This window comes from Taudactylus pleione, unplaced genomic scaffold (assembly GCF_031769625.1).
Source record: "Taudactylus pleione unplaced genomic scaffold, aTauple2 ptg000512l, whole genome shotgun sequence".
Taxonomy (NCBI): domain Eukaryota; kingdom Metazoa; phylum Chordata; class Amphibia; order Anura; family Myobatrachidae; genus Taudactylus; species Taudactylus pleione.
This window is the reverse complement of record NW_028284914.1, coordinates 3,175,394-3,319,572: the sequence shown is the minus strand read 5'-3', so window position 1 is coordinate 3,319,572 and position 144,179 is coordinate 3,175,394.

Sequence of the window (144,179 nt, the reverse complement as noted above, 5' to 3'; positions counted from 1 at the left end):
TCATTTGCAGAATTATAGTTAGATGTGGAGAGGTGCAGGTGTGGGCAGGACATAGCAGGTGTGGGATGAGTGCAGTAAGTTCATCATTTGCAGAATTATAGTTAGATGTGGAGAGGTGCAGGTGTGGGCAAGGCATAGCAAGTGTGGGATGAGTGCAGTAAGTTCATCATTTGCAGAATTATAGTTAGATGTGGAGAGGCACAGGTGTGGGCAGGGCATAGCAGACGTGGGAAGAGTGCAGTAAGTTCATCATGTGCAGAATTATAGTTAGATGTGGAGAGGTGCAGGTGTGGGCAGGGCATAGCAGGCGTGGGATGAGTGCAGTAAGTTCATCATGTGCAGAATTATAGTTAGACGTGGAGAGGTGAAGGTGTGGGCAGGGCATAGCAGGCGTGGGATGAGTGCAGTAAGTTCATCATGTGCAGAATTATAGTTAGACGTGGAGAGGTGCAGGTGTGGGCAGGACATAGCAGGGGTGGGATGAGTGCAGTAAGTTCATCATGTGCAGAATTATAGTTAGACGTGCAGAGGCGCAGGTGTGGGCAGGGCATAGCAGGCGTGGGATGAGTGCAGTAAGCTCATCATGTGCAAAATTATAGTTAGACGTGGTGAGGTGCAGGTGTGGGCAGGGCATAGCAGGCGTGGGATGAGTGCAGTAAGCTCATCATGTGCAGAATTATAGTTAGACGTGGTGAGGTGCAGGTGTGGGCAGGGCATAGCAGGCGTGGGATGAGTGCAGTAAGTTCATCAAGTGCAGAATTATAGTTAGATGTGGAGAGGTGCAGGTGTAGGCAGGACATAGCAGGCGTGGGATGAGTGCAGTAAGTTCATCATGTGCAGAATTATAGTTAGATGTGGAGAGGCGCAGGTGTGGGCAGGGCATAGCAGGCGTGGGATGAGTGCAGTAAGTTCATCATGTGCAGAATTATAGTTAGATGTGGAGAGGCGCAGGTGTGGGCAGGACATAGCAGGCGTGGGATGAGTGCAGTAAGCTCATCATGTGCAGAATTATAGTTAGATGTGGAGAGGCGCAGGTGTGGGCAGGGCATAGCAGGGGCGGGATGAGTGCAGTAAGTTCATCATGTGCAGAATTATAGTTAGATGTGGAGAGGCGCAGGTGGGCAGGGCATAGCAGGCGTGGGATGAGTGCAGTAAGTTCATCAAGTGCAGAATTATAGTTAGATGTGGAGAGGTGCAGGTGTAGGCAGGACATAGCAGGCGTGGGATGAGTGCAGTAAGTTCATCATGTGCAGAATTATAGTTAGATGTGGAGAGGCGCAGGTGTGGGCAGGGCATAGCAGGCGTGGGATGAGTGCAGTAAGTTCATCATGTGCAGAATTATAGTTAGACGTGGTGAGGTGCAGGTGTGGGCAGGGCATAGCAGGCGTGGGATGAGTGCAGTAAGTTCATCATGTGCAGAATTATAGTTAGACGTGGAGAGGTGCAGGTGTGGGCAGGGCATAGCAGGCGTGGGATGAGTGCAGTAAGTTCATCATGTGCAGAATTATAGTTAGACGTGGAGAGGCGCAGGTGTGGGCAGGGCATAGCAGGCGTGGGATGAGTGCAGTAAGCTCATCATGTGCAAAATTATAGTTAGACGTGGTGAGGTGCAGGTGTGGGCAGGGCATAGCAGGCGTGGGATGAGTGCAGTAAGCTCATCATGTGCAGAATTATAGTTAGACGTGGTGAGGTGCAGGTGTGGGCAGGGCATAGCAGGCGTGGGATGAGTGCAGTAAGTTCATCAAGTGCAGAATTATAGTTAGATGTGGAGAGGTGCAGGTGTAGGCAGGACATAGCAGGCGTGGGATGAGTGCAGTAAGTTCATCATGTGCAGAATTATAGTTAGATGTGGAGAGGCGCAGGTGTGGGCAGGGCATAGCAGGCGTGGGATGAGTGCAGTAAGCTCATCATGTGCAGAATTATAGTTAGATGTGGAGAGGCGCAGGTGTGGGCAGGGCATAGCAGGGGCGGGATGAGTGCAGTAAGTTCATCATGTGCAGAATTATAGTTAGATGTGGAGAGGCGCAGGTGGGCAGGGCATAGCAGGCGTGGGATGAGTGCAGTAAGCTCATCATGTGCAGAATTATAGTTAGATGTGGAGAGGTGCAGGTGTGGGCAGGGCATAGCAGGCGTGGGATGAGTGCAGTAAGTTCATCATGTGCAGAATTATAGTTAGATGTGGAGAGGTGCAGGTGTGGGCAGGGCATAGCAGGCATGGGATGAGTGCAGTAAGTTCATCATGTGTAGAATTATAGTTAGAAGTGGAGAGGTGCAGGTGTGGGCAGGGAATAACAGGCGAGGGATGAGTGCAGTAAGTTCATCATGTGCAGAATTATAGTTAGATGTGGAGAGGCGCAGGTGTGGGCAGGGAATAGCAGGCGTGGGATGAGTGCAGTAAGCTCATCATGTGCAGAATTATAGTTAGATGTGGAGAGGCGCAGGTGTGGGCAGGGAATAGCAGGCGTGGGATGAGTGCAGTAAGCTCATCATGTGCAGAATTATAGTTAGATGTGGAGAGGTGCAGGTGTGGGCAGGGCATAGCAGGTGTGGGATGAGTGCAGTAAGTTCATCATGTGCAGAATTATAGTTAGATGTGGAGAGGTGCAGGTGTGGGCAGGACATAGCAGGCGTGGGATGAGTGCAGTAAGTTCATCATGTGCAGAATTATAGTTAGATGTGGAGAGGTGCAGGTGTGGGCAGGACATAGCAGGTGTGGGATGAGTGCAGTAAGTTCATCATGTGCAGAATTATAGTTAGACGTGGAGAGGCGCAGGTGTGGGCAGGGCATAGCAGGCGTGGGATGAGTGCAGTAAGTTCATCATGTGCAGAATTATAGTTAGATGTGGAGAGGTGCAGGTGTGGGCAGGGCATAGCAGGCGTGGGATGAGTGCAGTAAGCTCATCATTTGCAGAATTATAGTTAGATGTGGAGAGGTGCAGGTGTGGGCAGGGCTTAGCAGGCGTGGGATGAGTGCAGTAAGTTCATCATGTGCAGAATTATAGTTAGATGTGGAGAGGTGCAGGTGTGGGCAGGGCATAGCAGGCGTGGGATGAGTACAGTAAGTTCATCATGTGCAGAATTATAGTTAGATGTGGAGAGGTGCAGGTGTGGGCAGGGCATAGCAGGCGTGGGATGAGTACAGTAAGTTCATCATGTGTAGAATTATAGTTAGATGTGTAGAGGTGCAGGTGTGGGCAGGACATAGCAGGCGTGGGATGAGTGCAGTAAGTTCATCATGTGCAGAATTATAGTTAGATGTGGAGAGGCGCAGGTGTGGGCAGGGCATAGCAGGCGTGGGATGAGTGCAGTAAGTTCATCATGTGCAGAATTATAGTTAGATGTGGAGAGGCGCAGGTGTGGGCAGGACATAGCAGGCGTGGGATGAGTGCAGTAAGTTCATCATGTGCAGAATTATAGTTAGACGTGGAGACGCACAGGTGTGGGCAGGACATAGCAGGCGTGGGATGAGTGCAGTAACTTCATCATCTGCAGAATTATAGTTAGATGTGGAGAGGCGCAGGTGTGGGCAGGACATAGCAGGCGTGGGATGAGTGCAGTAAGCTCATCATGTGCAGAATTATAGTTAGATGTGGAGAGGCACAGGTGTGGGCAGGGCATAGCAGGCGTGGGATGAGTGCAGTAAGTTCATCATGTGCAGAATTATAGTTAGATGTGGAGAGGCACAGGTGTGGGCAGGACATAGCAGGCGAGGGATGAGTGCAGTAAGCTCATCATGTGCAGAATTATAGTTAGATGTGGAGAGGCGCAGGTGTGGGCAGGGCATAGCAGGCGTGGGATGAGTGCAGTAAGCTCATCATGTGCAGAATTATAGTTAGATGTGGAGAGGCGCAGGTGTGGGCAGGGCATAGCAGGCGTGGGATGAGTGCAGTAAGCTCATCATGTGCAGAATTATAGTTAGATGTGGAGAGGCGCAGGTGTGGGCAGGGCATAGCAGGCGTGGGATGAGTGCAGTAAGCTCATCATGTGCAGAATTATAGTTAGATGTGGAGAGGCGCAGGTGTGGGCAGGACATAGCAGGCGTGGGATGAGTGCAGTAAGTTCATCATGTGCAGAATTATAGTTAGATGTGGAGAGGTGCAGGTGTGGGCAGGACATAGCAGGCGTGGGATGAGTGCAGTAAGCTCATCATGTGCAGAATTATAGTTAGATGTGGAGAGGCGCAGGTGTGGGCAGGGCATAGCAGGCGTGGGATGAGTGCAGTAAGCTCATCATGTGCAGAATTATAGTTAGATGTGGAGAGGCACAGGTGTGGGCAGGGCATAGCAGGCGTGGGATGAGTGCAGTAAGTTCATCATGTGCAGAATTATAGTTAGATGTGGAGAGGCGCAGGTGTGGGCAGGACATAGCAGGCGAGGGATGAGTGCAGTAAGCTCATCATGTGCAGAATTATAGTTAGATGTGGAGAGGCGCAGGTGTGGGCAGGGCATAGCAGGCGTGGGATGAGTGCAGTAAGCTCATCATGTGCAGAATTATAGTTAGATGTGGAGAGGCGCAGGTGTGGGCAGGGCATAGCAGGCGTGGGATGAGTGCAGTAAGCTCATCATGTGCAGAATTATAGTTAGATGTGGAGAGGCGCAGGTGTGGGCAGGGCATAGCAGGCGTGGGATGAGTGCAGTAAGCTCATCATGTGCAGAATTATAGTTAGACGTGGAGAGGCGCAGGTGTGGGCAGGACATAGCAGGCGTGGGATGAGTGCAGTAAGTTCATCATGTGCAGAATTATAGTTAGATGTGGAGAGGTGCAGGTGTGGGCAGGACATAGCAGGCGTGGGATGAGTGCAGTAAGCTCATCATGTGCAGAATTATAGTTAGATGTGGAGAGGCGCAGGTGTGGGCAGGGCATAGCAGGCGTGGGATGAGTGCAGTAAGCTCATCATGTGCAGAATTATAGTTAGACATGGAGAGGCGCAGGTGTGGGCAGGGCATAACAGGCGTGGGATGAGTGCAGTAAGTTCATCATGTGCAGAATTATAGTTAGATGTGGAGAGGTGCAGGTGTGGGTAGGACATAGCAGGTGTGGGATGAGTGCAGTAAGCTCATAATGTGCAGAAATATAGTTAGATGTGGAGAGGCGCAGGTGTGGGCAGTGCATAGCAGGCGTGGGATGAGTGCAGTAAGTTCATCATGTGCAGAATTATACTTAGATGTGGAGAGGCGCAGGTGTGGGCAGGACATAGCAGGCGTGGGATGAGTGCAGTAAGTTCATCATGTGCAGAATTATAGTTAGATGTGGAGAGGCGCAGGTGTGGGCAGGACATAGCAGGCGTGGGATGAATGCAGTAAGTTCATCATGTGCAGAATTATAGTTAGATGTGGAGAGGCGCAGGTGTGGGCAGGGCATAGCAGGCGTGGGATGAGTGCAGTAAGTTCATCATGTGCAGAATTATAGTTAGACGTGGAGAGGCGCAGGTTTGGGCAGGGCATAGCAGGCGTGGGATGAGTGCAGTAAGCTCATCATGTGCAGACTTATAGTTAGATGTGGAGAGGCGCAGGTGTGGGCAGGACATAGCAGGCGTGGGATGAGTGCAGTAAGTTCATCATGTGTAGAATTATAGTTAGACGTGGATAAGTGCAGGTGTGGGCAGGACATAGCAGGCGTGGGATGAGTGCAGTAAGTTCATCATGTGCAGAATTATAGTTAGATGTGGAGAGGTGCAGGTTTGGGCAGGGCATAGCAGGCGTGGGATGAGTGCAGTAAGTTCATCATGTGCAGAATTATAGTTAGATGTGTAGAGGTGCAGGTGTGGGCAGGACATAGCAGGTGTGGGATGAGTGCAGTAAGTTCATCATGTGCAGAATTATAGTTAGATGTGGAGAGGCGCAGGTGTGGGCAGGACATAGGAGGCGTGGGATGAGTGCAGTAAGTTCATCATGTGTAGAATTATAGTTAGATGTGTAGAGGTGCAGGTGTGGGCAGGGCATAGCAGGCGTGGGATGAGTGCAGTAAGTTCATCATGTGCAGAATTATAGTTAGATGTGGAGAGGTGCAGGTGTGGGCAGGACATAGCAGGTGTGGGATGAGTGCAGTAAGTTCATCATGTGCAGAATTATAGTTAGATGTGGAGAGGCGCAGGTGTGGGCAGGACATAGCAGGCGTGGGATGAGTGCAGTAAGTTCATCTTGTGCAGAATTATAGTTAGACGTGGAGAGGCGCAGGTGTGGGCAGGACATAGCAGGCGTGGGATGAGTGCAGTAAGTTCATCATTTACAGAATTATAGTTAGATGTGGAGAGGCGCAGGTGTGGGCAGGGCATAGCAGGTGTGGGATGAGTGCAGTAAGTTCATCATGTGCAGAATTATAGATAGATGTGGAGAGGCGCAGGTGTGGATAGGACATAGCAGGCGTGGGATGAGCGCAGTAAGTTCATCATTTACAGAATTATAGTTAGATGTGGAGAGGCGCAGGTGTGGGCAGGACATAGCAGGTGTGGGATGAGTGCAGTAAGTTCATCATGTGCAGAATTATAGTTAGATGTGGAGAGGTGCAGGTGTGGGCAAGGAATAGCAGGCGTGGGATGAGTGCAGTAAGTTCATCATGTGCAGAATTATAGTTAGATGTGGAGAGGCACAGGTGTGGGCAGGGCATAGCAGGCGTGGGATGAGTGCAGTAAGTTCATCATGTACAGAATTATAGTTACATGTGTAGAGGTGCAGGTGTGGGCAGGACATAGCAGGCGAGGGATGAGTGCAGTAAGTTCATCATGTGTAGAATTATAGTTAGACGTGGAGAGGCGCAGGTGTGGGCAGGGCATAGCAGGCGTGGGATGAGTGCAGTAAGTTCATCATGTACAGAATTATAGTTAGATGTGGAGATGCGCAGGTGTGGGCAGGACATAGCAGGCGTGGGATGAGTGCAGTAAGTTCATCATGTACAGAATTATAGTTAGATGTGGAGAGGCGCAGGTGTGGGCAGGACATAGCAGGTGTGGGATGAGTGCAGTAAGTTCATCATTTACAGAATTATAGTTAGATGTGGAGAGGCACAGGTGTGGGCAGGACATAGCAGGCGTGGGATGAGTGCAGTAAGTTCATCATTTGCAGAATCATAGTTAGATGTGGAGAGGTGCAGGTGTGGGCAGGGCATAGCAGGCGTGGGATGAGTGCAGTAAGTTCATCATGTGCAGAATTATAGTTAGATGTGGAGAGGTGCAGGTGTGGGCAGGACATAGCAGGCGTGGGATGAGTGCAGTAAGTTCATCATTTACAGAATTATAGTTAGATGTGGAGAGGCACAGGTGTGGGCAGGACATAGCAGGCGTGGGATGAGTGCAGTAAGTTCATCATGTGTAGAATTATAGTTAGATGTGGAGAGGCGCAGGTGTGGGCAGGGGATAGCCGGCGTGGGATGAGTGCAGTAAGCTCATCATGTACAGAATTATAGTTAGATGTGGAGAGGCGCAGGTGTGGGCAGGGCATAGCAGGCGTGGGATGAGTGCAGTAAGTTCATCATGTGCAGAATTATAGTTAGATGTGGAGAGGCGCAGGTGTGGGCAGGGCATAGCAGGCGTGGGATGAGTGCAGTAAGTTCATCATGTGCAGAATTATAGTTAGATGTGGAGAGGCGCAGGTGTGGGCAGGACATAGCAGGCGTGGGATGAGTGCAGTAAGTTCATCATGTGTAGAATTATAGTTAGATGTGGAGAGGCGCAGGTGTGGGCAGGGCATAGCAGGCGTGGGATGAGTGCAGTAAGTTCATCATGTGCAGAATTATAGTTAGATGTGGAGAGGCGCATGTGTGGGCAGGACATAGCAGGCGTGGGATGGGTGCAGTAAGTTCATCATGTGTAGAATTATAGTTAGATGTGGAGAGGCGCAGGTGTGGGCAGGACATAGCAGGCGTGGGATGAGTGCAGTAAGTTCATCATGTGTAGAATTATAGTTAGATGTGGAGAGGCGCAGGTGTGGGCAGGACATAGCAGGCGTGGGATGAGTGCAGTAAGTTCATCATGTGTAGAGTTATAGTTAGATGTGGAGAGGCGCAGGTGTGGGCAGGGCATAGCAGGCGTGGGATAAGTGCAGTAAGTTCATCATGTGCAGAATTATAGTTAGATATGGAGAGGTGCAGGTGTGGGCAGGGCATAGCAGGTGTGGGATGAGTGCAGTAAGCTCATCATGTGTAGAATTATAGTTAGATGTGGAGAGGCGCAGGTGTGGGCAGGGCATAGCAGGCGTGGGATGAGTGCAGTAAGTTCATCATGTGCAGAATTATAGTTAGATGTGGAGAGGCGCAGGTGTGGGCAGGGCATAGCAGGCGTGGGATGAGTGCAGTAAGTTCATCATGTGCAGAATTATAGTTAGATGTGGAGAGGCACAGGTGTGGGCAGGACATAGCAGGCGTGGGATGAGTGCAGTAAGTTCATCATGTGTAGAATTATAGTTAGATGTGGAGAGGCACAGGTGTGGGCAGGACATAGCAGGCGTGGGATGAGTGCAGTAAGTTCATCATGTGTAGAATTATAGTTAGATGTGGAGAGGCGCAGGTGTGGGCAGGACATAGCAGGCGTGGGATGAGTGCAGTAAGTTCATCATGTGCAGAATTATAGTTAGATGTGGAGAGGCGCAGGTGTGGGCAGGGCATAGCAGGCGTGGGATGAGTGCAGTAAGTTCATCATGTGCAGAATTATAGTTAGATATGGAGAGGTGCAGGTGTGGGCAGGGCATAGCAGGTGTGGGATGAGTGCAGTAAGTTTATCATGTGCAGAATTATAGTTAGATGTGGAGAGGTGCAGGTGTAGGCAGGACATAGCAGGCGTGGGATGAGTGCAGTAAGTTCATCATGTGCAGAATTATACTTAGACGTGGAGAGGCGCAGGTGTGGGCAGGACATAGCAGGCGTGGGATGAGTGCAGTAAGTTCATCATTTACAGAATTATTGTTAGATGTGGCGAGGTGCAGGTGTGGGCAGGGCATAGCAGGTGTGGGATGAGTGCAGTAAGTTCATCATGTGCAGAATTATAGTTAGATGTGGAGAGGCGCAGGTGTGGGTAGGACATAGCAGGCGTGGGATGAGCGCAGTAAGTTCATCATTAACAGAATTATAGTTAGATGTGGAGAGGCGCAGGTGTGGGCAGGGCATAGCAGGCGTGGGATGAGTGCAGTAAGTTCATCATGTGCAGAATTATAGTTAGATATGGAGAGGTGCAGGTGTGGGCAGGGCATAGCAGGCCTGGGATGAGTGCAGTAAGTTCATCATGTGCAGAATTATAGTTAGACGTGGAGAGGTGCAGGTGTGGGCAGGGCTTAGCAGGCCTGGGATGAGTGCAGTAAGTTCATCATGTGCAGAATTATAGTTAGATGTGGAGAGGTGCAGGTGTGGGCAGGGCATAGCAGGCGTGGGATGAGTACAGTAAGTTCATCATGTGTAGAATTATAGTTAGATGTGGAGAGGTGCAGGTGTGGGCAGGGCATAGCAGGCGTGGGATGAGTACAGTAAGTTCATCATGTGTAGAATTATAGTTAGATGTGGAGAGGTGCAGGTGTGGGCAGGACATAGCAGGCGTGGGATGAGTGCAGTAAGTTCATCATGTGCAGAATTATAGTTAGATGTGGAGAGGCGCAGGTGTGGGTAGGACATAGCAGGTGTGGGATGAGTGCAGTAAGTTCATCATCTGCAGAATTATAGTTAGATGTGGAGAGGCGCACGTGTGGGCAGGACATAGCAGGCGTGGGATGAGTGCAGTAAGCTCATCATGTGCAGAATTATAGTTAGATGTGGAGAGGCACAGGTGTGGGCAGGGCATAGCAGGCGTGGGATGAGTGCAGTAAGTTCATCATGTGCAGAATTATAGTTAGATGTGGAGAGGCACAGGTGTGGGCAGGACATAGCAGGCGAGGGATGAGTGCAGTAAGCTCATCATGTGCAGAATTATAGTTAGATGTGGAGAGGCGCAGGTGTGGGCAGGGCATAGCAGGCGTGGGATGAGTGCAGTAAGTTCATCATGTGCAGAATTATAGTTAGATGTGGAGAGGCGCAGGTGTGGGCAGGGCATAGCAGGCGTGGGATGAGTGCAGTAAGTTCATCATGTGCAGATTTATAGTTAGATGTGGAGAGGTGCAGGTGTGGGCAGGACATAGCAGGCGTGGGATGAGTGCAGTAAGCTCATCATGTGCAGAATTATAGTTAGATGTGGAGAGGCGCAGGTGTGGGCAGGACATAGCAGGCGAGGGATGAGTGCAGTAAGCTCATCATGTGCAGAATTATAGTTAGATGTGGAGAGGCGCAGGTGTGGGCAGGGCATAGCAGGCGTGGGATGAGTGCAGTAAGTTCATCATGTGCAGAATTATAGTTAGATGTGGAGAGGCGCAGGTGTGGGCAGGGCATAGCAGGCGTGGGATGAGTGCAGTAAGCTCATCATGTGTAGAATTATAGTTAGATGTGGAGAGGTGCAGGTGTGGGCAGGACATAGCAGGCGTGGGATGAGTGCAGTAAGCTCATCATGTGTAGAATTATAGTTAGATGTGGAGAGGTGCAGGTGTGGGCAGGACATAGCAGGCGTGGGATGAGTGCAGTAAGCTCATCATGTGCAGAATTATAGTTAGACATGGAGAGGCGCAGGTGTGGGCAGGGCATAACAGGCGTGGGATGAGTGCAGTAAGTTCATCATGTGCAGAATTATAGTTAGATGTGGAGAGGTGCAGGTGTGGGTAGGACATAGCAGGTGTGGGATGAGTGCAGTAAGCTCATAATGTGCAGAATTATAGTTAGATGTGGAGAGGCGCAGGTGTGGGCAGGGCATAGCAGGCGTGGGATGAGTCTAGAAAGTTCATCATGTGCAGAATTATAGTTAGATGTGGAGAGGCGCAGGTGTGGGCAGGGCATAGCAGGCGTGGGATGAGTGCAGTAAGTTCATCATGTGTAGAATTATAGTTAGATGTGGAGAGGCGCAGGTGTGGGCAGGGGATAGCCGGCGTGGGATGAGTGCAGTAAGCTCATCATGTACAGAATTATAGTTAGATGTGGAGAGGCGCAGGTGTGGGCAGGGCATAGCAGGCGTGGGATGAGTGCAGTAAGTTCATCATGTGCAGAATTATAGTTAGATGTGGAGAGGCGCAGGTGTGGGCAGGGCATAGCAGGCGTGGGATGAGTGCAGTAAGTTCATCATGTGCAGAATTATAGTTAGATGTGGAGAGGCGCAGGTGTGGGCAGGGCATAGCAGGCGTCGGATGAGTGCAGTAAGTTCATCATGTGCAGAATTATAGTTAGATGTGGAGAGGCGCATGTGTGGGCAGGACATAGCAGGCGTGGGATGGGTGCAGTAAGTTCATCATGTGTAGAATTATAGTTAGATGTGGAGAGGCGCAGGTGTGGGCAGGACATAGCAGGCGTGGGATGAGTGCAGTAAGTTCATCATGTGTAGAATTATAGTTAGATGTGGAGAGGCGCAGGTGTGGGCAGGACATAGCAGGCGTGGGATGAGTCTAGAAAGTTCATCATGTGCAGAATTATAGTTAGATGTGGAGAGGCGCAGGTGTGGGCAGGGCATAGCAGGCGTGGGATGAGTGCAGTAAGTTCATCATGTGTAGAATTATAGTTAGATGTGGAGAGGCGCAGGTGTGGGCAGGGGATAGCCGGCGTGGGATGAGTGCAGTAAGCTCATCATGTACAGAATTATAGTTAGATGTGGAGAGGCGCAGGTGTGGGCAGGGCATAGCAGGCGTGGGATGAGTGCAGTAAGTTCATCATGTGCAGAATTATAGTTAGATGTGGAGAGGCGCAGGTGTGGGCAGGGCATAGCAGGCGTGGGATGAGTGCAGTAAGTTCATCATGTGCAGAATTATAGTTAGATGTGGAGAGGCGCAGGTGTGGGCAGGGCATAGCAGGCGTCGGATGAGTGCAGTAAGTTCATCATGTGCAGAATTATAGTTAGATGTGGAGAGGCGCATGTGTGGGCAGGACATAGCAGGCGTGGGATGGGTGCAGTAAGTTCATCATGTGTAGAATTATAGTTAGATGTGGAGAGGCGCAGGTGTGGGCAGGACATAGCAGGCGTGGGATGAGTGCAGTAAGTTCATCATGTGTAGAATTATAGTTAGATGTGGAGAGGCGCAGGTGTGGGCAGGACATAGCAGGCGTGGGATGAGTGCAGTAAGTTCATCATGTGTAGAGTTATAGTTAGATGTGGAGAGGCGCAGGTGTGGGCAGGGCATAGCAGGCGTGGGATAAGTGCAGTAAGTTCATCATGTGCAGAATTATAGTTAGATATGGAGAGGTGCAGGTGTGGGCAGGGCATAGCAGGTGTGGGATGAGTGCAGTAAGTTCATCATGTGTAGAATTATAGTTAGATGTGGAGAGGCGCAGGTGTGGGCAGGGCATAGCAGGCGTGGGATGAGTGCAGTAAGTTCATCATGTGCAGAATTATAGTTAGATGTGGAGAGGTGCAGGTGTGGGCAGGGCATAGCAGGCATGGGATGAGTGCAGTAAGTTCATCATGTGTAGAATTATAGTTAGAAGTGGAGAGGTGCAGGTGTGGGCAGGGAATAACAGGCGAGGGATGAGTGCAGTAAGTTCATCATGTGCAGAATTATAGTTAGATGTGGAGAGGCGCAGGTGTGGGCAGGGAATAGCAGGCGTGGGATGAGTGCAGTAAGCTCATCATGTGCAGAATTATAGTTAGATGTGGAGAGGTGCAGGTGTGGGCAGGGAATAGCAGGCGTGGGATGAGTGCAGTAAGCTCATCATGTGCAGAATTATAGTTAGATGTGGAGAGGTGCAGGTGTGGGCAGGGCATAGCAGGCGTGGGATGAGTGCAGTAAGTTCATCATGTGCAGAATTATAGTTAGATGTGGAGAGGTGCAGATGTGGGCAGGACATAGCAGGCGTGGGATGAGTGCAGTAAGTTCATCATGTGCAGAATTATAGTTAGATGTGGAGAGGTGCAGGTGTGGGCAGGACATAGCAGGTGTGGGATGAGTGCAGTAAGTTCATCATGTGCAGAATTATAGTTAGACGTGGAGAGGCGCAGGTGTGGGCAGGGCATAGCAGGCGTGGGATGAGTGCAGTAAGTTCATCATGTGCAGAATTATAGTTAGATGTGGAGAGGTGCAGGTGTGGGCAGGGCATAGCAGGCGTGGGATGAGTGCAGTAAGTTCATCATGTGCAGAATTATAGTTAGATGTGGAGAGGTGCAGGTGTGGGCAGGGCATAGCAGGCGTGGGATGAGTACAGTAAGTTCATCATGTGCAGAATTATAGTTAGATGTGGAGAGGTGCAGGTGTGGGCAGGGCATAGCAGGCGTGGGATGAGTACAGTAAGTTCATCATGTGTAGAATTATAGTTAGATGTGTAGAGGTGCAGGTGTGGGCAGGACATAGCAGGCGTGGGATGAGTGCAGTAAGTTCATCATGTGCAGAATTATAGTTAGATGTGGAGAGGCGCAGGTGTGGGTAGGACATAGCAGGTGTGGGATGAGTGCAGTAAGCTCATCATGTGCAGAATTATAGTTAGATGTGGAGAGGCACAGGTGTGGGCAGGGCATAGCAGGCGTGGGATGAGTGCAGTAAGTTCATCATGTGCAGAATTATAGTTAGATGTGGAGAGGCGCAGGTGTGGGCAGGACATAGCAGGCGTGGGATGAGTGCAGTAAGTTCATCATGTGCAGAATTATAGTTAGACGTGGAGAGGCACAGGTGTGGGCAGGACATAGCAGGCGTGGGATGAGTGCAGTAAGTTCATCATCTGCAGAATTATAGTTAGATGTGGAGAGGCGCAGGTGTGGGCAGGACATAGCAGGCGTGGGATGAGTGCAGTAAGCTCATCATGTGCAGAATTGTAGTTAGATGTGGAGAGGCACAGGTGTGGGCAGGGCATAGCAGGCGTGGGATGAGTGCAGTAAGTTCATCATGTGCAGAATTATAGTTAGATGTGGAGAGGCACAGGTGTGGGCAGGACATAGCAGGCGAGGGATGAGTGCAGTAAGCTCATCATGTGCAGAATTATAGTTAGATGTGGAGAGGCGCAGGTGTGGGCAAGGCATAGCAGGCGTGGGATGAGTGCAGTAAGTTCATCATGTGCAGAATTATAGTTAGATGTGGAGAGGTGCAGGTGTGGGCAGGGCATAGCAGGCGTGGGATGAGTGCAGTAAGCTCATCATGTGCAGAATTATAGTTAGATGTGGAGAGGCGCAGGTGTGGGCAGGACATAGCAGGCGTGGGATGAGTGCAGTAAGTTCATCATGTGCAGAATTAAAGTTAGATGTGGAGAGGTGCAGGTGTGGGTAGGACATAGCAAGAGTGGGATGAGTGCAGTAAGCTCATCATGTGCAGAATTATAGTTAGATGTGGAGAGGCGCAGGTGTGGGCAGGGCATAGCAGGCGTGGGATGAGTGCAGTAAGCTCATCATGTGCAGAATTATAGTTAGATGTGGAGAGGTGCAGGTGTGGGCAGGGCATAGCAGGCGTGGGATGAGTGCAGTAAGCTCATCATGTGTAGAATTATAGTTAGATGTGGAGAGGTGCAGGTGTGGGCAGGACATAGCAGGCGTGGGATGAGTGCAGTAAGCTCATCATGTGCAGAATTATAGTTAGACATGGAGAGGCGCAGGTGTGGGCAGGGCATAACAGGCGTGGGATGAGTGCAGTAAGTTCATCATGTGCAGAATTATAGTTAGATGTGGAGAGGTGCAGGTGTGGGTAGGACATAGCAGGTGTGGGATGAGTGCAGTAAGCTCATAATGTGCAGAAATATAGTTAGATGTGGAGAGGCGCAGGTGTGGGCAGGGCATAGCAGGCGTGGGATGAGTGCAGTAAGTTCATCATGTGCAGAATTATACTTAGATGTGGAGAGGCGCAGGTGTGGGCAGGACATAGCAGGCGTGGGATGAGTGCAGTAAGTTCATCATGTGCAGAATTATAGTTAGATGTGGAGAGGCGCAGGTGTGGGCAGGGCATAGCAGGCGTGGGATGAGTGCAGTAAGTTCATCATGTGCAGAATTATAGTTAGATGTGGAGAGGCGCAGGTCTGGGCAGGGCATAGCAGGCGTGGGATGAGTGCAGTAAGTTCATCATGTGCAGAATTATAGTTAGACGTGGAGAGGCGCAGGTTTGGGCAGGGCATAGCAGGCGTGGGATGAGTGCAGTAAGCTCATCATGTGCAGACTTATAGTTAGATGTGGAGAGGCGCAGGTGTGGGCAGGACATAGCAGGCGTGGGATGAGTGCAGTAAGTTCATCATGTGTAGAATTATAGTTAGACGTGGATAAGCGCAGGTGTGGGCAGGACATAGCAGGCGTGGGATGAGTGCAGTAAGTTCATCATGTGCAGAATTATAGTTAGATGTGGAGAGGTGCAGGTTTGGGCAGGGCATAGCAGGCGTGGGATGAGTGAAGTAAGTTCATCATGTACAGAATTATAGTTAGATGTGGAGAGGTGCAGGTGTGGGCAGGACATAGCAGGCGTGGGATGAGTGCAGTAAGTTCATCATGTGTAGAATTATAGTTAGACGTGGAGAAGCGCAGGTGTGGGCATGGCATAGCAGGTGTGGGATGAGTGCAGTAAGTTCATCATGTGCAGAATTATAGTTAGATGTGTAGAGGTGCAGGTGTGGGCAGGACATAGCAGGCGTGGGATGAGTGCAGTAAGTTCATCATGTGCAGAATTATAGTTAGATGTGGAGAGGCGCAGGTGTGGGCAGGACATAGGAGGCGTGGGATGAGTGCAGTAAGTTCATCATGTGTAGAATTATAGTTAGATGTGTAGAGGTGCAGGTGTGGGCAGGGCATAACAGGCGTGGGATGAGTGCAGTAAGTTCATCATGTGCAGAATTATAGTTAGATGTGGAGAGGTGCAGGTGTGGGCAGGACATAGCAGGTGTGGGATGAGTGCAGTAAGTTCATCATGTGCAGAATTATAGTTAGATGTGGAGAGGCGCAGGTGTGGGCAGGACATAGCAGGCGTGGGATGAGTGCAGTAAGTTCATCTTGTGCAGAATTATAGTTAGACGTGGAGAGGCGCAGGTGTGGGCAGGACATAGCAGGCGTGGGATGAGTGCAGTAAGTTCATCATTTACAGAATTATAGTTAGATGTGGAGAGGCGCAGGTGTGGGCAGGGCATAGCAGGTGTGGGATGAGTGCAGTAAGTTCATCATGTGCAGAATTATAGATAGATGTGGAGAGGCGCAGGTGTGGGTAGGACATAGCAGGCGTGGGATGAGCGCAGTAAGTTCATCATTTACAGAATTATAGTTAGATGTGGAGAGGCGCAGGTGTGGGCAGGACATAGCAGGTGTGGGATGAGTGCAGTAAGTTCATCATGTGCAGAATTATAGTTAGATGTGGAGAGGTGCAGGTGTGGGCAAGGAATAGCAGGTGTGGGATGAGTGCAGTAAGTTCATCATGTGCAGAATTATAGTTAGATGTGGAGAGGCACAGGTGTGGGCAGGGCATAGCAGGCGTGGGATGAGTGCAGTAAGTTCATCATGTACAGAATTATAGTTAGATGTGTAGAGGTGCAGGTTTGGGCAGGACATAGCAGGCGAGGGATGAGTGCAGTAAGTTCATCATGTGTAGAATTATAGTTAGACGTGGAGAGGCGCAGGTGTGGGCAGGGCATAGCAGGCGTGGGATGAGTGCAGTAAGTTCATCATATACAGAATTATAGTTAGATGTGGAGAGGCGCAGGTGTGGGCAGGACATAGCAGGCGTGGGATGAGTGCAGTAAGTTCATCATGTACAGAATTATAGTTAGATGTGGAGAGGCGCAGGTGTGGGCAGGACATAGCAGGTGTTGGATGAGTGCAGTAAGTTCATCATGTGTAGAATTATAGTTAGACGTGGAGAGGCGCAGGTGTGGGCAGGGCATAGCAGGCGTGGGATGAGTGCAGTAAGTTCATCATATACAGAATTATAGTTAGATGTGGAGAGGCGCAGGTGTGGGCAGGACATAGCAGGCGTGGGATGAGTGCAGTAAGTTCATCATGTACAGAATTATAGTTAGATGTGGAGAGGCGCAGGTGTGGGCAGGACATAGCAGGCGTGGGATGAGTGCAGTAAGTTCATCATTTGCAGAATCATAGTTAGATGTGGAGAGGTGCAGGTGTGGGCAGGGCATAGCAGGCGTGGGATGAGTGCAGTAAGCTCATCATGTGTAGAATTATAGTTAGATGTGGAGAGGTGCAGGTGTGGGCAGGACATAGCAGGCGTGGGATGAGTGCAGTAAGCTCATCATGTGCAGAATTATAGTTAGACATGGAGAGGCGCAGGTGTGGGCAGGGCATAACAGGCGTGGGATGAGTGCAGTAAGTTCATCATGTGCAGAATTATAGTTAGATGTGGAGAGGTGCAGGTGTGGGTAGGACATAGCAGGTGTGGGATGAGTGCAGTAAGCTCATAATGTGCAGAAATATAGTTAGATGTGGAGAGGCGCAGGTGTGGGCAGGGCATAGCAGGCGTGGGATGAGTGCAGTAAGTTCATCATGTGCAGAATTATACTCAGATGTGGAGAGGCGCAGGTGTGGGCAGGACATAGCAGGCGTGGGATGAGTGCAGTAAGTTCATCATGTGCAGAATTATAGTTAGATGTGGAGAGGCGCAGGTGTGGGCAGGGCATAGCAGGCGTGGGATGAGTGCAGTAAGTTCATCATGTGCAGAATTATAGTTAGATGTGGAGAGGCGCAGGTCTGGGCAGGGCATAGCAGGCGTGGGATGAGTGCAGTAAGTTCATCATGTGCAGAATTATAGTTAGACGTGGAGAGGCGCAGGTTTGGGCAGGGCATAGCAGGCGTGGGATGAGTGCAGTAAGTTCATCATGTGCAGACTTATAGTTAGATGTGGAGAAGCGCAGGTGTGGGCAGGACATAGCAGGCGTGGGATGAGTGCAGTAAGTTCATCATGTGTAGAATTATAGTTAGACGTGGATAAGCGCAGGTGTGGGCAGGACATAGCAGGCGTGGGATGAGTGCAGTAAGTTCATCATGTGCAGAATTATAGTTAGATGTGGAGAGGTGCAGGTTTGGGCAGGGCATAGCAGGCGTGGGATGAGTGCAGTAAGTTCATCATGTACAGAATTATAGTTAGATGTGGAGAGGTGCAGGTGTGGGCAGGACATAGCAGGCGTGGGATGAGTGCAGTAAGTTCATCATGTGTAGAATTATAGTTAGACGTGGAGAAGCGCAGGTGTGGGCATGGCATAGCAGGTGTGGGATGAGTGCAGTAAGTTCATCATGTGCAGAATTATAGTTAGATGTGTAGAGGTGCAGGTGTGGGCAGGACATAGCAGGCGTGGGATGAGTGCAGTAAGTTCATCATGTGCAGAATTATAGTTAGATGTGGAGAGGCGCAGGTGTGGGCAGGACATAGGAGGCGTGGGATGAGTGCAGTAAGTTCATCATGTGTAGAATTATAGTTAGATGTGTAGAGGTGCAGGTGTGGGCAGGGCATAGCAGGCGTGGGATGAGTGCAGTAAGTTCATCATGTGCAGAATTAAAGTTAGATGTGGAGAGGTGCAGGTGTGGGCAGGACATAGCAGGTGTGGGATGAGTGCAGTAAGTTCATCATGTGCAGAATTATAGTTAGATGTGGAGAGGCGCAGGTGTGGGCAGGACATAGCAGGCGTGGGATGAGTGCAGTAAGTTCATCTTGTGCAGAATTATAGTTAGACGTGGAGAGGCGCAGGTGTGGGCAGGACATAGCAGGCGTGGGATGAGTGCAGTAAGTTCATCATTTACAGAATTATAGTTAGATGTGGAGAGGCGCAGGTGTGGGCAGGGCATAGCAGGTGTGGGATGAGTGCAGTAAGTTCATCATGTGCAGAATTATAGATAGATGTGGAGAGGCGCAGGTGTGGGTAGGACATAGCAGGCGTGGGATGAGCGCAGTAAGTTCATCATTTACAGAATTATAGTTAGATGTGGAGAGGCGCAGGTGTGGGCAGGACATAGCAGGTGTGGGATGAGTGCAGTAAGTTCATCATGTGCAGAATTATAGTTAGATGTGGAGAGGTGCAGGTGTGGGCAAGGAATAGCAGGTGTGGGATGAGTGCAGTAAGTTCATCATGTGCAGAATTATAGTTAGATGTGGAGAGGCACAGGTGTGGGCAGGGCATAGCAGGCGTGGGATGAGTGCAGTAAGTTCATCATGTACAGAAATATAGTTAGATGTGTAGAGGTGCAGGTGTGGGCAGGACATAGCAGGCGAGGGATGAGTGCAGTAAGTTCATCATGTGTAGAATTATAGTTAGACGTGGAGAGGCGCAGGTGTGGGCAGGGCATAGCAGGTGTGGGATGAGTGCAGTAAGTTCATCATATACAGAATTATAGTTAGATGTGGAGAGGCGCAGGTGTGGGCAGGACATAGCAGGCGTGGGATGAGTGCAGTAAGTTCATCATGTACAGAATTATAGTTAGATGTGGAGAGGCGCAGGTGTGGGCAGGACATAGCAGGTGTGGGATGAGTGCAGTAAGTTCATCATGTGTAGAATTATAGTTAGACGTGGAGAGGCGCAGGTGTGGGCAGGGCATAGCAGGCGTGGGATGAGTGCAGTAAGTTCATCATATACAGAATTATAGTTAGATGTGGAGAGGCGCAGGTGTGGGCAGGACATAGCAGGCGTGGGATGAGTGCAGTAAGTTCATCATGTACAGAATTATAGTTAGATGTGGAGAGGCGCAGGTGTGGGCAGGACATAGCAGGCGTGGGATGAGTGCAGTAAGTTCATCATTTGCAGAATCATAGTTAGATGTGGAGAGGTGCAGGTGTGGGCAGGGCATAGTAGGTGTGGGATGAGTGCAGTAAGTTCATCATGTGCAGAATTATAGTTAGATGTGGAGAGGTGCAGGTGTGGGCAGGACATAGCAGGTGTGGGATGAGTGCAGTAAGTTCATCATTTACAGAATTATAGTTAGATGTGGAGAGGCACAGGTGTGGGCAGGACATAGCAGGCGTGGGATGAGTGCAGTAAGTTCATCATGTGTAGAATTATAGTTAGATGTGGAGAGGCGCAGGTGTGGGCAGGGGATAGCCGGCGTGGGATGAGTGCAGTAAGCTCATCATGTACAGAATTATAGTTAGATGTGGAGAGGCGCAGGTGTGGGCAGGGCATAGCAGGCGTGGGATGAGTGCAGTAAGTTCATCATGTGCAGAATTATAGTTAGATGTGGAGAGGCGCAGGTGTGGGCAGGGCATAGCAGGCGTGGGATGAGTGCAGTAAGTTCATCATGTGCAGAATTATAGTTAGATGTGGAGAGGCGCAGGTGTGGGCAGGACATAGCAGGCGTGGGATGAGTGCAGTAAGTTCATCATGTGTAGAATTATAGTTAGATGTGGAGAGGCGCAGGTGTGGGCAGGGCATAGCAGTCGTGGGATGAGTGCAGTAAGTTCATCATGTGCAGAATTATAGTTAGATGTGGAGAGGCGCATGTGTGGGCAGGACATAGCAGGCGTGGGATGGGTGCAGTAAGTTCATCATGTGTAGAATTATAGTTAGATGTGGAGAGGCGCAGGTGTGGGCAGGACATAGCAGGCGTGGGATGAGTGCAGTAAGTTCATCATGTGTAGAATTATAGTTAGATGTGGAGAGGCGCAGGTGTGGGCAGGACATAGCAGGCGTGGGATGAGTGCAGTAAGTTCATCATGTGTAGAGTTATAGTTAGATGTGGAGAGGCGCAGGTGTGGGCAGGGCATAGCAGGCGTGGGATAAGTGCAGTAAGTTCATCATGTGCAGAATTATAGTTAGATATGGAGAGGTGCAGGTGTGGGCAGGGCATAGCAGGTGTGGGATGAGTGCAGTAAGTTCATCATGTGTAGAATTATAGTTAGATGTGGAGAGGCGCAGGTGTGGGCAGGGCATAGCAGGCGTGGGATGAGTGCAGTAAGTTCATCATGTGCAGAATTATAGTTAGATGTGGAGAGGCGCAGGTGTGGGCAGGACATAGCAGGCGTGGGATGAGTGCAGTAAGTTCATCATGTGTAGAATTATAGTTAGATGTGGAGAGGCACAGGTGTGGGCAGGACATAGCAGGCGTGGGATGAGTGCAGTAAGTTCATCATGTGTAGAATTATAGTTAGATGTGGAGAGGCGCAGGTGTGGGCAGGACATAGCAGGCGTGGGATGAGTGCAGTAAGTTCATCATGTGCAGAATTATAGTTAGATGTGGAGAGGCGCAGGTGTGGGCAGGGCATAGCAGGCGTGGGATGAGTGCAGTAAGTTCATCATGTGCAGAATTATAGTTAGATATGGAGAGGTGCAGGTGTGGGCAGGGCATAGCAGCTGTGGGATGAGTGCAGTAAGTTTATCATGTGCAGAATTATAGTTAGATGTGGAGAGGTGCAGGTGTAGGCAGGACATAGCAGGCGTGGGATGAGTGCAGTAAGTTCATCATGTGCAGAATTATAGTTAGACGTGGAGAGGCGCAGGTGTGGGCAGGACATAGCAGGCGTGGGATGAGTGCAGTAAGTTCATCATTTACAGAATTATTGTTAGATGTGGCGAGGTGCAGGTGTGGGCAGGACATAGCAGGTGTGGGATGAGTGCAGTAAGTTCATCATGTGCAGAATTATAGTTAGATGTGGAGAGGCGCAGGTGTGGGTAGGACATAGCAGGCGTGGGATGAGCGCAGTAAGTTCATCATTAACAGAATTATAGTTAGATGTGGAGAGGCGCAGGTGTGGGCAGGGCATAGCAGGCGTGGGATGAGTGCAGTAAGTTCATCATGTGCAGAATTATAGTTAGATATGGAGAGGCGCAGGTGTGGGCAGGGCATAGCAGGCCTGGGATGAGTGCAGTAAGTTCATCATGTGCAGAATTATAGTTAGACGTGGAGAGGTGCAGGTGTGGGCAGGGCTTAGCAGGCCTGGGATGAGTGCAGTAAGTTCATCATGTGCAGAATTATAGTTAGATGTGGAGAGGTGCAGGTGTGGGCAGGGCATAGCAGGCGTGGGATGAGTACAGTAAGTTCATCATGTGTAGAATTAAAGTTAGATGTGGAGAGGTGCAGGTGTGGGCAGGGCATAGCAGGCGTGGGATGAGTACAGTAAGTTCATCATGTGTAGAATTATAGTTAGATGTGGAGAGGTGCAGGTGTGGGCAGGACATAGCAGGCGTGGGATGAGTGCAGTAAGTTCATCATCTGCAGAATTATAGTTAGATGTGGAGAGGCGCAGGTGTGGGCAGGACATAGCAGGCGTGGGATGAGTGCAGTAAGCTCATCATGTGCAGAATTATAGTTAGATGTGGAGAGGCACAGGTGTGGGCAGGGCATAGCAGGCATGGGATGAGTGCAGTAAGTTCATCATGTGCAGAATTATAGTTAGATGTGGAGAGGCACAGGTGTGGGCAGGACATAGCAGGCGAGGGATGAGTGCAGTAAGCTCATCATGTGCAGAATTATAGTTAGATGTGGAGAGGCGCAGGTGTGGGCAGGGCATAGCAGGCGTGGGATGAGTGCAGTAAGTTCATCATGTGCAGAATTATAGTTAGATGTGGAGAGGCGCAGGTGTGGGCAGGGCATAGCAGGCGTGGGATGAGTGCAGTAAGTTCATCATGTGCAGATTTATAGTTAGATGTGGAGAGGTGCAGGTGTGGGCAGGACATAGCAGGCGTGGGATGAGTGCAGTAAGCTCATCATGTGCAGAATTATAGTTAGATGTGGAGAGGCGCAGGTGTGGGCAGGACATAGCAGGCGATGGATGAGTGCAGTAAGCTCATCATGTGCAGAATTATAGTTAGATGTGGAGAGGCGCAGGTGTGGGCAGGGCATAGCAGGCGTGGGATGAGTGCAGTAAGTTCATCATGTGCAGAATTATAGTTAGATGTGGAGAGGCGCAGGTGTGGGCAGGGCATAGCAGGCGTGGGATGAGTGCAGTAAGTTCATCATGTGCAGAATTATAGTTAGATGTGGAGAGGTGCAGGTGTGGGTAGGACATAGCAAGAGTGGGATGAGTGCAGTAAGCTCATCATGTGCAGAATTATAGTTAGATGTGGAGAGGCACAGGTGTGGGCAGGGCATAGCAGGCGTGGGATGAGTGCAGTAAGCTCATCATGTGTAGAATTATAGTTAGATGTGGAGAGGTGCAGGTGTGGGCAGCACATAGCAGGCGTGGGATGAGTGCAGTTAACTCATCATGTGTAGAATTATAGTTAGATGTGGAGAGGTGCAGGTGTGGGCAGGACATAGCAGGCGTGGGATGAGTGCAGTAAGCTCATCATGTGCAGAATTATAGTTAGACATGGAGAGGCGCAGGTGTGGGCAGGGCATAACAGGCGTGGGATGAGTGCAGTAAGTTCATCATGTGCAGAATTATAGTTAGATGTGGAGAGGTGCAGGTGTGGGTAGGACATAGCAGGTGTGGGATGAGTGCAGTAAGCTCATAATGTGCAGAATTATAGTTAGATGTGGAGAGGCGCAGGTGTGGGCAGGGCATAGCAGGCGTGGGATGAGTCTAGAAAGTTCATCATGTGCAGAATTATAGTTAGATGTGGAGAGGCGCAGGTGTGGGCAGGGCATAGCAGGCGTGGGATGAGTGCAGTAAGTTCATCATGTGTAGAATTATAGTTAGATGTGGAGAGGCGCAGATGTGGGCAGGGGATAGCCGGCGTGGGATGAGTGCAGTAAGCTCATCATGTACAGAATTATAGTTAGATGTGGAGAGGCGCAGGTGTGGGCAGGGCATAGCAGGCGTGGGATGAGTGCAGTAAGTTCATCATGTGCAGAATTATAGTTAGATGTGGAGAGGCGCAGGTGTGGGCAGGGCATAGCAGGCGTGGGATGAGTGCAGTAAGTTCATCATGTGCAGAATTATAGTTAGATGTGGAGAGGCGCAGGTGTGGGCAGGACATAGCAGGCGTGGGATGAGTGCAGTAAGTTCATCATGTGTAGAATTATAGTTAGATGTGGAGAGGCGCAGGTGTGGGCAGGGCATAGCAGGCGTGGGATGAGTGCAGTAAGTTCATCATGTGCAGAATTATAGTTAGATGTGGAGAGGTGCAGGTGTGGGCAGGACATAGCAGGCGTGGGATGAGTGCAGTAAGTTCATCATCTGCAGAATTATAGTTAGATGTGGAGAGGCGCAGGTGTGGGCAGGACATAGCAGGCGTGGGATGAGTGCAGTAAGCTCATCATGTGCAGAATTATAGTTAGATGTGGTGGAGAGGCACAGGTGTGGGCAGGGCATAGCAGGCATGGGATGAGTGCAGTAAGTTCATCATGTGCAGAATTATAGTTAGATGTGGAGAGGCACAGGTGTGGGCAGGACATAGCAGGCGAGGGATGAGTGCAGTAAGCTCATCATATGCAGAATTATAGTTAGATGTGGAGAGGCGCAGGTGTGGGCAGGGCATAGCAGGCGTGGGATGAGTGCAGTAAGTTCATCATGTGCAGAATTATAGTTAGATGTGGAGAGGCGCAGGTGTGGGCAGGGCATAGCAGGCGTGGGATGAGTGCAGTAAGTTCATCATGTGCAGATTTATAGTTAGATGTGGAGAGGTGCAGGTGTGGGCAGGACATAGCAGGCGTGGGATGAGTGCAGTAAGCTCATCATGTGCAGAATTATAGTTAGATGTGGAGAGGCGCAGGTGTGGGCAGGACATAGCAGGCGATGGATGAGTGCAGTAAGCTCATCATGTGCAGAATTATAGTTAGATGTGGAGAGGCGCAGGTGTGGGCAGGGCATAGCAGGCGTGGGATGAGTGCAGTAAGTTCATCATGTGCAGAATTATAGTTAGATGTGGAGAGGCGCAGGTGTGGGCAGGGCATAGCAGGCGTGGGATGAGTGCAGTAAGTTCATCATGTGCAGAATTATAGTTAGATGTGGAGAGGCGCAGGTGTGGGCAGGGCATAGCAGGCGTGGGATGAGTGCAGTAAGTTCATCATGTGCAGAATTATAGTTAGATGTGGAGAGGTGCAGGTGTGGGCAGGGCATAGCAGGCGTGGGATGAGTGCAGTAAGTTCATCATGTGCAGAATTATAGTTAGATGTGGAGAGGTGCAGGTGTGGGTAGGACATAGCAAGAGTGGGATGAGTGCAGTAAGCTCATCATGTGCAGAATTATAGTTAGATGTGGAGAGGCACAGGTGTGGGCAGGGCATAGCAGGCGTGGGATGAGTGCAGTAAGCTCATCATGTGTAGAATTATAGTTAGATGTGGAGAGGCACAGGTGTGGGCAGGGCATAGCAGGCATGGGATGAGTGCAGTAAGTTCATCATGTGCAGAATTATAGTTAGATGTGGAGAGGCACAGGTGTGGGCAGGACATAGCAGGCGAGGGATGAGTGCAGTAAGCTCATCATGTGCAGAATTATAGTTAGATGTGGAGAGGCGCAGGTGTGGGCAGGGCATAGCAGGCGTGGGATGAGTGCAGTAAGTTCATCATGTGCAGAATTATAGTTAGATGTGGAGAGGCGCAGGTGTGGGCAGGGCATAGCAGGCGTGGGATGAGTGCAGTAAGTTCATCATGTGCAGATTTATAGTTAGATGTGGAGAGGTGCAGGTGTGGGCAGGACATAGCAGGCGTGGGATGAGTGCAGTAAGCTCATCATGTGCAGAATTATAGTTAGATGTGGAGAGGCGCAGGTGTGGGCAGGACATAGCAGGCGATGGATGAGTGCAGTAAGCTCATCATGTGCAGAATTATAGTTAGATGTGGAGAGGCGCAGGTGTGGGCAGGGCATAGCAGGCGTGGGATGAGTGCAGTAAGTTCATCATGTGCAGAATTATAGTTAGATGTGGAGAGGCGCAGGTGTGGGCAGGGCATAGCAGGCGTGGGATGAGTGCAGTAAGTTCATCATGTGCAGAATTATAGTTAGATGTGGAGAGGTGCAGGTGTGGGTAGGACATAGCAAGAGTGGGATGAGTGCAGTAAGCTCATCATGTGCAGAATTATAGTTAGATGTGGAGAGGCACAGGTGTGGGCAGGGCATAGCAGGCGTGGGATGAGTGCAGTAAGCTCATCATGTGTAGAATTATAGTTAGATGTGGAGAGGTGCAGGTGTGGGCAGCACATAGCAGGCGTGGGATGAGTGCAGTTAACTCATCATGTGTAGAATTATAGTTAGATGTGGAGAGGTGCAGGTGTGGGCAGGACATAGCAGGCGTGGGATGAGTGCAGTAAGCTCATCATGTGCAGAATTATAGTTAGACATGGAGAGGCGCAGGTGTGGGCAGGGCATAACAGGCGTGGGATGAGTGCAGTAAGTTCATCATGTGCAGAATTATAGTTAGATGTGGAGAGGTGCAGGTGTGGGTAGGACATAGCAGGTGTGGGATGAGTGCAGTAAGCTCATAATGTGCAGAATTATAGTTAGATGTGGAGAGGCGCAGGTGTGGGCAGGGCATAGCAGGCGTGGGATGAGTCTAGAAAGTTCATCATGTGCAGAATTATAGTTAGATGTGGAGAGGCGCAGGTGTGGGCAGGGCATAGCAGGCGTGGGATGAGTGCAGTAAGTTCATCATGTGTAGAATTATAGTTAGATGTGGAGAGGCGCAGATGTGGGCAGGGGATAGCCGGCGTGGGATGAGTGCAGTAAGCTCATCATGTACAGAATTATAGTTAGATGTGGAGAGGCGCAGGTGTGGGCAGGGCATAGCAGGCGTGGGATGAGTGCAGTAAGTTCATCATGTGCAGAATTATAGTTAGATGTGGAGAGGCGCAGGTGTGGGCAGGGCATAGCAGGCGTGGGATGAGTGCAGTAAGTTCATCATGTGCAGAATTATAGTTAGATGTGGAGAGGCGCAGGTGTGGGCAGGACATAGCAGGCGTGGGATGAGTGCAGTAAGTTCATCATGTGTAGAATTATAGTTAGATGTGGAGAGGCGCAGGTGTGGGCAGGGCATAGCAGGCGTGGGATGAGTGCAGTAAGTTCATCATGTGCAGAATTATAGTTAGATGTGGAGAGGTGCAGGTGTGGGCAGGACATAGCAGGCGTGGGATGAGTGCAGTAAGTTCATCATCTGCAGAATTATAGTTAGATGTGGAGAGGCGCAGGTGTGGGCAGGACATAGCAGGCGTGGGATGAGTGCAGTAAGCTCATCATGTGCAGAATTATAGTTAGATGTGGTGGAGAGGCACAGGTGTGGGCAGGGCATAGCAGGCATGGGATGAGTGCAGTAAGTTCATCATGTGCAGAATTATAGTTAGATGTGGAGAGGCACAGGTGTGGGCAGGACATAGCAGGCGAGGGATGAGTGCAGTAAGCTCATCATATGCAGAATTATAGTTAGATGTGGAGAGGCGCAGGTGTGGGCAGGGCATAGCAGGCGTGGGATGAGTGCAGTAAGTTCATCATGTGCAGAATTATAGTTAGATGTGGAGAGGCGCAGGTGTGGGCAGGGCATAGCAGGCGTGGGATGAGTGCAGTAAGTTCATCATGTGCAGATTTATAGTTAGATGTGGAGAGGTGCAGGTGTGGGCAGGACATAGCAGGCGTGGGATGAGTGCAGTAAGCTCATCATGTGCAGAATTATAGTTAGATGTGGAGAGGCGCAGGTGTGGGCAGGACATAGCAGGCGATGGATGAGTGCAGTAAGCTCATCATGTGCAGAATTATAGTTAGATGTGGAGAGGCGCAGGTGTGGGCAGGGCATAGCAGGCGTGGGATGAGTGCAGTAAGTTCATCATGTGCAGAATTATAGTTAGATGTGGAGAGGCGCAGGTGTGGGCAGGGCATAGCAGGCGTGGGATGAGTGCAGTAAGTTCATCATGTGCAGAATTATAGTTAGATGTGGAGAGGTGCAGGTGTGGGTAGGACATAGCAAGAGTGGGATGAGTGCAGTAAGCTCATCATGTGCAGAATTATAGTTAGATGTGGAGAGGCACAGGTGTGGGCAGGGCATAGCAGGCGTGGGATGAGTGCAGTAAGCTCATCATGTGTAGAATTATAGTTAGATGTGGAGAGGTGCAGGTGTGGGCAGCACATAGCAGGCGTGGGATGAGTGCAGTAAGCTCATCATGTGTAGAATTATAGTTAGATGTGGAGAGGTGCAGGTGTGGGCAGGACATAGCAGGCGTGGGATGAGTGCAGTAAGCTCATCATGTGCAGAATTATAGTTAGACATGGAGAGGCGCAGGTGTGGGCAGGGCATAACAGGCGTGGGATGAGTGCAGTAAGTTCATCATGTGCAGAATTATAGTTAGATGTGGAGAGGTGCAGGTGTGGGTAGGACATAGCAGGTGTGGGATGAGTGCAGTAAGCTCATAATGTGCAGAATTATAGTTAGATGTGGAGAGGCGCAGGTGTGGGCAGGGCATAGCAGGCGTGGGATGAGTCTAGAAAGTTCATCATGTGCAGAATTATAGTTAGATGTGGAGAGGCGCAGGTGTGGGCAGGGCATAGCAGGCGTGGGATGAGTGCAGTAAGTTCATCATGTGTAGAATTATAGTTAGATGTGGAGAGGCGCAGATGTGGGCAGGGGATAGCCGGCGTGGGATGAGTGCAGTAAGCTCATCATGTACAGAATTATAGTTAGATGTGGAGAGGCGCAGGTGTGGGCAGGGCATAGCAGGCGTGGGATGAGTGCAGTAAGTTCATCATGTGCAGAATTATAGTTAGATGTGGAGAGGCGCAGGTGTGGGCAGGGCATAGCAGGCGTGGGATGAGTGCAGTAAGTTCATCATGTGCAGAATTATAGTTAGATGTGGAGAGGCGCAGGTGTGGGCAGGACATAGCAGGCGTGGGATGAGTGCAGTAAGTTCATCATGTGTAGAATTATAGTTAGATGTGGAGAGGCGCAGGTGTGGGCAGGGCATAGCAGGCGTGGGATGAGTGCAGTAAGTTCATCATGTGCAGAATTATAGTTAGATGTGGAGAGGCGCATGTGTGGGCAGGACATAGCAGGCGTGGGATGGGTGCAGTAAGTTCATCATGTGTAGAATTATAGTTAGATGTGGAGAGGCGCAGGTGTGGGCAGGACATAGCAGGCGTGGGATGAGTGCAGTAAGTTCATCATGTGTAGAATTATAGTTAGATGTGGAGAGGCGCAGGTGTGGGCAGGACATAGCAGGCGTGGGATGAGTGCAGTAAGTTCATCATGTGTAGAGTTATAGTTAGATGTGGAGAGGCGCAGGTGTGGGCAGGGCATAGCAGGCGTGGGATAAGTGCAGTAAGTTCATCATGTGCAGAATTATAGTTAGATATGGAGAGGTGCAGGTGTGGGCAGGGCATAGCAGGTGTGGGATGAGTGCAGTAAGTTCATCATGTGTAGAATTATAGTTAGATGTGGAGAGGCGCAGGTGTGGGCAGGACATAGCAGGCGGGGGATGAGTGCAGTAAGTTCATCATGTGCAGAATTATAGTTAGATGTGGAGAGGCGCAGGTGTGGGCAGGGCATAGCAGGCGTGGGATGAGTGCAGTAAGTTCATCATGTGCAGAATTATAGTTAGATATGGAGAGGTGCAGGTGTGGGCAGGGCATAGCAGGTGTGGGATGAGTGCAGTAAGTTTATCATGTGCAGAATTATAGTTAGATGTGGAGAGGTGCAGGTGTAGGCAGGACATAGCAGGCGTGGGATGAGTGCAGTAAGTTCATCATGTGCAGAATTATAGTTAGACGTGGAGAGGCGCAGGTGTGGGCAGGACATAGCAGGCGTGGGATGAGTGCAGTAAGTTCATCATTTACAGAATTATTGTTAGATGTGGCGAGGTGCAGGTGTGGGCAGGGCATAGCAGGTGTGGGATGAGTGCAGTAAGCTCATCATGTGCAGAATTATAGTTAGATGTGGAGAGGCACAGGTGTGGGCAGGGCATAGCAGGCGTGGGATGAGTGCAGTAAGTTCATCATGTGCAGAATTATAGTTAGATGTGGAGAGGCACAGGTGTGGGCAGGACATAGCAGGCGAGGGATGAGTGCAGTAAGCTCATCATGTGCAGAATTATAGTTAGATGTGGAGAGGCGCAGGTGTGGGCAGGGCATAGCAGGCGTGGGATGAGTGCAGTAAGTTCATCATGTGCAGAATTATAGTTAGATGTGGAGAGGCGCAGGTGTGGGCAGGGCATAGCAGGCGTGGGATGAGTGCAGTAAGTTCATCATGTGCAGATTTATAGTTAGATGTGGAGAGGTGCAGGTGTGGGCAGGACATAGCAGGCGTGGGATGAGTGCAGTAAGCTCATCATGTGCAGAATTATAGTTAGATGTGGAGAGGCGCAGGTGTGGGCAGAACATAGCAGGCGAGGGATGAGTGCAGTAAGCTCATCATGTGCAGAATTATAGTTAGATGTGGAGAGGCGCAGGTGTGGGCAGGGCATAGCAGGCGTGGGATGAGTGCAGTAAGTTCATCATGTGCAGAATTATAGTTAGATGTGGAGAGGCGCAGGTGTGGGCAGGGCATAGCAGGCGTGGGATGAGTGCAGTAAGTTCATCATGTGCAGAATTATAGTTAGATGTGGAGAGGTGCAGGTGTGGGTAGGACATAGCAAGAGTGGGATGAGTGCAGTAAGCTCATCATGTGCAGAATTATAGTTAGATGTGGAGAGGCACAGGTGTGGGCAGGGCATAGCAGGCGTGGGATGAGTGCAGTAAGCTCATCATGTGTAGAATTATAGTTAGATGTGGAGAGGTGCAGGTGTGGGCAGGACATAGCAGGCGTGGGATGAGTGCAGTAAGCTCATCATGTGTAGAATTATAGTTAGATGTGGAGAGGTGCAGGTGTGGGCAGGACATAGCAGGCGTGGGATGAGTGCAGTAAGCTCATCATGTGCAGAATTATAGTTAGACATGGAGAGGCGCAGGTGTGGGCAGGGCATAACAGGCGTGGGATGAGTGCAGTAAGTTCATCATGTGCAGAATTATAGTTAGATGTGGAGAGGTGCAGGTGTGGGTAGGACATAGCAGGTGTGGGATGAGTGCAGTAAGCTCATAATGTGCAGAATTATAGTTAGATGTGGAGAGGCGCAGGTGTGGGCAGGGCATAGCAGGCGTGGGATGAGTCTAGAAAGTTCATCATGTGCAGAATTATAGTTAGATGTGGAGAGGCGCAGGTGTGGGCAGGGCATAGCAGGCGTGGGATGAGTGCAGTAAGTTCATCATGTGTAGAATTATAGTTAGATGTGGAGAGGCGCAGGTGTGGGCAGGGGATAGCCGGCGTGGGATGAGTGCAGTAAGCTCATCATGTACAGAATTATAGTTAGATGTGGAGAGGCGCAGGTGTGGGCAGGACATAGCAGGCGTGGGATGAGTGCAGTAAGTTCATCATGTGTAGAATTATAGTTAGATGTGGAGAGGCGCAGGTGTGGGCAGGGCATAGCAGGCGTGGGATGAGTGCAGTAAGTTCATCATGTGCAGAATTATAGTTAGATGTGGAGAGGCGCATGTGTGGGCAGGACATAGCAGGCGTGGGATGGGTGCAGTAAGTTCATCATGTGTAGAATTATAGTTAGATGTGGAGAGGCGCAGGTGTGGGCAGGACATAGCAGGCGTGGGATGAGTGCAGTAAGTTCATCATGTGTAGAATTATAGTTAGATGTGGAGAGGCGCAGGTGTGGGCAGGACATAGCAGGCGTGGGATGAGTGCAGTAAGTTCATCATGTGTAGAGTTATAGTTAGATGTGGAGAGGCGCAGGTGTGGGCAGGGCATAGCAGGCGTGGGATAAGTGCAGTAAGTTCATCATGTGCAGAATTATAGTTAGATATGGAGAGGTGCAGGTGTGGGCAGGGCATAGCAGGTGTGGGATGAGTGCAGTAAGTTCATCATGTGTAGAATTATAGTTAGATGTGGAGAGGCGCAGGTGTGGGCAGGGCATAGCAGGCGTGGGATGAGTGCAGTAAGTTCATCATGTGCAGAATTATAGTTAGATGTGGAGAGGCGCAGGTGTGGGCAGGGCATAGCAGGCGTGGGATGAGTGCAGTAAGTTCATCATGTGCAGAATTATAGTTAGATGTGGAGAGGCGCAGGTGTGGGCAGGACATAGCAGGCGTGGGATGAGTGCAGTAAGTTCATCATGTGTAGAATTATAGTTAGATGTGGAGAGGCACAGGTGTGGGCAGGACATAGCAGGCGTGGGATGAGTGCAGTAAGTTCATCATGTGTAGAATTATAGTTAGATGTGGAGAGGCGCAGCTGTGGGCAGGACATAGCAGGCGTGGGATGAGTGCTGTAAGTTCATCATGTGCAGAATTATAGTTAGATGTGGAGAGGCGCAGGTGTGGGCAGGGCATAGCAGGCGTGGGATGAGTGCAGTAAGTTCATCATGTGCAGAATTATAGTTAGATATGGAGAGGTGCAGGTGTGGGCAGGGCATAGCAGGTGTGGGATGAGTGCAGTAAGTTTACCATGTGCAGAATTATAGTTAGATGTGGAGAGGTGCAGGTGTAGGCAGGACATAGCAGGCGTGGGATGAGTGCAGTAAGTTCATCATGTGCAGAATTATAGTTAGACGTGGAGAGGCGCAGGTGTGGGCAGGACATAGCAGGCGTGGGATGAGTGCAGTAAGTTCATCATTTACAGAATTATTGTTAGATGTGGCGAGGTGCAGGTGTGGGCAGGGCATAGCAGGTGTGGGATGAGTGCAGTAAGTTCATCATGTGCAGAATTATAGTTAGATGTGGAGAGGTGCAGGTGTGGGTAGGACATAGCAGGCGTGGGATGAGCGCAGTAAGTTCATCATTAACAGAATTATAGTTAGATGTGGAGAGGCGCAGGTGTGGGCAGGGCATAGCAGGCGTGGGATGAGTGCAGTAAGTTCATCATGTGCAGAATTATAGTTAGATATGGAGAGGTGCAGGTGTGGGCAGGGCATAGCAGGCCTGGGATGAGTGCAGTAAGTTCATCATGTGCAGAATTATAGTTAGACGTGGAGAGGTGCAGGTGTGGGCAGGGCTTAGCAGGCCTGGGATGAGTGCAGTAAGTTCATCATGTGCAGAATTATAGTTAGATGTGGAGAGGCGCAGGTGTGGGCAGGGCATAGCAGGCGTGGGATGAGTGCAGTAAGTTCATCATGTGCATAATTATAGTTAGATGTGGAGAGGCGCAGGTGTGGGCAGGGCATAGCAGGCGTGGGATGAGTGCAGTAAGTTCATCATGTGCAGATTTATAGTTAGATGTGGAGAGGTGCAGGTGTGGGCAGGACATAGCAGGCGTGGGATGAGTGCAGTAAGCTCATCATGTGCAGAATTATAGTTAGATGTGGAGAGGCGCAGGTGTGGGCAGGGCATAGCAGGCGTGGGATGAGTGCAGTAAGTTCATCATGTGCAGAATTATAGTTAGATGTGGAGAGGCGCAGGTGTGGGCAGGGCATAGCAGGCGTGGGATGAGTGCAGTAAGTTCATCATGTGCAGAATTATAGTTAGATGTGGAGAGGTGCAGGTGTGGGTAGGACATAGCAAGAGTGGGATGAGTGCAGTAAGCTCATCATGTGCAGAATTATAGTTAGATGTGGACAGGCACAGGTGTGGGCAGGGCATAGCAGGCGTGGGATGAGTGCAGTAAGCTCATCATGTGTAGAATTATAGTTAGATGTGGAGAGGTGCAGGTGTGGGCAGGACATAGCAGGCGTGGGATGAGTGCAGTAAGCTCATCATGTGTAGAATTATAGTTAGATGTGGAGAGGTGCAGGTGTGGGCAGGACATAGCAGGCGTGGGATGAGTGCAGTAAGCTCATCATGTGCAGAATTATAGTTAGACATGGAGAGGCGCAGGTGTGGGCAGGGCATAACAGGCGTGGGATGAGTGCAGTAAGTTCATCATGTGCAGAATTATAGTTAGATGTGGAGAGGTGCAGGTGTGGGTAGGACATAGCAGGTGTGGGATGAGTGCAGTAAGCTCATAATGTGCAGAATTATAGTTAGATGTGGAGAGGCGCAGGTGTGGGCAGGGCATAGCAGGCGTCGGATGAGTCTAGAAAGTTCATCATGTGCAGAATTATAGTTAGATGTGGAGAGGCGCAGGTGTGGGCAGGGCATAGCAGGCGTGGGATGAGTGCAGTAAGTTCATCATGTGCAGAATTATAGTTAGATGTGGAGAGGCGCAGGTGTGGGCAGGGCATATCAGGCGTGGGATGAGTGCAGTAACCTCATCATGTGCAGACTTATAGTTAGATGTGGAGAGGCGCAGGTGTGGGCAGGACATAGCAGGCGTGGGATGAGTGCAGTAAGTTCATCATGTGTAGAATTATAGTTAGACGTGGAGAAGCGCAGGTGTGGGCAGGACATAGCAGGCGTGGGATGAGTGCAGTATGTTCATCATGTGCAGAATTATAGTTAGATGTGTAGAGGTGCAGGTGTGGGCAGGACATAGCAGGCGTGGGATGAGTGCAGTAAGTTCATCATGTGCAGAATTATAGTTAGATGTGGAGAGGTGCAGGTTTGGGCAGGGCATAGCAGGCGTGGGATGAGTGCAGTAAGTTCATCATGTACAGAATTATAGTTAGATGTGGAGAGGTGCAGGTGTGGGCAGGACATAGCAGGCGTGGGATGAGTGCAGTAAGTTCTTCATGTGTAGAATTATAGTTAGACGTGGAGAAGCGCAGGTGTGGGCATGGCATAGCAGGCGTGGGATGAGTGCAGTAAGTTCATCATGTGCAGAATTATAGTTAGATGTGTAGAGGTGCAGGTGTGGGCAGGACATAGCAGGCGAGGGATGAGTGCAGTAAGTTCATCATGTGCAGAATTATAGTTAGATGTGGAGAGGCGCAGGTGTGGGCAGGACATAGGAGGCGTGGGATGAGTGCAGTAAGATCATCATGTGCAGAATTATAGTTAGATGTGTAGAGGTGCAGGTGTGGGCAGGGCATAGCAGGCGTGGGATGAGTGCAGTAAGTTCATCATGTGTAGAATTATAGTTAGATGTGTAGAGGTGCAGGTGTGGGCAGGGTATAGCAGGCGTGGGATGAGTGCAGTAAGTTCATCATGTGCAGAATTATAGTTAGATGTGGAGAGGCACAGGTGTGGGCAGGACATAGCAGGCGTGGGATGAGTGCAGTAAGTTCATCATGTGCAGAATTAAAGTTAGATGTGGAGAGGTGCAGGTGTGGGCAGGACATAGCAGGCGTGGGATGAGTGCAGTAAGTTCATCATGTGCAGAATTATAGTTAGATGTGGAGAGGTGCAGGTGTGGGCAGGGCATAGCAGGCGTGGGATGAGTGCAGTAAGCTCATCATGTGCAGAATTATAGTTAGATGTGGAGAGGAGCAGGTGTGGGAAGAGTGCAGTAAGTTCATCATGTGCAGAATTATAGTTAGATGTGGAGAGGAGCAGGTATGGGCAGGACATAGCAGGCGTGGGATGAATTCAGCAAGTTCATCATTTGCAGAATTATAGATAGACGTGGAGAGGTGTAGGTGTGGTCAGGGCATAGCAGGCGTGGGATGAGTGCAGTAAGTTCAACATGTGCAGAATTATAGTTAGACGTGGAGAGGCGCAGGTGTGGGCAGGGCATAGCAGGCGTGGGATGAGTGCAGTAAGTTCATCATGTACAGAATTATAGTTAGATGTGGAGAGGTGCAGGTGTGGGCAGGGCATAGCAGGGGCGGGATGAGTGCAGTAAGTTCATCATGTGCAGAATTATAGTTAGATGTGGAGAGGCGCAGGTGTGGGCAGGACATAGCAGGGGCAGGATGAGTGCAGTAAGTTCATCATGTGTAGAATTATAGTTAGACGTGGAGAGGCGCAGGTGTGGGCAGGACATAGCAGGCGTGGGATGAGTGCAGTAAGTTCATCATGTGCAGAATTATAGTTAGACGTGGAGAGGCGCAGGTGTGGGCAGGACATAGCAGGCATGGGATGAGTGCAGTAAGTTCATCATGTGCAGAATTATAGTTAGATGTGGAGAGGTGCAGGTGTGGGCAGGACATAGCAGGCGTGGGATGAGTGCAGTAAATTCATCATGTGTAGAATTATAGTTAGACGTGGAGAGGCGCAGGTGTGGGCAGGACATAGCAGGTGTGGGATGAGTGCAGTAAGTTCATCATGTGCAGAATTATAGTTAGATGTGGAGAGGCGCAGGTGTGGGCAGGGCATAGCAGGCGTGGGATGAGTGCAGTAAGTTCATCATGTGTAGAATTATAGTTAGATGTGGAGAGGTGCAGGTGTGCGCAGGACATAGCAGGCGTGGGATGAGTGCAGTAAGTTCATCATGTGCAGAATTATAGTTAGACGTGGAGAGGTGCAGGTGTGGGCAGGGCATAGCAGGCGTGGGATGAGTGCAGTAAGTTCATCATGTGCAGAATTATAGTTAGATGTGGAGAGGTGCAGGTGTGGGCAGGACATAGCAGGCGTGGGATGAGTGCAGTAAGTTCATCATGTGCAGAATTATAGTTAGATGTGGAGAGGTGCAGGTGTGGGCAGGACATAGCAGGCGTGGGATGAGTGCAGTAAGTTCATCATGTGCAGAATTATAGTTAGACGTGGAGAGGCGCAGGTGTGGGTAGGACATAGCAGGCGTGGGATGAGTGCAGTAAGTTCATCATGTGCAGAATTATAGTTAGACGTGGAGAGGCGCAGGTGTGGGCAGGACATAGCAGGCGTGGGATGAGCGCAGTAAGTTCATCATGTGCAGATGTGTAGAGGTGCAGGTGTGGGCAGGACATAGCAGGCGTGGGACGAGTGCAGTAAGTTCATCATGTGTAGAATTATAGTTAGATGTGGAGAGGTGCCGGTGTGGGCAGGGCATAGCAGGCGTGGGATGAGTGCAGTAACTTCATCATGTGCAGAATTATAGTTAGACATGGAGAGGCGCAGATGTCGGCAGGGCATAGCAGGGGTGGGATGTGTGCAGTAAGTTCATCATGTGCAGAATTATAGTTAGATGTGGAGAGGCGCAGGTGTGGGCAGGGCATAGCAGGCGTGGGATGAATGCAGTAAGTTCATCATGTGCAGAATTATAGTTAGATGTGGAGAGGTGCAGTTGTGGGCAGGACATAGCAGGCGTGGGATGAGTGCAGTAAGTTCATCATGTGCAGAATTATAGTTAGACGTGGAGAGGTGCAGGTGTGGGCAGGACATAGCAGGCGTGGGATGAGTGCAGTAAGTTCATCATGTGCAGAATTATAGTTAGACATGGAGAGGCGCAGGTGTGGGCAGGACATAGCAGGTGTGGGATGAGTGCAGTAAGTTCATCATGTGCAGAATTATAGTTAGATGTGGAGAGGCGCAGGTGTGGGCAGGGCATAGCAGGCGTGGGATGAGTGCAGTAAGTTCATCATGTGCAGAATTATAGTTAGATGTGGAGAGGTGCAGGTGTAGGCAGGACATAGCAGGCGTGGGATGAGTGCAGTAAGTTCATCATGTACAGAATTATAGTTAGATGTGGAGAGGTGCAGGTGTGGGCAGGGCATAGCAGGGGCGGGATGAGTGCAGTAAGTTCATCATGTGCAGAATTATAGTTAGATGTGGAGAGGCGCAGGTGTGGGCAGGACATAGCAGGGGCAGGATGAGTGCAGTAAGTTCATCATGTGTAGAATTACAGTTAGACGTGGAGAGGCGCTGGTGTGGGCAGGACATAGCAGGCGTCGGATGAGTGCAGTAAGTTCATCATGTGCAGAATTATAGTTAGATGTGGAGAGGTGCAGGTGTGGGCAGGACATAGCAGGCGTGGGATGAGTGCAGTAAGTTCATCATGTGTAGAATTATAGTTAGACGTGGAGAGGCGCAGGTGTGGGCAGGACATAGCAGGTGTGGGATGAGTGCAGTAAGTTCATCATGTGCAGAATTATAGTTAGATGTGGAGAGGCGCAGGTGTGGGCAGGGCATAGCAGGCGTGGGATGAGTGCAGTAAGTTCATCATGTGTAGAATTATAGTTAGATGTGGAGAGGTGCAGGTGTGGGCAGGACATAGCAGGCGTGGGATGAGTGCAGTAAGTTCATCATGTGCAGAATTATAGTTAGACGTGGAGAGGTGAGGTGCAGGTGTGGGCAGGGCATAGCAGGCGTGGGATGAGTGCAGTAAGTTCATCATGTGCAGAATTATAGTTAGATGTGGAGAGGTGCAGGTGTGGGCAGGACATAGCAGGCGTGGGATGAGTGCAGTAAGTTCATCATGTGCAGAATTATAGTTAGATGTGGAGAGGTGCTGGTGTGGGCAGGACATAGCAGGCGTGGGATGAGTGCAGTAAGTTCATCATGTGCAGAATTACAGTTAGACGTGGAGAGGCGCAGGTGTGGGCAGGACATAGCAGGCGTGGGATGAGTGCAGTAAGTTCATCATGTGCAGAATTATAGTTAGACGTGGAGAGGCGCAGGTGTGGGCAGGACATAGCAGGCGTGGGATGAGCGCAGTAAGTTCATCATGTGCAGATGTGTAGAGGTGCAGGTGTGGGCAGGACATAGCAGGCGTGGGACGAGTGCAGTAAGTTCATCATGTGTAGAATTATAGTTAGATGTGGAGAGGTGCAGGTGTGGGCAGGGCATAGCAGGCGTGGGATGAGTGCAGTAAGTTCATCATGTGCAGAATTATAGTTAGATGTGGAGAGGCGCAGGTGTGGGCAGGACATAGCAGGTGTGGGATGAGTGCAGTAAGCTAATCATGTGCAGAATTATAGTTAGACGTGGAGAGGTGCAGGTGTGGGCAGGGCATAGCAGGCGTGGGATGAGTGCAGTAAGTTCATCATGTGCAGAATTATAGTTAGATGTGGAGAGGCGCAGGTGTGGGCAGGACATAGCAGGCGTGGGATGAGTGCAGTAAGCTCATCATGTGCAGAATTATAGTTAGACGTGGAGAGGTGCAGGTGTGGGCAGGACATAGCAGGCGTGGGATGAGTGCAGTAAGCTCATCATGTGCAGAATTATAGTTAGACGTGGAGAGGTGCAGGTGTGGGCAGGGCATAGCAGGCGTGGGATGAGTGCAGTAAGTTCATCATGTGCAGAATTATAGTTAGATGTGGAGAGGCGCAGGTGTGGGCAGGGCATAGCAGGCGTGGGATGAGTGCAGTAAGTTCATCATGTGCAGAATTATAGTTAGATGTGGAGAGGCGCAGGTGTGGGCAGGACATAGCAGGCGTGGGATGAGTGCAGTAAGTTCATCATGTGCAGAATTATAGTTAGATGTGGAGAGGCGCAGGTGTGGGCAGGGCATAGCAGGCGTGGGATGAGTGCAGTAAGTTCATCATGTGCAGAATTATAGTTAGATGTGTAGAGGTGCAGGTGTGGGCAGGACATAGCAGGCGTGGGATGAGTACAGTAAGTTCATCATGTGCAGAATTATAGTTAGATGTGGAGAGGCGCAGGTGTGTGCAGGACATAGCAGGCGTGGGATGAGTGCAGTAACTTCATCATGTGCAGAATTATAGTTAGACATGGAGAGGCGCAGATGTGGGCAGGGCGTAGCAGGGGTGGGATGAGTGCAGTAAGTTCATCATGTGCAGAATTATAGTTAGATGTGGAGAGGCGCAGGTGTAGGCAGGACATAGCAGGCGTGGGATGAGTGCAGTAAGTTCATCATGTGTAGAATTATAGTTAGATGTGGAGAGGCGCAGGTGTGGGCAGGACATAGCAGGCGTGGGATGAGTGCAGTAAGTTCATCATTTGTAGAATTATAGTTAGATGTGGAGAGGCGCAGGTGTGGGCAGGACATAGCAGGCGTGGGATGAGTGTACTGTCAGTAATTATAGTTAGACGTGGGTGCATCCTCATATATATATTTTGGGAAGCATATCTTCTGCGGGTGCTAGACGGCTGATGCAGCAATAAGCAATGGTGAGCAGCGCTACTTACCTGTTTCTGATTGGCTGATTGTGTACTGACTCCTACTGCCAATTGCACAGTTATATTATATGCCGCAGCCATCTATTCTTATTATTTAATTGACATTTCAATTTGGACTAGAGCAGGAAAGACAATCTCCATTTCAACAGGCAGAAACAACAGATGTCTGATTTTTTCCTCTATTTTATATTGAAACACATACACACATATACCAACATTACACACACATATATACACACATTATACACACACATACAGTCAGGTGCATAAATATTGGGACATTGACAGAATTTTCATATTTTGGCCTCTATTCACCACCACAATGGATTTGAAATGAAACAAACAAGATGTGCTTTAACTGCAGACTTTCAGATTTAATTTGAGGGTAATTACATCCAAATCAGGTGAACGGTGTAGGAATTACAACGGTTTCTATATGTGCCTCCCACTTTTTAAGGGGCCAAAAGTAATGGGACAAAGTAAACAATCCTAAATCTAACTTTCACTTTATAATACTTTGTTGCAAATCCTTTACAGGCAATTACAGACTGAAGTCTGGAACGCATAGACATCACCAGACGCTGGGTTTCATCCCTGGTGATGCTCTGCCAGGCCTCTACTGCAAATGTCTTCAGTTCCTGCTTGTTCTTGGGGCATTTTCCCTTCAGTTTTGTCTTCATCAAGTGAAATGCATGCTCAATCGGATTCAGGTCAGGGGATTGACTTGGCCATTGCATAACATTCCACATTTTAGCCTTAAAAAACTCTTTGGTTGCTTTTGCAGTATGCTTCGGGTCATTGTCCATCTGCACTGTGAAGCGCCGTCCAATGAGTTCTGAAGCATTTGACTGAATATGAGCATATAATATTGCCCGAAACACTTCAGAATTCATTCTGCTGCTTTTGTCAGCAGTCACATCATCAATAAATACAAGGGAACCAGTTCCATTGGCAGCCATACATGCCCACGCTATGACACTACCACCACCATGCTTCACTGATGAGGTGGTATGTTTTGGATCATGAGCAGTTCCTTTCCTTCTCCATACTCTTCTCTTCCCATCACTCCTGGTACAAGTTGATCTTTGTCTCATCTGTTCATAGGATGTTGTTCCAGAACTGTAATGGCTTTTTTAGATGTTGTTTGGCAAACTCTAATCTGATCTTCCTGTTTTTGAGGCTCACCAATGGTTTACATCTTGTGGTGAACCCTCTATATTCACTCTTGTGAAGTCTTCTCTTGATTGTTGACTTTGACACATATACATCTACCTCCTGGAGAGTGTTCTTGATTTGGCCATCTGTTGTGAAGGGGTTTTTCTTCACCAGGGAAATAATTCTACTGTCATCCACCACAGTTGTTTTCCGTGGTCTTCCGGGTCTTTTGGTGTTGCTGAGCTCTCTGGTGCGTTCTTTCTTTTTAAGAATGTTCCAAACAGTTGATTTGGCCACACCTAATGTTTTTGCTATCTCTCTGATGGGTTTGTTTTGATTTTTCAGCCTAATGATGGCTTGCTTCACTGATAGTGACAGCTTTTTGGATCTCATATTGAGAGTCGACAGCAACTGAAAATGTCACACCTAGCATCAACTCCAGACCTTTTACCTGCTTAATTGATAATGAAATAACGAGGGAATAGCCCACACCTGTCCATGAAATAGCTTTTGAGTTGATAGTCCCATTACTTTTGGCCCCTTAAAAAGTGGGAGGCACATATAGAAACCGTTGTAATTCCTATACCGTTCACCTGATTTGGATGTAATTACCCTCAAATTAAATCTGAAAGTTTGCACACATCTTGCCTGTTTCATTTCAAATCCATTGTGGTGGTGAATAGAGGCCAAAATATGAAAATTCTGTCAATGTCCCAATATTTATGCACCTGACTGTATATACCAACATTACACACACATATATATACTACACACACATTATACACACACATATATACCAACATTACACACACATATATACACACACATTATACACACATATATACTCACACATATATACCAACATTACACACACATATATACACACACATATATACACACATTATACACACACATATATACCAACATTACACACACATTATACACACATATATACCAACATTACACACACATATATACACACACATTATACACACATATATACCAACATTACACACACATATATACACACACATATATACCAACATTACACACACATTATACACACACATATATACACACATACTCACACATATATACACACACATATATACACACAAATATTACACACACACATATATACACACATTATACACATACATATATACCAACATTACACACACATATATACACACACATATATACACACATTATACACACACATATATACCAACATTACACACACATTATACACACATATATACCAACATTACACACACATATATACACACACATTATACACACATATATACCAACATTACACACACATATATACACACACATATATACCAACATTACACACACATTATACACACACATATAAACACACACACATAAACACAAATATATACACACAAACATTACACACACATATATATACACACATTATACACACACAGATAGATACAAACATTATACACACACATATATACACACAGATACATATATAAACACACACACATATATATATATATACATATATATATACATATATATATATATATATATATATATATATATACAGACACACACATATATATACACACACATATATACCAACATTACACACATTATACACACACACATATATACAAACATTATACACACACATATATACACACAGATACATATATAAACACACACACATATATATATATATATACATATATATATACATATATATATATATATATATATATATACAGACACACACATATATATACACACACATATATATACCAACATTATACACACATATATACACACACACATATACTCACATTATACACACATACATATATACACAGAGATATATATTCACACATTATACACACACATATATACTCACATTATACACACACACATATATATACACACATATGTGCACACAAATATATACACACACACACATATACGCACACATATATACACACACAAATATATACACAAATTACACAAACACAAATATATACACAAACATATACACACACACACATATATATATATACACACACACACACACATATATATATATATATATACACACATACTCACGCATATATACACACACATATATACACACACATACATATACACACACATATATATATATATATACACAATATATATATATATATATATATATATATATATATATACACATATACATACACATATATACACACACATTATACACACACACGTATATACACACACATATATACATACATTACATACACATATACACATTACACACATTACACACATATATATACACACATTACACACACATATATATGTACATTACACACATTATACTGACGCATATGTACACACATATACACACACACACACAAATATATATATATATATATATATACATACACACACATTACACACACACATGTATACATACATTACATACACACACATTACACACATATATACACATCACACACACATATACATACATTACATACACATATGCATACACATTACACACACATATACTGTATATACACACATATATACACACATGTATACATACATTACATATATACATACATTACATACACATATATACACACATTACATACACACACACATATATATATATATGCATACACATTAAACACACACATACTGTATATACACACATATATATATACACATGTATACATACATTACATACATATATATATATATATATATATATATACACACATTACACACATATATACACATATACATTACATACACATATATATATATATATACATTACACTCTGAAGAAATTGCTTCCTAACAATGAAACGCATCAGATCGCTGTTATAATCACCTGCTGTCGGTGAACTTTCTCCTTTTCCTGCTGTGAGTAACACCTGAGACCAGCACAGACATCCGCATTTCCCCTGTGGAGGATGTTAGTCTCTAAATGGGTGTATGTGCCATAGGTGCAGGGCGTGCGGTGCACAGGGGCCCCTAGGTGCAGGGGGGGCCACATTGCACACCCTGCACCCATTCATGACACTTATCTCTACATCAGAGCATCAGGAATCACTAGGAAAACGGCTCCTGCGCCATTCTCCCAAAGATCTGCTCATGCGCAGTAAATAAATCACAGGAAGAATGAGGCAAGACACTGCCTCTGCTTAACCGCAGTGACATACAACGGGCGCATCTTGCTCCAGACTTTATTATCCTTTTGTGGTATATAAATCCACATTTCCTCGAGATGAGACTACTTTATAATTATTGCCACAGTGTCCGTATCCATTAATAACCAATCATGCATGTATCCATTAATAACCAATCATGCATGCATGTATCCATTAATTGTGGTACCCCACAAAGAGGGGAACCAACCAGTGGGGCACCAGAATGTTGTTAACATGTTTAGTATAAGTGACTTTAACCTAGGCCCAGTTATTGATGTGCTGGACTGGTGTAAGGAGAATAGGTTGGAGGACTGACCCCTATTATGGGGGGAGGACTTGGTAATGCCCCGTAAAACACCTGCTAATTTGTGGAGGGACACGAGGACAGGACGTACCACAGGAGATAACAGGGGGAAAAAACTGCTCTGGCTGGGCAATGGGGAGTGTGGAGAGATAACACGCGAGCAGTGAAGGGCCGTTGAGGGGAGCACGAGCAGGAGACTCTGCCTTTAAAAGGGACAGAGTACGCGCGGCAAGTGCGCAGTTGTTTAGGAGAGACGGAGGCAGGGTGAGGCGCGCTGCATCAAATCTTACCTGGCGGAGTCGGGGAGAGTCAGCCAGCGGTCCGGAGGCGAGCAGAGACGAAGCGGCATCACAGAGCTGTCCGAGGGACAGGAGGAGGTAGCCGGAAACGGACGGGAGTGCTGTCGGAAGGAGGTGCGGCTTTCGTGGGGGGACCCTTGATTGACGGCTGCCGGGGAGAGTGGAGGCGTGTCCGGAGGCGGAGCAGGAGAGTCCGATCGGAGGTGGTGACAGACTCTGTGAGAGACATTAAGGCTGATCACAGCGGGGGTAAGAGACTAATTAGCATCAATCACCACCAGCAGTGTGTACCATCAATTACCCCAAGTATACAGACAAGGACCCCTTTTGCTAGTGGGACGGATAAGCTCTCCCCCCAATTAACCCCTGTTACATTGGAACTTATAACACTCCCCCCATTTACAGTGGGGCAGCATAGTACAGTGACACCCCCCCTACAAGTGCAGGAGACTGTTTCAATAAACTCTCCCATTTAAGCAGACCGATGTTACAAAGTCCCAGCAGCAGTGACATTGCCAGCCACTCGTCCCCCTATTACTGCTGCGTGGTTTGATAGAAACAGTAACTTTGTATCAGGAGCTGGCAGCCGGCTAGAATCATCAGAAAGGGCTATTGAGTATTGGCAGCACTAGGAAAAGTTGAGCTACGTCCAGGTTATTGCAGAAAGCTGAGCTTAGGGACTAAATTGACGAATTCAGTGACATTGTCAGCAGCGTGTCTCATCACCCCTCCAAAGTGCTGTATTGGAGTGTACAGACAGTAACTGGGTATCAGTATTTATCAGCTGTTTAGGACACAAAGAGCATCTACAGTTAGGAATAACTCCGCTCTGCATCCCTTACCAGCGGAGTCAGTCTAGTTACAAAACAGGCTAAGGACAATCGGATGAACCAGTATCCCGGGCACCGCAGTGTACACTTAGCAAGACTTAAGACTTTATTAATTTATTAAAGTGTAGCTTCTAGCCAGCAAGCGTTAGGATAGTTAGCGTATATAAGGATTCTTTTATAAACTGTTATCCATTATTGTTGCTATGTCGCTATAGTGTTTAAGGTAAAATCCACCGTTATATGTTATTGCATGCAATAACCTTTTTAAATCCATAGGAGCAGAGTGATACTAATCGTAGCCAGGAGGCTAAGTTCCTGCATAATAAAAACTTGTGTCATTGTTTCGTTAATCTGAATCGACATTGTAAAAGCAATTGGTACAGTAATTCCCAGTCAAAGTGAACCTGTAATTTATGTTACATGCTAGGGTATCACATTATAACCAATCACGCATGTATCCATTAATAACCAATCATGCATGTATCCATTAATAACCAATCATGCATGTATCCATTAATAACCAATCATGCATGTATCCATTAATAACCAATCACGCATGCATGTATCCATTAATAACCAATCACGCATGTATCCATTAATAACCAATCATGCATGTATCCATTAATAACCAATCATGCATTTATCCATTAATAACCAATCATGCATGTATCCATTAATAACCAATCACGCATGCATGTATCCATTAATAACCAATCATGCATGTATCCATTAATAACCAATCACGCATGCATGTATCCATTCATAACCAATCATGCATTTATCCATTAATAACCAATCATGCATGTATCCATTAATAACCAATCACGCATGCATGTATCCATTAATAACCAATCATGCATGTATCCATTAATAACCAATCACGCATGCATGTATCCATTAATAACCAATCATGCATGTATCCATTAATAACCAATCACGCATGCATGTATCCATTAATAACCAATCATGCATGTATCCATTAATAACCAATCACGCATGCATGTATCCATTAATAACCAATCATGCATTTATCCATTAATAACCAATCATGCATGTATCCATTAATAACCAATCACGCATGCATGTATCCATTAATAACCAATCATGCATGTATCCATTAATAACCAATCACGCATGTATGTATCCATTAATAACCAATCATGCATTTATCCATTAATAACCAATCATGCATGTATCCATTAATAACCAATCACGCATGCATGTATCCATTAATAACCAATCATGCATGTATCCATTAATAACCAATCACGCATGCATGTATCCATTAATAACCAATCATGCATGTATCCATTAATAACCAATCACGCATGCATGTATCCATTAATAACCAATCATGCATTTATCCATTAATAACCAATCATGCATGTATCCATTAATAACCAATCGTGCATGTATCCATTAATAACCAATCATGCATGCAGCTATTGTATGTTATTCGGAAAAGCACTAACAGGGGGCAGATTTTAACCACTGTTGCACAAAGACTGAAAAACAGTTTTGTCATCATCTGTGCGGCTATCCTTTGACACAAGTCAGCGTCATTGGACTTATTCCAAAATTAAAGCCTCTTGCAGCTGTTTCCCTACAGATGTCACCTGACAGCGGCCTCTATTCGCTCCTCTTCTTGTGAAATTCATGTATATAATACAGAGCCGTAACTAGACTTTTTGGTGCCCTGTGCCAGAAAGAGCATTGGCGCCCCACTCATTTTTCAGAGGGACATAATGCACCCAAAAAAGGGCCATGGCTTCATGTGGAAGGGCTTGGGAAGAGATAGGGGAGGCCAGGAGATGCTGGGGATGAAATAAGAGGAAGCTACAAGCAAGAATGATAATAAACAGAAATTTGACAGGCCCAAACAGTGCCCCCTGACCTGTGGTGCCCTGTGCGATGGCACCGGCCGCACTACCCTAGCTACGGCTCTGAGATAATATTTCATTGAGATCTCAAATCAATAGTCATAAGTTAGTACTGATATGTTTTATTGTTCTATTATTGGTATGCAGTAGGGATGCCGACGGTCTAAATGCCGACCGTCGTCATCCCGACTGTATAATCCCGGCAAGGGTCTAATGACAGGCCTGTCATTTTACCTACGCCGGGAGACCGACGCCCGACATACCGATCGAAGGTAAGCCGGGCGCGGACAGCCGCGTGGGGGGGGGGCAGGGTTAGGTTAGGGGTTCCCGGGGGGGGCGGGACTTAGGGTTAGGCTAGGGGAAGGGTGGGATAGGGTTAGGCACCCCCCCAGGAGCCTTAGGTTTAGGCTGCGGGGAAAGGGGGGGTTAGGGTTAGGCACTTTGTGGGGAGGTTAGGTTTAGGCACCCCTAAGGGAGGGTTAGGGTTAGGTTGGGCGTAGTTAGGTTAGTAAATAGTAAAAATATGTGTCCGGCGGTATTTCATACCGATCCCCTATTATCACCATGTATCTGTTATGTGTCCATGCCTTAATGTGATTTCATTGTGTACTATTTTTGATACATTTGTCTCCTGCTCAGTCAAGCTGACTGGCGCTGTGAATCATCGATGGTGCTGTTCATGTTGAATCGCGGCACTGCATGGCAGTGGGCAGGGCTACAATGATGCCTTCCCAGCACATGGCCCCCACCCATCCCTCTTGGGCACCCCCTCTGGGATTCTCCCAGGATTTACATAAAGTTGGCAGGAATTATTATTATTATTATTATTATTATTACATTTTATTTATAGGGCGCCACAAAAGGTCTGCAGCGCCGTACATACAGTAAAGGGTACACAGAACATTACATTACAATACAGTGACCAACTTACAAACAGAACACAAGTAAAGGCCCCCATACATCAGAGATTGATTGTAGCAATCGTGCAATTTGCAATCGATTGTATATAAAAAATCTTTCCCTTTTTCAATCGATTGTGGCAATTCTGCAATCTGCAATCTGCAATCTGCAATCGATTGAAAAAGGGAAAGATTTTTAATACACAATCGATTGCAAATTGCACGATTGCTGCAATCAATCTCTGATGTATGGGGGGGCCTTAACAATTAGCAACACAATTCTCCATACACATTACAGCTGGGAAGGTGAAGGCTGTCATAGAAGTGCTAGAGAAGAAAGCTGTGAGACAGTGGGGAGGAGGACCCTGCTCCTAGGAGCTTACAATCTAGGGGAGAGGGGAGAATACTTCATGGCATTATTATGTTGTGCAAAAATAGGGTCATCATGCAAATGTAGCTTTTACTACTAACGCTGTCAATCCGCATCTCTCCACCATCATGATCTGCAAGTATACGCATTAGTTACACCTGCCATACGTCTGGCGCAGACGTACTTTTGTTATTTTGATTTAGATGGAACCATCTCAAGATGTGTCCGACGCAAAATATGCCCGAAAATACACTTTTATGTGCGTTTTTTGGCTACGCATTCAGAGCAAGCTTTAAATGAACACCGTTATGGTTACCCTGGTTTTATAGAATACTCTTATTTAAATGCAAATTATTTTTCTATAAATCCTGAAGACTCTTCAGAGAAAGACGACATCTGTCCAGGCACTTGACTTGCGTTGTAGTGTTATTTATTTCTCGTTCTCTGACCAGTGAATAGTTCTGAGCCGGTAATGGTGAGAGGAGACATAACAGCTCTTCAAGGGCTCTTGTGAAGAGGGATAGAGAGCTCTCCACACACCAGTCTCCATCTATACTTGTGTGAGATAAAGAGGAGGAGAGAATAGACGAGGCAGCCTGTTGTGCTAGATCCAGCTCTCTCTGTCTGTCTCCCACTGACAGTGGGGTTGGGGGGGGGGTACGGTCTGGTGCAGGTAACATTTATCAGTATAGCATAAGGGAACAGCTGTCATGATATCATATAGACAGATGGGTTCCTTACATACAGTATCTCTCATTAGATTCAGCACAGGATGTTTAATTAAACTCAGCAACAATTCAAGACGCTGATATTTTTATTGTGACGAGTAGGTATCGCCTAGAATCGTAAACAATACGGAACCACGGTACATTTCATTATGCAAAAAGTGCGCCAAAATGTAACCAGTATAACGCCCCCTGCACGCGTATGTAGCTTAACAGTCCACTGTGTGGTACCCCCCGATAACTCCTCTGTGGGATTCAGTGACGCACACAAAGACAATGTTCACAGAGTTGAGCAATTTTTTAGCTGCTGCTCGTGCGAGAAAAACCCTAAAAACTTGTAGGGCGCATGCGTTACACTGTGTGTAACAAAGGCGCAGCTGTGATTTAAATGCACTGTATTTGAAATGGGATCTGGCGCTTAGAATAACGGCACCGTAATCCCAACACCTGTCAGAATCCCGGCGCCAGCATCCCGAAGGGGGGTTAGGGTGAGGCACTAGGGGGGAGGTTAGGGTTAGGCACTAGGGGGAGGGTTAGGGTTAGGCACTAGGTGGGGAGGTTAGGGTTAGGCACTAGGGGGAGGGTTAAGGTTAGGCACTAGGGGGGGAGGTTAGGGTTAGGCACTAGGGGGAGGGTTAGGGTTAGGCACTAGGGCGAGGCTTAGGGTTAGGCACTAGGGGGAGGGTTAAGGTTAGGCACTAGGGGGAGGGTTAGGGTTAGACACTAGGGGGAGGGTTAGGCACTAGGGGGAGAGTTAAGGTTAGGCACTAGGGGAGGGTTAAGGTTAGGAACTAGGGGGAGGGTTAGGGTTAGACACTAGGGGGAGGGTTAGGGTTAGGCACTAGGGTTAGGCACTAGGGGGAGGGTTAAGGTTAGGCACTAGGGGAGGGTTAAGGTTAGGCACTAGGGGAGGGTTAGGCACTAGTGGGGGATGTTAGGGTTAGGCACTAGGGGGAGGGTTAGGCACTAGTGGGGGATTTCAGGGTTAGGCACTAGGGGGGGAGGTTAGGTTTAGGCACTAGGGGGGGGTTAGGTTTAGGCACCAAGGAGGGAGGGTTAGGGTAGGGAGAGGGGGTGGATTAGGATACCGACCGACAGATGTCTGTATCCTAACCCTGTCGGGATGCCGGTGTCGGATCTCTGACCGCCGGGATCCTGAACGCTGGCATCCCGTACCTATCACATTTGAAAAGTATTGGAAATGTGCTGGGCGGTGACTGGGGGGAGGCTATTCAGATGCACAGAGATTTTCCACCTTATGGGCGTGTTATGGGTTGTCACATGCGTGTCACTGACGTGTTTGCGTACACAGGGGCTGATTCAGAGATGTGCGCTAACCTGAGCCAGGCAGCAGTGAGACCCTTAAGAGTCTGGCCGATGTTTTAAAGTGACAATCATTTAAAAGGCAAAACTAAGTTGGCTTTTCCATTCCAGTCAGGCAGATTCGCTGGGATCTCGCTGATGCCTGCAAGTCATAGGGGCCTATTCATCATCAAAGGCCTCTGAAGATGAAGTATTGGACTCGCTACGAGGGATACTTAAGTATCCAACTCCTAAGAGCAGCTGTCCCCTCGGTTAATATCGCAGCTACAGAAGTAGCTGCGTTACTTACTGTACATCCTCCCCGTCGGCCCGGCTACGTATGCGTGACCTGAGGTCACGCATGCACACAGCCGCCGGGGAGGTAGTGAGGATACGGTGGAGGGATCCGCTCGGATCCCTGTTCGCATCCCCGGAACTCCTTCCCATAGGAAGGAGCGGGGCTACAAGAACAATCGCCGTCTGAAGATGGCGCTTGTTCTCGGCAGCAAACTCCGAAATCTTTCAGTTTTTGGAGTTTGCTGAATACCAAGGGTGTCCTATTGGACCTCTGATGATGAATGGCCTGGTTACCAGGCAATTTAATGTTTGATGAATAGGCCCCACAGTGTCTCCTATAATGCTGCTCAGTTCGGCCTAAATAATCACCAAAGTGAGGAAATATCAGCACTATTACTTCTCGTGCGATTTGCAGACATTTCCATGTGGCCAGTTGTCTCCTGTAGTAATGGAATCTTCTCAATTAAAGAGCTCCCCGGTCAGCTAAATAACCATGATTTCTAGTCAGGAGACGCCACAGCCTATGCAGACAATCAATCACGACCGGACGGGCGATCAATTCACGAGACAACAGATCGGCAGATATCAGAAATCAGCGCAACTTGCACATGTTGACTTGCTAACCCTTTGTTTGCCAGACAAGTCAGCCTTACATTCCATGGGCACGTCAAGAACATGCCTGTAGATTTACAACAACCATTTACACCCTGAGAAGGAGTATCTATTATATTAGCAACTTAGTGCACCATTCACTCTTATACTTATATATCACTTTGACATCAGCAATCTGCCGGACGGCGTTGGGGGCAGGGCAGGACAGAGCAGGGAGCAGGGCAGGACAGAGCAGGGGGTAGGGCAGGACAGAGCAGGAGACAGGGCAGGACAGAGCTGAGGGTAGGGCAGGACAGAGCTGGGGGCAGGGCAGGGCAGGACAGAGTAGGGGCAGGGCAGGACAGAGCAGGGGGCAGGGCAAGTCAGAGCAGGGGGAAGGGCAGGACAGAGCTGGGGATAGGGCAGGACAGAGCTGGGGGCAGGGCAGGGGACAGTGCAGGTCAGAGCTAGGGGCAGGACAGAGCAGGGGGCAGGGCAGGACAGAGCAGGGGGTAGGGCAGGACAGAGCAGGGAGCAGGGCAGGACAGAGCTGGGGGCAGGGCAGGACAGAGCAGGGGGCAGGGCAAGACAGAGCAGGGGGTAGGGCAGGACAGAGCTGGGGGTAGGGCAGACAGAGCTGGGGGCAGGGCAGGACAGAGCAGGGGGCAGGGCAGGACAGGGCAGGGCAAGTCAGAGCAGGGGGAAAGGCAGGACAGAGCAGGGGGTAGGGCAGGACAGAGCAGGGGGAAGGGCAGGACAGAGCAGGGGGTAGGGCAGGACAGAGCTGGGGGTAGGGCAAGACAGAGCTGGGGGCAGGGCAGGACAGAGCAGGGGGCAGGGCAGGACAGGGCAGGGCAAGTCAGAGCAGGGGGAAGGGCAGGACAGAGCAGGGGGTAGGGCAGGACAGAGCTGGGGGCAGGGCAGTACAGAGCTTGGGGCAGGGCAGGAAAAAGCTGGGGGCAGGGCAGGACAGAGCAGTGGGTAAGACGGGACAAAGCGGGGGACATGCAGAGCATGGGCAGACTGAGGTGACCCGGAATATCATGGGGCCCTTTTATAGTAATAATAATGCACAAGAATACAGTATGGTTCAACAAAGAACTATATATAATATATATATATATATATATATATATATATCCGCAGCTGTAGCCATCATCATTATTAGTATCTGGACTTGCACCCACTCCATGCTGTGTGCAAAATAACTGTCTGAAACGGGCGCCCTATCTGTGACCGCGCGCTGCGAATGAGAGCGATCACATCAACATCTCCCTGTTACCCCTTCAAAACGCCCATTTCACAGAAAGAGTGGTCCATCCGCACTTGTGATCTCCGTCCACGTGCACAGGCATGACGTGGGGCATGCTCAGGCAGCAATTTCTTCCTTCGGCACACGCACAGTTTGCAGATATCCGCCCTTAGAAGCCCAGGTGCTGTCCATAGTGCTGAACAGGAATACAGAAACATAGGGGTATATATTTACTAAAGTAAGAGTTTTTAGAAGTGGAGATGTTGCCTATAGCAACCAATCAGATTCTAGCTGTTATCTTCTAGACTAGAAGATGCTAGTTAAATGTTAAGTAGAATTTGATTGGTTGCTATGGGCAACATCTCACTTCTAAAAACTGTTACTTTAGTAAATATATCCCATAGTTTCTTGGAGATACGTAATACATCTTTTCCTCCTGTTGTTTGTCTAGAGCAGTGGTGTCAAACTCGAGCCCTCCAGCTGCAATGGAACTACACATCCCAACATGCAGTGCCACAGTTTTGATATTAGGTCATGCTAAAACTGTGGCAGGGCATGCTGGGATATGTAGTCCCACAAAAGCTGAAGGGCCCGAGTTTGACACCACTGGTCTAGAGAAATGTTACAGGTGATAGATGGAAGGGGTTGGATACGGGATGTCTGCTTGGGAACCCGGTGGTCAGATTCCCAACGCTGGCATCCCAACTGGATTTTGGATACCGACACCTGTCGTTAAGTATCCTAAACCTAACCCCCCTCTAGTGCCTAATCCTATTCTCTAACCCAGGGGTGGGGAACCTTTTTTCTGCTGAGGGCCATTTTGATATATATAACATTACTTGCGGGCCTGGTTCAGGTCATGCCCCCTCTGCGTGATTTCACACAGGGATGGGGCCACAATCGCTGATGATTACAGCATTGCCCGGAGCATCCTCAAGATGCTCCGGGGAGCTGTAAGGGCAGCGATGTGACCATCTGAAGCATCCTAAGGACTCTCCAGGCGGCACTGCTGCATAGATTCTGGCTGCATAGAATCTGGCCAAATGAGGCTAGCAGAAAAAAGCTCAGAGGGCCAGACCAAATGATTCTGGCGGCCTTATACGGCCCCCGGGCCTGAGGTTCCTGACTGGTGTTGGGATTCTGGCACCAGCATCCCAACAGCTGGAATTTCAACTGAATCCCGATGGAGGTGGAACTGTCTCGGTGGTCCTACAGAGAACTCTATTGTCCTGGCAAATCTTTTTTCTGTATTGTCCTTCTGTACCTTAATAGATGATCCCAGGTAGGTGCATTGGCTAGAGCTGTATCTACACAGCAGACATCTGGCAACATACAGCTAAGGGAAATATAAAATAAAACTGTGGCTGCTCGGTAGAACTCCCTGGAGGAGAAGTACCACTTTATAAGCTGCGACTGTTTAGTTAACCCAGTGGCCGCCTCTGGAAAATAGGGACAGTAGACAAGTACGTGTTTACATTTTGTGATACACACTACAATACTGAGATCCGAGAGCAGGATATAAAGACGCAGGCTACAGATTATATGTACATGCAAATGACACTGCTTATTTCTATCATATCAGCACATGCCCCAGGCGCATCCAGGGATTCTCCTGTTCGCGCCGACCCTCAGTGTGATAATTAGAAGCAGAATCAGGACTGTTGACAATGAGGAGATACACGATTTCCCTCTCATTAGATTGAAGTCACATCCCCGTTACACGGCCCGGCTACAGACAGAGATGAAGTCGCAGATTATTGGATTAATTAGGACGTCAGCCAGCTCTGATCTTTGATCAGGACAGAAACCTCTGTGACAGGCCTGGGGCAGCTCCGAGCCTGATAACTGCACCCTGGAAAGCTCCGGCCTAAAGCCCCTGACGTACAGTGTGTGAGGATTTAATCATTATTTCTCATCCTGTAAATCATTGAGAAAAAAACCTTCCAGACCCAGCAGAAATATCACTGATAGCGATAAACATCGACCATATATAGCACATCAAGAGCTGGCACTCTTTGTCGCTCTCCTTCCTAATTTCATCCTGATCAGGGGCGTATCTATAATGGGTGCAGGGTGTGCAGGGAACACGGGCCCCACACCGCACATTTTGCACCCATAGTATTACTTACCTCTCCGGAGTCCCGCGTTGGTGCGGGGATTCGGCACTGAAAAAATGACAGGAAAATGGCCGCCGCTGTCATTTTCCCGTCATTTGCGCATGCACAGTACAGGGAAAATGGCCGCCGTGGCCAAACCAGCACATACTCTATAGACTCTGGGCACACTCTAGTGCCCAGAGTCTATGACTCCGGCGCTGGCCGCGCACAGCTCAGTGCGCTGCCTGCCACCGGACAGAGAGGAGGGTGCACACGGGCACCCTCCTCTCTAGAAACGCCCCTGCAGACGATATGTCTGTGAACGATGTCATTCACAGACATAGCGCATCGGCTGTGCAGTACAGCCGATGCCCAATATATCTGCAGAACGATTGGTGCATCATGCTGTGTGTACGGGCGGTCAGCCGCCCAACTGTACACTTGCTACAGAGGCCACCGGTGACTGACAGCTCAACTGGGCGGGCACATGTAAATGCATGTCCAGTTGTGACATCAGGCGCGACATATCGGCCCGACGATTGGTAAGTGTGTGCGCACTTACCTATCGTCAGATAGAATGGCAGATTGGCCGGACGGCCGATCCGTCATCCTAATGTGTACCCAGCTTTAGAACCGATGTTTTCATTAAAAAAAAACATAAATGTTTTAAGACCAAGAAGCATTTTTGTTTTGTTGCCAATTACTATTATTATGTTTTTGTTATGACATTGATGGTCATGTGTCGATGGTAACATCTATGTTAGGCTGTCGATGTCCCATCCCTACTGTAGGTTCTGCAGGCCACATGTGATTAGCGGGCAACATACTGTCTGCCTTATATACACGGATGTTGTCCAGCACTCACACAATTTGGTCTTGCATGTACCCGCTGTTCAGCCGCGCCAGCCTACTCACTAGTTTATAAATAAAATAAATACTTTCTGCGCTAAGACCTAGGTGCAGCTTAAACTCACAAAGGATCCCACAACATCCAAATACAGAATATACAACACAAAACACAATCAGTGAATAAGCGCTCCAATATTGGGATATTTATAAACCATCTACAGAGAGCAGAACAGATAAAATGACACACTGTGTATTAGTCCCAAAAACAAATAAATCTTCAATCCTCCAGACGAAATCCTTTTTCGACAACTGGTTCCACACGTCACTTGAAACCTCCCAAAAAAATCAGAGATGGAAACTTTCCATAGTGTAAAACTGTATTTTTAATCAATTGTACACAACACTTAAAAACATAAAATGTCACTTCCACCAGTAAGAGTGACCACGAACCAGAAAGGACCTATCGCCTTGATAAAGACTGGATACAGTTGAAACGCGCCGGTGGAGTAAGGAGATCGCTACCTTGGGGGACCTTTGGAAGGTGAACCATCTGAAGCCTGGAGGTGTCGAAACTCAGGATTTACCCCTTCATGCTTTCTATAAACCTTTCTCATACGTGGTCACTCTTACTGGTGGAAGTAAGTGACACAGGGGTCTATTTACTAAGCAGTAGAAGACCGAGGCCCTGATTCAGAGCCGGACGCTCTTTCAGAGCATTCGCTCTGAATCAGGGCGTTTTTTTTTTTTTGTGCCGGCCTCCTGGCCGTTCGCTAAGCTGTGGGTGACCGCCCACAGCTTTTGCGAGCGGCCATGTGATGGTCACGATGGACGCGACCATCGGGCTTGCGACGAGACCCTTGTGGTAGGGTCTCGTCCATCGTAAGCCCCAGCGGACTTCCTGCTCTAATTGAGCAGGAAGTCCACTACTGACATCACTAGTGATGTCAGTAAGGCCGCCCACAAACGGAAGGCGTTCCCACGGGAACGCCTCCGTTTGTCCAGCCACCCCCCCTGCCCGCCTACAAAACGGGGCGAGCTGTCAATCACAATCGACCGTCCCCACCTTTTTGGTACGAGACCCGTAGCGACGGAGTGTCCATCGCTGTCCGGGTCTGGCGCATCCGCAGGGGGTAAACATCGACCCGTTTGCGAGCGCATAGCGCTTGCGAGCGGGTCTGAATCAGCCCCAGAGTAAAAAGTGATAAGAAAGTGATAAGGTGCCAGCCAATCAGCTCCCAACTGCCATCTCACAGGCTGTGTTTGAAAAATGACAGTTGGTGAGCTGATTGGCTGGCACCTTATCACTTTCTTATCACTTTTCACTCTGTCTCCTAACACTGCTTAGTAAATAGACCCCACAGTGACACAGTGTGTCATTTTATCTGTCCTGCTCTCTGTAGATGGTTTAAATATCCCAATATTGGAGCGCTTATTCACGGATTTTTTTTTTATGTTGTATACTCACTAGTTTATGCTATGCGAGAATCCACCTTTGTATACTAAAATTCTGTGCGACTGCATAAGTGAATGTGATACTTAACTGTTTGTCCCAGTGTGACTCGGAGATGTACAACCTATGGGCTCTCCATATGGGGAGGAGCCTCATGCCCCGCCTCCCCTGCCAGCCAATAGTTTCAAATTAGCTGGAAAACCACAGATTGCCAACCTGCCCCTATGTGTGTACATGGTTAGTCCAACCAGGCCCTCTGTCTGTATGTATCCCAAAAAGACAGCCCCATGACACTTCTCCTTTTACAGTGTAATGTATAGAAATAAATCAGTAAAATGCACCTTGTTACATTACAGGGGTTAATCACAGTTGGCATTTTAATTATGCTAAATGTTAGCCCCAACTTTACCATCCGCCCTGAGCACCCCATAACGTAGCCCAGATAAAAGTCTCTTCTGCAGACTCTAGACCACCCCACAGGCCTCTCTCCTGCCTGAAGACGTTGTTCCCTCTGAGACTGAGCCCTGATAACAGCCACAGACGGGTCGCCTTAGCTTCCATTGGAAGTGTGAGGATAAAGTGAGACATTAATGTAACACTGAGTCACTGTGACATGCCGTGACAGGTGCTGGGGGATCTCGCTGGAAGAGATGCGGCAAGCGGAGAAGTGACAGGAGGACTTCGGATGAAGTGTCAGATGCATGAGGACGGCTGTGACTGGGATTGAGATGTCCTCGGCTCTAATATAGAGCGTTTAGCAGAGGCACATCTGAACCCGCGAGTGGCATGTTCAGCATACGTCCACAGAGGAAGGAAAGGGACAGAGAGAGACAACCCTGGGGTGGGGATAGAGAGGGGAGAGCGAGGGACGAGGAAATGTATGTTGTATTGCAGCAAACGGGGGAAAGTAGATATCTAATCGTATAAATGTAAAATGTCCTCAGTATACAGCACAGCTCTAAAGACCATTAGCATACAGTACAGCTCCATATACCCGTGTATACAGTACAGTTCTACAGGCCCCCCGTATACAGCAGTCCAACATCTGCCCCAAGGGCATGATTCAGAGGCGCTCGCAAAAAGCGAGCGCTCGCTTTGAATCAGGGCAGGCGCTGTTTTTTTTAGTTGCGGCTTCCTGGCCGCTCGCATAGCTGTGGGTGACCACCCACAGCTATTGCGAGCGGCCAGGATCATAGTCGCGATGGTCAAGACCATCGCGACCATCGGGCTTGTGACGAGACCCTTGTGGTAGGGTCTCGTGGCCGCAAGCCCCAGAGAGCTTCTGGCTCTAGTAGAGCCGGAAGCTCTCCCACTGATATCACTGGTGATGTCAGTGGGGCCGCCCACAAACGGCAGGCGTTCGCTTGGGAACGCCTCCGTTTGTGAAGCCACCCCCCGGCCACACCTACAAAACGGGGCGAGCTGTCGATCAACATCGACAGCCACCCCTTTTGTAGTGAGTACCAGAGCGAGTGCTTTTTGTGCTCGCTCCGGGGCTCGTGCTTGCGCACTGGGCCACCATCAACCCGCTTGCGAGCGCAATGTGCTTGCGAGCGGGTCTGAATCAGGCCCCATGTACGTATACTTTACAGCTCTTCATTCACTAGCATACAGGACAGCCCCATATACCCATGTATACAGTACATTTGTACATATCACTAATATACAGCACTATTCCATATACTCATGTATACAGTACAGTTCTATAGGCCCCCGTATACAGCAGTCCTACATCTACCCCAAGTATACATTACAGCTCTTCATAACACTAGTATACAGGACAGCCCCATATACCCATGTATACAGTACATTTGTACATATCACTAATATACAGCACCATTCCATATATCCATGTATACATTACAGTTCTATAGGCCCCCCGTATACAGCAGTCCTACATCTGCCCCAAGTATACATTACAGCTCTTCATGACACTAGTATACAGGACAGCCCCATATACCCATGTATACAGTACATTTGTACATATCATTAGTATACTGTACCATTCCATATACCCATGTATACAGTACAGTTCTATAGGCCCCCTGTATACAGCAATCCTACATCTTCCCCAAGTATACATTACAGCTCTGCATACCATATCATGAGTATATAGTGCAGCTCCATATACCCATCTATACAGCTCTCAATACCACGAGAATAAAGTAAAGCGCCACATGTCCACAGTACACAGTTTCCCCGGACCGCCCACTCTCACGACAGATGCGGGGAGGGTGGGTGTTTTTTTTCTGCGGGAGGCCGTGGACCTGGAGACTTGTCCTCTTTTGCAGGTAGCTGGGCATGCCACCTGATTTTTGGGAGCCTCCCGGCCATTGCGGAAGAGTCGGCAAGATATATATATCTATATATATAGATATATATACAGTAGGCGGCACTCGAGCATATATGTAAAATAATCACATGGAATTCCCTTAGTTCAGTCAACGTTTCAATTCACAAAATTAATTTTCATCAGGACAAAAAATAAAGAAAAGTGACTTACCTATATACACCCCTCACCAAAGACACCCGAAGTGCAGACCAACTCCGTCTCTCTGAGCAGACTCCGTCAGCGTCCGCGCGGCTCCCCGTCGCTGCCGTGTGACGTCAGTCTGTCAGAGTCCGGTTGCTGGGAAACCAGTATATACAAATGAGTACAAAAAAGTACAGCGTATATTGCAAAATCATGCCTAAAGTCGAGCAACTAAAGCAGGAGCATACTCCAGTCAAAATACAGCATCCTAAAAACACATATATGAAACTATATAATGTCAAAAATAAGTAAATAAATAAAGATGAACTCAGAGAATTCCGAAAAACATGGTCAAACATATAGCTGAAATCATGTGCAAACTGAACGTGCACCAACTAAGGAAAAGATATATTACATATCCATTGCACTTAAGGACACCATTAATCCTGACCAAATCCCCTACTCCATTTGCTGAAATACAGCCCCAAACATGCAAGTAACCTCCACCATGCTTCATTGTTGCCTGCAGACACACTCATTAATGTACCGATCTCCGCTCTGGTGTGTGGGGGGGGGGGGTAGGCTGAAGTTTTGCCTAGGGTGCCGAGGGACCTTACATCAGCCCTGCTCACAACCCTTGACACTCTAAAGCCGGGTACACACTCTGCGTTCGATTGAATGCTCTATCATTCAGACGTGGATCGGCGCAATAGATGGTGTGGATAGCATAGTGTGTACTTACTATATGCGCGCACCAGTGGTTGCTGGGTTTTAGCTTCCGGGTTACATGCCTGGAGCTATTTATTTATTTCAAGCAGTAGGCTTGTGACTAGCCCCGAACGCACTAGATAATGCAGATTTCTGTTCACAGCTCAGGAAGTAGCCAGCAGAACTCTGTGTTAGGTGCGCCCCTGGGACTAATCACAGACTTACCACAGTCACTAATTGACATAGGATATACTCTGTAGTGTGTCAGCCTGATGCGTGTATGCTGTCAGCTTAATCATGGTTCCTATGATTAATCTGACAGCGAAACGCGTGTCAGATTGACACACAGCACACACTACCCAGCGTATCCTGTGTTTTTACATTGCTGATTATCCCTAACTGCATATGTGTAATACTATAAGGACATAGCATTTGGGTGGTGTGTTATGTGATCCTGATAATTACTATGAAAATAAGATTAGTTCATCTCTAGGTAAACAACCACTGTGTGATTCTTTCTACAGCTAATGGAGTTGTGCTACATTTCTATCAATATACAGGTGAAATAGCTACATGTAATGGCACATATGTAACATCGCTGTGCAATATACAGTGTGGAATATTGACTATTGTACTTAACACACTAATGTATAATAAGTATCTAACACATTTGTTACGGTATGCAGTCGGGAAGCGGGTGGACCTAATCCCGACAGCCGGCTTCCCGACTGTCATATCCCGGCAAGGGTCTAAAGACAGGCGTCGATATGCCGGGAGCCCGACGTCAGCATCCCGATCGAAGGGACGCCGAGAGCGGATAGCCTCGGTGGGGGGAGGGTTAGGTTTAGGGTTCCCGGGGGGGACTTAGGGTGAGGCACCTCCCCGGGGGGTTAGGTTTAGGCTAGGGGAAGGGAGGGTTAGCGTTAGGCACCCCCGGGGGGGACTTAGGGTTAGGCACCCCCCCGGGGGACTTAGGTTTAGGCAGCGGGGAGGAGGGGTTAGGTTTAGGCATTCAGAGGGGGGATTAGGGTTAGGCACTGGGGGGGGTTACGGTTAGACACCCCTAAGGGAGGGTTAGGGGGTAGAATTAGGTTAGAGAATACTTACCTTGGACGATCGGGATTTCCTCCTCTGCCGGGATGCCGCTGTCGGGATTGCAACTGCCGGGCAAATCGGCGGTAAATCATAAAGATTCCATTTGTTACTGTATGTTAAGGACTAATATACTAATCCTGCATGAAATTTTGGGTCACTTTAGATCTATTTAAGAACACAGAGACATTATTTAATGATAATCTATTTAAATACTACTACAGTACTCAAATATTGGGAGTGAAGAATATCATATATTAGATTATACTAGGGATGTGCGCCGGACCATTTTTGCCGGATTTGGATTTGGATTTGGTTCTAATTCGTCGTCCGGCTTTGGATTTGGATTTGGATTTGCCAAACTGCGGTGACTGGCTTTGGATTTGGATTTGGATTTGGATTTTTTTACAAAAATTGACAAAAAAAGCTAAAATCACATAAATTGGTCTTTTTTTTCTTCCTAGAGTATTATTAACCTCAATAACATTAATTTCCAGTCAATTTAGACCATATCACAGCTTATAATATTGTTTTCAACATTATTGGCCAAAGGTTGCAGTGAGCAGACTGGTTACTAAGCGACAAAGCAGCGGCACAACGACACAGACACCACAGTATAAAGCACATCTATGACACATTGCCACACAGCAGTGGCAGAAATGAAAAGTAGTGCACCCACCCAGTGGGGTACGGCCAGCAGAGTCACAGTACTTGTTTACAAAGTGGGCTACGGCCCTAGGAGTCACAGTGCACAATCTTATTAGCATTACACCGCACATAGGGCCTGATTCACATTACACCATAAAGTAGTCTCTTATTTATGTTACGACACACAGTAGTGCCCCTTTTACACAATGCCCACAGTAGTGACCCTTTTACACAATGCCCACAGTAGCGGTGTCCCTTACACAATGTCCCCCAGCAGTGGTGCCCCCTATGCAGTCCCCTTAGTAGTAGGGTGCACTATGCAGTGCCCCCAGTAGAATGCCCCCCAGTAGTATGCCCCCCATTAGCAGCCCCCCCCCCAGTAGTATGCCCCCCATTAGCAGGCCCCCCCAGTAGTATGCCCCCCATTAGCATGCCACCCAGTAGTATGCCCCCCCAGTAGTATGGCTCCCCCAGTAGTAGGCTGCCCCAGTAGCAGGCCCCCCCAGTAGTAGGCTGCCCCAGTAGTAGCCCCCCCTGTAGTATGGGCCCCCCCTGTAGTATGGCCCCCCCTGTAGTAGGCTGCCCCAGTAGCAGCCCCCCCCCAGTAGTAGTAAGCCCCCCCAGTAGTATGGCCCCCCCAGTAGCAGGCCCCTCAGTAGTATGGCCCCCCCAGTAGCAGACTCCCCCCAGTAGTATAGCCCCCCCCAGTAGCAGGCCCCTCTGTAGTATGGCCCCCCCAGTAGTATAGCCCCGCCCAGTAGCAGACCCCCCCCAGTAGTGCAGACCCCCCCAGTAGTATAGCCCCCCCCCCAGTAGCAGGCCCCTCTGTAGTATGGCCCCCCAATAGTGCAGATCCCCCCCAGTAGTATGGCCCCCCCAGTAGCAGACCCCCCCCCCAGTAGTATAGCCCCCCCCAGTAGCAGGCCCCTCTGTAGTATGGCCCCCCCAGTAGTATTGCCCCCCCCCAGTAGCAGACCCCCCCCAGTAGTGCAGACCCCCCCCCAGTAGCAGGCCCCTCTGTAGTATGGCCCCCCCAGTAGTATAGCCCCCCCCAGTAGCAGACCCCCCCAGTAGTGCAGACCCCCCCCAGTAGCGCCCCCGGACCTTTGACAAGTAAAAAAATAAAAAAAATAAAACTTACCTGTATCCCCGCTCCCGCGCCGTCCGCTCTGTCACACGCTGAGGAGGGAGCCGGAAGACGGAGCTCATGTGTGAGCTCCAGCAGGCTCCCTCCGTGCAGCAGCCAATGAGAGTCTGTGTGACTCTCATTGGCTGCTGTAACAAACACACAGCTGCCGCTGGCGGCTGTGTGTCTGTGTCTGTGTAAGGCAGAGCGCTATCACTGCGCTCTGCCCTACACGCGAGGAGACCTGATGTCGGATTCTCTAGTGAGAATCCGACATCAGGCGGCCGCCGTTCAGCCCCGAACGGGGATCCGAGTCAGGCGGTGAACACCCGAACAGGGTTCGGGTGGACTCGGATCCCCAATGTTCGGAGCGGTTTGGATTCCACAGAATCCGAACCGCTCATCTCTAGATTATACTAGCATTTACTAGAAGATAACAGGCTTTTATTTCACGCACATATTTTTTCAGAATTTACACTGATTGTCACTTTATATTTTGCTGATTACAATGATTTTAAGGAAATGATAATAAAGGTTGTGAGGACATGGGATGTGTGTTACAAATGTACTGGCAGCATCTCAGTCATTGTAGAGATCAATTTACTTTTTAGTCCTTTTGTGTCCCCCATCCGTCTCCTAGTGTATGTGTGATCATTCTCAGGACACACATTTCCATTAGCATGTATATTATGTACTGTAATAATGTAAGTAATTGTAATGTTTAATACTGGATAAGCCTTGATGTTAGCCTGGTCCATATGTCTGTGTTATTCGTAACCACTAGAGCAAGGTGACACCTCCCAGAACAAAAGACCCTCTAAATTAATTCCCACCTCCCCAGGGGACGCTCAGGATTTACTCCTCCTTCCATTTGCCTGTTTTGTGTCTCACGTGAATCTTGTAGCCCGAACGGAACCATCCCAGCAGGTGTTCATCAGGGAAGTAATATCCGGAGGAGGTAGGAGAAAGTGACAGCATAAGGGACCCGCACCAATCAGTAGACGGTGCAACCCCCCCTGGTTGGTCACAATATTGTGGGAAATTGGAAGATTTTAAAACATGTCACCGAAGGCAACTCCACATGTTAGTCGCTGACTTTGGCTAAGAGGCCTCGCTCTGCTAAGGTGCTAGTGGAACGCATCACCAGTTCTGTGGATTTATACTTTGGAAATTCTACAAGGACCTATACGCTATTCATTGCTGTGTGTTCTGTGATTAGCTTCTACTGTATGGGGTCCTGGAAATGCTTGATTGTACCCAGGGACTATCACTGCTGTGTGATCTCTGATAGTTTCTACGTGTGGGGTCCTGGAAGCGATTGAGTGGACATACGCTATTCACTGCTGTGTGATCAGTGATAGTTTCTACTGTGGGGACTGAGGGTCTCTAGCTATTTTGTGGAATTGTTCTGGGACGTTATACTCTACTGGGACTGCCTCTGTCTGGACTGCTACCTGTTTATTGCCCGTTCACTGGATTTACTGCTTGTCCTGACATATTATCTATTTCTGTGTGCTGTGGAAAAATAAACCATCACGTTGGTTTCATCTGCTCGGTGTCTGGGTGATTGAGAGAACCCCGTATCCTCACAAAGGTTATGTCTTAGTTTTAATTCTAATGCAGTGGTTCCCAAACTGGGTGCCGTGGCACACTGGGGTGCCCTGGGGCACTTGCAGGGGAGCCACGGGTTGGTGGTCCAGGACCAAACAAAATGAATAATGGTGAATATGATAGGCAAAACTACAGCTGGTGGCTGGCAATCATAATATATGTAGACAACCAAGAGTAAAACCACCACATAACTGACCCGAAGGATGACAGGTCAGCACATCCCTGTCCCCACCATATAACTGACCCTAAGGGTGACAGGTCAGCACATCCCTGTCCCCACCATATAACTGACCCTAAGGGTGACAGGTCAGCACATCCCTGTCCCCACCACATAACTGACCCTAAGGATGACAGGTCAGCACATCCCTGCCCACCACCACATAACTGACTCTAAGGATAATGGGTCAGCACATCCCTGTCCCCACCACATAACTGACCCTAAGGATGACAGGTCAGCACATCCCTAGAGGGTTTCTGTAATCTATTACTATATACAGTAGGTTTACTTACTACATTTCTTTCCTCCCACTCCCTGCTTTACCCACTTCAGTCCGGGTTCCGTTCTCTCCACTCCACTGAAACTGCCCTCACAAAAGTCAGCAACGACCTCCTTACTGCCAAATCCAAAGGCCACTACTCCCTGCTCATTCTCCTTCACCTCTCTGCTGCTTTTGACACTGTGGACCACCTTCTCCTGCTGCAAATCCTTCACTCCCTTGGTCTACGTGACACTGCCCTCTCCTGGCTGTCCTCCTACCTCTCTGACCGATCTTTCTCTGTCTCCTCTTCCAACCCGTATCCACTAACTGTACAGTAGGTGTTCCCGAGGTTCTGTTCTAGGACCTCTCCTATTTTCCCTCTATACATCTTCTTTAGGTGAACTCATCAGCACTTTTGGCCTCCAATATCATCTCTATGCTGATGATACTCAGATCTATCTCTCCTCCCCTGACCTCTCCCCTTCTCTCCTCTCACTCGTATCTCCAACTGTCTCTCTGCTTTCTCTTCCTGGATGTCCCAGGGATTTCTTAAACTTAACATGTCTAAGACTGGGCTGATGATCTTCCCACCCCCACCCCTCCCGCATAACCTTGCTTCCCACAATTTAATTATCTATTAACGGCACAACTATCTCCTCTAGCACCCAAGTGCGATGTCTTGGAGTTATCCTGAACTCCTCCCTCTCCTTCGAACCACGCATTCAGCACCTTTCACAGTCCTGCCGCTTCCATCTCAAAAATATTTCCAGGATCAGACCTTTTCTCACCCTGGAGGCAACTAAGGTCCTCATACACTCACTGCTCATCTCCAGATTGGACTATTGTAACCTCCTCTTATCTGGCCTCCCTGACTCCCACCTCTCTCCTATCCAATCTGTCCTCAATGCTGCTGCCTGGGTCCTCTTCCTCTCCAAACGCTCTACATCTGTCTACCCTCTCCTACAAGCTCTACACTGGCTCCCCTTCCCCTTCAGAACCCAATTCAAGCTTCTTACACTCACTAACAAAGTCCTCACCCAATCTTCTCCCATTTACATCTCTGATCTCATCTCACTTCACACTCCTGCCCGCCCACTCCACTTAACAAATGCACGCCGCTTCTCTTGCCAACTGATTACTTCCTCCACTCCCGCCTCCAAGATTTTTCCCGTGCTGCTCCCTACCTCTGGAACTCTCTCCCTCTCCCTATCAGACTCCCCACCTCTCTACAAATCTTCAAATGGGCTCTCAAAACTCACTACTTCATCAAAGCCTTCCAGCTCTCATCCTAACCTACTGCTACATGCTTATTCCTCTCTGTCTACCCCATCTGTGTCACCCACGTCTGTCTACACCTCCCCTTTAGAATGTAAGCTCTCATGTTCTTTTGCTTACCTCACTCATACGATCATCTACTCCAAACTCCCCACCAGTAGCGTAACTATGGCAGGGTGAGCGGGGTGCGTGCCCTGGGCACCATGGGACCGGCGGTGCGGGGGGGCGCCGGTGGCCACGGTACCGGCCCGCCCACACTAGTTAGACAGTGTAGCACAGACCGTAATGTGTGCGGTCAGCGCTACACATTTATACAGGACTGGTGCTAGGCTTCCAGCGCCGGTCCTGTTGCACAGCTGAGCCCGTTCCCTTCCCCTGAGTGCTTGCCCAATAGCGCTAGGAGGCGGGCTCAGCCTGTGCATAACACACGCATCGCCGCCAGCACTGGCGGCGATGCATGTGTTAAACAGCAGCCAATGAGTCAGATAGACTCTCATTGACTGCTGCAGCACCCACTGCAAGCGCCGGACTTCCGTCGGGCTCCTGCAGTGGGTAATGGGACAGACATCATAACATCATGATGTCTCTCCCATAATGCTGAGGGCGCCAGCCCGGGAGGACTGGCGGGCAGCTGCGGGAGCGGTGTCGCGGACCGGAGCAGCAGCAGCGTGGATTCAGGTAAGTATATTTTTATATATATATTTTTTAAACCTGTCTGCACTACTGGGGGCACAACAGGGGGAGGGGGGTGGCTACTACTGGGGAGACCTCTACTGGGGGTGGGGGCACAACGGGGGAGGGGTGGCTACTACTGGGGGCACCATTATTGGGAGGACCTCTACTGGGGGGGCTACAACTGGGGGCACTTAATCGGGAGGGGGAACCTCTACTGGGGACTACTACTTGGGGGGGGGACTACTACTGGGGGCTTATTAAAAGGGGCCTACTACAAGAGGCACTGCACTGGGGAGACCACTACTGAGGGCAATAATAGGAAGGGCCACTACAGGGGCCACTGGATAGGGGGGATCACTACTGGGTGCCTGCATAAGGGGGACCACTACTGGGAAAACTGCATTGGGGGGGACTACTGCTGGGGGCACTATATAAAGGGCACTGCATGGGGGGGGACTACTACTGGGGGCACTATATAAAGGGCACTGCATAAGGGGATACCGCTACTGGGCGCACTGCATTGTGGGGACTGCTACTGGGGGCACTGCATAAGGGGGAACACTACATGGGGCACTGCATTTGGGGGGCCACTACTGGGGGTACTAAGGGGAACTAATTGGGGGCTGTATAAGGGGGACCACTACTGGGGATACTGTATACTGTATAAGGGGCACTACTATGGGCCTGCATAAGAGGGACCACAACTGCATACAGGGGGTACTGTATAAGAGGTACTACTGGGGTTAAGGTGCATATGGATAGGAATGTTCAGTGTGAAAATAAAGGGGTGTGTCATGTTGACACGCCCCATTTTTAAGTGACCACGCCCATCTTTTTGCCGCGCACATCTTGGCTCCCTTTTCAAATTTGCCCTGGGCTCCAAATACCCTAGTTACGCCACTGCTTCCCACAAGGGCACATAACACTTGGTAGCTGACGCCCTGCTGCTTATTTTTGTGTGTTCTGATCGCTATTGCAGCAATGTATATAAACTATATCCTTGTCCTGCATTGTTTTGTACTGTAAGTTGCTGTTTTTATGTTTGCTTATTTGTTTATGTACTTTGCGAGGCGCTGTGGTACCCTTGTGGCGGCATATAAAGGATAATAATAATAGGTTAATTAATCAGTCTGTAAATGCCGCCCATAGGAATAATGCTTCTTGTGTTCTTGCCCCTCCACAAACCTAAGCGGGCTTCTAGGACCTCATTCAGAGTCTCTCGCTAGATGCGATTGCTCGCCCCCAGCGTATGCAAATTTGTCAAAGTGACGCCACGGGAAGCGATTGCTCGCCAAGGTATAAGCACGCCCACCATGTCTTAGAGAGCGGCCAGCGTATGCCCAATCGCACAGGCAGAGCCGCCCACTAGCACACGTCACCTCCAGGAAGTGTATTAATACATTGGTACATTGTGGACAATCGGAAGCGATCGCAGCGTTTGTGGTTGCCTTACCCTACCGCAAGCACTGCGAGAACTTCAGTGTAAAAAACAGGCATGTGACGTGTACTATGACGCTACGTGTTAATTATGCACGTCTCTAAACGGCGTTGAAACACTCCCCCGTTATTAGTGTCCTGCCCCTGTTACCACCCACAAACGGCCTCTCCTGTCACTCATTTCACTGGGCTGTCTTTGCTGGGCGAGCAAGTGGCCTGCGATTGCACAGAGTAGTTCGCACATGCACAGAACCAAGTGTGCGCATGAGTGTACACAAACCATCGGGCCTCTTGCGAGCACACAGCGCTAGCGAGAGACTCTGAATGAGGTCCCTAGTGTGCCGATGTGTCTCCAGAGACAGTAAGCGTGCACCTCGATGACATGATGCAGATAACTAAACTTTTTTAAGCATCACATTGAAATCTGGAAACATGCTAATCTTTATGGCTTTTTATACAGTGAATGTCTCTGAGAATTCAGAATATACTGTATTATATATAGCAGAATGACACATGGCACATTTCAGCGCTGTAACCGTGGCCAGCTGACATCGCCAGTCCCTGACAGTTATGTGTAGTGCGTGATAATAAACGCAGAATTAGCCAGCGAGACTAATTCCAGGCCGCGCTCGGTCCCGTCTCGTCTTCACATCGAGCAGCAGGAGCTAATTACAGCTCCGGGGAGGCGATGAGCTGTGTAACAAATAGATTTCATTACAGCTTCATGTAAATAAATATCATTTCATACACATTAGGATGGCAGGCAGCGGTTTTCTTATTAACCCTTTCACCCATGCAGGCCACTTCGTGCTATAGCGATCACATGAAATGTTCTAGGCTAAAAACTGTTACAGTTTAAATTCTAAATGCCGGCAAATTCTGGAACATTTCCTGCGTGAGATTATAACTGGTCAGGGGTATGGCTGTCTTTGTTGAACCAGTCTGGACCTAGCCTGAAAATGACAGTCTATACAATACATTATGTCAGAATGGTGGCAGCACGGTGCTGGGCCATGAGTTTGATTCTGTGTGGAGTTTGCATGTTTCTCATGTTTGGTATTCCACTGAATGCTCCAGTTTTCTCTCAAAGGGGGAGCAACTAAGCAGCTTCTAAGGGGTAAATTTACTAAAGGTCGATTTGGCATTTTGAGTGATTTGAGGTGTGATTTTCTTTCGATTTGGCTTCGATTTTGCTTTTGGGTATTTACTAAAGGCCAAGTCGAATGTAAAATCGGACTTGAAATCGAATTTTGAGTCAAATTGGCCTCAAATCGACCATCGGAAAAACATTGGTACTTTTACATAGCCCAACACACAAAACCCTTATTTATTATCATTCGATTTCAAATCGACCTCAAAATCGGACTTCAAATCGGACTTCAAATCCCCAATACAATAGACCTGCTTCATGCTTTCGATTTGAGCATGAGCAGGTCGGATTGACACAGATACATGCATAATCAGTGAGATGCCTGCATGTATTTGGCTGGAAAAAGTAATTAAACAGTTAAAGTTAGAAAAAATTTACGTAGGGCCCCCCCCCAAAATCAGAACCAGCCCCGGACTGCTGAAACCCAGTTCTGTTTGACTAAGTGCAGGGAAAAAATGACGTAGGGTCTCTGTGTACTCAGTACAGCCAGCACTGGGCTATAGGAACCAGGGTTAGTTCTGGATTTACAGGGAAAAATTTGCGTAGGGTCTCCATGTAAATCACAGAACCAGCCCTGGACCCTTTCTAACGGGGGACTGATGCCACAGCCAGGGGAGCCGTATCACCGATTTGAGTCGATTTGAGAAGAGGTAAATCACTACTGCAAATCGACCTTTAGTAAATTTACCCCTAAGCGTCATTTTATAGACTCTGCTAGATTACAGAAGCGGATTGGTTGCTTTTGGTAACATCTCCACTTTATCTCTCTCAATGGTTTGATACTTCTCACCTCAAGTCCACAAACATCTTGGTAGATTAACTGGTTTCTGGTGCAATTGACTCTAGTGTGTGTGTGGTATACCTGGGTGTATACAGGCCCGCTGAGAGCCGCGGCGGGCCCGGGTAATAGGGGGCGAGGCCTAATCGCGGGAGGCGTGGCCGCGCTCCCTTTCCCCCCCCCAAAAAAAAGATTTGCCGCGCTTGGGAGGGGGGCGCTCTGGGCCCCCTCAGCCCTGCTCAAAGCCAGGGGGGGCTTGATCAGTGTGATCGCTCCCCCCACAGGCATAGGAGACTGCTGTGGCCACGAGCAGTCTCCACTGCAGCTCAGCACACGCTGTGTGCTGGGCTGCTGTGAGGGAGGGAGGGGGAGTGGCACCGGACCCAGGCCCCCGCCGGGCCCCTCAGGAAGCCCGGGCCCCGGTAATCTGTACCCGCTCCCCCCCCTCTCTGCGCCCCTGGGTGTATACCAGCCTGCCAACATTTGGATGTCACCAAAGAGGGATGGCAGAGGGTATGGCCAGGGGCACAGAGAGGGGGTGAGCTGGTACTAATTACCTGGGCTACTTGCGGAGGCCCGGATCTGCCGCCGCCCCCCACTCTCTCTTACCTGTGAGCAGCCCAGTACAGGCTGCTGTGTGCTGGGCTGCAGTGGGACCAAGGAGACTGCTGCCTCTGAGCAGCAGCAGTCTTCTCTCCTCTGTATTCGCGGGGGAGGGGTGGGGGGTAGCAATCACACTGATCGCACCTCCCCCCCACCCCTTTGGATTTCCCCCTGGCTGAGAGGCTCACAGCTTCGCGGTGCTGCAAATATTTTTTTTTCTAATGGGACGTGACCACGCCCCCCACAATTAGGCCATGCCCCCAAGTGTAATGGGGCCCGGGCCAGCTCTCTACAGTCCTGGGTATGGCCACACCCCCCATTGGTATATTTTTTACCAGTGTCGAAGTGAAATAATTGGTTATTATCGCACACAATTATTATCTGACGATCTGGTCGTCGATGGTCTGATGATGCTTTTCCACGACGCTACTTTGCATCGCACAATCTGATGCGCTAAACTGCGTATGCACAACACACACATACACTGATGCACATAACGCACACACATATAAATGTATATATATTTTCTATACACAGACGCTTAGATACGTACGCACAATACTCACACATGGACGCTCGATTGTATATAGTTGTTATTGCAACACACAGACGCACATATGCGGACGCATATGTGTAAGATGGTTCCCATTCACAATAGTTACTAACCAGTGTTATTAAGGATATTTTTGACTAATAATTATGATGTAATATGTACTTCAATAAGATGTAAGGTTTAGAACATAGTAGACATGTCATGTTTGGTATTATATTAAAACCCTGTTCATTTGCAGATCTCCGGTTCTATCGGCAAGGAGATCGCATCATGCGTCCGCAAGTTACGAACTATAGGGAGTTATTGGTTAGCATGTTAACATTTTGTATGTAGTGTCGGTAGCCAGTTTAACCAGTTCTTCGGTGGGAAACTACACAAAGTAACTGTTGGAGAAGTAGGACATACCCCTGAAGACACCGTATGAACTAACCAATGACCATAATGACCAGGAGCAAGGACCAATGGAATCATGCCAGCTTGTCTCTATTGTTTTATCTGTGACCTGTAATGTATATAGGCTACTGCTCTGGACACCATAAGGGAGTCATTTTCCTTCTTTGATGACCGCAGGCTTCAGGATTGATGACTGAGTACTGGATCCAGAGCGCTAGCGTATGTATCGGCTGTACCTTGTATTTTATTTGCTTTTTGCGCTAATTGTGTAGATCACAGCATGATATACTTTTTCTTGCATAATATAACTTTTTGTGCTTTGGAACCACAATTGGATTGGAAAGCAATTATTTCACTTTAGCGATTAAGAGGTATCCATACCAGAAATACATGCTGTGGAATACCTCCCAGGTACTGGATGGCCGGGAGGTATGTGTGTGTTAAAGAACTTAAAGGGGAGGTGTACTAATTGTTGGAGAGAGATAAAATGGAGAGTGATAAAGTACCAACCAATCAGCTCCTGTCACTTTACCTGCTGTGTTTGAAAAATTATAGGAGCACATTGGTTGGTACGTTATTTCTATCCACTTTATCTCTCTGCAAGACTTGGTACATCTCCCTCTTAAACTGTAAGCTCCTCTGGGTCAGGAATTGATTTTTAAAAGTAAATGTTCCTTTTTGGGAGGCATGGGTGCAGAGGTGCCGGGTAAACTCTGGTGGGATTTAAATACCCACTACAATGCTTGGGCTTTAGGAGTAACCTTCAGGGAGTTAACCTTGGTTGATCATTCCATTTTCCTTCAAGTACTGATGTCCAAGGGCCATGGTCAAAATCGAGACTTTGGAGACAGTCGTGAGTGTTCCTGGTAGTCAAGATGCGAGAGAGCATTGACCTGCTCCACCACCGTGGTGATAGAGAGCTGTCATCGAGAGACAAGCTGGAAGAAGGAGCTGGGTCTCGGGTGCAGAATGCAGAGCTAAGAAAAGATCACGAATGAAACATGTTCCCAGCCCCCTGGCTAGTTGTGAAGAATCTTCCCTCTATTTTAATAGTAATATATTTAATTAACATTCCCCTAGAAGAGGTCATTACTGGCTAGCAGTGCCCTATCGGTAAGGGATTATCAGGATGTGCTGCCGTTCTTGTAGGGTACTTGCCAGGAGACTCCTCATGCCGGATGCGTGGCACCGATTATTAAGCTGCTACATGCACATAAGAGGTTTCTTTTTCCATCCAGTGTATCCAGATGGAAAAAGAAACCTCCTATGTGCATGTAGCAGCTTAATAATCGGCGACTTATTTACCATTGGGGGTACTATGGTGCACTGTATGCATATAGAGAGAAGTAAAGATACCTTTTGATGTCCATATCCCACCTACTTGTGGTGAGTTGGGAAAAACAGATACAGTTTTTAAGAAAAAGGAACCACATATGTTATTAAATCACTACTTCTTTCCGGTCTTTTGGAGTATATAGGAATCCTATTACAGAGGAAATCGAGGGTCCTGTACATATACCAGAGTCCCAGTTTGGGTCTTCTCGCAAGTCGGACATCATATCTAAAAAACATATCTTGCGTGTCCATCCCTCGTGATTTCAGCTGCCAAAATTAGTCAGTATTGACTGGACATGAATGTTTTGATGTTACTAATACTATAGGAACAAAAACACGTCAAATTTCATGATTTTAGCTGTTTTTATAAATTTTTAAAAGAAATTCAAATCAAGACCTAAACCGAACCAAAACACTTTAAGAAGGTTTTGCCAAAAACAAAACCTTTGAGGGTGGTTTTCCCAAAGCCAAAACATAGGGGTCCGCGCACAGCTCTAGTGACATCAACATCGATGAGTGTTTTTGTGGCAACAAACTCAGCAATGACATCAGTCCATCACCTTACAGAGCTGCCTACAATTTCCCTTCTATCTACCCTGAATGCCAAGGCAATAGCTAAAAGTTGACAGTCTCCATGTAGGACATGCGCTCAGGTTCCGCTATGGGTAACCCCACCAATTTACGGGATCACCCAAATCAGATGGGCTGTAAATGACATGAAATGAGTAACTCGTGGGCATTATCAAAATAAAGTATCAATTCATCATACTTGCCTACCCTCCCGATGTGGTCGGGAGCCTCCCGAAAATCGGGTGCCGCTCCCGACCACCCGGAAGGCAAGGCAAGTCTCCCGGAACCAGCCGCGGCCATCCCACACCCCCCGTTGCCGGCCACTTAATATGCAGCCCGGGGGATCAGATGACGCGATTCGCGTTAAATCGTGTCATCGAAGCCCCGCCCCCCGCAGTACAGTGCCTGTATTACGGGCTCTGAACAGCGGGGGGCGGGGCAACGATGACGTGTTGAGCCGCCACGCCCCCCCGCTCCACCCACCTGCTGTGAGAGGAGTGTCGTCCAGGCTGTCCCCTCCCGGAAGGGACGGCCTAAAGGTAGGCAAGTCTGCAATTCATTGCTTCACATTGAAATAAGAAATTAATTACACTTACTTATTAAAATTATAGATTCATTATAGTTCTAGATGTCTAATCCCACTAACGATGTTACTCCAGTTACACCAAGGGGGAGATGTAACAAGCCTTGGGGAGAGATAAAATGAAGAAGTTGCCCAAATAATTCAGCAAGCTGCTAATGGTGCCTGTACATCTGCAGCCCCGATTCCCTGTTCTCCCAAAATGACCCGATTCGCCGATTCCAACCATTTTTGGATCGGTATCGGGGAATCGAGATTAATTCAATCCCCCATTCCCAGACCCACCGTGCAGAACGAGGAATGGCGGCAATCAGTTGCATATAGTATGTATGGGCCCCTGAACTGGCATGTATCTAGCACAGTCAATGAAATGACTGTTAGAAGCTGATTGGTTGCTATGGGCAACTTCTCCACTGTATCTCTCTCCAAGCCTTGATCCATGTCCCCTCAAACATCAGATTTGCAGGAAAACAGCATCATGCTGTACACAAAAATTAGGATTGCTCTGAGAAAACAGGGACATGTGCTAACGGCCAAGGGGTGCGGGTGGTGATTCTGCTGCCTGTGCCTGTGCTGCTGGTGATCTGTTGAGCAGGAAGACGTGATCTGGTGCTCGTCAGAGCACAGTGCTGGGTACATAGACCAGACAACAACTGCAATGCCTGGATCAGCCAGAGCACAGCTAGTTACCTGTTATTGTCTGCTGGAGTGATAAATTACCTTGTACATACACTGCGCCCCCGCCATCACTGCTGCTCCAGGATGGGCAGCGTAATTACCGCCTAGATCCCGGTACCAGGCTGAGTGGGCGCTGTCTGTCTGTACATTAGCTCTCTCTGTAACAATCGGACTGAAAAATCCATCAAATGTCAGAAGTGCTGGTGAAGCCCTGACACATTCTTACAGTGAGTGGGACGAGGACCTGCAGTGGCAAACGCAGGATTTCATGAGGGGAGGTTTCCAAATGTTTGATTTTAGAGTGAATTTGGAGGGTAGAATTAGCCCTTAACCAGCTTTAATATGCATCATACAAAGTATATTGTGCATCATAATTCCAGCATGTACAGGACCAGCGATCACACGAAGCCATTAAATGCGGCAGCCATTTGTGATACTGTGAAGAACATGCAGCACTAGTAACATTCTATTACATTACTATTTCTATTGTAGTCATGGTGTGGGCTGGGGAGGGGGGTTTCCAGGCAGATGGAAACCCCCCCTGCGTTTGCCTATGACCTGGGTGTAACGCCCCTCTTACCAGGATATAACTTTAAAAAAGAATAATAATTTTAGAGCTCTAAAAAAGATTTCGTAAACACTGCACAGGCTAATTAGGACATGCATATGCGTTCCACCTCCAGGTTACCATATTTTACTGTGTTTTACTTGTCCTAATGCAACTTTTACTCAAATAAATTGCTTTATATTTCTGTCTATCTTCATAACCAGGCAGAGCTGTGGTACCAGGGCCATAACTAGGTGTGTGTGAGCGGGGCCATCGCACAGGGTGCAGGGCCCTGTGTGCAGCATCGTCACTGCACAATGGCACTTGCACGTGGCTTGCAGGGTACCAGGAATGGCACCCTGCAACCTTATAGCGCTACTGCGGAGCCGCCCGGACACTCCAGGCATTGTTACACTTTCTACAGACGGCGGCACAGGGCGACTCATTCTAAGTCATGATTGCTGACATTTTCTGCTGCCAGGTCAGCGAAGCTGGGGGGCACAGTGCAGTGTCAAGTGGGTGGTTTGTGTGTGTGTGTGTGCGGGGGTGTAGCGCTCACATCCTCATGGCCCTGCCCCTGCTATACAATTCCGAGGTTCTGGGGGTGCTCTAAGAAGGGGTCAAGTGTTTTTGGGATTGCAGGTGCATTTATGAGGGAGGAACTTCACTTTTTAAAAACTACACTTTAGAGACATTAAAATATGCTAGCACCCATTTTCAGGTACCCCAAATGTGCCAGGACTACTTATTTTCTCCAAAAAATACAGCTTCATGCCATTCTTCACCACTTGTGCAAATACGCTAATTAGAGGCAACTGTGCAAACTTAAGTACCCCAAACAGTTTCATTAGGACTAATCGGGCACTTCTACATTGATCCCCAATGTTTCTGCATCTTTTTTGGGGGTTTAGGCTGATTTCCCCAATTCTGACACCACTTTCCGCCTGTTCTGACTTCGCATGTCTCCGTTTTCGAGTCTTTTGGAATTGAATAGGGCAAATCGTGGGTATAAGTTTCCGTGGCTAAAATACGCGATATAGGTGAAAAGTCCGGCAGGCGAAAGTTTATCGCGTACTCGAAACTAATTGAATACGGGCCATAGTATCTCCCCCATAGTAAAAGTGTCCTATCTCCCCAGTCCTGGCACCGACTTAGGGGTACCCACTTTGAAATTATATAACATCTGATAAGTTTATCTCAGTCAATCAATCAAACAATCATTATGAAGTCCAGGGATGGGGTACACCCCTCTCATCCTGACTTCAATAAACTCAGGAGCACTCTTATTGAAAGAGAGGCCCATTTTTCAAATGATGGCTCCTTAGTGGTTGTTGCCCAGTGGTCACCAAAAAAAGAGCAGGCATTTCACTAACGCATTTCGCTAATGTCCCTTGTTAAGCTTGTTTTGTATCTTGTTTTGGATTTTGTGCTGGAAAGGCAAATATAAGCACTTATTAGGAGAAAAGTGCTATATAAAACATTATTTATTATTATTACTTTTTGGATTTTTTTCTTTGACCCCAACTCAGAAGAAGCCCCTTTATGAATTTAATTCAAATGTGAAAAAAAAAAAAAAAAGATTAATTTTTTAGATTTTATATTGGGACAATTTAGGCCATACCCTAACCACTCGAAACCGTACCTTAATCAGCACTTGTAACACCCAATACGCCTATCTGACCTCTGAAGAACATGCTTTTGGGAAATTTGGATTTTTTTTTTTTTGGCTGCTCTGTATAGGTAAGAGGTGATATTATTACCATAAAATACGCCCCACAATACTTCCTGTCATTTGCCTTTCTTGCTGGTCCTTCATGAAAACATACATTTCCCTCACTCATTTCTTCAGAGTCGCTATGGGAAACGCCAGGCCCCTGTAAGAGTGGGGCACGGCCATGCAATATTGCGAACTTTGCGCCCCGTAGAGGCTGCTGAAGGGGGCGTGGCCACACTGTGTTTAGACTTCTGTGTTCCCAGCCTTACTCCATCTGTTTCGCTCATCTCTAGTTGCCAATATTAGAACATTATTTCCAGGGACGCTCTACGCCAGGCATGCCAAACTCAAAATACCAACCGGGCCGAATATTCAAGGTCTAAGAGTGTGGGGGCCGCAAGAAAAATAAAAAAAGCCTTATATGCAATTTTGAAAGGGTTATTATTAATAAAAACAAATGCAGTTCCCCCTGTAGTAGTGCCCCTTATGCAATGCCCCCACTGTATTTGAGCCCGTTATGCAATGCCCCCTGAAGTTGTGCCCATTATGCAATGCCACTGTAGTTGTGCCCATTATGCAATGCCCCCTGTATGAGAGCTCCTTATGCAGTTGTGCCCATTATCCAATTAGCACAACTATTATCCATTATCCAATGATCCATTATCTGTATTAGAGCCCATTATGTAATGCCCCCTGTATAAGAGCCCCTTATGCAATGCCCCCTGTATAAGAGCCCCTTATGCAATGCCCCCTGTATAAGAGCCCATTATGCAATGCCCCCTGTATTAGAGCCCCTTATGCAATGTCACTGTAGTTGTGCCCATTATCCAATGCCCCCTGTATTAGAGCCCATTATGCAATGCCCCCTGTATAAGAGCCCATTATGCAATGCCCCCTGTATAAGAGCTCCTTATACAATGCCACTGTAGTTGTGCCCATTATCCAATGCCCCCTGTATTAGAGCCCATTATGCAATGCCCCCTGTATAAGAACCCCTTATGCAATGCCCCCTGTATTGGAGCCCCTTATGCAGTACCCCCCAGTAGTGCCCATTATGCAGTGCCCCCCAGTAATACTACATGCTAAGATTCCTCTGTGCGTCCATAGTCGCCATGCGATCGCTGTGCATGTGTAATGCGGCTTATACGCACGTGCGATGGCAAACAGTCAATTGATCTGTGTCCGTAATCGTCATTACGTCCATCTCTGAATGAGGCCCAGAAACTGCACACGTGCCCCCTCGTCTCGTAAACAAAATGTGGTCATAATCCCGACCGCAGGGATTCCAGCGCTGGAATCCCGACACCTGTCAGAATCCCGGTGCTGGCATCCTGACCGCCAGAATCCCGAAGGTAAGTAGCTGAGTTAGGAGGAGGGTTAGCTTTAGGGGTTAGGGTTTGGCACTAGGGTTAGGGGTTAGGCACTAAGGGGGAGGGTTACGGTTAGGTACTAAGGGGGAGGGTTAGGGTTGGCACTAAGGGAGAGGGTTAGGGTTAGGCACTAAGGGGGAGGGTTAGGAACTAAGGGGGGAGGGTTAGGCCCTAGGGTTAGGGGTTAGGCACTAAGAGGGGAGGGTTTGGCACTAGGGTTAGGCACTAAGGGGGGAGGGTTAGGCACTAGGGTTAGGCACTAAGGGGGGAGGATTTGGCACTAGGGTTAGGGGTTAGGCACTAAGGGAAGAGGGTTAGGCACTAAGGGGGGAGGGTGAGGCACTAGGGTTAGGCACTAAGGGGGGAGGGTTTGGCACTAGGTTTAGGGGTTAGGCACTAAGGGGAGAGGGTTAGGGTTAGGCACTAAGGGGGGAGGGTTAGGCACTAAGAGGGGAGGGTTTGGCACTAGGGTTAGGCACTAAGGGGGGAGGGCTTGGCACTAGGGTTAGGGGTTAGGAGTTAGGAGGAGGGTTAGCTTTAGGGGTTAGGGTTTGGCACTAGGGTTAGGGGTTAGGCACTAAGGGGGAGGGTTACGGTTAGGTACTAAGGGGGAGGGTTAGGGTTGGCACTAAGGGAGAGGGTTAGGGTTAGGCACTAAGGGGGAGGGTTAGGAACTAAGGGGGGAGGGTTAGGCCCTAGGGTTAAGGGTTAGGCACTAAGAGGGGAGGGTTTGGCACTAGGGTTAGGCACTAAGGGGGGAGGGTTAGGCACTAGGGTTAGGCACTAAGGGGGGAGGATTTGGCACTAGGGTTAGGGGTTAGGCACTAAGGGAAGAGGGTTAGGCACTAAGGGGGGAGGGTGAGGCACTAGGGTTAGGCACTAAGGGGGGAGGGTTTGGCACTAGGTTTAGGGGTTAGGCACTAAGGGGAGAGGGTTAGGGTTAGGCACTAAGGGGGGAGGGTTAGGCACTAAGAGGGGAGGGTTTGGCACTAGGGTTAGGCACTAAGGGGGGAGGGCTTGGCACTAGGGTTAGGGGTTAGGCACTAAGGGGAGAGGGTTAGGGTTAGGCACTAAGGGGGAAGGGTTAGGCACCAGGGTTAGGCACTAAGAGGGGAGGGTTTGGCACTAGGGTTAGGCACTAAGGGGGGAGGGTTTGGCACTAGGGTTAGGGGTTAGGCACTAAGGGGAGAGGGTTAGGGTTAGGCACTAAGGGGGGAGGGAGGGTTAGGCACTAAGGGGGGAGGGTTAGGCACTAGGGTTAGGCACTAAGGGGGGAGGGTTTGGCACTAGGGTTAGGCACTAAGGGGGGAGGGTTAGGGTTAGGCACTAAGGGGGGAGGGTTAGGCACTAGGGTTAGGCACTAAGGGGGAGGGTTTGGCACTAGGGTTAGGCACTAAGGGGGGAGAGTTAGGGTTAGGCACTAAGGGGGGAGGGTTAGGCACTAGGGTTAGGCGCTAAGGGGGGAGGGTTTGGCACTAGGGTTAGGCACTAAGGGGGGAGGGTTTGGCACTAGGGTTAGGGGTTAGGCACTAAGGGGAGAGGGTTAGGGTTAGGCACTAAAGGGGGAGGGAGGGTTAGGCACTAAGGGGGGAGGGTTAGGCACAAAGGGGGGAGGGTTAGGGTTAGCCACTAAGGGGGGAGGAGGTTAGGGTTAGGCACAAAGGGGGGAGGGTTAGGTTTAGTGTTCGGGGAGTGTTAGGTTTAGGCACCAGAAATGCCGGGATTTTGACTGCTGGGATCCAGAAAGCTGGCATCCTGTACTCAACCCCTCTTAAATCACCCGTTACACATGGTATAATTCAAGCAGATCTTGGCGCACTACAACTCCCATCATTGCATAATTATATATATATATATATATTAGGGGTGAGCGGGTTCGGATTTCTGAAATTCGAACCCCCCCGAGCCCCCCCGATCCGAGTCCGATCCGAGTCAGGCTCGACTTTTCCCGCCTGACTCGGATCTGACATCGAGGCAAAACGTCATCATCCCGCCTTCCGAGTCTCGCGGGTTTTGGATCCTATATAAGGTACCCGCGTCGGCGCCATTTTCTCACTCGGCTGTGGACAGTGAAGAGGGAGGGTGGGAGTTAGTGCTGTGTAGTGTAGTGTAGTGTAGTGCTGCTGTTGTCCACTACTTCAAAGTCCATAGGGGCTGGCTGTGTTGTGCTGTGCTGCTGTTGTTAATAGGGGCTGTGTCCACTACTTCAAAGTCCATAGGGGCTGGCTGGACTGTGTTGTGCAGTCAGTTCTCCATAGGGGCTGTGTCCACTCCAAAGTCCTGTGCAGTGTCCCAGTCCTAAAGGGGTGCTGTAGTGTTGTCCAGGGGGTGCTCTGTCCATCAGGGGTGCTCCCCCCAAGTGCTAAAAAAATAATATATTTTCTGTGTTTGTGAATTGTGTGCGCAGTAGCCGCACGTGCATCAACAAAGTAGTGCCAAGCGTGCGCCTGTGTCATAAGTAAAGGGCCGGCTGGCTTGACCGTTAAAGGGTGCTGTAACCCCCGAAAGTACACTCCAGTCCAAACCAAAAAAAAATTATTTTCTGTGTTTGTGAATTGTGTGCGCAGTAGCCGCACGTGCATCAACAAAGTAGTGCCAAGCGTGCGCCTGTGTCATAAGTAAATGGCCGGCTGGCTTGATCGTTAAGGGTGCTGTAACCCCCGAAAGTACACTCCAGTCCAAACCAAAAAAAAAATTATTTTCTGTGTTTGTGAATTGTGTGCGCAGTAGCCGCACGTGCATCAACAAAGTAGTGCCAAACGTGCGCCTGTGTCATAAGTAAAGGGCCGGCTGGCTTGACCGTTAAGGGTGCTGTAACCCCCGAAAGTACACTCCAGTCCAAACCAAAAAAAAAATTTTTTCCGTGTTTGTGAATTGTGTGCCCAGTAGCCGCACGTGCATCAACAAAGTAGTGCCAAACGTGCGCCTGTGTCATAAGTAAAGGGCCGGCTGGCTTGACCGTTAAGGGTGCTGTAACCCCCGAAAGTACACTCCAGTCCAAACCCAAAAAAAAATTATTTTCTGTGTTTGTGAATTGTGTGCGCAGTAGCCGCACGTGCATCAACAAAGTAGTGCCAAGCGTGCGCCTGTGTCATAAGTAAAGGGCCGGCTGGCTTGACCGTTAAGGGTGCTGTAACCCCCGAAAGTACACTCCAGTCCAAACCAAAAAAAAAATTATTTTCTGTGTTTGTGAATTGTGTGCGCAGTAGCCGCACGTGCATCAACAAAGTAGTGCCAAGCGTGCGCCTGTGTCATAAGTAAAGGGCCGGCTGGCTTGACCGTTAAAGGGTGCTGTAACCCCCGAAAGTACACTCCAGTCCAAACCAAAAAAAAATTATTTTCTGTGTTTGTGAATTGTGTGCGCAGTAGCCGCACGTGCATCAACAAAGTAGTGCCAAGCGTGCGCCTGTGTCATAAGTAAAGGGCCGGCTGGCTTGACCGTTAAAGGGTGCTGTAACCCCCGAAAGTACACTCCAGTCCAAACCAAAAAAAAATTATTTTCTGTGTTTGTGAATTGTGTGCGCAGTAGCCGCACGTGCATCAACAAAGTAGTGCCAAGCGTGCGCCTGTGTCATAAGTAAAGGGCCGGCTGGCTTGACCGTTAAAGGGTGCTGTAACCCCCGAAAGTACACTCCAGTCCAAACCAAAAAAAAATTATTTTCTGTGTTTGTGAATTGTGTGCGCAGTAGCCGCACGTGCATCAACAAAGTAGTGCCAAGCGTGCGCCTGTGTCATAAGTAAAGGGCCGGCTGGCTTGACCGTTAAAGGGTGCTGTAACCCCCAAAGTACACTCCAGTCCAAACCAAAAAAAAATTATTTTCTGTGTTTGTGAATTGTGTGCGCAGTAGCCGCACGTGCATCAACAAAGTAGTGCCAAGAGTGCGCCTGTGTCATAAGTAAAGGGCCGGCTGGCTTGACCGTTAAAGGGTGCTGTAACCCACAAAGTACACTCCAGTCCAAACCAAAAAAAAAATTATTTTCTGTGTTTAGCCGCACGTATATATCAAATCGATATAACATAAATGGAGGACCAAACTTTCTCCGATAAAAATAAAATAGAGAAAGATCAAGAACCACTTCCTCCTAGTGCTGAAGCTGCTGCCACTAGTCATGACATAGACGATAACATGCCATCAACGTCGTCTGCCAAGGCCGATGCCCAATGTCATAGTAGAGGGCACATACAATCCCAAATGGCAAAGTTCAGGAAAATGACCTTGAAAAAGACATTTAAATCAGCTGAAGAGAAACGTAAACTTGCCAATATGCCATTTACGACACGGAGTGGCAAGGAACGGCTAAGGTCGATCCCTAGTATGTTCATGACTAGTGGTTCAGCTTCACATGACGATGGAAGCACTCCTCCCACTAAAAAAATCAAAAGAGTTAAGCTGGCAAAAGCACAGCGAAGAACTGTGCTTTCTAAGAAGATATCACAAATCCCCAAGGAGAGTCCAAGTGTGGTGGTGGTTGCGATGCCTGACCTTCCCAGCACTGGACGGGAAGAGGTGGCTCTTTCCACCATTTGCACGCCCCCTGCAAGTGCTGAAAGGAGCACCCACAGTCCACTTGCTGATATGCAAATTGAAGATGTCACTGTTGAAGTACAACAGGATGAGGATACTGGTGTAGCTGGCGCTGAGGAGGAAGTTGGCGAGGAGGATTCTGATGGTGATGTGGTTTGTTTAAATCAGGCTCCGGGGGAGACAGTTGTTGTCCGTGGGATGAAAAAGCCCATCACGGTCATGCCTGGGCAGAAGACCAAACATTCCACCTCTTTGGTCTGGCAATATTTCTATCCAAATCCGGACAACAACTGTCTTGCCATATGTACCATATGTAAAGGTGAAATAAGTAGGGGTAGGGACGTCAACCACCTAGGAACATCCTCCCTTATACGGCACCTGCAGCGCGTTCATAAAAAGTTACTGTCAAGTTCAGAAACTTTGGCTCAGACCGTAAGCAGTCCAGGGACACCTAAATCCCGTTGTCCTGTTGTATCCAAGCGCCTGCAAACCACACCGTCAACTCCCTCCTCGTCAATTTCCTCCTTAGTCAGGATCGGAAGTAGTCCTGCAGGCCATATCACTGGCATGACTGACTCTCCTATCCGGGATTCCTCCGGAGGATCCTGCATTGCTACGCCTACTGCTGCCGCTGCTGCTGTTGCTGCTGCTGCTGGGAGTCGTTCATCATCCCAGAGAGGAAGTAGGAACACCACTACTTTTACTAAACAATTGACCCTCCAACAGTCCTTAGCGAGGAGGATGAAGTACGACAGCAGTCATCCTGAAGCAAAACGTATAACTGAGGCCTTGACTGCTATGTTGGTGTTAGACGTGCGTCCGGTATCCGCCATTAGTGCAGTGGGATTTAGACAATTGATGGAGGTAGTGTGTCCCCGGTTCCAAATCCCGTCTAGATTCCACTTCACTAGGCAGGCGATACCGAGACTGTACAGAAACGTCAGAAAAAGTGTCCTCAGTGTCCTGAAAAATGCCGTTGTACACAATGTCCACTTAACCACGGACATGTGGACAAGTGGAACAGGGCAGACTAAGGACTATATGACTGTGACAGCCCACTGGGTAGATGTATCACCTTACGCAGCAACAGCAGCAGCGTCACCAGTAGCAGCATCTCAGAAACGCCAGCTCGTTACAAGGCAGGCTACGCTGTGTATCACCGGTTTCAGTAAGAGGCACACCGCCGACAACCTCTTAGAGAAACTGAGGGAAATCATCGCCCAGTGGCTTACCCCACTTAGACTCTCCTGGGGATTTGTGATATCTGACAACGCCACCAATATTGTGCGGGCATTACATCTGGGCAAATTCCAGCACGTCCCATGTTTTGCTCACACAATAAACTTGGTGGTGCAGAATTTTCTGAAAAGCGACAGGGGCGTGCAGGAGACGCTTTGGGTGGCCCGAAAAATTTCTGGCCACTTTCGCCATTCAGCGACTGCGTGCCGAAGACTGGAGCGCCAGCAAACACTCTTGAACCTGCCCCGCCATCACCTGAAGCAAGAGGTTGTGACGCGGTGGAACTCAACCCTCTATATGCTTCAGAGGATGGAGGAGCAGCAAAAGGCCATACAAGCCTATACATCCACCTATGACATAGGCAAAGGAGGGGGTATGCACCTGACTCAAGCGCAGTGGAGAATGATTTCCGTGTTGTGCAAGGTTCTTCAGCCCTTCGAACTTGCCACACGTGAAGTCAGTTCAGACACTGCCAGCTTGAGTCAGGTCATTCCCCTCATCAGGCTTTTGCAGAAGCAGCTGGAGAAAGTGAAGGAGGAGCTAAGACGGAGCGATTCCGCTCGGCATGTGGGACTTGTGGATGAAGCCCTTCATTCGCTTTGCCAGGATTCCAGGGTGGTCAATCTGTTGAAATCAGACCACTACATTTTGGCCACCGTGCTCGATCCTAGGTTTAAAGCCTATGTGGTGTCTCTCTTTCCGGCCGACACAAGCCTGCAGAGGTGCAAAGACCTGCTGGTGAACACACTGTCAGCTGAAGCGGAACGTGACACGTCAACGGCTCCTTCTTCATTTTCTCCCGCAACTGGGGCTGCCAGGAAAAAACTTAGGTATCCTAAGCAACCCGCTGGCGGTGATGCAGGGCAGGCAGGACCAAGTTTGGACATCTGGTCCGGACTGAAGGACCTGGCAACAATTTCTGACATGTCTACTGTCACTGCATATGATACTGTCACCATTGACAGAATGGTGGAGGATTACATCGGTGACAGCATCCAAGTAGGCATGTCAGACAGTCCATACCTGTACTGGCAGGAAAAAGAGGCAATTTGGAGGCCCCTGTACAAACTGGCTCTATTTTACCTGAGTTGCCCCCCCTCCAGTGTGTACTCCGAAAGAGTGTTTAGTGCAGCCGGGAACCTTGTCAGCGAAAGGCGTAGGAGGTTGCTTCCACAGAATGTGGAGAAGATGATGTTCATCAAAATGAATTATCAGCTCTTCCAGGGAGACCAGCCTCCAGAACGTACAGAGGGACCTGTGGTGGTGGATTCAAGTGGGGACGAGTTAATACTTTGTGAGGATGAGGATGTACACACTGAAGAGGGTGAGGAATCGGTGGATGAGGAGGATGAGGATGACATCTTGCCTCCGTAGAGCCAGTTTGTGCAGGGACACATTAATTGCCAGCTTGTTTTGTGGGGGCCCAAACGAACCAATCATTTCAGCCACAGTTGTGTGGCAGACCCTGGCGCTGAAATGATTGATTTGTTAAAGTGTGCATGTCCTGTTTATACAACATAAGGGTGGGTGGGAGGGCCCAAGGACAATTCCATCTTGCACCTCTTTTTTTCTTTGCATTATGTACAGTTTGGGGCCTAGTTTTTCTAACTGCCATCCTGTCTGCCACTGCAGTGTCACTCCTAGATGGGTCACGTGTTTGTGCCGCCCACTCGTGTCGCTTAGCATAGTCATCCAGCTACCTCGGTGCAACCTTTTGGACATAAAAACACTATTGTGAGGTGTGAGGTGTTCAGAATAGACTGGAAATGAGTGGAAATTAAGGTTATTGAGGTTAATAATAGCATAGGAGCAGAAAAACCTACAAATTCTGTGATTTTAGCTGTTTTTATGCTTTTTTTCAAAAAAATACAGATCCAAAACACAAAACCCAGAACCCAAAACACGGAAGGGTGGTTTTGGCAAAACCAATCCAGATCCAAAACACGAAGAAAGATCCAGATCCAAAACCAAAACACAAAACACGAAAAGTGGCCGGTGCACACCCCTAATATATATGTGTGTGTGTAAAATGTAATTACCAGTTGGCAGCTGAGTTACGTTCCCTATAAGCCATATCTGACTATTGCTGGCATTGTGGGCTGTCATTACCAGGCCGAGCTGCTCTCTCTCTCTCTCTCTCTCTGTCCTTTATGAGTGTTGCTAATTCCCGTCGTGTGGATGTTTCTTTTGAAGTTTCGGTCCACGCTGCAGACACAGCTAATGCTGAGCACTTTAGTACCTTCACATTTGTGTGTCTTAGGGATGGGTCACCCCTTTCAGCCGCTAATGGTCATTGCTATCGGCCCACTCAGCCCATTGTGGAGCCCGGAGACTGAATTTCCAGATCGATTTTGTGTTCTCGGTGAGAGCTGAACCTTTGTCTCCTGCGAGATAAGTATCTGCGCATCCTCTCTGTATCCGGATACCTGTCTACAGCTAATGTCTAGGAGAGGTAATTAATGGAGACATAATGCTCCTGCTGAGGGAAGAAAGTTACTCTGCCATTCTCTCGCCCTCATCTCTCTCCATAATAGAAAATAGCCCCTTCACTGCTGCTTTGTTAAAGGGGCCCAATTGTATATCAGTTACTATTTGGGAGGGCTAGGCACTAGGGCAGAGGTTCCCAAACGGGGTCCTCAAGGCACCCCACCAGTGCAGGTTTCAGAGATATCCAAGGTTGAGCACAGGTGGTTAAATAAAGTTGATTAAGGTACTAATTAATTCACCTGTTTACAAGGATGGATATCCTTAAAACCCAGACTGTTAGGGTGCCTTTAGGACCAAGTTTGGGAACCTCTACACTAGGGGGAGGGTTAGGGTAAGCCTGGGGGGGGGGGGGGGGGTAGATTAGGGTTTTCTTATATTATTGACTAGCGACCCGCCCATGCTTCACACAGGAGGGAACAATTTTGAATTTACGGCGATAGTCTTGTTTAACCAAGGACTTATAAGATTGCCTTGTAGACGACATTAGTCATTTTCCTCCTGACGTCAACAAAAGATTTCATTTTGACGTGACACGAAAAAAGGGCCGGAATAGGTATGATTTACCGCCGGACCCATGCCCGGCGGTTGGAATCCCGACAGCGGCATCCCGGCAGAGGTGGAAATCCCGATCGTCCCCAGGTAAGTATATACTAACCTATTTCTACCCCCTAACCCTGCCTTAGGGGTGCCTAACCCTAACCTTCCCCCCCAGTGCCTAACCCTAATCCCCCCTCTAAGTGCCTAAACCTAACCCCCCATTCCCCGCCGCCTAAACCTAAGTCCCCCAGGGAGGGTGCCTAACCCTAAGTCCCCCCCGGGGGAGCTTAACCCTAACCCTCCCTTCCCCTAGCCTAAACCTAACCTCCTGGGGGGGGTGCCTAACCCTAAGTCCCCCCCGGGAAACCTAAACCTAACCCCCCCCTTGGCTATCCGCGCTCGGCGTCCATTCGATCGGGATGCCGGCCTTCGGGCTCCCGGCGTATGTCCCCCTTAATGACTAATTAGGCATTTGGAAGTTTCCAATTAGCTTAATTAGTCCAATAATTACATGTCATTTTTGGGGGTTAAAAAAAAAAAGCCTCACATTACCCCAAAAGCAACTGCTTCGTTAGTTTAGTCACCACAAATGTAATTACAATAATTTTTTAGTTGAAAAATAATTGTTATTATAATTGTTCTTAAAATGTTTCAAGGTGCCCTGACAGTACCCCAAAATAACCCTTTTTTACTACTTTATTTTTGCATTCTTCGTTTAATTAGTTTGCGTTTAAACTAAAAAAGTTTTTGTTTTTTTTATTTACCTGCATTAACCTCCCCCCCCCCCACAAATCAGCCATTTGACACCATTTAAAAACCTACATTACCTTCCTAATGCCCACAAACAGCCATCTATACAGTCCTGCTAACAAAATTATCCATTTTGGGGGGTCCAGGATGGTCTCCCCACATTTTCATGCATTTCTCGCAAATCTCATTTAGCAGTTAATTCGCACCCCTCCGCTGCGAGTAATGCGAATAGGGATTTTTAATTGGATTGGAGAATTCTCGGGAGCATGCTTCGCTACGAAGTGTGCGAGTTTCAAGAAACAAACTCACGACTCGCAATTTGCACCTAATAGGATTGACCCCCTGGATGATGTTACCCATAGCAACCAAACAGAATCTTGCTATTATCTTCTAGAACACAGGTTCTCAAACTCGGTCCTCAGGACCCCAAACAGTGTATGTTTTCCATGTCTCCACACTGAATCAAGTGAAATAATTAGCTCCACCTGTGGACCTTTTAAAATGTGTCACTGAGTAATGATTAAACCTGTGCACTTGCCAGGAGACCTGCAAAACATGACCTGCGTGGGGTCCTGAGGACCGAGTTTCAGAACCACTGTTCTAGAACATTGGTTCTCAAACTCGGTCCTCAGGACCTCACACAGGTCATGTTTTGCAGGTCACCCAGCAGGTGCACAGGTGTATTCATTACTCACTGACATGTTTTAAAATTTATTTATTACCAGTTATTTATATAGCGCACACATATTCCTCAGATAATATTTGGCCATTCACATCAGTCCCTGCCCCAGTGGAGCTTACAATCTATATTCCCTATCACATATGCACACACATACACACTGGGGTTAATTATAATGTTTTGGAGCCAATTAACCTACCAGTATATTTTTGAAGTGTGGGAAAAAAAATGGAGTACCCGGAGGAAACCCACGCAAAATATACAAACTCCACACAGTTAGGGCCGTGGTGGGAATTGAACCCACGCCCTCAATTCTGTGAGGCAGTATCGCTAACCATTACACCGTCTGTTAAAAGATCCACAGGTGGCGCTAATTATTTCACTTGTGTTTCTGTGAGGAGACCTGGAAAACATGCACTGTTTTGGGTCCTGAGGACCGACTTTGAGAACCTGTGTTCTAGAAGGTGCTAATTAAATGTTAAGCAGAATCTGATTGGTTGCTATGGGCATCTCCATTTCTAAAAACTCTTACTGTAGTAAATATGCCACTTAGGCCCGTATTAAATTAGAGGCGAAGAGTCGGAATCCGCGAAAAAGTATCCACGGATTACTTAATTTCACCAGGCGGAAACTTTTCGCCCTATTCAATTGCAAAGACTTTTTGCGTACGCAGAAAGTCAATGTAATGTAATAGGCGAAAAAGTTTTGCCTCTGAATAGCAGGCGGAAAAAAGTGCAGAATTGCGGTTTTGGGGTGCAAACTTCGGGAAACCACTCTATACCCCTGGGACAGCCCCCCAAAGCATAACTGCGTTAAAAAAAATGAGAAAAAGGCGAGGAACACCCCAAAAAAAGACTTTGAAAAATGGGGGTACAAACTTTTAACTAGCGAAATAGACATTTGGGGGGGTCTGCAAGTATGGGGGAGGTGTTTTCTTAATTGCAGGTGCTTGCTGAAGGTGCGTTTTTTACGGTTTTGAAATCTTCACTTTAGCGACTTTGAACCATGCTTGCACCCATTTTCAAGTACCCCAAATTTGACAGGAGTACTTATTTCCATCAAAAAAAGCTGCTTAATGCTATTCTTCACCACTTGTGCAAAGACGCTAATTAGAAGCTATTGACAGCACTTAAGTACCCCAAATAGCTTCAGTAGGGCTATTCGGAATTATCTATATTCGCATGTTAGCGCATGTTTGGTGTCAGACTGATTTCCCCTTTTTTAACAGCACTTTTCGCCTGTTTGAGTTTAGCCGGGATGCGTTTTCGCGTCCTTTGGAATTGAATTCGGCGAATAGCGGGGGCGGGCACAATAAGTTTCCGCACCCAAAACACGCGATGTAGGCGAAAAGTGCGGCAGGCGGAAAAGTATCGCGAGTTAGAAACTAATTGAATACGGGCCTTAGTGTGCCTTGAGAACCGAGGTTGGGCAACACTGACTTAAGTCAACTCCAGCCACGTTAAGGGGTGAATATACTAAAGTGAAAGTTTTTAGAAGTGAGTTTTAAAAGTGATGTTGCCCATAGCAACCAATCCGATTCTAGCTATTATCTTCTAGAAGGTGCTAGCTAAATGTTAAGTAGAATCTGATTGGTTGCTATGGGCAACATCACTTTTAAAACTCACTTCTAAAAACTCTCACTTTAGTAAATTTACCCCTAAGTGTCTGTCCCTGTGCTTTGTTTATACTCATGCCAAAGCAGACTAGGGAATTGGACTCGTTTGAAATTAAAGAATTGTTTTTTACATAAATTCTGTATCAGTAGACAGGACTTACATCAACTTTTCTGGCAAAACCGGATAATATGTATCAATCTCTACATGGCATAAAATAAAGTCAGTCGTTGTTATGTATCTATAACGGTTTAGGCAGCGTAAAGCGAGAAATCGCTGGGTCGTCCGTTTTTTCATTGACTTCCTGCACTAAAACCGTCACTGCTCAGCTCCCTATTGTCTCACTGCTCAGCTCCCTATTGTCATACAGTAATGTATCATACGCCTAAACCTTCCTCCACTAATGCTCTATACAATAGTGACAACTGCATCAAAATTCATCCAGTGGTTCTCGAGATTAGCCCGAACACACAGGCAGACGCCTACCAGGGACTTTATTTTATACTATGTATAGATGATGAGATGTTACAGCCTGGAGACTACTTAAACCAACAAAATTGGGAACAAACTCCCCACTGCTCTTGGACGCATAGAACCAGCGTAAGGCAAATAACCCCCAATGTGAGTAAACATAAACTGGTTGTTACAGAACCTCTGAGACCTACAGAGCCTTGAGCGAAATGCCAATAACGTATCTCTATCCATTTCTCACCTTCTGTATTTCTGAAACCATTATCTTCTATTTGTCCTACATCTGCAGGTCTCAGACACTTTGCACATAAATAATTCCTGATTTATTGCAGTTGTTCTTTGTAATATTCAATATTTCTGCTATCAAACCCTAATGACTCGTAGGAGATGATAGGACTAGGGTGTGCTAGGTCTCGCCTCATTTCCAATGTCGGCTGCTTTGATGCTGGTGTAGTTGGCGATATCACGGCGTAAGGATGTCACGTTCCCCCTCCTCCCCTACCAGTGTTTTCGCTCTCCCCCCTGCTCAGCCGGACGCCGGCACAACCACTGCGGTTTGCTGATTGCCAACAGAGCAGCAGAGTGTGTGCGTGAGCTACACTGGGCTCTGTTCATTAGAAAACACCCCCCCTCCCTGTACAACATAAGTCTGAGCCTAGGCTGGGCACGCAGAACACTTTGTGTAATCGGCTTCCGTTCAATTCAATCAGCCTTCCCAAACACATAAGAAAAACACAAAAGACTGTCCTCCTCCAGTAGAGAGGGGAGAGAGAGGCAGTGCCGTATTTATAATGGGTGCAGGGTGTGCGGTGCACACGGGTCTCTGGGTCCAGGGGGGCCCACACCTCACGCCCTCCATCCATGTTCAATATCTCTCCAGGGTCCTGCATCACTAGCGCTCCACAAATCACAGGGACAATGGTACAGTGGCCTTTTTCCCAGCGATTTGCGCGGTGGAAATTCGGAGACCTGCGCATGCACAGTAGACTCTGGCGCCAGAATCTACTCACCTGTGTCGCTGGGCCCCCCTCCTTTCTTAATACACCCTTGGAGAGCGGGTCCCACAGATATTCCAGCAGACGGTGGCCACAAATAGTTGTTTGGGGCAATGTGAGTAATTTGAGATTGGAAGAAAAAAAAGGGACATACAGGTTAAAAGTGTTACAGATGTTTGCATCACTTGATAGGTAGAGTCCCAGAAATAGGAGGATTGTGGGCATTCAGAGACGGCCGTGCGGTCTACGACCGCACGGCCGCCTCGATGCTTGTCCAGTGCGCATGCGCACGAGGGAGCCGGCTCCTTCGTGCACATGCGTGAGACCCGCTACGACCGACAGCGCCGGTCGTAGCGGGTCTCTTTCCAAAGGGGGCGAGCTGTCGATGTTGATTGACAGCTCGCCCCGTTTGGAAGGTGGGCCGGGGGGGTGGCAGCCCAAACGGAGGCGTTCCCATGGGAACACCTGCCGTTTGGGGGAGGCCCCTCTGACATCACTAATGATGTCAGTGGAGAGCTTCCAACTCTGACAGAGCCAGAAGCTCTCCGGGGGTTACGACAAGTGAGACCCTACCCTAGGGTCTCGTCGTAAGCCCCGATGGTCGCGATGGTCTATGACCATCGCGACCATCACCCGAGCGGTCGTTAGAGCTGTGGGTGTAAACCCACAGCCTAACGACCGAAACAGAGGTGGCCAGTCAGGATGCAAGCGGCCGCCCAGTTTCTGAGTGACCGCTTGCATCCTCCGACCGCATCTGAATGAGGGCCAGTGTGTAGTAGCCATTCTGGATAGCAATACAGCCATTTAACACATTTAATTTTAGCACTTGCTAAAGGGGTTATGAGGAAGAATCCAGCCAGAAGGCTGAGATGAGTATGGGTGTCTATTGGCATAATGGAGGAGACATCGAACACCCTAGGTGGAAAGCAGGGGAAGTATGATAGGCTAGGTTATGTTAGTAAGAAGTAAATCTAAAGTAAACTATCTTTGCTGGATCTGTTATTTTACCCCAGTACCTATTTTGCCAAGGCCTGGTATTTATGGATGTGGAAGTTTCTATGGACAGAATGTTCCCTTGTTTTGCCAGAGTGTGGGACAAGCCTCATCAATTGCTCATTGTGTGCCTGCTCCACAGGGGGAGTGTGTAACCCTGAGGGGTGCTCCAGCAGGACTCGGGGGATACGAATAGTTTTGAACCCCTATAGAGGAGGAGAAGAATGGCACATACTGTGTTTCCCAGAAACTTGCCAGCAAAAAGGGGGTCGCGCTCAGCAGACCCGTTAGAAAGCGGCCGAAGCCAAGTGGACCTGCAAATACAATTCTCATTGGTGAGGAGACCCGGGAAAGCTGTAGAGGAGGCAGCACTCTGAGAAGAGCGAGAGAGAGACAAGCCCAGCAACAGGCCTGGTGAAGGTGATTCAAATACAAGAGATACTAAATTGCAGAGAGGAGAAGAGAGAGTTGGTAGCTGGGAGAGACAGTACCTCAGAGAAGGACCAGAACAGAGCCCACTGGGGAAGTGTCACAATTAGGGTTTTTAGCTCTGAGTCAGGAACAGTGGACTGGGCTGACAGGTTGTAGCAGAATCGAGGTGGTAGGATAAGAGGTCTACTAATGGGTGAGACCAATGTGGTAAATGCCTGGTGCCTTCAGCGAGGTCAGTGTCACCTGCAAGACTCCCAGTCTGTCCGTGGAACCAATTGAATTGAATGGAACTCAACTCCTGTCACAACTCGGCTTGTTACCCCTGCCGCTGGGTCACTTACCGCTCCTGTGATCAGCCAGCTCGCTCCCTGAACTCGGTCCGTGCATCAACTGTCATCAGACATTACCGAACCCCGGTTCCACAAACAAACACAAGCGTGACAACCCCTTACCCAGAATATAGCGATAAGGGTCCTTGTTTGAGAACTCAGATGATAGAGCAGCAAGTAATTCAGGTAATCGGTAACCCGCCTGGAATCTGCTACCTGAGGCTGCAGACCGATTATCAGAGCTGGGTCACTGGAGCCTAAATCCTCAAGGAGGAGCCTAGATTCAGCACCCAGTCCCCAACACCTGGGATGAATGCTGTATCAGAAACTCTACACAAACCCCAACACTCTGGGAGAGGCCCCACAGAGCAACAACCACCATCGATAGAGGTACCAATTGTATAGTGACTTAGTGAGTAGCTGCAATGCTGAGTAAAAGCAGTATAATTCGGGTCAGGTGTAAACTGATGTACAGTGAGGATAAAGTCCACTTGAACCTGCAATTAGCAGGTGAAATGTAATCAGGGAACTTGCTAGTAGATGAGGTCACTGAGGCAGAAGACTTGGCACTAGAAGCATTTGTAATGCTAAGGAGACTTCAAAATACAAGCAGGCTGGAAACACAGAATAACTCACAGATTTAGATGGTAGATGAACTGGATAAGAACCGTAGGTTGCAGACGTGAAACCCGGAATGGAACTAGAGACTTGAACCGGAGGTAACAGCAGAGTAGCTGGAGTGGAACCGGAGACTTGAACTGGAGTGGAACTGGTGAGAGTAGCAGCCAGCTGGAGTGGAACTGCAGGCTTGGACCGGAGTGACCAGTGAGAGTAGCAGCCAGCTAACCAGGGCCGGTTCTAGACATTGTGGAGCTCAGGGCGAAAGTTCACAGTTGCAACCCCCCCCCCCCCCAAAAAAAACAACAACTTTTTGTAGATGACGTTCCCTGCACGCGCTGAAAACACACGCGCTTCTGGAAAGGGGGCGTGTCCTTGGGGAACACCCCCAATTCAAACTGTGGGGCGTGCCCAGCACTTATGAAGGTGCTGGGCTTCCCCCAAGCTCTCCCCTCGTGGCGAATAATTGCCATGTGCAGTAATGCGCCTTACACAGTAATGCCCTTTATAAATACATTATGCCACATGCAGTAATGCCCTTTATAAAAAATTATGCCACACGCAGTAATGCCCTGTATAACACATTATGCCACATGCAGTAATGCCCCGTATAACACATTATGCCACACGCAGTAATGGCCTTTATAACACATTATGCCACACGCAGTAATGGCCTGTATAACACATTATGCCACACGCAGTAATGGCCTGTATAACACATCATGCCACATGCAGTAATGGCCTGTATAACACATCATGCCACATGCAGTAATGGCCTGTATAACACATCATGCCACATGCAGTAATGGCCTGTATAACACATTATGCCACATGCAGTAATGGCCTGTATAACACATTATGCCACACGCAGTAATGCCCTGTATAACACATTGCCACATGCAGTAATGCCCTGTATAACATTATGCCACATGCAGTAATGCCCTGTATAACACATTATGCCACATGCAGTAATGCCCTGTATAACACATTGCCACATGCAGTAATGCCCTGTATAACATTATGCCACATGCAGTAATGCCCTGTATAACACATTGCCACATGCAGTAATGACCTGTATAACATTATGCCACACGCAGTAATGCCCTGTATAACACATTATACCACACGCAGTAATGACCTGTATAACACATTATGCCACATGCAGTAATGCCCTGTATAACACATTATACCACACGCAGTAATGCCCTGTATAACACATTATGCCACATGCAGTAATGGCCTGTATAACACATTATGCCACATGCATCCCTCCCATAGTGCTCTGTGCGGGAGCCGGAGCTCTGGAGTGAGCTTCGGCTGCCTTTGCAGGGAGGGAGCCGGGTGCCCGGGGGGGACCGGCGCTGGGGTTTTTTTTATTATGGGATTTATTTTTTTTTACCTTCTGAGGACTCAGTGGCGCCCTCTAGGGGCCGGCGCCCCGGGCGACTGCCCTGTTAGTTCACCCCTAGATCCGCCACTGAGAGTAACAGTATCGGAGCCGGACTGGAACAGGTGCTTGAACACAGGCTAGTAGGTGCAGGCTGGAAGTAGCATATAGAGAAAGACTATAGAGTGACGCCAGTGATTCGGGCGGAGACCCTGATTGAAAATAAAGGTGAGAAGTTGTCTGCCTCGTTCCTATATCATACACCCTCACACTACACATCATAGTAACGGGTGTCACAGACAGAAGATGCACATTAATATACACGCATAACCCAAGCTGAATAACAAAGTTCTAACACTCGAAAAAAAAGGATTAGATTTACTGCCCTGATTTACTTAAGACAACGATGGTCATAGTCGTAGCAGAGCTTTTCCGCACCCTCTACAGGTGACGATGCTCACCACCTCCCGCACATGTAACTTCATTATGTCACAAAAGAAAGGGTCTGTATATATATATATATATTGTATGTGTATATGCGTGTGTAACTGTATATATATATATATATATATATATATATATATACATGAATGAAATGGATCATTCCCATTGAGATATATATATATATTAGGGGTGAGCGGGTTCGGTTTTACTCTGATCTTTTTATTGGCTATCACCGAACACGTGTTTTGGATAGCAAATAAAATCGAGCCGAATTTGCGGTAAAGTGGGGATAAGAACCGAGTACAACCGAGTAAAACCGAACCCGCTCACCCCTAATATATATATATATATATATATATTAGGGGTGAGCGGGTTCGGATTTCTGAAATCCGAACCCCCCCGAGCCCCCCCGATCCGAGTCCGATCCGAGTCAGGCTCGACTTTTCCCGCCTGACTCGGATCTGACATCGAGGCAAAACGTCATCATCCCGCCTTCCGAGTCTCGCGGGTTTTGGATCCTATATAAGGTACCCGCGTCGGCGCCATTTTCTCACTCGGCTGTGGACAGTGAAGAGGGAGGGTGGGAGTTAGTGCTGTGTAGTGTAGTGTAGTGTAGTGCTGCTGTTGTCCACTACTTCAAAGTCCATAGGGGCTGGCTGTGTTGTGCTGTGCTGCTGTTGTTAATAGGGGCTGTGTCCACTACTTCAAAGTCCATAGGGGCTGGCTGGACTGTGTTGTGCAGTCAGTTCCAAAGTCCTGTGCAGTGTCCCAGTCCTAAAGGGGTGCTGTAGTGTTGTCCAGGGGGTGCTCTGTCCATCAGGGGTGCTCCCCCCAAGTGCTAAAAAAATAATATATTTTCTGTGTTTGTGAATTGTGTGCGCAGTAGCCGCACGTGCATCAACAAAGTAGTGCCAAGCGTGCGCCTGTGTCATAAGTAAAGGGCCGGCTGGCTTGACCGTTAAGGGTGCTGTAACCCCCGAAAGTACACTCCAGTCCAAACCAAAAAAAAAATTATTTTCTGTGTTTGTGAATTGTGTGCGCAGTAGCCGCACGTGCATCAACAAAGTAGTGCCAAGCGTGCGCCTGTGTCATAAGTAAAGGGCCGGCTGGCTTGACCGTTAAGGGTGCTGTAACCCCCGAAAGTACACTCCAGTCCAAACCTAAAAAAAAATTATTTTCTGTGTTTGTGAATTGTGTGCGCAGTAGCCGCACGTGCATCAACAAAGTAGTGCCAAGCGTGCGCCTGTGTCATAAGTAAAGGGCCGGCTGGCTTGACCGTTAAAGGGTGCTGTAACCCCCGAAAGTACACTCCAGTCCAAACCAAAAAAAAATTATTTTCTGTGTTTGTGAATTGTGTGCGCAGTAGCCGCACGTGCATCAACAAAGTAGTGCCAAGCGTGCGCCTGTGTCATAAGTAAAGGGCCGGCTGGCTTGACCGTTAAGGGTGCTGTAACCCCCGAAAGTACACTCCAGTCCAAACCTAAAAAAAAATTATTTTCTGTGTTTGTGAATTGTGTGCGCAGTAGCCGCACGTGCATCAACAAAGTAGTGCCAAGAGTGCCCCTGTGTCATAAGTAAAGGGCCGGCTGGCTTGACCGTTAAAGGGTGCTGTAACCCCCGAAAGTACACTCCAGTCCAAACCAAAAAAAAATTATTTTCTGTGTTTGTGAATTGTGTGCGCAGTAGCCGCACGTGCATCAACAAAGTAGTGCCAAGCGTGCGCCTGTGTCATAAGTAAAGGGCCGGCTGGCTTGACCGTTAAAGGGTGCTGTAACCCCTGAAAGTACACTCCAGTCCAAACCAAAAAAAAATTATTTTCTGTGTTTGTGAATTGTGTGCGCAGTAGCCGCACGTGCATCAACAAAGTAGTGTCAAGCGTTCGCCTGTGTCATAAGTAAAGGGCCGGCTGGCTTGACCGTTAAGGGTGCTGTAACCCCCGAAAGTACACTCCAGTCCAAACCAAAAAAAAAATTATTTTCTGTGTTTGTGAATTGTGTGCGCAGTAGCCGCACGTGCATCAACAAAGTAGTGCCAAGCGTGCGCCTGTGTCATAAGTAAAGGGCCGGCTGGCTTGACCGTTAAGGGTGCTGTAACCCCCGAAAGTACACTCCAGTCCAAACCAAAAAAAAAATTATTTTCTGTGTTTGTGAATTGTGTGCGCAGTAGCCGCACGTGCATCAACAAAGTAGTGCCAAGCGTGCGCCTGTGTCATAAGTAAAGGGCCGGCTGGCTTGACCGTTAAGGGTGCTGTAACCCCCGAAAGTACACTCCAGTCCAAACCTAAAAAAAAATTATTTTCTGTGTTTGTGAATTGTGTGCGCAGTAGCCGCACGTGCATCAACAAAGTAGTGCCAAGCGTGCGCCTGTGTCATAAGTAAAGGGCCGGCTGGCTTGACCGTTAAAGGGTGCTGTAACCCCCGAAAGTACACTCCAGTCCAAACCAAAAAAAAATTATTTTCTGTGGTTGTGAATTGTGTGCGCAGTAGCCGCACGTGCATCAACAAAGTAGTGCCAAGCGTGCGCCTGTGTCATAAGTAAAGGGCCGGCTGGCTTGACCGTTAAGGGTGCTGTAACCCCCGAAAGTACACTCCAGTCCAAACCTAAAAAAAAAATATTTTCTGTGTTTGTGAATTGTGTGCGCAGTAGCCGCACGTGCATCAACAAAGTAGTGCCAAGAGTGCGCCTGTGTCATAAGTAAAGGGCCGGCTGGCTTGACCGTTAAAGGGTGCTGTAACCCCCGAAAGTACACTCCAGTCCAAACCAAAAAAAAATTATTTTCTGTGTTTGTGAATTGTGTGCGCAGTAGCCGCACGTGCATCAACAAAGTAGTGCCAAGCGTGCGCCTGTGTCATAAGTAAAGGGCCGGCTGGCTTGACCGTTAAAGGGTGCTGTAACCCCTGAAAGTACACTCCAGTCCAAACCAAAAAAAAATTATTTTCTGTGTTTGTGAATTGTGTGCGCAGTAGCCGCACGTGCATCAACAAAGTAGTGCCAAGCGTGCGCCTGTGTCATAAGTAAAGGGCCGGCTGGCTTGACCGTTAAAGGGTGCTGTAACCCCCAAAGTACACTCCAGTCCAAACCAAAAAAAAATTATTTTCTGTGTTTGTGAATTGTGTGCGCAGTAGCCGCACGTGCATCAACAAAGTAGTGCCAAGAGTGCGCCTGTGTCATAAGTAAAGGGCCGGCTGGCTTGACCGTTAAAGGGTGCTGTAACCCACAAAGTACACTCCAGTCCGAACCAAAAAAAAATTTATTTTCTGTGTTTAGCCGCACGTATATATCAAATCGATATAACATAAATGGAGGACCAAACTTTCTCCGATAAAAATAAAATAGAGAAAGATCAAGAACCACTTCCTCCTAGTGCTGAAGCTGCTGCCACTAGTCATGACATAGACGATAACATGCCATCAACGTCGTCTGCCAAGGCCGATGCCCAATGTCATAGTAGAGGGCACATACAATCCCAAATGGCAAAGTTCAGGAAAATGACCTTGAAAAAGACATTTAAATCAGCTGAAGAGAAACGTAAACTTGCCAATATGCCATTTACGACACGGAGTGGCAAGGAACGGCTAAGGTCGATCCCTAGTATGTTCATGACTAGTGGTTCAGCTTCACATGACGATGGAAGCACTCCTCCCACTAAAAAAATCAAAAGAGTTAAGCTGGCAAAAGCACAGCGAAGAACTGTGCTTTCTAAGAAGATATCACAAATCCCCAAAGAGAGTCCAAGTGTGGTGGTGGTTGCGATGCCTGACCTTCCCAGCACTGGACGGGAAGAGGTGGCTCTTTCCACCATTTGCACGCCCCCTGCAAGTGCTGAAAGGAGCACCCACAGTCCACTTGCTGATATGCAAATTGAAGATGTCACTGTTGAAGTACAACAGGATGAGGATACTGGTGTAGCTGGCGCTGAGGAGGAAGTTGGCGAGGAGGATTCTGATGGTGATGTGGTTTGTTTAAATCAGGCTCCGGGGGAGACAGTTGTTGTCCGTGGGATGAAAAAGCCCATCACGGTCATGCCTGGGCAGAAGACCAAACATTCCACCTCTTTGGTCTGGCAATATTTCTATCCAAATCCGGACAACAACTGTCTTGCCATATGTACCATATGTAAAGGTGAAATAAGTAGGGGTAGGGACGTCAACCACCTAGGAACATCCTCCCTTATACGGCACCTGCAGCGCGTTCATAAAAAGTTACTGTCAAGTTCAGAAACTTTGGCTCAGACCGTAAGCAGTCCAGGGACACCTAAATCCCGTTGTCCTGTTGTATCCAAGCGCCTGCAAACCACACCGTCAACTCCCTCCTCGTCAATTTCCTCCTTAGTCAGGATCGGAAGTAGTCCTGCAGGCCATATCACTGGCATGACTGACTCTCCTATCCGGGATTCCTCCGGAGGATCCTGCATTGCTACGCCTACTGCTGCCGCTGCTGCTGTTGCTGCTGCTGCTGGGAGTCGTTCATCATCCCAGAGAGGAAGTAGGAACACCACTACTTTTACTAAACAATTGACCCTCCAACAGTCCTTAGCGAGGAGGATGAAGTACGACAGCAGTCATCCTGAAGCAAAACGTATAACTGAGGCCTTGACTGCTATGTTGGTGTTAGACGTGCGTCCGGTATCCGCCATTAGTGCAGTGGGATTTAGACAATTGATGGAGGTAGTGTGTCCCCGGTTCCAAATCCCGTCTAGATTCCACTTCACTAGGCAGGCGATACCGAGACTGTACAGAAACGTCAGAAAAAGTGTCCTCAGTGTCCTGAAAAATGCCGTTGTACACAATGTCCACTTAACCACGGACATGTGGACAAGTGGAACAGGGCAGACTAAGGACTATATGACTGTGACAGCCCACTGGGTAGATGTATCACCTTACGCAGCAACAGCAGCAGCGTCACCAGTAGCAGCATCTCAGAAACGCCAGCTCGTTACAAGGCAGGCTACGCTGTGTATCACCGGTTTCAGTAAGAGGCACACCGCCGACAACCTCTTAGAGAAACTGAGGGAAATCATCGCCCAGTGGCTTACCCCACTTAGACTCTCCTGGGGATTTGTGATATCTGACAACGCCACCAATATTGTGCGGGCATTACATCTGGGCAAATTCCAGCACGTCCCATGTTTTGCTCACACAATAAACTTGGTGGTGCAGAATTTTCTGAAAAGCGACAGGGGCGTGCAGGAGACGCTTTGGGTGGCCCGAAAAATTTCTGGCCACTTTCGCCATTCAGCGACTGCGTGCCGAAGACTGGAGCGCCAGCAAACACTCTTGAACCTGCCCCGCCATCACCTGAAGCAAGAGGTTGTGATGCGGTGGAACTCAACCCTCTATATGCTTCAGAGGATGGAGGAGCAGCAAAAGGCCATACAAGCCTATACATCCACCTATGACATAGGCAAAGGAGGGGGTATGCACCTGACTCAAGCGCAGTGGAGAATGATTTCCGTGTTGTGCAAGGTTCTTCAGCCCTTCGAACTTGCCACACGTGAAGTCAGTTCAGACACTGCCAGCTTGAGTCAGGTCATTCCCCTCATCAGGCTTTTGCAGAAGCAGCTGGAGAAAGTGAAGGAGGAGCTAAGACGGAGCGATTCCGCTCGGCATGTGGGACTTGTGGATGAAGCCCTTCATTCGCTTTGCCAGGATTCCAGGGTGGTCAATCTGTTGAAATCAGACCACTACATTTTGGCCACCGTGCTCGATCCTAGGTTTAAAGCCTATGTGGTGTCTCTCTTTCCGGCCGACACAAGCCTGCAGAGGTGCAAAGACCTGCTGGTGAACACACTGTCAGCTGAAGCGGAACGTGACACGTCAACGGCTCCTTCTTCATTTTCTCCCGCAACTGGGGCTGCCAGGAAAAAACTTAGGTATCCTAAGCAACCCGCTGGCGGTGATGCAGGGCAGGCAGGACCAAGTTTGGACATCTGGTCCGGACTGAAGGACCTGGCAACAATTTCTGACATGTCTACTGTCACTGCATATGATACTGTCACCATTGACAGAATGGTGGAGGATTACATCGGTGACAGCATCCAAGTAGGCATGTCAGACAGTCCATACCTGTACTGGCAGGAAAAAGAGGCAATTTGGAGGCCCCTGTACAAACTGGCTCTATTTTACCTGAGTTGCCCCCCCTCCAGTGTGTACTCCGAAAGAGTGTTTAGTGCAGCCGGGAACCTTGTCAGCGAAAGGCGTAGGAGGTTGCTTCCACAGAATGTGGAGAAGATGATGTTCATCAAAATGAATTATCAGCTCTTCCAGGGAGACCAGCCTCCAGAAGGTACAGAGGGACCTGTGGTGGTGGATTCAAGTGGGGACGAGTTAATACTTTGTGAGGATGAGGATGTACACACTGAAGAGGGTGAGGAATCGGTGGATGAGGAGGATGAGGATGACATCTTGCCTCCGTAGAGCCAGTTTGTGCAGGGACACATTAATTGCCAGCTTGTTTTGTGGGGGCCCAAACGAACCAATCATTTCAGCCACAGTTGTGTGGCAGACCCTGGCGCTGAAATGATTGATTTGTTAAAGTGTGCATGTCCTGTTTATAAAACATAAGGGTGGGTGGGAGGGCCCAAGGACAATTCCATCTTGCACCTCTTTTTTTCTTTGCATTATGTACAGTTTGGGGCCTAGTTTTTCTAACTGCCATCCTGCCTGCCACTGCAGTGTCACTCCTAGATGGGTCACGTGTTTGTGCCGCCCACTCGTGTCGCTTAGCATAGTCATCCAGCTACCTCGGTGCAACCTTTTGGACATAAAAACACTATTGTGAGGTGTGAGGTGTTCAGAATAGACTGGAAATGAGTGGAAATTAAGGTTATTGAGGTTAATAATAGCATAGGAGCAGAAAAACCTACAAATTCTGTGATTTTAGCTGTTTTTATGCTTTTTTTCAAAAAAATACAGATCCAAAACACAAAACCCAGAACCCAAAACACGGAAGGGTGGTTTTGGCAAAACCAATCCAGATCCAAAACACGAAGAAAGATCCAGATCCAAAACCAAAACACAAAACACGAAAAGTGGCCGGTGCACACCCCTAATATATATATATATATGCACATTATTTTTGCACTGTGTTTTCATTTTCCATTTTAATGTTTTGATGTCTGTAACATTTAAAGCTTTAAAAAGTTATATAAAATATAACTAATATAAGGAGGAAAAACAAAAAAAATTATGTAAGGGCATGAATCAGGAACTCAAATATAGGGCTATGGATTGTTTGAGGGAGGGGGCCCCAAACTAGTATCTTGCCTAGGGCCCCATGAGGTCTAAATCCGTCTCTGTACCTAAGCCTGTTTCACCTAACTTGCTCCTTACCCTGCTGGATTCCCCTGCCTCCTCCAATTACCTCTCCCATTGCCTGAGTACCTGTGTCAGCTGTTACCCTGCACCCTGCCTCCATTTGCATTTCCTCTGGACATTATTCACTTCAGTCTGCAAATTCATTTTAGCCTCACAAAACCTGCATCCTGGACTGTTCCTGTCACTGTGTGGACATTCTCCCATTAGCTTACAATTACAATTCTCAAGTGCACTTCTGTGCTATACCTGGACTTTGGGCCTGATTCAGACCCACTCGCGAGCGGCTGTCCGCTCGCAAGTGGGTCGATGTTATGCACTGAGCATGCGCACGACGGAGGGAGCTCCATCGTGCGCATGCGCCAGACGCGACGAGCGAAGGAAAGTCCTTCGCTCGTTGTGTCCGATCAAAGGGGGCGTGCTGTCAATGTTGATTGACAGCACGCCCCCTTTGGTGGGCGTGCCTCCCTGACGGGGGCGTTCCCACGGGAACGCCTCCCGTCAGAAGCCGGCTCACTAGTGATGTCAGTGGGAGTGATTTTGGCTCTGATAGAGCCAAAATCACTCCGGAGCTTGCGGTTGAAAACCTCAACCGCAGGCTCCGGCTCGCAATTTCGATGGTCGTGATGGTCTCGACCATCGCGGCCATCAAAAAGCACGCTCGTATAGCCTGTGGGTGGTGACCCACAGCTATACGAGCGTCCAGGAGGACGCTCCATGAAAATGGAGCCCGGCCCTCATTCAGAGCGTGCGCTCTGCTCAGAGCGTACGGCTCTGAATGAGGGCCTTTATCTTTTGCCATTTTCATGTCTACTAAGCCACTCATTAAAAGTTCCTCATTTTCATTTAAATCTGCTTCAGTGTCTGCTCCTATCACCACCCCGGGTCCACAACAAAACCAGAACCTCACATTGGGGTAGATCGGCCACCTGCCAGGGATGGGGATTCTGGCTCTGCAGATGTTAATGATAGGAGCTGTGCCTGTGCACATTGTATATTCCACTCCTGGGTCACTGTACTGCTGACCCCATCCATCAGGCCTGAGCGCAGGACGTTCGATAATGTGAAAAGGTTAAAGAGCCTGTAAAGGACTTGGAGATGTCTCCTGGGAGGATGTCCGGGCAGAAAGTGACGTGAGGGGTTCATAATTGTGATCCTCATAGTCATGGGCCAACTGGCCTTCAAAGCAAAGGTCACATCGCTCATGAATAGAACTGTGACCTTGCACAGAATAAAATGCTACAGTCGTGAGTATATGGATCATGTGCGTTCTTTAACCAGCGAGGCAACAGATTGTCACCCCCCGACGGGCTCAGACTGGTCACAGAAGTCAACGATGGATGCAATGACCGACATTGAGCTTCATTGCGACCCACTAGCAAACTCGGGGACGGATTCATATTTGTTTATTTGTTTTTGGTGACCACAAATTTTGTAAATCCGGATGTTAATTTTTCTAGAATTCCATTTTTTGAGGCACTTCTGTAAAACATATGTAGGTATAGGGTCTTACATTGTTATTTATTTCCAAATCATAGGAAGCTGTTCTTCTCGCAGGCCACCTCCTACCTGGCACAGGTGAAGCCTCAGGTGCTGCAGGCATCAAAACTTGGTATAGATAGGAACACGAACAAGGACGTTTGGTCATGTCCCTAACACTTGGCAATGACAGTGATATTTGGCAGCAGAATGATACTGTGGTGCGACATCGGGATCACGTCTGTGGTTGACACTCTGTACTTGAACTTGGCTGATGGGTGCGTTAAAGACAGGGGTACATCTCATAAATATTTCTCTCTGCAGACCATTGCACAGATGACATTGCCAGCCACAATATGGGGATCATCTAGAGGTGCACCCAGAAGGAAATATGCAGATATAAAAAGCGTATTCTCAAAATGCGTCCATCTCAAAAACAGCCACACCAGACTCGCACCCGGCATACAAGTGCGTATACTCATACCGAACAACAGCGCAGAGATAGTTAGTAATAAAGGCGAAAGTCGCACTAATCCATATTTACACTATATAAAAATGTAGAGCGGTGTAATATACACAAGAGAGAATGATATCTTCCGTTCTTAATAAATGAGAATGCTGCCTTTCAATATAAAATGTAATTAAATGCACACACATACAAAATACAAATTAAATTTAATTAAATAGCATCTGCTGTTTCTCCCTGTCAGAGTCCAATGGGAATCTTCTTGCTGCAGTAGGTCAAACGGAAATGTCAATTATGTGATGCGAATAGACGGACGCAACTTCGTACAATACGGCTGTGACATTAATGACAGACGCAGACTCTGTCGGAGAGGTCAAGACGCGATCAGCCAATCAGAAGCAGGCAGATTGCCAATCAAAATCTCCATAAACTTTACTTGCAAAAAAATGAATGCTGGTCATATCCCTTTGATCTGCAGTATAAATGTTTCTTCCATCACTGCCTGTAAGAAGAATATTGCTTCCTCTGTAACGGCCTCAGCTCCTGTCTCTTTCTATTATACTTACTCATATTGTCCTGCTGTTTGCTTTGTTCACTCTCATACAGTGGTAGAACTACTGGGTGTGCGGCCACCATGGGGCATGGATTTGAGAAGATGGAGCAATGCTGTGTCATCTCACCCCCCCCCCCCTCCGAGGCCCCTAGTACCCACTGACGCACCCCCTATACTATGTAAGGATCTCCAGGAAGCTACAGTTCCATCACCAGCCACCTTCACAAATTTTGCCATGGAGCCCAGCAATGCACTGCTCTGCCCCTCTATATATCTGATGTATGTGCCAGTCTGGTCTATCTTTACCCTATGCTAATTCTGTTATTCTTTTTGATTCTTGCAGTATTAGCAGGAGAGACGTATATCTCTATAGTAACTGAGAACAAGTGTTACACACATTATAGGAATATTGTTATACGTAGGCTTGCCATATCATCCCGTTAATAAGGGCCACATGTGAATTACACAGATTCTGTGACTGATTGAAACCAGGTGAAATGAAGACTTGAAGTCAGCCAGCTATAGAACCTGTGTAATTCATGTGTGTCCCGAATTACAGGGGTGATACGGCAAGCTTAGGTACAACAATAGCTTGGAAGTTTCAGCATCTGATCTAGTGGTTTTCACACTTGTCCTCACTTCCTTTTCACTCTTATATCTGGCTGCTCTATCTCTATCTTTATACCTGAATTTCTCTCTCTACCTCTGTACATCTCTCTACTTCCATCTCTTTACCACCATCTTTCTACCTCCATCTCCATCACTGTACCGCCAGCTCTCTACAGCTATCGCTACCTCCATCTCTATCTCCATCACTGTACCGCCCTCTCTCTACAGCTATCGCTACCTCCATCTCTATCTCCATCACTGTACCGCCATCTCTCTATAGCCATCACTACCTCCATCTCTCCACCTCCATCTTTATCTCCATCACTGTACCGCCATCGCTACCTCCATCTCTACATTACTGTACTGCCATCTCTCTACAGCCATCACTACCTCCATCTCTCCACCTCCATCTCTATCACTGTGCCGCCATCTCTCTACTGCCATCTCTACACCTCCATCACTGTACCACCATCTCTCTACAGCCATCGCTAGCTCCTTCTCTATCTCCATCACTGTACCGCCATATCTCTACAGCCATCACTACCTCCATCTCTATCACTGTACCGCCATCTCTCTACAGCCTTCTACACCTCCATCACTGTACCGCCATTTCTCTACTGCCATCTCCACCTCCATCTCCCCACCTCCATCACTGTACCTCCATCATTCCACCTCCAGCACTGTACCGCCATCTCTTTACAGCCATCTCTCCACCTCCAACTCTCTACAGCCATCTCTAACTCCATCTCTCCACCTCCATCACTGTACCGCCATCTTTCTTCAGCCATCTCCATAAATCTCCATCCATCTTCTTCTTTATACCTCCATTTCGATTTCCATCTCTCTACACCTATCATTCTACCCACAACTCTCTACTTCCAACCCTGTACCTCCATCTCTCTATCTCCATCTTTCTACCTGCTTCTGTACCCCCCTAATGTGTATATCTCCCATTGCCCCCTCCCCCCTTCCCATTATGTAGTAGGGTAAGAGGGATTACATTAAAATATTGATCCTCACGCGCACTTATTCATCCAGGCACATTACCAGACACAGGCCACTTCCTGGTCCTTGAAAATGCCATCGGTATATGGAGCTGGGCCTAGCCTTTAGCCAGTTTGAAATACTGAAAACGTCACATCAAAGCCAACTTAGGAGTAATCACATGGGAGGTGTGGAAGAGGATGGCATAGCTATGTGGGAGGTGCAGAGGGGCATGGCGCTGCCACATGGGAGATGCGGATGCTATTGCATCATCATTGCCCCTCTCCCCGCCAGCTATACAAAGCCAAGATTCCTGATGACACGTGAATCACATCAACATGTTGCCTGGACCATGGGAAGTGGACAGAAAGGAAGGAGCTTATTGTGGGAGTCTTGTCTACTGTACCTGGAGTCCAGAAGAGCCACCAGAGAATCTGGAGTCTCCCAGATGTATCGGAGGGATGATCCAGGTAGGAGGTTTGGGGGGTGTGGTGCTGGAAATGATGCAATGCTCAATGCAAATCCAATGACCGCCCACTTCACTGGTGAAGTGGATGGGATTTGGAGCCTGGACTACTGGAAGAACTTCCTGAAAGCCTCCCCGACATTGCTGAAGAGTAGGACAGTATACACTTTCCTGTGTTCCACTGCTTTTATTACATTTATACGCTTACTTGAAAGTCAGTGCCTAGCGATGGCAGTGACTTCCTATTGGAAGCTCTCCCTGCTAATCACAGACAGACAGGCTGTCTCAGGGGGAGATGTTTTCTCATCCTGGGACTGCTAGTCCAGACTGCAATAAGCAGAGAAGCTAATGGGAAGCCACTCCCCTGCTATAATGGCAGCACTATCTGGTTTCTAGGGGCTGTAGCTGAATGGCACGGGCCTAATGCCCGACTATCAGTGGCGCAATCAGTGACCTGGGCCTAGTGCCCAGGACACTGTATCACGGGCCCGCCTAACCATGAATGGCACAGGCCTGAGGCCTGACTTACCCTACGGGCCTAAAGCCGACACCTGTTAGACTATGGAGGGGTTAATAATAGGCCTTGGAGGGCCTACCTGTACGTTGGGAGAGGCTGCAGTGGGGAGCTTCGTTAGCTCTTTTACTTCCCACCACTACAGCAGTCCACGGTCCTCAGGTTCTTTATTTTGCCGCTGATCCATCCTGGCCATCTTCTCAACCAGCCGCCGCACATCTTCTGCCTTCGGCCCGGGATCTTCTGGCCTCTTCCACGGCTGCTGGAGCTCTTCCCGCAATGTCCTCTTCCTCCGCCAAACTCGCTCTTCCGTCTGGCGGCAGTGGGGCCAGCCATGATGCTAAACCACGAGCCGTTATTGGCTCACGGGCAGCGCCAAATGCAAATGGTCGCTGTTTCACTGGCACTGGGAGCAGATATAGTTTGAACTGATGCTTCCGCAGAGCTGCCCAGCTCTGCTGTATGACAGGCACCGGAAGCAGACACACTGTCCCAGTGCCGGTCTCATTCCTGAAGCAGGACACAACTCCACACACATGTGCAGAATCGCGACCCCGCGCATGCGCACATTTCAGACCGGCAAACCACTCTGTAATAGAAGGTAGGAGCCACCGCTGCTTGTAAATGAGATTCAGGGCCAAATGTAATAAGGTGAGAGATTAGATAATGTGAGAGTTTAGCAGTAAGCTCTCACACTTTTTAAACTCGCCCAATGTAATAGAGTCTGAGAACATGGAAACTCCCCCACTGTAATAGAGTCCAAGGACATAGAAACTCACCCAATGTAATAGAGTCTGAGAACATAGAAACTCACCCAATGTAATAGAGTCCGAGAACATGGAAACTCGCCCAATGTAATAGAGTCCGAGAACATGGAAACTCGCCCAATGTAATAGAGTCCGAGAACATGGAAACTCGCCCAATGTAATAGAGTCCGAGAACATGGAAACTCGCCCAATGTAATAGAGTCCGAGAACATGGAAACTCCCCCAATATAATAGAGTCCGAGAACATGGAAACTCCCCCAATGTACTAGAGTCCGAGAACATGGAAACTCCCCCAATGTAATAGAGTCCGAGAACATGGAAACTCGCCCAATTTAATAGAGTCCGAGAACATGGAAACTCCCCCAATGTAATAGAGTCCGAGAACATGTAAACTCCCCCAATGTAATAGAGTCCGAGAACATGGAAACTCTCCCAATGTAATAGAGTCCGAGAACATGGAAACTCCCCCACTGTAATAGAGTGCGAGAACATAGAAACTCGCCCAATGTAATAGAGTCCGAGGACATAGAAACTCGCCCAATGTAACAGAGTCCGAGGACATAGAAACTCGCCCAATGTAATAGAGTCCGAGAACATGGAAACTCGCCCATTGTAATAGAGTCTGAGAACATGGAAACTCGCCCAATGTAATAGAGTCCGAGGACATAGAAACTCCCCCAATGTAATAGAGCCTGAGAACATAGAAACTCGCCCAATGTAATAGAGTCCGAGGATATAGAAACTCGTCCAATGTAATAGAGTCCGAGGACATAGAAACTTGCATATTTTTAGACTAAAAAAAACTCACGATTTAAACTCATCCAGATGGTTTCCCATTTTGAAGATAAAACACGACCAATGTGAGAGTATACTGATAAACTCTCACATTTTCTAAACTCTCACCCTATTACATTTGGCCATCAATAGTCTTAAGGTGCGTACACACGGTACGATTAAAATGGACAATATGAATGATAACGATATTGATCATATCATTATCGTTCATATCGAGTATTTTTCGGTGCCCAACGACCTTCGATGCACCGGCACGTATGGTCGATATCGACCATCGCACTTGCATGCAGGCCAACCTGGTCGATATCAACAAGGTTACTATAGGGACCCGAGGTTATTGATCGCGGAACGTTATTGACATTGGTGCGCTGTTGGTGTTGTGCTGGATGATCAATATCGATTGTCCAGGACACCCGGGAGATCGAACAACATTATCGTTGTCGATCGTCCCGTGTGTATGCACCATTACTTCTGTGTCAGAATTTCCATTCTAATGGGAGAACTGCAACAACATTAAACAGTATTTTGTGCATACAGCTGAATGGGCTGCGGTGCAATTATGACCCCTAGTGGTGAAATATAAGAAGTACGGTCATTTACACTACAGATGGTGCGAATACTGCGGCGGGTGCGGCAAATGGCATGCCGCGATTCATGCGCATGTTTGCCGCATCGGCGGAAAAGATGAGCGACGACACATCTGTATATGTATTCAAACCAAAATGCTATAAACTTAAAAATGTAAAATAAGAATATATATGACAAAAATAGCATGAGACATACAAGGGTAAACTTTCCAAGTGGCAGGTTTGCCGTAACTTTAAAACCGATTGGCAACTGTACTACAAATTCGCAGTAAATATGCCGTGGTTTGCAAAAACTGCACAGATACCTAAGAACCATATTTAATAATGTGAATATTTGCAAATATAATTATTTTGAAAAATGGCGTGGGGGCCCCCTCCCCTCCCAAACTGATATCCAACCCTAGGCCTTGAAGCTGGTAATGGTAAAGTCGGGGGGATGAAGGGCTTGAGGTTCCCTCAATTTTCCATTAACCAGCATTAGGCTTGACCAGGTGTTACAACTTACCATAGAGCGGAGATCCGCAGTGTGGGGGTCCCCCTATCATTATTCTATCAGCCCCAGGCCAGTTGGCACCAGGGCTGGGTTCCCTAGGGAAGTCGGGCCTGCAAAAATCCTGCAGGTACCCCCTCTTAAGTGCACTTAGCCCTAGTCCTCACACCCGTGTGTAGCGGTGAGTGTGGTGTTAATAATAATAGTTTAATAGTATAAATATTATTTTTTATTGCAGCACTACAGGTCCCAGCTAGCCCTGTCCTGACCAATTTTAAGGGCTGCTAAAGAATGCTGGCACTTGGAGAACCACAAATGCCAGCATACCCTGGCAAACATCACTAACTAATACCTGTATGTAGAGTAATGATAATTGCAGCTATGTGTAAACATTAATACATCATTTTTGTTTAAACTTACGTAAATGTATAAATAGTTTTTTTGATTTTCCATTTGATACTTTAACTAGTATAATTTGTCTATTTCTGCTTCTTAAAGAAGCTAACATTGCCCCCTGGTGGTTATCTATAGATCTCCAGCTAACCTTTCTTGGTACAGTCTAATTTTAGAAATAGTAATGTTCATTTCTTAGAGGTCCATTTATTATTTATCGGGTTTTAAGAAATTCTTTACCGCCCGGATGTATTAAAATATCCTAATCAGGGACAGGTGCTCCAATAGCAGCCGGTTCCTGCAGTGTGTAAAGTAGGGGTGAGCGGGTTCGGATTTCTGAAATCCGAACCCACCCGAGCCCCCCCGATCCGAGGCCGATCCGAGTCAGGCTCGACTTTTCCCGCCTGACTCGGATCTGAAATCAAGGCAAAACGTCATCATCCCGCCTTCCGGGTCTTGCGGGTTTTGGATCCTATATAAGGTACCCGCGTCGGCGCCATTTTCTCACTCGGCTGTGGACAGTGAAGAGGGAGGGTGGGAGTTAGGGCTGGCTGGGCTGTGTAGTGTAGTGTAGTGCAGTGTTGTGCTGTGCTGTGCTGCTGTTGTCCATAGGGGCTGTGTCCACTCCTTCAAAGTCCATAGGGACTGGCTGGACTGTGTTGTGCAGTCAGTTGTCCATAGGGGCTGTGTCCACTCCAAAGTCCTGTGCAGTGTCCCAGTCCTAAAGGGGTGCTGTAGTGTTGTCCAGGGGGTGCTATGTCCATCAGGGGTGCTCCCCCCAAGTGCAAAAAAAAATAATATTTTTTCTGTGTTTGTGAATTGTGTGCACTGTGGCTGCACGTGCATCAACAAAGGAGCAGCGCCAAGCGTGCGCCTGTGTCCCATAAGTAAAAGGCCGGCTGGCTTGTCCGTTAAAGGGTGCTGTAACCCCCAAAGGGCACTCCAAACAAAATAAAAAAATATATTTTTTTGTGTTTGTGAATTGTGTGCGCAGTAGCCGCATGTGCATCAACAAAGTAGTGCCAAGCGTGCGCCTGTGTCCCATAAATAAAGGGCCGGCTGGATTGACCGCTAAAGGGTTCTGTAACCCCCAAAGGGCGCTCCAAACAAAATTTTAAAAAAATTTCTGTGTTTGTGAATTGTGTGCACTGTGGCTGCACGTGCATCAACAAAGGAGCAGCGCCAAGCGTGCACCTGTGTCCCATAAGTAAAAGGCCGGCTGGCTTGTCCGTTAAAGGGTGCTGTAACCCCCAAAGGGCACTCCAAACAAAATAAAAAAATATATTTTTTTGTGTTTGTGAATTGTGTGCGCAGTAGCCGGACGTGCATCAACAAAGTAGTGCCAAGCGTGCGCCTGTGTCCCATAAATAAAGGGCCGGCTGGATTGACCGCTAAAGGGTGCTGTAACCCCCAAAGGGCACTCCAAACAAAATAAAAAAATATATTTTTTTGTGTTTGTGAATTGTGTGCGCAGTAGCCGGACGTGCATCAACAAAGTAGTGCCAAGCGTGCGCCTGTGTCCCATAAATAAAGGGCCAGCTGGATTGACCGCTAAAGGGTGCTGTAACCCCCAAAGGGCACTCCAAACAAAATAAAAAAATATATTTTTTTGTGTTTGTGAATTGTGTGCGCAGTAGCCGGACGTGCATCAACAAAGTAGTGCCAAGCGTGCGCCTGTGTCCCATAAATAAAGGGCCAGCTGGATTGACCGCTAAAGGGTGCTGTAACCCCCAAAGGGCACTCCAAACAAAATTTTAAAAAAATTCTGTTTGTGAATTGTGTGCACTGTGGCTGCACGTGCATCAACAAAGGAGCAGCGCCAAGCGTGCGCCTGTGTCCCATAAGTAAAAGGCCGGCTGGCTTGTCCGTTAAAGGGTGCTGTAACCCCCAAAGGGCACTCCAAACAAAATAAAAAAATATTTTCTGTGTTTGTGAATTGTGTGGGCTGTAGCAGCACGTGCATCAACAAAGGAGCAGCGCCAAGCGTGCGCCTGTGTCCCATAAGTAAAGGGCCGGCTGGCTCATTTCTTAAAGGGTGGTGTAACCCACAAAGTGCACTAGTCTCCAACAAAAATAAAAAATTATTTTCTGTGTTTGTGTGCGCCTTAGCCACACGTATATATCAATATAACATAAATGGAGGACCAAACTTTCTCCGATAAAAATAAAATAGGGAAAGATCAAGAACCACTTCCTCCTAGTGCTGAAGCTGCTGCCACTAGTCATGACATAGACGATAACATGCCATCAACGTCGTCTGCCAAGGCCCGATGCCCAATGTCATAGTAGAGGGCACATACAATCCCAAATGACAAAGTTCAGGAAAATGACCTTGGAAAAAAAACATTTAAATCATCTGAAGAGAAACGTAAACTTGCCAATATGCCATTTACGACACGGAGTGTCATGACTATGTTCATGACTAGTGGTTCAGCTTCACATGACGATGGAAGCCCTCCTCCCACTAAAAAAATCAAATGAGTTAAGCTGGCAAAAGCACAGCGAAGAACTGTGCGTTCTAAGAAGATATCACAAATCCCCAAGGAGAGTCCAAGTGTGGTTGTGGTTGCGATGCCTGACCTTCCCAGCACTGGACGGGAAGAGGTGGCTCTTTCCACCATTTGCATGCCCCCTGCAAGTGCTGAAAGGAGCACCCACAGTCCACTTGCTGATATGTAAATTGAAGATGTCACTGATGAAGTACAACAGGATGAGGATACTGGTGTAGCTGGTGCTGAGGAGGAAGTTGGCGAGGAGGATGGTGATGTGGTTTGTTTAAATCAGGCTCCGGGGGAGACAGTTGTTGTCCGTGGGATGAAAAAGCCCATCACGGTCATGCCTGGGCAGAAGACCAAACATTCCACCTCTTTGGTCTGGCAATATTTCTATCCAAATCCGGACAACAACTGTCTTGCCATATGTACCATATGTAAAGGTGAAATAAGTAGGGGTAGGGATGTTTACCACCTAGGAACATCCTCCCTTATACGGCACCTGCAGCGCGTTCATAAAAAGTTACTGTCAAGTTCAGAAACTTTGGCTAAGACCGTAAGCAGTCCAGGGACACCTAAATCCCGTTGTCCTGTTGTATCCAAGCGCCTGCAAACCACACCGTCAACTCCCTCCTCGTCAATTTCCTCCTTAGTCAGGATCGGAAATAGTCCTGCAGGCCATGTCACTGGCATGACTGACTCTCCTATCCGGGATTCCTCTGGAGGATCCTGCATTGCTACGCCTCCTGCTGCCGCTGCTGCTGTTGCTGCTGCTGGGAGTCGTTCATCATCCCAGAGAGGAAGTAGGAACACCACTACTTTTACTAAACAATTGACCCTCCAACAGTCCTTAGCGAGGAGGATGAAGTACGACAGCAGTCATCCTGAAGCAAAACGTATAACTGAGGCCTTGACTGCTATGTTGGTGTTAGACGTGCGTCCGGTATCCACCATTAGTGCAGTGGGATTTAGACAATTGATGGAGGTAGTGTGTCACCGGTTCCAAATCCCGTCTAGATTCCACTTCACTAGGCAGGCGATAACGAGACTGTATAGAAACGTCAGAAAAAGTGTCCTCAGTGTCCTGAAAAATGCCGTTGTACCCAATGTCCACTTAACCACGGACATGTGGACAAGTGGAACAGGGCAGACTAAGGACTATATGACTGTGATAGCCCACTGGGTAGATGTATCACGTTACGCAGCAACAGCAGCAGCGTCACCAGTAGCAGCATCTCAGAAACGCCAGCTCGTTCCAAGGCAGGCTACGCTGTGTATCACCGGTTTCAGTAAGAGGCACACCGCCGACAACCTCTTAGAGAAACTGAGGGAAATCATCGCCCAGTGGCTTACCCCACTTAGACTCTCCTGGGGATTTGTGATATCTGACAACGCCACCAATATTGTGCGGGCATTACATCTGGGCAAATTCCAGCACGTCCCATGTTTTGCTCACACAATAAGCTTGGTGGTGCAGAATTTTCTGAAAAGCGACAGGGGCGTGCAGGAGACGCTTTGGGTGGCCCGAAAAATTTCTGCCCACTTTCGCCATTCAGCGACTGCGTGCCGAAGACTGGAGCGCCAGCAAACACTCTTGAACCTGCCCCGCCATCACCTGAAGCAAGAGGTTGTGACGTGGTGGAACTCAACCCTCTATATGCTTCAGAGGATGGAGGAGCAGCAAAAGGCCATTCAAGCCTATACATCCACCTATGACATAGGCAAAGGAGGAGGTATGCACCTGACTCAAGCGCAGTGGAGAATGATTTCCGTGTTGTGCAAGGTTCTCCAGCCCTTCGAACTTGCCACACGTGAAGTCAGTTCAGACACTGCCAGCTTGAGTCAGGTCATTCCCTTCATCAGGCTTTTGCAGAAGCAGCTGGAGAAAGTGAAGGAGGAGCTAAGATGGAGCGATTCCACTCGGCATGTGGGACTTGTGGATGAAGCCCTTCATTCACTTTGCCAGGATTCCAGGGTGGTCAATCTGTTGAAATCACAAGTGATGTCAGTGGAGAGCGCTGTGGGTGGTCACCCACAGCCATGCGAGCGGCCAAGAGGCCGTTCTAAAAAAAAAGAAGCCCGGCCCTGATTCAGAGCGAGCGCTCTGTCAGAGCGAACGGGTCTGAATCAGGGCCTCTATTTTTACAATGCAGCAGTTGCACGATGATAGAGCTGGTTGTTCATGCAAGGAGGACTAGTATTGGCAAATTGTTTGGCAGCATACGTACTTGCAAACTTCTCCTACATTGCCTCTGGAACTTCAGGATGCAAGATGCGATGGACGGGGCTTGATTTAAAGTTTGTCATGGCCTTGCTCCTTGTGACAGGTAAGTAATCCCAGGAGGTTTGTATGCACTATTGCTAGTTCATGGGGTCTTCCCCTAATTTGTGAGTCTACCGGACGTTCTGGAAGAGTAGGCTACAATGCTTGGTAGCTAAGTGACTAAAGTGAGGTTGTGATCCCCTGTCCAGTTTCAGTGGACAAGGAGGTGATAGGCTTTGTCTGTGCTCCTTCCCCTGCTTACCCACCAATATTATGGGGGGGACTGAGAGCTGCATGCAATGGATTTTGTGATTCCACACTCTACACACACTCTGACATGGCGCTCATGAATCTACAGACGCATGCGCGTCTAATGGGTGGACACAGGGCTGCCATCAGAAATTGTGGGGCCCGGTACTGACATAATAGACAGGGTTACCCTCTGGGGGGATGGCAGGTGGAACTGCCGTGGGTGCTGGGGAGCTGCGTAGAGTGGCTGGAGGTTGGGCTAGGATAGGGTGGCTGGAGATTGGGCTAGGACTGCTGCTGTACACTGCAAATTTCTCCCTGACAGCTGTAATAAGTGCGCTGTGATGAGCGTCCCCTCTCACTCACTTCAGAATCCTGGGAAGTGGCCGACGGTCCCTGCCCTCCCCATGTGGTGCCTTTGGTGGCTACTCAGCTCCTGAAATAGTAGCACTACTTGTTCCGTGTGTATTTTTCTGTTCAAAAAAGTAATTGCACATCATTGTCTGACATGCTGATACTATCAGGCTTCTGTCTTCATATATATCCAAACAACATTGATTGCAAGATGTGCTTTAACTGCAGACTTTCAGATTTCATTTGAGGGTAATTACATCCAAATCAGGTGAACGGTGTAGGAATTACAACGGGTTCTATATGTGCCTCCCACTTTTTAAGGGGCCAAAAGTAATGGGACAAACTAAACAATCCTAAACCTAACTTTCACTTTTTAATACTTTGTTGCAAATCCTTTGCAGGCAATTACAGCCTGAAGTCTGGAACGCATAGACATCACCAGACGTTGGGTTTCATCCCTGGTGATGCTCTGCCAGGCCTCTACTGCAAATGTCTTCAGTTCCTGATTCAGGTCAGGAGATTGACTTGGCCATTGCATAACATTCCACTTTTTAGCCTTAAAAAACTCTTTGGTTGCTTTTGCAGTATGCTTCAGGTCATTGTCCATCTGCACCGTGAATCCAATGAGTTCTGAAGCATTTGACTGAATATGAACATATAATATTGCCCGAAACACTTCAGAATTCATTCTGCTGCTTTTGTCAGCAGTCACATCATCAATAAATACAAGGGAACCAGTTCCATTGGCAGCCATACATGCCCACGCCATGACACTACCACCACCATGCTTCACTGATGAGGTGGTATGTTTTGGATCAAGAGCAGTTCCTTCCCTTCTCCATACTCTTCTCTTCCCATCACTCTGGTACAAGTTGATCTTTGTCTCATCTGTCCATAGGATGTTGTTCCAGAACTGTAATGGCTTTTTTAGATGTTGTTTGGCAAACTCTAATCTGGTCTTCCTGTTTTGTTCCTCACCAATGGTTTACATCTTGTGGTGGACCCTCTATATTCACTCTTGAGAAGTATTTTCTTGATTGTTGACTTTCACACATATACATCTACCTCCTGGAGAGTGTTCTTGATTTGGCCAACTGTTGTGAAGGGGTTTTTCTTCACCAGGGAAATAATTCTTCTGTCATCCACCACAGTTGTTTTCCGTGGTCTTTTGGTGTTGCTGAGCTCTCCGGTGCGTTCTTTCTTTTTAAGAATGTTCCAAACAGTTGATTTGGCCACACCTAATGTTTTTGCTATCTCTCTGATGAGTTTGTTTTGATTTTTCAGCCTAATGATGGCTTGCTTCACTGACAGTCGTGCCCTTATATTACGGCTGCATCTAAAAATGGATTTCTCCATAGAGAATTCAGATGTGGGGGGACAGGTTGTCTAAGGTGCTACACCTCAAAAGCTATAGGAGGTACAGAGTTGAAATAAAACAAACAAACAAACACAGAAGCACGAATGGGTCAGTGAGACCCGTCTGTGCTTCTGTGTTTAAAAATAAAAGCAGTGTAAAAAAAAAATAATATGGCCCTCTCCCCAAAAAACCAACCAGCCCCGGGCTATGGAGCCCCAGTACTGGTTGTACAAAATACAGGGGATAAATGACATAGGGGTCCCCCGTATGAAGCAAAACCAGCACCAGGCTTTTCAGAACCAGTCCTGGTTGACAAAATATGGGGGACAAATGATGTAGGGGTCCCCCGTATTTAGTGCAACCAACACTGGGCTCTGAGCTGGTCCTGGTTCTGGAAATACAGGGGGAAAAAATGCATAGGGCCCCCCTGTATTTCCCAGAACCAGCACCGGACCCTTTCACCGGGCCCCCCAGGCGAAGCATCAACCCTGACCACTAGTCAGCCAAGGCCAGGGATCCCTGGAGAGCTGGGGAACCCCCCAATAAAGGTGTCCCCCTATCCAGGGCACCCCAGGCCCAGACTGATTGCCCAGGGCTATATATGATTGCCCAGGGCTATATAACAAGCATAGGTGCAGCACTCCGGGCAGACAGTACAACTCCTTGGAGTGTCTTAAAGAGTAAAGCATCCTGGGACCATTCATGTGTGGGGTTGCTTCTCAGCCAAGGGAGCGGGATCACTCACAATTTTGCCTAAGAACACAGCCATGAATAAAGAATGGTACCAAAACATCCTCCAAGAGCAACTTCTCCCAACCATCCAAGAACAGTTTGGTGATGAACAATGCCTATTCCAGAATGATGGAGCACCTTGCCATAAGGCTAAAGTGATAACTAAGTGGCTCGGGGAACAAAACATAGAAATTTTGGGTCTATGGCCAGGAAACTCCCCAGACCTTAATCCCATTGAGAACTTGTGGTCAATCCTGAAGAGGTGGGTGGACAAACCAAACCCCACAAATTCTGACAAACTCCAAGCATTGTTTAGGCAAGAATGGACGGCCATCAATCGGTATGTGGCCCAGAAGTTGAGTGACAGCATGCCAGGGCGAATTGCAGAGGTCTTGAAAAAGAAGGGTCAACACTGCAAATATTGGGCCTCATTCAGACCCACTCGCAAGCGGCTGTCCGCTCGCAAGTGGGTCAATGGTGTGCACTGCGCATGCGCACGACGGAGGGAGCTCCGTCGTGCGCATGCGCCAGACGCGACGAGCGAAGGACTTTCCTTCGCTCGTTGTGTCTGATCAAAAGGGGCGTGCTGTCGATGTTGATTGACAGCACGCCCCCTTTGGTGGGCGTGCCGGGGGCGTGCCTGCCAGACGGAGGCATTCCCAAGGGAACGCCTACCGTCAGAAGCCGGCCCCACTGACATCACTAGTGATGTCAGTGGGAGTGATTTTGGCTCTGATAGAGCCAAAATCACTCCAGGGCTTGTGGTCGAAAACCCCGACCACAGGCTTCTGGTCGCACTGGCGATGATCGCGATGGTCAAGACCATCGTGACCATCACCCTGCCCGCTCGTACGTATGGAGGACGGCCCTCATTCAGAGCGAGCGCTCTGCTCAGAGCATCCGGCTCTGAATGAGGGCAATTGACTCTCTGCATAAACCTTTGACACTTATGAAATGCTTGTAATGTTACTTCAGTATACCATAGTAACATCTGACACTTATGTAATGCTGTAATGTTACCTCAGTATACCATTGTAACATCTGACACTTATGTAATGCTGTAATGTTACCTCAGTATACCATAGTAACATCTGACACTTATGTAATGCTGTAATGTTACCTTAGTATACCATAGTAACATCTGACACTTATTAAATGCTTGTAATGTTACCTCAGTATACCATAGTAACATCTGACACTTATGTAATGCTGTAATGTTACCTCAGTATACCATAGTAACATCTGACACTTATGTAATGCTGTAATGTTACTTCAGTATACCATAGTAACATCTGACACTTATTAAATGCTTGTAATGTTACCTCATTATACCATAGTAACATCTGACACTTATGTAATGCTGTAATGTTACCTCAGTATACCATAGTAACATCTGACATTTATTAAATGCTTGTAATGTTACCTCAGTATACCATAGTAACATCTGACACTTATGTAATGCTGCAATGTTACCTCAGTATACCATAGTAACATCTGACACTTATGTAATTCTGTAATGTTACCTCAATATACCATAGTAACATCTGACACTTATGTAATGCTGTAATGTTACTTCAGTATATCATAGTAACATCTGACACTTATGTAATGCTGTAATGTTACCTCAGCATACCATAGTAACATCTGACACTTATGTAATGCTGTAATGTTACTTCAGTATACCATAGTAACATCTGACACTTATGTAATGCTGTAATGTTACCTCAGTATACAATAGCAACATCTGACACTTATGTAATGCTGTAATGTTACTTCAGTATACCATAGTAACATCTGACACATATGTCATGCTGTAATGTTACCTCAGTATACCATAGTAACATCTGACACTTATTAAATGCTTGTAATGTTACCTCAGTATACCATAGTAACATCTGACACTTATGTAATGCTGTAATGTTACCTCAGTATACCATAGTAACATCTGACACTTATGTAATGCTGTAATGTTACTTCAGTATACCATAGTAACATCTGACACTTATTAAATGCTTGTAATGTTACCTCATTATACCATAGTAACATCTAACACTTATGTAATGCTGTAATGTTACCTCAGTATACCATAGTAACATCTGACATTTATTAAATGCTTGTAATGTTACCTCAGTATACCATAGTAACATCTGACACTTATGTAATGCTGTAATGTTACCTCAATATAACATAGTAACATCTGACACTTATGTAATGCTGCAATGTTACCTCAGTATACCATAGTAACATCTGACACTTAAGTAATTCTGTAATGTTACCTCAATATACCATAGTAACATCTGACACTTATGTAATGCTGTAATGTTACTTCAGTATATCATAGTAACATCTGACACTTAGGTAATGCTGTAATGTTACCTCAGCATACCATAGTAACATCTGACACTTATGTAATGCTGTAATGTTACTTCAGTATACCATAGTAACATCTGACACTTATGTAATGCTGTAATGTTACCTCAGTATACAATAGCAACATCTGACACTTATGTAATGCTGTAATGTTACTTCAGTATACCATAGTAACATCTGACACTTATGTCATGCTGTAATGTTACCTCAGTATACCATAGTAACATCTGACACTTATTAAATGCTTGTAATGTTACCTCAGTATACCATAGTAACATCTGACACTTATGTAATGCTGTAATGTTACCTCAGTATACCATAGTAACATCTGACACTTATGTAATGCTGTAATGTTACTTCAGTATACCATAGTAACATCTGACACTTATTAAATGCTTGTAATGTTACCTCATTATACCATAGTAACATCTGACACTTATGTAATGCTGTAATGTTAACTCAGTATACCATAGTAACATCTGACATTTATTAAATGCTTGTAATGTTACCTCAGTATACCATAGTAACATCTGACACTTATGTAATGCTGTAATGTTACCTCAATATAACATAGTAACATCTGACACTTATGTAATGCTGCAATGTTACCTCAGTATACCATAGTAACATCTGACACTTAAGTAATTCTGTAATGTTACCTCAATATACCATAGTAACATCTGACACTTATGTAATGCTGTAATGTTACTTCAGTATATCATAGTAACATCTGACACTTATGTAATGCTGTAATGTTACCTCAGCATACCATAGTAACATCTGACACTTATGTAATGCTGTAATGTTACTTCAGTATACCATAGTAACATCTGACACTTATGTAATGCTGTAATGTTACCTCAGTATACAATAGCAACATCTGACACTTATGTAATGCTGTAATGTTACTTCAGTATACCATAGTAACATCTGACACTTATGTCATGCTGTAATGTTACCTCAGTATACCATAGTAACATCTGACAAAAAGGTCTAAAAACACTGAAGCAGCAAACTTTGTGAAAACCAATACTTGTGTCATTCTCAAAACTTTTGGCCAAGGAGCACTGCATAGGGGGAACTACTACTGGGGGCACTGTATAATGGGGACCACTACTGGGGGAACTATATAAGGGGCACTACTGTGGGGACTGCATAGGGGGGACCATTACTGGGGGGGACTGCAGAGGGGCAATTATGGGTCATATTTGTTTGAGGATGGGCAACTATCTGACATAATTAAGGGAGGAGGAGGGATAGTTATGGGGCATAATTATAATTGTGGGAGGAGAGGGGCCAATCTGGGACCTAATTAAAATGGTAGGAGAGGGCAGTTATGGGAGATAATTGTGTGAGGAGGGGGCAGAGTCTAAATACCGCAGTATTGCTTAGTGGCCCTCTGATTCGTTGAATTTTTTAATGTGGCCCACACTGTCTAACAGGTGAAATAGCAGACAGTCACAATAATCCACACAGAAAGGCTTGTATCAGCAGCACAGAATCCAATACTGTATATATAAATATATATATATATATATATATATATATAAAGCATAGAGACCACTTGTGCAAGGCAGATATTTGTATTTGCAGAAACACAACAGCAGAGATGATATTCACTGTGTAGGTTTGGTAGTATTTGCAGTTGGTAGATACAATAATTAAAGTTCCACAAGAAAGTAGTGAACGTAGCAGACAAGGCTGGGAATATGCAGAGCAGGAGACCCGAACAATGATACACATGGAACGGACCAGGCAGCAACACTGAGGTATAAGCTATCACCGGCAGAGAATTCTGGGACTGACTGCAATTTAACAGGAAGAGAAACCAATGCAAGTCATCCTCCTTGATTGTGATTGCAGCTGAACTCCAAAAGCACTGAGAGCTTGATTACAGACTGGCTGCAGCTGAATGCCTCCACAATACTGACAGCTTCCCTTCTGCCTCGCAACAGCCAGGACTAGAAACTGCTAAGGCTGTCATAAATCCCGGCAATGGATTGTAACACTAAAGGGGGTATTCATGAAAGCTTGGAGACAGATAAAATTGTGAGAGATATAGGGGTTCATGTACTGAGTGCTCTATTTATCATGTTAATTATAGGGGTCCAAACGGACCCCAATAATTAACATTCCTACTTGCTGCGAGCACCGAAGGAACTCATCATTGCTCTGGCATGGAGAAAGCTAATCCAAAAATAGCTGTCTCCCCGGAACTTTTCACTGCTCCTTCTTGTGTGCATGTGGACTTACAGGTCACACATGCACACAAGAGCCCCCGGTGGAAGGAGCCAGACAGGGGCAGAGGGATTTGAAAGGATCCCTTTTTGCGACCTGGGACTCCTTCCCATAGGGAAAGAATGGGTTACGGCAGGACTCGCCATCTCAAGTCAAGCTCCAAAAATATATTTTCGGAGCTTGATGAATACTGTCCCCATACTAGTGTATGGGAACAGTGGGCCATTCCAGGAGAGAAAGGCAAGAGAGATATCTGTGATACAAGTGTATGGGACAGCGGGCCAATACGGGAGAGAAAGGCAAGCAGGAGATATCTGTGATACTAGTGTATAGGGAGAGCGGGCCTTTCCAGGTGAGGAAGATAAGCAGGAGATATCTGTGATACTAGTCTATGGGTACAGCGAGCCATTCCAGGAGAGAAAGGTAAGCAGGAAATATCTGTGATACTAGTGTATGGGGACAGCGGACCATTCCGGGAGAGGAAGATAAGCAAGAGATATCTGTGATACTAGTGTATGGGGACAGTGGGCCATCCTGGGAGAGGAAGGTAAGCAAGATATATCTGTGATGCTAGTGTATGGGGACAGTGGGCCATTCCGGGAGAGGAAGGTAAGCAAGAGATATCTGTGATACTAGTGTATGTGGACAGTGGGTAATTTCGGTAGAGAAAGTTAAGCAGGAGATATCTGTGATACTAGTGTATGAGGACAGCAGGCCATTCCGGTAGATGGAAGGTAAGCAGGAGATATAAGTGATACTAGTGTATGGGGACAGCGGGCCATTCCGGTAGAGGAAGGTAAGTAGAAGATATATTTGATACTAGTGTATGAGGACAGTGGGCCATTCCGGTAGAGGAAAGAAAGTAGGAGATATCTGTGATACTAGTGTATGAGGACAGCGAGCCTTTTCGGTAGAGGAAGGTAAGTAGGAGATATCTATGATACTAGTGTATGGGGACAGCGGGCCATTCCGGTAGAGGAAGGTAAGCAGGAGATATAAGTGATACTAGTGTATGGGAACAGCGGGCCATTCCGGTAGAGGAAGGTAAGTAGGAGATATCTGTGATACTAGTTTATGGGGACAGCGGCCCATACCGGTATAGAAAGGTAAGTAGGAGATATCTGTGATACTAGTGTATGAGGACAGCGGGCCATTCTAGTAGAGGAAGGTAAGTAGGAGATATCTGTGATACTAGTGTATGGGGACAGCGGGCCATTCAGGTAGAGGAAGGTAAGTAGGAGATATCTGTGATACTAGTGTATGTGGACATCCGGCCATTCCGGGAGAGGAAGGTAAGTAGGAGATATCTGTGAAACTAGTGTATGGGGACAGCGGGACATTCCGGGAGAGGAAGGTAAGCAGGAGATATCTGTGATAATAGTGTATGGGGACAGCGGGCCATTCCGGGAGAGGAAGGTAAGCAGGAGATATCTGTGATACTAGTGTATGGGGACAGGGGGCCATTCTGGGAGAGGAAGGTAAGCAGGAGATATCTGTGATACTAGTGTATGGGGACAGCGGCCATTCCGGGAGAGGAAGGTAAGTAGGAGATATCTGTGATATTAGTCTATGAGGACAGCAGGCCATTCTGGGAGAGGGAGGTAAGCAGGAGATATAAGTGATACTAGTGTATGGGGACAGCGGGCCATTCCGGTAGAGGAAGGTAAGTAGAAGATATATTTGATACTAGTGTATGAGGACAGTGGGCCATTCCGGTAGAGGAAAGAAAGTAGGAGATATCTGTGATACTAGTGTATGAGGACAGCGGGCCTTTTCGGTAGAGGAAGGTAAGTAGGAGATATCTGTGATACTAGTGTATGGGGACAGCGGGCCATTCCGGTAGAGGAAGGTAAGCAGGAGATATAAGTGATACTAGTGTATGGGAACAGCGGGCCATTCCGGTAGAGGAAGGTAAGTAGGAGATATCTGTGATACTAGTTTATGGGGACAGCGGCCCATACCGGTATAGAAAGGTAAGTAGGAGATATCTGTGATACTAGTGTATGAGGACAGCGGGCCATTCTAGTAGAGGAAGGTAAGTAGGAGATATCTGTGATACTAGTGTATGGGGACAGCAGGCCACTCCGGTAGAGGAAGGTAAGTAGAAGATATCTGTGATACTAGTGTATGAAGACAGTGGGCCATTCCGGTAGATGAAAGAAAGTAGGAGATATCTGTGATACTAGTGTATGGGGACAGCGGGCCATTCCGGGAGAGGAAGGTAAGTAGGAGATTTCTGTGATACTAGTGTATGGGGACAGCGGGCCATTCAGGTAGAGGAAGGTAAGTAGGAGATATCTGTGATATCTCCTGCTTTACCTTTTTGATGAATGGCCCGAAATAGAATAGAGCCTTTAGCCCTGGAGAAAGATAAAGTGGATGGAGATAAAGTACCAACCAATCCTAACTTTACATGGTGTGTTTGAAAAATAACAGGAGCTGATTGGTTGGTACTTTATCTCGGACCACTTTATCTCTCGCCAAGGCTTAATACACAGATTTCTTGAAAGTACTAACCAATCTGCTCCTAACTGTCACTTTACAGGCTGTGTTTGAAAAATGACAGGAGCTGATTGGTTGGTACTTTGTGGTCTATTCACTAAGCCTTGGAGATAGATAAAGTGGAGATAGATAAAGTACCAACCAATCAGCTCATGTCTGTCATTATAACATTTTCACCTACTTTTGTATAAATTAAGTATCGGGGCTATACATTATATAGGTAACGCAGGATATATCACAGATATCTCTTGCTTACCTTTCTCTCCCGGAATGGCCCGCTGTCCCCATACACTAGTATCACAGATATCTCCTACTTACCTTCCTCTACCGGAATGGCCGCTGTCCCCATACACTAGTATCACAGATATCTCCTGCTTACCTTCCTCTTCCGGAATGGCCCGCTGTCCCCATACACTAGTATCACAGATATCTCCTACTTACCTTCTTCTCCCGAAATGGCCTGCTGTCCTCATAGACTAATATCACAGATATCTCCTACTTACCTTCCTCTCCCAGAATGGCCCGCTGTCCTCATAGACTAGCATCACAGATATCTCCTATGTACCTTCCTCTACCGGAATGGCCCGCTGTCCCCATACACTAGTATCACAGATATCTCCTGCTTACCTTCCTGTCCTGGAATGGCCTGCTGTCCCCATACACTAGTATCACAGATATCTCCTGCTTACCTCCCTCTCCCGGAATGGCCTGCTGTCCTCATAGACTAATATCACAGATATCTCCTACTTACCTTCCTCTCCCGGAATGGCCGCTGTCCCCATACACTAGTATCACAGATATCTCCTGCTTACCTTCCTCTCCCAGAATGGCCCCCTGTCCCCATACACTAGTATCACAGATATCTCCTGCTTACCTTCCTCTCCCGGAATGGCCCGCTGTCCCCATACACTATTATCACAGATATCTCCTGCTTACCTTCCTCTCCCGGAATGTCCCCCTGTCCTCATACACTAGTATCACATATATCTCCTACTTACCTTTCTCTCCCGGAATGGCCCGCTGTCCCCATACACTAGTATCACAGATATCTCCTGCTTACCTTTCTCTCCCGGAATGGCCCGCAGTCCCCATACACTAGTATCACAGATATCTCCTGCTTACCTTCCTCTCCTGGAATGGCCCGCTGTCCCCATACACTAGTATCACAGATATCTCCTGCTTACCTTTCTCTCCCGGAATGGCCCGCAGTCCCCATACACTAGTATCACATATATCTACCTCTTACCTTTCTCTCCCGGAATGGCCCGCTGTCCCCATAAACTAGTATCACAGATATCTCCTGCTTACCTTTCTCTCCCGGAATGGCCTGCTGTCCCCATTCACTAGCATCCCAGATATCTCCTGCTTACCTTCCTCTCCCGGAATGGCCCGCTGTTCCCATACACTAGTATCACAGATATCTCCTGCTTACCTTTCTCTCCCAGAATGGCCCGCTGACCCCATACACTAGTATAGGGACCTACATTTAATCAAGTGCTGAAAATCGCAAATTTTTAGAGCTTGACTGCATGAACATTTGCCACCTTCAGATGGTATTTGTTCCCGCACCCTGCTCTTTTCCTATGGGCAGTGCTAATTTTCATCATTCGTGCGGACAGCTGATCCTTGGATTAATTCTTCTTACCCAGTCAACCCCCACATGATTTTTCAATTACCCCCACATACATCAGACCAACACAAATTACCCTTCAATGGCCACCTCATATGTCCCTTCAGTTTCCCTCAGTGCTCCCACATACCATCCGACTATGACACATGCCCCTGCATTGCCCATCAGACCACCTCACACATCCCTCCAGTGCTCTATACATGATGCGCTTACGGTAGTAGTACATGCTGGTGTTTGCCATTGGACTGTTTGGCATCTGTTTTACCATAGGACATACTGTACTTGCCAACTCTCCCTGGTTGTCAGGGAGACTCCCTGAAATAACAGCATTCTCCCTGATTGCACATTACCTCCATTCTGAGGCTGTTATATATCAAAAGAAACAGATATATACATTCAAATGGGACAATGTCCCTGCTATGGATTCCTACCTATCGATTCCTACCTACCTATACCTTCTAAAATTGTCACTATTTAGCGTAATGAGTCGGACAAGAAATAAATGCTTTCAGGCTTTGAGCGTGGTTCCAAAGCAAAAAAAGTTATTATTCAATATAAAAACAGATGGTTACACGCTGTGATCTAAATACAATTAGCGTAAATAAATCATACAGACCCAAGGTACAGTTGTTACATACGCACGCGCTCTGGACCCAGATACCAGCATCAATATAGAAACCTCCGTCAACAGCAAGGCAAGAAGACTGGCATCTAAGTTTAGAGAACCCACATATATACTCTTACAGGGGTAGGCAATACAATAGAACAGTTTGGCATGATCCCATTGGTTCTTCTTCCTGGTTCTTCTGTTACAGTCTAGTTCACAGGTCAATTCGAATGGACACAAACCAGCCTCCAACAGCCCTTTGTGTCCTTTTTTCCGCTGCATACTAAATCTAAGCTGGTTACATTACAGAGTACATTTTAATGTTTAACTCTCTATAGTCCATAGTTTGCAGACACATGTTGCGATCTTCTCACCGATGGTACCGGAAATCTGCAAAGACACAGTGGATCAGTGAAACACCAAACACGGTCTGCTTACCATGTACTAAACCTTAGATATCAAATTACATTTATTTCACAACATTAATAATACTGAATAAACCTTGAATATTACACTTTAATACTATAGAACCTTTTATGTAAGTGTGCAGTGTGTAAGTATTGGGGTTTTGGGAAAAGACGCTAGTTAGCGGTGTGCGACTACGTGTTTGTGGAGTACACCATGGTAGGTGTTTTGCAGGTTTAATAATTTTATATCTTTTAGTGACTGTCTGTATTTATATGGTGAGGACTTTTAACTTCTTTCTATTGCGTGGGAATCACACGACGCTAAATAATAGCATCGCCATATGTACTTATAATGGGCGAGATTCACTAAAATAGCGCTTGGCAGCCAGTCACAAAATGGCGTCTCATTGCCATTCGCAAAATGGCGTCGCGCAGATTTAATTTTAAACCGATCCTGTCTCAGCCAATTATCCGGCTTCGACACTGCATTGGTTATATAAGGCACAGTGGGTCTCATTAAGACCTGGTCGCAAGCGCCGATGTGCTCGCAACTGGGTCAATAGCTATCCCTACACATGCGCAATGGCCACACTGCGCGTGCGCAAGCCCCAGAGTGAGAGAGGAACTCTCTCACTCCGGAGCTCTCTACAAAAGTTGCGGCTCGATGTTGATCGACAGCTCGCCCCGTTTTGTAGGCGGGCCGGGGGGGTGGTTTCAAAAACGGAGGCGGTCCTTAAGGAACGCCTCCCGTTTTGTGGGCGGCCGCACTGACATCATCAGTGATGTCAGTGGGGAACTTCCTGCTCGATCAGAGCAGGAAGCTCCATGGGGCTTGCGGTTGCCAAGACCCAACCTTAGGGTCTTGTCGCAAGCCCCGATGGTCGCGATGGTGTTCACCATCGCGACATCAACCTGGTCGGTCGCTAAGCTGTGGGTGGTAACCCACAGCTTAGCTAGCGACCAGGAGGCCGCACTAAAAAAAAGGAAGCGGCCGCCCTCATTCAGAGAGAGCGATCGTTTCTAGCGACTGCCTCTGAATGAGGGCCAGTGATCCCTATGGCTACATGCATTTTCTGAAAACTATGAGTGTGAATTTATCAATAAATAGATCTTAGTAACTGCTTTGGGGCCCATTTACATTTGTATGTAAATCAGTGTTATGACACGCCTCTCAGATGTAGCAGTACACGCCCACTTTAACGCTGCACTCACAGGTGGTGCTGTCACAATCTCCCTGAAACGCTTTGTCAAAACTAGGCAAGTTTGGGTGAGGTCGGAGTTGCTCCAACATTTCTTCCAGAGAAAATGTGACCCAATTTCATGGGAACAGCCTCAACCATATGCAGTTAGTGACTCTGTATTACATAATGTTATCATAGCTGTAACAAATATAGGGTTATTATAAATATGATTGTTGCGTGGTTCCGTCCCATAATCGCCCGTGTTACTCACTGCAGCTGGGCCTGATGATGGTGTCCCAAGAGGACGCTAGAGACATGCTGACCGTTGCGGAGCTGATATAGTATTGGGCACAGCAATGGAACATTAACGGTGCGATAGGCAGATAAACGTGATAAGAGGCCAGCTCCCTAGAGAGTACAGAAGGCGGCACGTGTAACCTCCTCCAAATGACGGCACCTCACATACTCCGATTATAGCTTTTGTCTGGTGGTCAGCATGGTACTCTAATTAAGGGCAGGGGGCATTTCTCTGTTAAACATTTGGGCAAGGCGCAGCGCCCTGCTAAAAAAGGCTGGTGCGAACACTACGAATGAATAGGGGCAGTCTAGTCATAAAGATGCGGCTGATTTGCGTGCGTATTGGATTGGCCCTATATCAGTGGGGGCAATTAAACCACACACACATTGGGCTTCATTCAGAGGCGGGCGTACGGTCTACAACGTCACGGCCGCCGCGATTTTTGTCCAGTGTGCATGCGCATGAGGGAGCCGGCTCCTTCGTGCGCATGCGCGAGACCCGCTACGACCGACAGCGCCAGTCGTAGCGGGTCTCTTTCCAAAGGGGGCGAGCTGTCGATGTTGATTGACAGCTCGCCCCGTTTGGAAGGTGGGCCGGGGGGGGTGGCAGCCCAAACGGAGGCGTTCCCATGGGAATGCCTGCCGTTTGGGGGAGGCCCCACTGACATCACTAGTGACAGAGCCAGAAGCTCTCCGGGGCTTACGACAAGTGAGACCCTACCCTAGGGTCTCGTCGTAAGCACCGATGGTCGCGATGGTCTATGACCATCGCGACCATCACCCTAGCGGTCGTTAGAGCTGTGGGAGTAAACCCACAGCCTAACGACCGAAACAGAGGTGGCCGGTCAGGATGCAAGCGGCTGCCCAGTTTCTGAGCGACCGCTTGCATCCTCCGACCGCCTCTGAATGAGGGCCTTTGTTCTTTCTGCACAAAATACACTATGTAGACAAAATGATTGGACAGCCCCGCGTTTCAGCTGGTTTGCCATGGGTCCACTAGTTGTAATGCATGGTCACATTAACTCACAGTAGTATAGAGATTTTCTCCATAACTCTGTGCTCCCTACATTGTGGAACTTCTACGGCAAGGGTTCCCAACCACAGTCCTCAACGCACACCAACAGTCCAGGTTTTAGGGACAGCCATACTTGAGCACAAGTGACTTAATTAGTAACTCAGTTATTTTGATTTAACCATCTGTGCTCAATCATGGATAACACTAAAACCAGGACTGATAGTGTGCCTTGAGGACCGAGGTTGGGAATCTTGCCTACACAGTGTAATAAATGCCTCGGCTTACCATGCCGGAGATGCTAAATATACACTAAGGGGCCCATTTATCAATTAATATTTGCAGAATATTCCCAGAAGGCAGTACCCGCAAATACTAAGTATCCCCCGGGCCCCAAATGTATCCACCGGGGCCAGGAGCAGATCTCTCCTGTCACCTGTTTCCGATCGCAAAAGCAGCCCCCACCCCCGGGGTTACCTAAGAAGGATGCTTATTTGCCGAATTTACCTCGGAGCTTATTAATACATTTGGGCGATATTTTGTTTATTATTGCCACAATGAGTGGAAATAACAAGTTATAAATATCGGGTCTAGAACCCAATTGTGATTAAATATGCCCCTAAAAGCTATATAGGGAATGCCATACAATTGCAATTAGAAACCAAAGATACATTTTCTGAGCCATTTAATTAAATATTATCTACCAAATCACACACTTAAAAAAGTCCAATATGAAAGAGTGACTGGGACAGGGGGATGAGAAGTCTAACATGCATTTATCAGACAAAGGTTAATTGCTGGTTAGTTGAGTTTGTCTAGTGCAGATTTGCTTCTAAATGCAGTGTTAGTATTTAAATCTACAACAATGTTCCTGTGAAGTATTATAGGTTCATAACTTCATACACAAAAGCTGAAGTACTACATTGGACCAGAAGATGGCAGAGCTGAGCCTCCGTCTCCCCTGAGCAGATTGTACAGGTCTGTTTGGGGAGGAAAGAATGGATATTAAAGATAATTTAACAACAGGTATATGCCAGTCATCATTATCATGAGGGGTCACTGTGGCATAATGTCAACTGGGGTTTCCGTGTGACATAACATGAACTGTGGTGTGCTAATAGGGACTGCCCCGCTGACATCATTAAGAAGTACAAGAATGTTGATCATCAAGTAACTCCCTTTTGGTAGAATGTACCTAGCACTATCCGGGGACTGTATATGCCGGGTGTAATGTTATTCCTCAGCCGTGCAGTATGCAGCGTATGGACAGGTGGTGAGAGGAGGTTCAAGATCTGCCGCAGGTACACCTCTAATATGAGCAACTATACCTCATATGCACATAAGGGCTGGTATATGGGGCAGTGGTCACTAGGGTTTCCACCTGGACAGTCACCCGCCTGGCCAATAAATATGGAACTTGGGGGCCGGATTCAGACCCGCTCGCTAGGATGTGTTCGCACGCAGCCTGCCGATGTTTGCATACTGCACATGCGTACGCATCGCAGTGCGCGTGCGCGAACCAGTCCATGCGATCGCCAAGTGAACGCCTCTTGTGCATAGATGCCTCGCTAGCTGAAGTGACAGGATGAGCCGTTTGTGGGTGGTGACGGGTTGTTCGCTGGAAACGGGGGGAGTGGTGGTGCGAACGCAGGCGTGCCTGATCGTCTAACGTCGTTTCAGAGGCGTGCATAATTAAGAGGCAGCGTCATAGTACACATCACCTGGCTGATTTTTACACTGAAGCACTCGCAGTGCTTGCGGTAGGGTATGGTCAGCCACAAGTGCTGCGTATGCATCTGATGGTTCTCGATGTTACCGATTGTTGCATATACTTCCTGGAGATGACGTGTATTGCTAAGGGAAAGTGGGCGTCTTAAGACAGGCTGGTGGGCGTGTGTAGACACACGGCGATCACACGCTAAGACATAGTGGGCGTGCTATTGCCTTGCTGTGCGATCGCAGGATTTGCATACTTCGGCAGCGGGCGAACGCATCTAGCGAGCGGATCTGAATCGGGCCCTTGGTGCCAATATTGCTTTTAGGAACATAACAGAGATGAATGGACTGTTTATTCACAGAAAAGATCAGGAACCTTAGGGAACATGTACAATTAAATTGTAATTAATATTATCAGTGATGGTGATGAAAACTCACCAAATGCCGATATGAACCCTACCTGGAATTTCACAGAAATTCCAGGAGACTCCCGTACCTTCAGTCACTCTCCCACTTCCCACACACCTTAGTTCCTACTGAAATGGGTGGGATGGAGTGGACACGTTTGTCAGCTATTTGTGTCATCCAGGCCCCCTCTCCTCTGTGGGATGCAGCTATTCCTGGCATTGTGCCACAGGGGACAGGACAGGACATAATAATGCCAATCACAGTGGCCACATGGAGGGGATAAAGTAAAACTAACAGGCAAGTGTGATACCAACACAATGAATACCAACACTCCCAATACCAGCACACTTGTCCAGGGATGTTGGGGAGATTTATCAAAGCTTGGAGAGAGATAAAGTACCAACCAATCAGCTCCTAACTGTCATTTTTCAAACATATGAGAGTTAGGAGCTGATTGGTTGGAGCACCATTTACGATTAGTAACCAGTGATAACAAGAATATCAGCCGTTGATAACTGGGGCCCTTAGCCTTGGAGAGAGATAATGTGAAAGGAGATACAGTACCTGTCAGGGGATGAGAAGACTAAAGCTGGTACACATGTAAAGATTTTCTGTCCAACCATCCAACTACTTGATTGGTTGGAATGAAATCTGGTAACGTATGGGAGTAACTGATGATCAGCAATTTGCTCCTAAATGCCAGAAAACAGATGAAAATGGTCGTCAGACAAGTTTGTTAAATTTTTGATTTAAACAATTTGTTCAAACAACAGTTTTTGTCCATTTTCCGGCGTTAGGGAGCAAATTGCTGATCATCAGTTACTCCCATACGTTACCAGATTTTCATTCCAACCAATCAACTAGTTGGATGGTTGGACAGAAAATCTTTACGTGTGTACCCAGCTTAACATGCATTTATCAGATAAAGGTTAATTGCTGGTTAATTGAGTTTGTTTAGTGCACATTTGCTTCTAAATGCAATGTAATGGTGCATATCCACGGTCAGAATTCTTATCAGATATGAACATTAACGATTGTAAAAATCGTCCATATCTTTGACATGTAGGGCATGCAATTAATGAAATTGTCAAAATCTGCCTGCAAACACAGTCAATGTCAGAGATCGTTATCTAACATGCGGGAACGCGCATCCCGCATGTTAGATAACGATCTCTGACATCGACTGTGTTTGCAGGCAGATTTTGACGATTTCATTAATTGTAATCATGTCAGAAAGCGTTCAATCGTTGTAAAAATAGTTTAATCGCTCATCAAATCTGACCGTGTGTATGCACCATTAGTATTTAAATCTACAACAATGTTCCTGTGAAGTATTATAGGTTTATAACTTCATACACAAAAGCTGAAGTACTACATTGGACCAGAAGATGGCAGAGCTGAGCCTCCGTCTCCCCTGAGCAGATTGTACAGGTCTGTTTGGGGAGGAAAGAATGGATATCAAAGATAATTTAACAACAGGTATATGCCAGGAATCATTATCATGAGGGGTCACTGTGGCATAATGTCAACTGGGGTTTCCGTGTGACATAACATGAACTGTGGTGTGCTAATAGGGACTGCCCCGCTGACATCATTAAGAAGTACAAGAATGTTGATCGTCAAGTAACTCCCTTGTGGTAGAATGTACCTAGCACTGTCCAGGGACTGTATATGCCGGGTGTAATGTTATTCCTCAGCCGTGCAGTATGCAGCGTATGGACAGCTGGTGAGAGGAGGTTCAAGATCTGCCGCAGGAACACCTCTAATATGAGCAACTATACCTCATATGCACATAAGGGCTGGTATATGGGGCAGTGGTCACTAGGGTTTCCACCTGGACAGTCACCGGCTTGGCCAATAAATATGGAACTTGGGGGCCGGATTCAGACCCGCTCGCTAGGATGTGTTCGCACGCAGCCTGCCGATGTTTGCATACTGCACATGCGTACGCATCGCAGTGCGCGTGCGCGAACCAGTCCATGCGATCGCCAAGTGAACGCCTCTTGTGCATAGATGCCTCGCTAGCTGAAGTGACAGGATGAGCCGTTTGTGGGTGGTGACGGGTTGTTCGCTGGAAACGGGGGGAGTGGTGGTGCGAACGCAGGCGTGCCTGATCGTCTAACGTCGTTTCAGAGGCGTGCATAATTAAGAGGCAGCGTCATAGTACACATCACCTAGCTGATTTTTACACTGAAGCACTCGCAGTGCTTGCGGTAGGGTATGGTCAGCCACAAGTGCTGCGTATGCATCTGATGGTTCTCGATGTTACCGATTGTTGCATATACTTCCTGGAGATGACGTGTATTGCTAAGGGAAAGTGGGCGTCTTAAGACAGGCTGGTGGGCGTGTGTAGACACACGGCGATCACACGCTAAGACATAGTGGGCGTGCTATTGCCTTGCTGTGCGATCGCAGGATTTGCATACTTCGGCAGCGGGCGAACGCATCTAGCGAGCGGATCTGAATCGGGCCCTTGGTGCCAATATTGCTTTTAGGAACATAACAGAGATGAATGGACTGTTTATTCACAGAAAAGATCAGGAACCTTAGGGAACATGTACAATTAAATTGTAATTAATATTATCAGTGATGGTGATGAAAACTCACCAAATGCCGATATGAACCCTACCTGGAATTTCACAGAAATTCCAGGAGACTCCCGTACCTTCAGTCACTCTCCCACTTCCCACACACCTTAGTTCCTACTGAAATGGGTGGGATGGAGTGGACACGTTTGTCAGCTATTTGTGTCATCCAGGCCCCCTCTCCTCTGTGGGATGCAGCTATTCCTGGCATTGTGCCACAGGGGACAGGACAGGACATAATAATGTCAATCACAGTGGCCACATGGAGGGGATAAAGTAAAACTAACAGGCAAGTGTGATACCAACATAATGAATACCAACACTCCCAATACCAGCACACTTGTCCAGGGATGTTGGGGAGATTTATCAAAGCTTGGAGAGAGATAAAGTACCAACCAATCAGCTCCTAACTGTCATTTTTCAAACATATGAGAGTTAGGAGCTGATTGGTTGGAGCACCATTTACGATTAGTAACCAGTGATAACAAGAATATCAGCCGTTGATAACTGGGGCCCTTAGCCTTGGAGAGAGATAATGTGAAAGGAGATACAGTACCTGTCAGGGGATGAGAAGACTAAAGCTGGTACACATGTAAAGATTTTCTGTCCAACCATCCAACTAGTTGATTGGTTGGAATGAAATCTGGTAATGTATGGGAGTAACTGATGATCAGCAATTTGCTCCTAAATGCCAGAAAACAGATGAAAATGGTCGTCAGACAAGTTTGTTAAATGTTTGATTTAAACAATTTGTTCAAACAACAGTTTTTGTCCATTTTCCGGCGTTAGGGAGCAAATTGCTGATCATCAGTTACTCCCATACGTTACCAGATTTTCATTCCAACCAATCAACTAGTTGGATGGTTGGACAGAAAATCTTTACGTGTGTACCCAGCTTAACATGCATTTATCAGATAAAGGTTAATTGCTGGTTAATTGAGTTTGTTTAGCGCACATTTGCTTCTAAATGCAATGTAACGGTGCATATCCACGGTCAGATTTCTTATCAGATATGAACATTAACGATTGTAAAAATCGTCCATATCTTTGACATGTAGGGCATGCAATTAATGAAATTGTCAAAATCTGCCTGCAAACACAGTCAATGTCAGAGATCGTTATCTAACATGCGGGAACGCGCATCCCGCATGTTAGATAACGATCTCTGACATCGACTGTGTTTGCAGGCAGATTTTGACGATTTCATTAATTGTAATCATGTCAGAAAGCGTTCAATCGTTGTAAAAATAGTTTAATCGCTCATCAAATCTGACCGTGTGTATGCACCATTAGTATTTAAATCTACAACAATGTTCCTGTGAAGTATTATAGGTTTATAACTTCATACACAAAAGCTGAAGTACTACATTGGACCAGAAGATGGCAGAGCTGAGCCTCCGTCTCCCCTGAGCAGATTGTACAGGTCTGTTTGGGGAGGAAAGAATGGATATCAAAGATAATTTAACAACAGGTATATGCCAGGAATCATTATCATGAGGGGTCACTGTGGCATAATGTCAACTGGGGTTTCCGTGTGACATAACATGAACTGTGGTGTGCTAATAGGGACTGCCCCGCTGACATCATTAAGAAGTACAAGAATGTTGATCGTCAAGTAACTCCCTTGTGGTAGAATGTACCTAGCACTGTCCAGGGACTGTATATGCCGGGTGTAATGTTATTCCACAGCCGTGCAGTATGCAGCGTATGGACAGCTGGTGAGAGGAGGTTCAAGATCTGCCGCAGGAACACCTCTAATATGAGCAACTATACCTCATATGCACATAAGGGCTGGTATATGGGGCAGTGGTCACTAGGGTTTCCACCTGGACAGTCACCGGCTTGGCCAATAAATATGGAACTTGGGGGCCGGATTCAGACCCGCTCGCTAGGATGTGTTCGCACGCAGCCTGCCGATGTTTGCATACTGCACATGCGTACGCATCGCAGTGCGCGAACCAGTCCATGCGATCGCCCCTTGTGCATAGACACCTCGCTAGCTTCAGTGACAGGACGAGTCGTTTGTGGGTGGTGACGGGTTGGTCGCTGGAAACAGGGCAGTAGTGGTGCGAACGCAGGCGTGCCTGATAGTTTTAACGCCGTTTCAGAGGCGTGCATAATTAAGAGGCAGCGTCATAGTACACATCACCTGGCTGATTTTTACACTGAAGTACTCGCAGTAGGGTATGGTCAGCCACAAGTGCTGCGTATGCATCCGATGGTTCTCGATGTTACCGATTGTTGCATATACTTCCTGGAGATGACGTGTATTGTTAAGGGAAAGTGGGCGTCTTAAGACAGGCTGGTGGGCGTCTGCAGACACACGGCGATCGCACGCCAAGACATAGTGGGCGTGCTATTGCCTTGCTGTGCGATCACGGGATTTGCATACTTTGGCAGCGTGTGAACGCATCTAGCGAGCGGGTCTGAATCGGGCCCTCGGTGCCGATATTGCTGTTAGGAACATAACATCGAGTACCATCAGATGTGATCGCAGCACTTATGGCTGACCATACCCTACCGCAAGCACTGCGAGTGATTAAGTGTGCCTTTCAACCATGTGACGTGTACTATGACACTGCGTCTTAATTATGTACATGGCGTTTAGACGCTCGGGCACGCCAGCGTTCGCCCCTCCACTCCCGTTTTCATCGACCATCCCGTCACCACCCACAAACTTCCTGTCACTCACTCAGCTGGGCAGCCTATGCGCAGCGAGCGGATGCTTCCCGATCACTCACACTGGTTTGCGCAGTGCTGTGCGTACGCATGCGCAGAATGCAAACATCGGCTGGCTGCGTGCGAACGCATCATAGCGAACGGGCCCTCAGTACATCATCCGAGTACTGATTCCTCGGGGTAAATTTACTAAAGTGAGAGTTTTTAGACGAGAGTTTTAAAAGTGGTGTTGCCCTTAGCAACCAATCAGATTCTAGCTATTATCTTGTAGAAGGTGCTAGTTAAATGTTAAGTAGAATCTGGGGCCTGATTCAGACCCACTCGCGAGCGGCTGTCCGCTCGCAAGTGGGTCGATGTTGTGCACTGCGCATGCGCACGACGGCGGGAGCTCCGTCGTGCGCATGCGCCAGGCGCGACGAGCGAGGACTTTCCTTCGCTCGTTGTGTCAGATCAAAGGGGGCGTGCTGTCGATGTTGATTGACAGCACGCCCCCTTTGGTGGGCGTGCCGGGGGCGTGCCTCCCAGACGGGGGCGTTCCCAAGGGAACGCCTACCGTCAGAAGCCGGCCCACTGACATCACTAGTGATGTCAGTGGGAGTGATTTTGGCTCTGATAGAGCCAAAATCACTCCGGGCCTTGCGGTTGAAAACCTCAACCGCAGGCTTCTGCTCGCAGTTTCAATGGTCACGATGGTCAAGACCATCGCGGCCATCAAACTGCACGCTCGTATAGGCTGTGGGTGGTGACCCACAGCTATACGAGCGTCCAGGAGGACGCTCCATAATTATGGAGGACGGCCCTCATTCAGAGCGTGCGCTCTGCTCAGAGCGTACGGCTCTGAATGAGGGCCCTGATTCACTTTTAAAACTCACTTCTAAAAACTCTCACTTTAGTAAATTTATCCCCTAGTCTCCTACACCAGAGTTTCCCCTGCATCTGGATTACCAGTGTGTATGTCCTCCGTGTACTGATTCCTAGTTTCCTACTCCAGTGCTTCCCCTGCGTCTGGATCATCAGTGTGTGTACTCAGTAGGTCCTCTGTGTACTGCTTTCAAGTATTCCACTCTAGTGCCTATCCTGCGACTGGATCCTTCACTTATTCTGCAGTTCATTGTCTGAGTGCTGGTCTCCAATATTATTCTCCAGTGTTTCCTGCATCCAGATACCCAAAGTCATTTCAGTCCTTCCAGCGCATTAATCTCCAGTGACTGTCTCCTGTAATTTCCTGTGTATTTTTTTCCATTATATCTTCAAGTATTCCAGCATCGGTCACTACCGATAACCACTTGTATTAAAAACATCGGTCACTACCGATAACCACTAGTATTCCAACATCGGTCACTACCGATAACCACTAGTATTCCAACATAACCACTAGTATTCCAACATCGGTCACCACCGACATCTTCAAGTATTCTAGCATCAGTCACTACTGATATCCACTAGTATTCCAGCATTGGTCACTACCGATAACCACTAGTATTCCAACATCGGTCACTAACGATAACCACTAGTATTCCAACATCGATCACTACCGATAACCACTAGTATTCCAACATCGGTCACTACCGATAACCACTAGTATTCCAACATCGGTCACTACCGACATCTTCAAGTATTCTAGCATCAGTCACTACTGATATCCACTAGTATTCCAACATCGGTCACTACCGATAACTACTAGTATTCCAACATCGGTCACTACCGATAACCACTAGTATTCCAACATCGGTCACTACCGATATCCACTAGTATTCCAACATCGGTCACTACCGACATCTTCAAGTATTCTAGCATTGGTCACTACTGATATCCACTAGTATTCCAGCATTGGTCACTACCGATAACCACTAGTATTTCAACATCGATCACTACGGATAACCACTAGTATTCCAACATCGGTCACTACCGATAACCACTAGTATTCCAACATCGGTCACTACCGACATCTTCAAGTACTCTAGCATTGGTCACTACAGATATCCACTAGTATTCCAGCATTGGTCACTACCGATAACCACTAGTATTTCAACATCGGTCACTACCGATAACCACTAGTATTCCAGCATCGGTCAATACTGACATCTTCAAGTATTCCAGCATCGGTCCTTCCGATATCTTCTGCAGCACGCGTTACCTCAAGTGACATTCCTCAGTGACACGTTGTACATTAATCTGCAGTGTTACTCTCTACGTGTTATTCCTCAGTGACATTCTCTACGAGGCACTTTCCAGTTATATTCCCTTCAGTGTTCTCTGTGTCCTACATTACTCCCTACCAATATTCTCTAGTGTTTCCCTGCTGGCTCCCCACCTAGTCCCCTCAAATCCCAGTCTCTGGAATGAAAATCCCCAGAGCCCCATCGTGACAGTACCAACCAATCAGCTCCTGTCATTTTTAAAACACAGCAGGTAAATTGACAGTTAGGAGCTGATTGGTTGATACTTTATCGCCACCCACTTTATCTCTCCCTATGTACTAAGCCTTGGATGGAGATAAAGTCAACGGAGATAAGGTACCAACCAACCAGCTCCTAATTGTCATTTTTTTAAAACACAACCTGTGACATGACAGGAGCTGATTAGCTGGTACTTTATCTCCGTTCACTTTATCTCCAACCAAGGCTTAGTAAATAGACCCCTAAGGCTTAGTACATGGGGGTCTATTTACTAAGCCTTGGATGGTGATAAAGTACCAGTCAACCAGCTCCTGTCATTTTTCAAAAACAGCCTGTGACATGGCAGGTAGGAGCTGATTGGCTGGTACTTTAATTTCGATCACCTTATTTCCATCCAAGGCTTAGTAAATAGACCCCACAGTCTGTCAAATTACAGTAAAGAGCTGATTGGTTGGTACTTTATCTCTCGCCAAGCTCTGATAAATCTCCCCTGTGGTATTATGACTGGCGGCCTTCCTAGAGGCTCTTCAAAACCTATTTCACCTCTTCCTACTGGAGCTGTATTAGTACAGGACAGCAGAACGGCTAAATCATTGCAGGCAACTAATGGTACGTACTTGCAGATATTACTAAGCGATTGCACTATTACGACATCGTAATCGTGCAATCACTCAGTAATCGTGCAGTTTTATGTCAGAAATTTACAGCGATGCGCACGCCCGCTGGTCGTTTCCGACATTGTCCATCGCCTGAACATGCCGCTCAGTCTGCCGATAACGACAGATTGCCCATGTTCAGGAATGATGGAGGGTGCCTCCACTGAGCGACTGATCGTACAGTGTAGGCACTGCAGGGGATCAGGAACGACTGTACGATTACAATATCGTAATCGTACTGTCTTTCCTGATCGCACAGTGGGCCTGATTCAGAGCCAGACACTATTTGCGAACGGTCGTTCAGAAAAAGGGGCCGGCTATTTAAGTTGAGCGCTCGCTCTTTGCGGTCTGTTGACGCCTCTATGTCTGAGCGAGCGAACGAAACATGCGCTCGCTATTTTGTAAAGACGCCCCCTGGCCGTTCGCATCATACGTCATCTCCGCTATTTATTAGATTGATCGAGTACATCGAAAGGCGTCTGAACTGCTCGCAGTGCTTGTGGTAGGTTTTACTTCCTGCAATCACTGCCAGCAGGTCAGGCTAAAAGACAACCAAGTGACGTGGCCGATGACGCTGCTTTGTTAATTATGCACTCACATTAAACGCTCGTTTTTACCGTTAGGCACGCCTGCGTTCGGATCTCCACTCCCCCGTTTTCAAGCACCTTCCCCTGTTACCACCCACAAACGCCTCATTCTGTCACTCAAATTAGCAGGCCCTCGCTGTTTTGCGAGCGCACGATTTCCGACCGCAATGACTGGTTGGCGCATGCGCATTATGACCCATACGCATGCGCAGATGTCAAACATCGCTCGGAGCGGGCGAGCGGCCGCTTATGAGCGGCTCTGAATCAGGCCCTGTGTGTATGCTCCTTATTGCTGGGCATACACTACAATTATCTGTCAGATATCTGGCCTTGATTCAGAGCCGGACGCTTTGACAGAGCGCTCGCTCTGAATCAGGGCCGTCCCTCCTCCTTTTTGGAGCGGCCTCCCGGCTGCTCGCATAGCTGTGGGTGACCACCCACAGCTATAGCGAGCGGCCAAAATGATGGTCGCGATGGTCAAGACCATCGCGACCATCGGGCTTGCGACGAGACCCTGCGGTAGGGTCTCGCTGCCGCAAGCCCTGGAGTGCTTTTGGCTCTGTCAGAGCCAAAAGAACTCCCACTGACATCACTAGTGATGTCAGTGGGGCCAGACCCAGACGGTAGGCGTTCCCATGGGAACGCCTCCGTCTGGGCAGCCACGCCCACCAAAGGGGGCGTGCTGTCAATCAACATCGACAGCACGCTCCCTTTGGTGCAAGACCCTTAACGATGGCTTGGCCGTCGTTATTTGAGTCTCGCGCATGCGCACGACGGAGCTGCCTCCGTCGTGCGCATGCGCACTTGGGCACCATCGACCCGCTTGCAAGCGCTCAGCATCAGGCCCTCTGTCCAATCTGACAGGTTGGAATGAAAATCTGGTAATGTATGGGAGCCAATCACAATCAACTATTTGCTCACAAGCACTGGAAAAAAGGATAAAAATGGTCGTTAAATCGAATAAATTTTAACAATTGTTTTTGTCCGTTTTCCAGTGTTTAAGAGCATATGGACGACTGTCATTTGCTCCCATACATTACCAGCTTTTCATTGCAACCAGCCAGATTGGACAGATATCTGACAGATAATTGTATAGTGTATGCCCAGCATTAGTAAATTGTTGTTAATTTGACAGTAGTAACGAGGGGAGATAAATGTCCTAATTCTATGTAACATATAAGGGTCACAGCAGCACCCCCTATAGGTCCCATTTTGGTTGTTAATGGCATCTTCGTACACCATAGGTGACAGATGGCTTCGAGCCCTGTACCGCGTAAACCAATTTTGCAGAGTTGAGGGTCATACTCAGTCACAGCTGGACCCCTGCAGTCAGTATTAGGTGTCTGAGTGACACGACGATCTGTTCCTTGCCCTGCGGTCAGCGCAGCAGAGTATTCCTGTGACATCACCAGGTCGCTGGGAAGAAGAGGGAACCCCAGTTTCAGGCAGGGATGAAATTAGTTGCTAAGCAACAACAGCAAATCAATGGATAGAACTGTAGCTGGGTGCCAGGTAGAGTTAAATGTGGTTTAAGCTGAATCTATTATGGTTTGTGAAAGAAGAGACCTATTAATTAACTCTTCATGGTCTAGTAAAGTGCACGAGGGATGTGGAGGGGGGCAACATGTCTGCCGGGCCCTCAGTAACATCACTGTGCAATG